Genomic DNA, 114,675 nt, shown 5'->3' on the forward strand with positions numbered 1-114,675 from the left:
CAAACCGAAGGCTAATTGATGACTACTTTGCCAATGAGCCTACATATGACGATACAATGTTTCGTCATCAGTATCGAATGCAAAAACATGTTTTCCTTCGAATCGTTGCGGACCTTTCAAGTAGTGATAACTACTTCACCCAGCGAGTTGATGCAGCCTATAAAGAAGGAATATCACCATTGGAAAAATGTACAACAGCAATGCGAATGTTAGCATATGGTGTGGCAGCATATGCAGTCGATGAGTACATCAAAATCGGAGGTACTACAGCACTGGAGTGTTTACGTAGATTCTGTAAAGGAATCATACGATTGTATGAGCACGAGTACCTTAGAGCACCAACCGAAGATGACCTGCAAAAAAATACTACATGTTAGTGAAATGCGGGGGTTCCCAGGCATGATCGGGAGTATTGACTGCATGCACTGGGAGTGGAAAAATTGTCCTAAAGCATGGGAAGGTCAATTTACTAGAGGGGATAAGGGAACCACAACGGTTATTCTTGAGGCAGTTGCATCTCATGATCTATGGATCTGGCATGCCTTTTTTGGATGTCCAGGAACGTTGAATGACATAAACGCTCTAGATCGGTCACCAGTGTTTGATGACGTGGAACAGGGAAAGGCTCCAAATGTGAATTTCTTTGTGAATCAACGTCCCTATAATATGTCATACTATCTAGCTGATGGTATCTACCCTTCTTATCCAACTTTCGTCAAATCGATTAGACTTCCTCAAAGTGAACCCGATAAGTTGTTTGCACAAGTTCAGGAGGGATGTCGGAAGGACATCGAACGTGCATTTGGAGTTCTTCAAGCTCGTTTTAAAATCATCCGTGAACCAGCTCGTTTGTGGGACATAACTGATTTGGGTATCATGATGAGGTCATGCATCATATTACATAATATGATTGTTGAGGATGAACGAGATTCATATGCTCAACGTTGGACCAATTTTGAGCAATCTGGGGAAGGTGGATCTAGTACACCGCAACCATACTCGACCGAGGTGTTACCCGCTTTTGCAAATCATGTGCGTGCTAGATCCGAGTTGCGTGATTCGAACGTTCATCACGAACTGCAAGCAGATCTAGTGAAGCACATATGGACAAAGTTTGCAAATGCTTCGTGATGGAAGATGATTTGTATCGTACTAATTACGTTATTTGTGTGTTGTGTGCTTAGTTTGTTGTCTTGCATTTTAAGTTAAGAAAATAAAATAAATTATTGTGTGCTTCGTTTGTCGTCTTCCATTTTTTAGTTAAGGAAATAAAATAAATTATTGTCTATATTAAAAAAATATAATTTGTTAAGTGTTTATTATTTAATTTAATTTAAAACAATAATTGTAATTTTATGTAAATAATAAAAACAAAAAAATAAAATTAAATAAAAATATGAAATAAAAAAGTGGTGGGGTAGGGTGAGTGGTGGGGTAGGGTGTTGAGAGAGAAAACCATTGGAGTGGGTAATTGTTGAGAGTTTGTTGAATTGGAGAGAGAAGATGATGTGGAGTGTTGGGAAGAGAAAAAGTGGGGTAGGAAAGGGGTAAACAAAACATTTTTTGTTTAACCATTGTATATGGTCTAAGACCATTTACAATGGGGCTGTTGAATTTCGTTTTCAACAGTTTGGATCAATGCAATGGAGAGTTGAATAACTGGTTGAACATTCAGCTACTTGAATGTTTTCAACTGGTTGAATGAATAGGAAGTGAGGGCCACTTAATAAACTTGCCAAAATCTCATTGGCTGTTGTGATTTCCAGATTTTAATCTCATCCTAATTATTTGGGGTCAAATATTTCGTAGTAAATTAAATTTTTTTTTCCACCAAAATTCATCACTTTTTTGTCTATAAATAGAGATTTGATTCATTTGATTTGGACATAGAAAAAAAAAAGACTTTTTTTCCCTATAATTTTCTATTTAGCCTCCAAAAAACGACCTTATTAAACTAGAAAGGAAAAATAAATAACTCTTAATTATTTTAATTTTATTTCAATCGATAATTGTTATCAATATATAGGCTAAAAAGCATTTTTGACCTCTGATGTTTCAAGTTTGTGAAAATTACGCACTCTTATAAATACATCAAAAAAATTAAAAAATTCATTTTATTTTATACATTAAACTAAAAATTGATCAATACAATTTTCAAATCAATAAATTATTCAACTACCAACTAATTTTCATGTTTGTTGTATAAGGTAGAACAGAACATGACAAAAGGCTCAAGAACATAACACTTAGTTCTTTATAAAAGAGGGGGAAACAAGACACTCTAATAAAAAAATTACACTAATATTTATCGACCAAAAAGTTACAATGATAAAAGTACCCATAATTTACATGTGAACAATTTTAGTTATATAATAATTAAAAATATTAAAAATAATTTATGTAAATAAATATCTTAATAAAAGAATGATTTAAAATATATTTGTGGATGTTTTATTCCCCTTAATCAATGTATTGGGTGTAAAAGAAACTTGAACCATAACATTAAATATAATAGTAGAAATGAAGACCTCTATTCACCTTCTTTAAAAGAAGATTAAACTCATGACTTTTCAATTTTTATAGTACTTACTCACTATCCTTCATGTTAAAAATTAAAATTGCCTACATAAACAAATTAACATCAAGAATCAAAATTAAATAATAATAAAATATAAATTATTAATAAATAATTTAGACAAAATAATTTTAAAATTAAAATTTTTGCAATGTGATATTTGTGTATTATTTGAAAAAAAATTAAACATATTTTTTGATCTTTTATATAATAGGAAAATGACTTGAGAACCCATAACAGAGGAAACCAATTACAAAACAAACTAAATAAATTTAAATTTAGTAAATAATGTTTTACGATATTTAAGTTTTTTTTTTGAAAGAGCTGTTCAATTTTTAATGTATTATAATTTTTAATTTTAAAATTACTTTTTTTGTTGATAAAAAACACTCAAATTATGGTATTATTGTAACTTATTTGATGATATTAATTTTTTTTTTTTTTTTTTGAAAGTGAAATATATTATTGAAGATAAAGTACCCATGAGAACACCCCTCTCATGAAGTGGGCAAGACCCTGACAGGCCAATAAGCCAAGCCATCCATACTTTGTTGATTTAGACCTAAAAAATGAGCCTCATTAAAACCTTCCTAGAGAAAACCCAGTGGAAAAAACCTAGAGAAGGAAAAAGAGTACTCAATCTCAAGAATCAAACAAAGTACACCAAAAAGACCTCTAGTAAGCTACTACTGCCAAGAAAAGCTATCACATAACAGCCCCCATTACAAGCTATTTCCCACGCCTGAGGCAAGCTACACATGTACATGATAATGTGCTATCCAATCTGCCCACAATTGAATTGAACCAAAAGTAACACCCTTCAAAATATTAGAATGAGCATGATCAAAATACAACCTTGAATGTCACACAAGAACCACCAGACTCCATGTTATTCATGAACCGCAAGCACAGAATCAACAAACCAGCATCAATGCCTCCCACACTATCAAATTCCTAGCCCAACAATCCATCCCCTAATACAACTAAAAACACCCCTGCCAGCACGCTGCATATCAACACCATCTGCACCAAAACCCCAAACTAGAAGCACACCATTTAAATAATCCATTGCAGCACCTAGCACCACCAACCAAAACTCAAACAAACAGAGAAACCTCCTACCGCCATCAAGCTCCTTATACTCACAATTCTATCTTAATAACCCAAGAGCCATGGATTAAATTGAATATATTAAAGCCAAGAGGTAATAGACATCATATACCAGTACACACAACTGGTCTCCAAAAGCAAATGAGACTTCCAAAGTGCTTCTGTAATGAATTCTCCTGCCACAAACACATCAGCCCCCCTGCCGACCCACTGAGTGCAGGTACATGACTCATATTAAATCTCTGAGTCCAAGAAGAAACTATGAGTTGCCGCTGCTCATTTAGTTTTGTTTCCTGAAGAAACAATAAGTCCAGCCTCAACTGCAAGACTGCTTTCTTCACTGCCTCCCACTTCGTTGCTCCACCTAACCCTCGAACGATCCATGTACACCAAGGTCCTGACATATTAATTAAGGTGAGGATGGTTCTGTCGAATCTGTGCTTCTAAACCTCGAAGCATCAAATCTTCCGAACCTCGGGGTCGCAAACCTAACTGCTTGCCTATCAACCACGTTCGCTGTGCTCTAGTTGTCACACCATCTTCCCCTTGTAATGGTTCTAGAAAATCAATTGGAAGAGGTTGAGGTTTATTTTTGCTGCCCTTCGGACGCCCCTTCTGAGAGCTCTTCTTGGATGAGTCTGTATTTGGCGAAGGCTTCACAATTGGCGAGGTCGTAGCAGAGTCAACAGCGCCAGAGGGAGAGAGCTGTTGTGGCGTCTCTGAAAATTCTGGGAAACACGCAGAAGGAAGAGATTTTTCACGTATTGTAGTTTGCCTTACAATTTGGTTTGGACGTGTGCGAACAAATATATCTTGCGTTTCATACTGTTGCTCAGAAGTTGGCGAGGTTGTCGATGTCGCGAACCCGAACAACTGATTCTGCTTATTGAAAAGAGGAGGCAAACACATCCTTATGCCTTGATGTTGATTAAAACACCGTGGGTCCCAGTTAAAAGAAAAATAAGGCAAAAAATAATTATATTTCAGAAAGAAATCCTGGGAGTTAAATGAATATCCTGTAACTGCAAAATTCCTATCAAAATAAACAGGATTTTGAATTTTTCTTATCCAAGATTTGTTTTTCACCCCCCAAGATACCATCAGCTTTTATATTTTCTCTCCACACCTGAAGCTCGTTAAACGTGTAACCTGCTTCAATGAGATCCTTTAACTGTTCCTTTTCTTCAGCTCCTGAATTCATGGCTGCTTCCTCTCCATTCAAATTCAAATACGAAATAACGGCTCCCTTAAAATCGTTAACCGGCGTTACCAGAGGCGTGAAAATCGCCGCCGGTAAGCCCTCACAGCCAGCCACCGTTGAACGCGCAACCATCTCTGCTGGCTGCACAAAAACTCCAGAACGAAGACCATCCAAAGCAGCGTTTCTAAAAACCTCATCCTCTTCATCAGACTCAATCTCTACAGCAGATTCATAATCCTTTTCGTTTGATTCTGGCTGTGACGGTGGTATGTCGTTCTGACGATCATCATCTCCCTCATCTTCATCCTCAAAAAAGTCATCAGCTTCTGAGTTATAGATCCTAACCGGAGTTGACGGCATAACCTGAACACATCCATGATCATACGAAGCTACATCCTTCTCAACCAGAATTATATATGACATACCATTAACATCAACTGACATGGTAAAACAGTGTAAAAGGGGATGATGCATCCTAACCAAAATTCGGGCATAATCAACTCTATAACGCGACAAGGTTGCTGTATCAGACATTACAAAGCTTCCCAACCTATTTCCAATAGAAGTGAAGAAAGACTCAGTCCATAATCCCATAGGAACTTGCCACAAACGAATCCAGACAAGTTGAGCCACCCCAACAGTGAATGCAGTACAGGGCTTAACATCAAACAACTTCTGCTCTAAAAAGTAACCACACTCGTCAAGAGTCTCTTGCATTTGGTCCTTATTTTCGAATTCCAAAATCACTTCATTCGCACCTAGCGGAATTAAGCGGAAATTAAATAGTCCAATTTGACTAAATTGCTCCTGCAGGGCATCAACAGGTATGTCAAATAAAGTTCGTGCCCTCGCACAACGTTGGACCCATTCTTCATCCACATCTGTAGTAACAAGACGCAAGTAGCCAACATCAGGCCTTTGTGTGGCACCCGCTGCGTCAGCTATTGGGACGTTTTGCACCTGATCTGGTTCTTGCTCGCTGCCCTTTTTCTGTTCCTTAGGCCTCCAGACTCGCCCTTGAACCACATACTGATTTTTCCCCGGTAAAGGAACCACAGGTGCACGTACTGATCGCTGAAACCTGGCTTTCTGGACCACAAGATAATTTCCTTCCAATCGCAAGCCGTGAAACATTCGAATCGCATTCCATGCCTCAGCATCACTATTGAATCTTATGAATCCAAAACGAAAACGACGCTGGTATTTCTTTTTTTGCTGGATGAAGACATCGTGTAACCTCCCAGCTTTCCCAAAAATGGCTCTTAATTTCTGAAGAGTTATTCTTTCCCCTAGTCCATCCACAAAAACCGAGAAGGATTCACCTTGCTGTTTGGTTTGTTGAGGCGCAGATCCTGTTGCTTGAGATTGCGAATTATACTGATTTTTTGAATTGGAGAAAGAATCACCCCTAGGATGCACCATAGATCTCCTAATGTCATGAGGTTTCTGCTTTCGTGTCTGGTCAATCCTCCCTCTGGTATGTCCTCCAAAAACTCCATTACTGGCATATCTCTGACCTGCACCATTCTGCCATTGTTGTGGATGCTTCATCGATCTCCTAGTCTGATGAGGGTGATGTTGTCGTGACTGATGAAACCTCCCTCTGGCTCCTCCAAACTCGCCATTGCTGTCAGACCTTTGAACTACACCGTTCTGCCTCTGTTGTGGGAAAGCATGCCTAGACCATTGCTGCTTTAAACGATGAGGCCCCCATCTGGAACTGACATATCGCTGCGAGGTTCCCAGCGACGTTCAAAGTGGCTCGCCGGCCGCCTCCATGACCGCCGGCACCGTGCCGAAGGCTCCATGGCGGAGCTTCTCTCTCTACCCTCTCTCATTCAATCCTTTTTCTCATAATGAAAGGTTTGAACATAAAAACCTTGTACTATACTTCAATTGAATCTTGAAAGATTCAAAAGTGGTTAGGTAAAATTTTATTATTTAAGATAAAATATTTCAAACTTGCATAAATTTTTTTTCATATAAACAAATAAATGAATTATTAAATTATTAAAACTAATTTAATGCTAATTATTAAAATAAATTACTATAAATTGCCTCAAGATAATTATTTTTAATTTTATAATACTTATAAATAAAAATCATTTTAATATTCTTTAAAGTATAATAGTTTTTATATAATGTTAAAAAATATTGCAAATAAACTCGTGCAACGCACGGGTGTTATATCTAGTATATATATGTAAAATAGACTTGAGTTTTTGCACTCCTTTAAATTAAATGCATTATTAAATAATAAAACCTTTCTTTTGTATTTATACATTTAATAATAAAATTAAAAACTAAATATAATTTATTTAGTCTTAATCTATTCAACTACCTATTAAATCGTAAAAGTCACTTTGAACCTTTATATTAAATAGATTAAATTAAAATATTAAAAATGAATAAAGTTGCTTAAATCATAAGCTATTCAACTACCTACTAAAATGCAAAACTCACTTGAAATTTTATTACAAATACATCAAGAAATAACAAAATTCATTTGAATTATATACATTAAAATAAAAACAGATCAACAAAATTTCTAACGCAATAAGTTAATCAACTACCAACTAATTTACATGTTTGTTGTATAAAGTTGAACAAAACATAACACTTTAGTTGTTTAAAAAAGTGTGAAATAGGAAAGAATGAAACAAGACACACTAATAAAAATATTACACTGATGTTTATCGACCAAAAAATTACATTGGTAAAAGTACCCATAATTTACATGTGAACAATTTTAGATATATAATGATAAAAAATATTAAAAATAATTTATATAAATAAATATTTTAATAAAATGTTGATATAAAAAAAATGTGTGGATGCTTGATTCCCCTAAAGCAATGTCTCAGGTTTGAGTTTAATAAATGAAAAAACCTCACTGGAAGAGTTAACTCCACCATGATGTAAAAATTCTCGGCTCGAGCAAGATTGGTTATAAGGAGGATACCTCTAAAGGAGAAACATGTAAGCACAAAAAATAATGAGTTAAAATATATTTGTTTGAGGTAGGAAGTTTAATATGAGTTAATATAATGATTTAAAAAGTATTTGTTTACTTAAAATAAAATTAAAAGGTTAAATGTGTTCTCCGTCCCTGAACTTTGAGTGAGATCTGGTTTCCGTCCCTCGCCGGAAAATCTTCCTAGCACTATCCTCAAACTCAATTGTTTGTACGGAAACCATCCTTGCCGTCGATGAAGCTCCGATCGCCGTGTCCATGTGTCATTTTAGAGTCTATGTGGACATGCCACATCATTTAATGAAATGAGGTGTAATTTTTTTAAATAAAAACTAAAATAATTAAATTGTAATTAATTAATTAAATAAAATCTCCTTAATCTTCCTTTACAGTTTCTCTTCTCTTCTTCATCTTCTTTGTTCATCTTCATATCATTTCCTTCAACAACAACATTATCTTCATCTTCTTCTTGTCTTCCTTTCCTCCAACATCTTAAAAATACGCCACCTGCCCCAACCCCAACCACATCGCACTGCCGCCGCAACCACGCCGCGCCGCCACCCTCAACCCTAGCCCTTATCGCGCCTCCATCCCCAGCCACCAACAAACCCCAAAACGTTGACCCAGAAAGAAGGGGATTTGGCTTCAGATTTGAAGAAATCAGTGAAAGATAACCTTTTCCCTTCTCCCTCCTTCCCCAATCTCATTTCCCCTTTCCCCAGATTTAAGCTCACCCAACCAACAAACCTCATACCCAAACACTGCAAACCCAGAACAGAGCAGAGGTCCGATTTCTTCATCCCTAGGCCGCTCATAGCTTCAGTTTTGTTCTTCATATGGGTAAAGTTGCAGGAAACTGTAAACTTACTCCTCTATGGCTAGTCTCTCAAACAGAGTATAAATGCATGCAATTGCAAACCCCTTTGTCCAGCAATCCTCTCTGTTGACAACATCAGAAGCCAACTAGGGCTTGGGGTAATCGCAGAGATGGAGGAAGTAACCACCACGCGCCGCACTCCTGCTTCCTTCGCCGTAGAAAGAACATTCTCAGTCCCTTTGGTTGCCGGGTCCAGAAGCTCCTTCTGCACGAACCCAAGAGTTTCAGATCTGAAATGGGTCCACGAAAAAAGAGGAAAAGATTGAAATTTAAGAAGAAGAAGAAGAAGAAGAAGAAGAAGAAGAGTACCTAAGGGTCATGGACTTGGTCGACATTGGAGGTGCTGCGACTGGGATTGGAAGAGGAGGACGCTGGATTATAGTGTTCAAGGCTTGGAATGGGTCGATCTGGAAAAGTTAGATCTGAGATTGATTTTTAATTTTTTGGATGGAGAAGATGAAGATGATGATAAATAAATGAACATTGATATGTTTTTGAGTTTTGAATTTTTTAAATTTATATTCTGGGTTTTTTTGTTCTTAATGGTGAAGATGATGATGAAGATCATTGAAGATGATGGAGAACATATGAAGATTCTGGTTTTGAATTTTGAAGGAGGAAGAGATGAAATGGAGGTTTTGATATGATTTTATTAGGAGAAGAAGTTAGGTTAGTGTTAGTTTTAGGATTTAGAAATTAAATTATGAGAGATTTGGGGATTAATTAAAAATTAATTATGTTATTTTTTATTTTATATAAAAAAAATTACACGTCAGCTCCAAAGTGACACCTAGGCACGGCTGCCGGAGCTATACCGGCGGCAAGGACGGTTTTCGTACAAACAATTGAGTTTGAGGATGGCGCTAGAAAGATTTTCCGGCGAGGGACGGAAATCAGATCTCGCTCAAAGTTCAGGGACGGAGAACATATTTAACCCAAAAATATATTAGTCATAATATTTTTCATTATTTATTTAATTATTAAAAAAATTCATTAAATGTATTAAAGAATAAAAGCATCATATATTTGTATTAAAATACATGAAGCCATATCAAAGAAGGGTGATGAAGATGTGGAAAGAAGAGATGAAGATAATATAATTCTGGGTTTTCTAATTTTTTATTAATTTTTTTCAAAAAACTGTTAAGTTTTTGGCTTAATCCTCATATTAGTCTCTGTCTTTGTGTCGCCGTCTGAACTAGGTCCCTGACCGGAAAAATTTGTGGATTAAATCCCTATCTTTAAAAAACGTACGGAGCCGGTCCTCGCCGGAGCTCGTGATGAAATGGCATGCTGACTGTGTAAATGAAGGTGACATGGCACTAAAAACAATTTAAATTAATTTACACTTAATATAATTAACTTAAAACCCAAACTTTTTTTTATAAAATAAAACCCAAAATAAATTAAATTAAATTAAGTTACACATCATAAACTTTCTTCTAAACCTAAACATCTCCATCTCCTCTACGCTCTACCTGCAGCCTAATTCCTTTCTCCCACCACCTTCATTTTTCCTCCTTCCTCCACACAACCGAACCACCCATCCCTTGCTCAGTTTTCAACAGATCTATAGCGGTAATTGAGAAGGAGGAATCACGAGAGGTAAAGAGATGAGGGAAGGGATTGTGAGAGGGAGAAGATTTCGACTGAGGGGGAAACCCAGATTCGAAACCCTTAGTCCTTGTTTTCTCTGTCTTCAATTCTTCTCCTGGATCTTCAACGGTGAAAGGTTGGTGCTCGTCGTTCGACGGCGGCGTAGCCTCCGAGGGTGATGTTGTTGAAGAGATGATCGTCCGTCATGGTTGGAGATGAGAGGAACAAGATAAGAAAATGGTGGAGTTTCAAGGGAAAATGGTGGAGTTAGCCGATGAGAAGGTCCATGGTGGATGGGCGCCATCGGTGGGAAGGGGTTACGGTGGAGTTTCAGGGGAAAACCCAGGCTTCCCCAGATCGTTTCTTCTTGCCCATTTTCCTTCATGGCTGTTGTTTGGCCCTTCTTATTCTCCTTTTTATTTTCTTTTTCGTTTTTGCTGTTTGTTTTACTGGTAGCCTGAGATGAGGTTGAGGGTTGAGGTTCACAGATCTGGTTGCAGGTAGGAGTGGGGTTGGGGTTTACAGATCTAGTTGCAGGTTGGGGTTCGATTTGGACGAAGGTGAACCCTAGAAATTCCCCTAATTGTTCTTTGCTTTTATTTTGCCTCTTTTTCTCCTTTCTCTGTCAATATCTCTTTCTCCCCCTTTTCATTCTGGTTCCAATTGCAAGTTTGTTATGGTGAAAGAGACTTAGTGGACTTGATGTTGGTGTGGTGGGACGTGGTATGAAAGGGAAGAAAATGATTGTTGGATTGTTGAGCTTGCTGAACGTGGGGTGGGTTTTTGGGTGGTGGTGGTTGGGTTTGTTGAAGCTGAAGATGAAAAGGTGAAGATGAAAGATGAAAGATGTGTTAATTTGGTTTCTGAGTTTTAATTGGATGATGAAGATGAATAGTTTAATTAAGTTTTCATTAATTAAACTTTTTTTTGTTAATTTTAATTGAAAAAAAATAAAAATAAAAAACTATTTTGCTGATGTGTAGATTTTTTATTTTCCACGTCAGCTTCATTAATACAGTCAGCGTGACATGTAACGCCCCAATTTCTCAACTGAGGAGTCACATTAATAACCTAACAAGTCTAAGGACTATTTCGTAATCATAAGAAAACACAATATATTTTTTTTTCCTTTTCGAAACAGCTGAACATAATTGAATATATAACATAGACTTTATTCAACAACTCATTCCCGACATAATAATAATAGTGTCTTACATCATCATGAACAAGTTTCCAAAATAAGTACGCTCACTTAGACAAGTGGCGAATATAAGGTTTAAACAACCGAGTTTTCAGAAGGAAAAAGAAACTCAGACATAGTCCACCAAAAAGGGAGAAGCAACTGCTTCATCCATCTCTACTCAACCGCCCACGGTCACGGTCTCCAACTTGAACAGCTAAGCTTCAGCGGAAGGCTCTCCATCGCCTAATAGTGTTAAGCGCCCAAACAACAAATAGCAAATAGAAAGGGTTAACTCCATACAACTACCATGTATAAAAGAGAAAATCATGCTATTCGAATTTAATTACCTAGCATGGTAAATAGCCTAGCAACCTAACTCATCTCATATATCAACATCTTAACATAGATTAACTCAGATAATAATAACCTCGACAATGTAACATCAAATAAGATATCAATAAAACAATGACTATAATTCAATAACATAGGGTCAGATGTTAGTTCCCTATAATGCAACTATATGCTACTACCAAAATGGATCGATCAGCAACGTCTCTCAAGACTGGACAATCTCGCGGGACCACACCCACCTCATTGTCACTTAACGCCACTCCGGACGGGACAATCGCGTGGGACCACACCCACATCATCGCCACTTTAGAACATCTCGAAAGATGGGACAATCCCGCGGGACCACACCCACCTCATTCTCACTTTATAACGCCTCGAAAGACGAGACAATCACGTGGGACCACACCCACTTCATCGCCACTTAAGGACCAAAGCCTATATGCCAAGTCAGTCAACAACAATCCTCAACCTCAGTAATCACTCAAACAACAGTCTCAAATCCAACATTCAAATCAAGGTAACCACATGTTATTCATAACCTCAACGAACATAAATCAATTCAATGCATACCAACTCAGTTCAATGACAGAAACCAGTAAACGGCCGAAGCCTCTCAGAAAACGGAGACACACGTCTCAATAAATCTACTCGGCTGAAGCCTTCAGAAAACATTTGGCACAAGCCTCAAAAACAGTCAACATAAGCAAGCATAATAATCATAATCCAATGCCAATCAATATAAACATCTTCATCTCAAATGCAGGCAGTGCGATAAAAGCAGGCAAGACTCAAAGACGCGCTAAAACCGAGTTACCCTTAACTTCGTGAGTAGAAGTTGGGCATGGAAGTTGTGAACCTAGAACTAGGAAACACAATCATCACCACAAGCCTCACTAGAAACAACACTATCTAATAACACTAATCAAAATCGTAAAGAAAGCTTTTAAAGCTTCAGAGTTCCTATTTACGCACAAATTGACAACGGAGACTTCGTTCGCTAAAACGAGCATAACTCGAGCTACAGAACTCGGAATGACACGAAACCAGCGCCAAAATTTCGACAATCGAAAGAGCTACGCAACGGCTCAGGTCATAGAGACTCAAAAATTATTTTTGAACACGGTACCCTAAGCAATAGGTTTCGGCCACTATGGAAAATAGGGTTTCCGAACTTTTTCTTCGATCTAAATCAATTCCTAGGTATTCTTAGGCGATATCTAGGCTAGGGAAACTCTCAGAAAAATTATCGGATCGAAAACTGTCGCAGGGGTATTTTTAGCTGAATTGAAGTTCGGCGGCGATTCGACGAGATTCGGCGAAATGTAATTCGCTAAACATGCTCAGGGGCACGCAGGGAATAAGTTTAGACACTAAAATCAAGTTATTTGGACAGTTTTACAAAAAGCTCAAAACTTGGAGCACAGAAAGACATAACAAAAAGCGACGGAATTTAAGATCAGAAGAAAGAAATAACATAAGTACCTCGAGACCTACGCGTAGCAACGAACAGAGCAACGATCAGGCAAGAACCGAAAAAAAACTCTTCCTCCTTTCTCCCTCAAGCTCACCCACGGCCAACAAAGAAAATGAAAATGATGGTGTGATTTTTTTTTGAGTTTTTGAAGTCCTATTTATAGGAAATTGAAAACGTGAGAAAATGATTATTTCGCGATTCTGATTTTTCCTACTGATTCCAACGTATTTTAGACACGATATTCTTCCCGCTGGATCTTCTAATTCTTCAAAGAAATATCAGTATGATTTTTTGTTTTCGAGGCTTGTTTTTAATGTTTACCGGCTTAAAATGCACTTTATGGTTTTGACCTCGGATGCAGAAACTTCCTTCTGAAGAAAGATTTGGAACGTCGATTAGAGTGGGCACACGCGGATGAAATCTTTATTTGAAGCTCCGAACAGAAAAAGTCTTCATCAACCGTTTATTCTAGGTTTCTTGAGCTATCAGGGTTTTGGTTTCGGCAAACCTCCGAGAACTAGAATCGGACGTTCGTACATCTCAGGGTTTCGTATCGAAACGCTTGTTATGGAAAGGAATAAGAGAAATTCTTATACTCCTCTTGAAGATTTTTGGAATTTATTCCTATAGTGTTCCAAGGGTTAAATTAATCTTTTTCTAAGGTTTTTGTCCTAGGCGTAAATGAATAATACTTGCGTCATAAGTTCCGTCGATTCGAATCTTGTCCTTAAACTTCTCGTGAAATATCTTCTCCATACGTTTATTCCCTTTAATAAACGTTTATCCAGTTTTCTTACTTCACGTTACGTCGAACTTATTCGTGAATCGGAAATTTCACTAATTTATTTTAAGCTTAAAAACTTGGGTCTTACATGACACTTCATCACTCGCCGGAGCTCCAAACTCCGGCGAGGACTGGCTCCATACGTTTTTCAAAGATAGGGATTTAATCCATAAATTTTTCTGGTCAGGGACCTGGTTCAGAGGGCGACACAAAGACAGAGACTAATATGAGGATTAAGCCTAAGTTTTTACACAGAATTGGATGGAAGACCAGAGTTGCTAATAAAGAACAACGTTGGAGTACTAAAATACAAGTAAATTTTGTTAGGGATCAAAATTGTGGGTAATGTAAAAGTGGGGGACCAAACGTCCAATTAAGCCTAATACAATTAAAAACCGAAAAAAATTATATTCTCAAAATTTATTCAACTACCTACGTTAATTGATAATATTTATAAACTTACAAATTGACTTAAATTTTGCATTAGTGAAGAATATCAAAAATTAAACTTGATTTAGAAAAAAAAATATTATCAATAAATAATTTAGATAAAATAGTTTGAATTTAAAAATGACACTATGAGGTATTTACTATTAAGGCTTAATTCCACTTTGGGCCCCTGATCTTTCAAAAATGAGCGATCGGGGCCGCCTGTGTTTAAACGTAGCGGTCAGGCACCCCAACGTTTCAAAAATGTGCGTTCCAAGCCCTTCTGTAAAGTGTCGTTTGTTTGACCAAACGGAGCCAGTGACGTCACTTAACAGAAGGGCTTGGAACGCACGTTTTTGAAACGTTGGGGTGCCTGACCGCTACGTTTAAAGATCAGGTGCCCAAAGTCGCTCCGTTTGGTCATCGCTCATTTTGGTCAAGTCACCGGGGGAGGGGGGCGATCGCTCATTTTTTAAAGATCAGGGGCCCAAAGTGGAATTAAAAATGAAAAAGAAACGCCACGTCACTGGCTCCGTTTGGTCAAACAAACGGTACTTAACAGAAGGGCTTGGAAGTTGGAACGCACGTTTTTTAAACATTGGGGTGCCTGACCGCTACGTTTAAACACAGGGGGGCCCGATCACATATTTTTGAAAGATCAGGGGCTCAAAATGGAATTAAGCCTACTATTAACTATAATGATGTGTGTCTTTTGTTTTGAAAGGATCTCTATATAATTTTTTGTTCTTATTATATATTAGTAAAAACGATTTTGAGGAAGCTTAATTGAGAAAAAAATTATGACCAAAGTTGAATAAATTTATGTTAATCTATTTAAGTTACATCTTATTATAGTTGTGAATCTTAAAATTACTTTATTATTCTCGGTTTTGACAAGTGTAAATCAGTTTGGGAAACTGTGATTATCCCTCCCAAAATATTATTAAGTGGTTTATGGTATCATTTAGTTAGTATAAATGATTTTTGTGTTATACTCACTTGAGAGAGCTTTGTTCTCAAGACATCTTTTATTCAAATAAATTTTCATTTTCTAAAAAAACTATAACGTATGTGTGTTTTATTTGAAGAAGCAACCTCATTATAATTTTATGATCATATTATATATCAGTAAAAGCGATTTTGAGCAAGGTTAACAGAGAAAAAATTTATGACCAAAGTTGAATAAATATAAATTTACTATATAATACTTAATCTATTTCATTCATATCTTATTATAGTTGAAAAGGATGAAATTATTTTATTTTTCTCGATTTTAACATGTGTAAACCTGTTTGGGAAATTGTGATTGTCCTTCCTAAAAAATGACTTTCTCGGTAAAAAGTACATAAATGGTAAAATAACTTTGTTGATGGCATTAAAAACTTATTGCTTAATTTTTTTCAAATGGACGGTATTGTTTTTCACATTATTAAATAAATAATTTTTTTAATTTTTAAAATGATTCAATGCTAATTATTAAACATTAATTATTGAAAGTATATTAATTATTTACAAAGAGAACTCCAATACTATTTATTGAAAAGTATTTTTTTTGAAATTATTGAAATGTTGAACACAACTATTTTTATTATTTATTTTAAAATAAAAACTATTTTAATATTAATGTAATAATTTAAACTAGGCTTAATTCCATTTTGGGCCCCTGATGTTTCATAAATGAGCGATCGGGGCCCCCCGTGTTTAAACGTAGCGGTCGGACACCCCAACGTTTCAAAAACGTGCGATCCAGCCCCTTCTGTTAAGCTCCGTTAGTTGACCAAACGGAGGCGATGACGTGGATTTTCATTTCCATTTTAACATTTTTTTTACCCAGAAATTTCCCCTCAATCCAGAAACACGATACCCCCAATTTTTTACCCTAATTTCATTCATCCTAACTTAGCAAGAGAGAAGAGACCATTTTCTTCATATTCAAAACCCAGCACTCATAATTCCCTTCATCTTCTTCCTCCTTTTTTTTTTTTGATAAGCCATGTATTTATATATAATAATAATTGACTACACAAGTTGTGTAAGTCGAAGAAAACATTACAAGAATAAAATGAGAAAAGATACAGAGTTAAAGAGATGAAGAAAAAGCCAAAGAAAGAATTGCTAAGGGGCCAAGAAAAACAGGGAAACACCAGAGAAGAAACAGAGTCTACGAGGAGAACAAACCAGAAAAAGCCGAGGCAATTATTCAACCAGTCAAGAGTAACCATCTCCCTTCAAGACACTAGCATGCACCCAAATCAACGCCCAACGACGAAGCACTCAACACCAGCAAATAATTCAAGAACACAATATCACTCAATACATCTTCTTCCTCCTTCTCCTCCTCCTCATTCCATTCCCTCCCAACAACACCATCACCAACGAAAACCCCCACAACACCGTCACCGCCAACCCCACTCACCCAACACCGCCACCAGCTCCTCTAACCCCCACCCCCACCCCCTTACACCACCACTGCCAACTCCCCAAAACCCAATCTTCTGCCCACCCCAAAAAACTTTTCTGAAAATCCCCCAAACCCACCTCTCACACAAAGATTCGAGTTATCACACCCAAGGAGATGAAGCAGAGGTGACGGAGGGATGGATCTAGAACTCGCGGTAGAGGCAAAGAAGATCACGAAGGAGGAAGGGAGATCTACGGTGAGAAGGCCCACGACCATAGTGACGGGTTTGGTGGAGGCGCGACACCCCTACCGTGGCAGCGTGGTCGAAGCTCGGTGGTCACGGCAAGCGAGGTGGAACAATTTGTCATGGCGGTGGCGGTTATTGATGGCTTCTGGTTCTGTGTTCATGCCTGAAGGAGAATTATGGGTTCAATTTGGGGAAAAATTTGGGGGAAGGGTTAATGAATGGGGGGGAGGGAATTATTATTGTAATTTATTTTTTTAATCAGACTTAATTAAATCCACGTCATCGCCTCCGTTTGGTCAAACTAACGGAACTTAACAAAAGGGGCTGGATCGCACGTTTTTGAAACGTTGGGGTGCCTGACCGCTACGTTTAAACACGGGGGGCCCCGATCGCTCATTTCTAAAACATCAGGGGCCCAAAATGGAATTAAGCCTTTAAACTATAATCATTGTTATTTAATGTTAAAAATGTTGTAAGCAAACACGTGCAACGCACTAGTATAATATCTAGTTTTTTTTTTATTTTTCAGTTTGAGGATCAATTTTGCTTTGTGGGGAATAAACTCCAAGGAATGTTGTGGGGAATAAAGCTGATTGGATTTCATTAGGGATAACAATGGGTAGGGTTTGGGTAGGGTACTATAGTACCCATCCCCATACCCGCGTTTTCAAAAAGTACATGTACTCGTCCCCATACCTGCATGGGTAGTAACCTGAATGTCCGTCCCCGTACTCTTTGGGTACCTATTTGCATGTACTCGTACCCGCTACCTGCAATTTAGTTAGCAAAAATTTAACTTTCTCCAATAGAAAATAAAAATATAACTTATTATAAAATAAGAAGTAAAATCATTTGAACAAGTATAAATTTTACAAAAAGAATATTGAAGCTTTAAATTTATAAATTTAGATTATTAATAAACTTCTAAATTTTTCGGTTAATAATTTATTTTAAAAATAAGTGAGAATAATGATGAACCATATATATAATATTAAGACTTTACTTACATATTTTTTAAAAGAAATTAGGAAGTTATACTTTATATTTATTAAAATATACTACCAATTATGTGTATGTATATGTATAATATGTGTGTCCGAGAGTATGGGGCGGGTTGGGTACTATAGTATCCATACCCGCACCCATACCCATTAATTTTTGCAGGTATTTACCCATGTCCAACCTCATACCCATCTAGTGAGTTTTACCCTACCCATTATGGGTAATTTTTGCAGGTACCTAATGGGTCTTGAATCCATTATCATCCCTAAATTTCATGTTTATTGTGATAATTCAGCAGCTGATTGGATTTCATGTTCATTTAGATGAATTAATGGAGTCTTGCTCTACATAACTGAAAAGTTATAGCAGCCTTAATGCATCAAAAGTTGGATCCAATGATTGCGGACATGTTGATTGTTTGGGATGTCGGGTCAAAACATTGGAAAGTTGCTGAACTCTTTTGGTGTCACTGTTACCGTGTCGGGCTAAATTAGTTGCCTTTGAGTGCTTCTACCCTTGAATCTGATAGAGTAAGTGTAGCTGGTGCTATATAATGCAAGAGGTAAGTTGATCAATTGTGTGTTCTCATCCCCCTTCTTAGCCATCTTTGTTTAAATTGATTCAGACTAGAATTTTCTAACCTAATTTTTTTCAATTTGATCGCAGGAGAGCTTGAAGGATGTTTGGATCGTTTGCGATTTCAGGCACCTCTTATTACCAAAGATTACATTTTATTGTATTTAATGAATTTGAGAGGAAGGGAGAAGAACAAGCTCTACAAGAAAAAATCAGAAATTTTTACTAACATGAGTTTAACTTATTTGAAGAAATTCTAAAAGTGAAACTAGAAAAAATGAAAAAAAAAAATATTTCACTTGGCATCCACCACATACTAGTAAATGCAGTGTTTAAATAAGTTTTTGGAAATGTTTGATGTATACAACACAATTTCACTTATTTATTTCATTTTTCTCTTCATATATTATTACACAGTTGATTTATACACGATTAACTTATTTATAATTAAAAAATTACAACATAAAATTTCGTGCAGCGCACGGGTTATCGCACTAGTTTATTGAAAATAATTTCTTAACTAATCCATTTTACATAATGAAATTAAACCAGTTTGGATATCCATTTGCACATTTAATTTGGCTCTTATAATAACGTTCATTTCTTATTATAAGAGCCAAATTAAATGTGCAAATTGGTTCTTTATATAAGAACTAACTTGAAATATTTATTTTAACAAGAATACTCTTATTTAATTAAGTTTTCTTTCATTTTGGTCTCAAAATATTAATAATAGAAATTAAGAAATAATAGAAATTATGAAATATGGGTTATGAGGAGTGACAGATCCAAAAATTGTAAGTTGTGGGGAGTAATATACACACATAAATATATTACTTGAAAAATATAGAAAATATAACATATTTGTAACTTGTTCAATTTTTAGTTGTTTTAATGTATTAATTTATTCACACATCACGTTCTCTTGCATTTTATTTTCACTCATTTTCTTTTTGGACCTCCCTTTTCTTTTTCTATAACATTATCTATTATATGTTTCATTTCTATTTTTTCTCTTTCTATCTTTTACAAATGTGGTATAGGAGTTTGAATGAATATTTATCTTTTGGCTTAATTCCACTTTGGCCCCTGATCTTTCACAAATGAGCGATCGGGGCCCCCCGTGTTTAAACGTAGCGGTCAGACACCCAAACGTTTCAAAAAAGTGTGATCGGGGCCCTTCTGTTATGTTCCGTTAGTTTGACCAAACGGAGCAGTGATGTGGATTTTTTTTTTCATTTTAAGATTAAATTTTTCACCTTAAAATTCCCCCTAATTCACAAACACGCTTCCCCCCAATTTTTTACCCTAATTTCACCCTAATTTAGCAAGAGAAAGAGAAGAGGAGAAGAGGGTGGGTCGCCGGAAATCGCCTCCGGCGACGGCGCACGGCGGAGGTCGTCGGAATCGGAAATTTCTTTGTGGGTTTTGTTGCGGACGAGGAGAGGAGCACAGCGGTGGTGTTGGTTTGTCGAGATCGTGAGCGGTTCGCCGTAGATCGGGCTTTGAAGGCGGCGGTCCTAGGTTTTCATGGTGGTGATGGCTTCCACGTGGTGGCCATGGTGGCTGCCCTTTAGGTTCGCGCAATGAGGAGGAGGAGGTGATGGTGTGACCGGCGGTGGCTCTCATGGAAGAAGAAGAAGAAGAAGAAGAAGAGGAGGAGGAGGAGGAGGAGGAGGAGGAGGCCTAGTGATGGTGGTGTGGCCAGCGGCGAGCTCGCGTGAGGAAGCTCGCGGTGGTGGTGGCTTGGCCGAAGAGCAGTGGCGGCGACCATGAAGAAGAAGATGAAGTGAGAAAAATGGAGAAGAATGGAGAAGAAAGTGAGAAAGGGAGAGATGTCGAGAGATTGAGAGAGAATTTGGGGGGGGGGGAATTTTTGGGTAAAAAAATAATATTAAAATGAAAAAGAAAATCTACGTCACTAGTTCCGTTAGTCAAACTAACGACACTTAACAAAAGGGCTTGAGACGCACGTTTTTGAAACGTTGGGGTGTCTGACCGCTACGTTTAAACACGGGGGGCCCCGATCGCTCATTTGTGAAAGATCAGGGGCCCAAAGTGGAATTAAGCCTTATCTTTTTTATGTTAATTTAATAACTTATACTCATTAAGTTAGGAACCGTGTACCAAAAAGAACAAGGGTTTGGAACTGAAAAGTATAGTGAAACATTTGATTAGGATATGTAATTCGAGAAAAGGTACCTACCAAATTAATCTGGATTATCATCAAGTATGCATTTAGATACCATACAATTCAAGAGACAACAAATTTAGAATGAATGACGGGGGATGATATTGGATGAAAAAAAAAAAAAGAGAAGAGGGCTAAGGTTATGGACATTACATTGTGTTATACCGTTAGAGAAGAATATGAGTGATTTAATTTATTGATACTACCGATTGGAAATTAAAGAAAACAAAAGACTGTATTACCTAGTGGATATGATAATGGGGGCATTTTATATAGTGTGGGGGCAATATTACATTACTACCCAAATATTATACCATACTATTAGGCTACTTTTTACTACGTTGTTCTTGTCTTGAACAAGCCAATCAACCTCAATCCTAGGAAATGATTTCAGGTGAAGCTCACCCCTCTTGTTCTCATCTTAAGGGAAGGCCCATCCGGGCAATTGCCCTATTACCCTTAATTTGCATCCATGGCTAGTTATGAGTAATTTTGAAAAGTTGATGTAAATTAAAAACAAATTAAATATTATTAACTACATTAACTATATTTATTAAGAGAAGCGAAATAGTAATTTAATTTAGATCAAAAACAAAAAAAAATTTAATTTAGTTCATATAGAAAAAAATGGAGGGAGTAAATAGCCTACCTGATAAGGCTATCAAACTTTCATGAAGACCGGGTCACCAAACCTTAAAAAAACCTATGATTACAAGTAACAGGTTTAAGTGGGTCATGATTATTTTTGGAAAATTCAACCTATTTTTATCCTTATCTATACAACACGAGACGGCGGCGTCTATGGTGTCACCCTAAAAAAGGGATGCACCGGTGTCCCCAATAAAAAAAACTTTCATAAAAAGGGGAACATTGTATGTATACGAATTTTAGACCATAGATATATTAATTAAATATTTTAACGGTTTAGATTAAAGCTGTAGTTTTACCAAATTGCCCTGCCATTTATTAAAAAAAATCCCTCTTCTAATCTTCTTCCTGGTTTTGAGGCACCCAACAACGCTCCCAAAACGCCGCTTTCCACCTGTTCTAGCGCCGGCCACCCAACAACTCCTCGCCGTCAAACGTCGCTGATCAGCACTCATCGGAGTTCGAGACGAGCAAAATCCTGAAGCGTCCCGGTCGCCGTCGAAGTTCGAGACGAGCAAAATCCGGAGGCGAAGGAGGCACTTGAGGGTGAAATTGAAGTTTGAGAGAGAAGAGTGTGAGTTGCGAAGTGAAGCGGAAATGGAAAGATGGAGTGAGCACAAAGCAGATTTTGTTTCACCCAAATCCCAGCCCACATCAAGTGCCTCCTTCGCCGTCGCCGCTCCACTCAGACGCCATTCGCCACCGACTTAAGATTCTTGACGGCCGTTGTGGTGTCCCTCATCGACTGCTACATGCACAGAGCCACCGCGTTCTGCTCTGCACTGGAATCGCCGGTGTGCTACATGCACGGAGCACCGGTTCTTTCCTTCCTCTTCCTCAGCAATTAATCCAGATTCGTGCTTCATTTTTTGGTTCATGATTTCCTCTATATCTTGCCTTATTATGTTATGTTCAGATCTAGAAGTACAAGATCTGTTTATCCAGATCTGTTTTTGGATGGTTCAATTTTCATCTTAGGTGCCATTCGGATCTGTTCAATGATTGGGTTCTATTTTATTTTAGTTGATTTTCATTGTTCAATGATGTCTGGATGTCTGGGTTCTAGTTCAATGACTGGGTTATATTTTTGTCAAAACCAGGAAGAAGATTAGAAGAGGATTTTTTAACTGGCTGGATTTATTTCAGTTGATTTTCATTGTTCAATGATTTCTGGGTTCTAGTTCAATGTCTGGGTTCTAGTTCAACTCTTCTATGTAGTTCAGTTAAATTATATTGTTGGTTTTAATTTTTCACCCACTAAATGTTATTATAAGATAAATTGGTAATCTAGCTTATAAATTACAGGGGACACCGGTGCATCCTTTTTTTGGGTGACACCATAGACGCCACCGCACGAGACCCTCGTTTCTTTTATAAAATGTTATTCACTAAAATTATAATAGTGTGCAGGCTTCTATCATCTGAGTCATTAATACAATTAGTCAATGTTCAATACTACTACTAGTACGTTTATCAAAAAAAAAACTACTACTAGTACTGTATGAGAAAAAAATATACTCTCACTCCGTTGGCTTTTAAAAATCAAATGATACGAGAAAAAATTTGATGTACCGGCGGTGTAAGGTTTTTTTACACCGTCAACCAATCAGATTTCAAGAATGTGAGAAAATCTCTCTTTTCATTTAATTTTTTTAATTGACATGTCACATCCTTAAAATCTGATTGGTTGACGGTGCATCAAAATTAAACTCTTTAAAAATCAAATGATGGGTGAAGGTTGGTTTTTTAAAAGAATCAATTAAATTTTATGGTGTATTTCTTCCGTTCCGTATACTAAGTTGTTTTTTGTGAAAAAGATTTATTCCTAAATCTAAGTCATTTTTTAAAATCTAGGAAACATTAATTTTTTTTTCCAAATTCATCGTCATGTTTAATAGGAAAGAGATAGTGAGATTTTAGAATATAAACTAATTTAAATTCATATGAAATTAAATAAGGGTAAACTAGAAAAATTGATAATTTTCCTTATAAATTTATTGATAGTAACTACCTTTTTTAATATAAGTGAATTAGGTATAAGGTGCTACTCTGAGCTTTCTTTTTTCTTTTCCTACTTGTATTAGGTTGAAGTATCCCTTATGCTTCTATCCAATATATATTTCAAATGACTCATAAAACAAATGTAAAATGACTTATTGCTCAACAATAATTGTCTTTATTATATTGAAGTTGAGTAATGCACGAAATCAAGAGAACGATAGTTGTAATTAATTAACATCTCTTAAATGTCCAAACGACAAAAATGTTTTTGTTTCTTCACCGGCTCTGTCATTATGAACTAAAAAAATATGGTTCATAAATTAATGAGTTCTATGCAATTTAATTGTAGCACATAAAAAATATATTGTAAATTAGATAAAAATATTCAGTTATTCTGGTAGGGGGAATGCAACATACTTCTAATGTGGAATCGGGATAATTAGGACAGAAATATAAATTGGGTCGAGCTATTCTTTGGTGTTAATATACTTATATAATGTTACGTTATAAAAACATGGTTCATGATTGGTCAGTTTTTAATATGATTCACGTATAATTGGCCTTCTTCACATTTTGCACATGGAGGAGTACGTGATTTTTTGTCAATGGAGTGGGTACTAAAGATAGTAATAAATTATTCTATAACGTTTTGAGTCTATGATCGATGATCTCTATAAATACTTGGCAAATTTGCTTGGCTTCCTCACAACAATCACAAGCTTCTATAAGCCCATAACCATTTTCAAAGTAGTGAAGCAAAAATGCCGCTTAATATTTTTGGAGGGCAAAAGATAAAAGGCACAGTGGTGCTGATGCAAAAGAATGTGTTGGACATAAACAGCATAATTAGTGCAGAGAAGATTGCTGATGGAATCTTCGACGGAGTTACATCAATATTTGATACTCTTACTTCCTTCTTGGGCAGATCAATCTCCCTCCAGTTAATCAGTGCTACCCAAGCTGATTGTAAGTTCTTTAATTTCACTTACGCATGCACACCTATATATATAAATAATTTGCCCTAATCTTCTTTTAAGTTTTCAAACAAGATATCAGATTTGGCTGATTATGGTGGACCATGTTAAAAACTCATCCATTCGAACTATGTTTTTACAACTAACATTTAGTATATGTACAATATGTTATTTATAATATGTTCATGTACTAAAAAAGAACCATTAAGTTTTGGTTGATTGAAATATACAATAGGCTTTTTGATCTGACAAAAAAATATGTCCATATGAAGGGATCCAAACTCTCTCTCATTTTCAGTCAATCAATAATTTTTTTGACAAATCAACTAAAAATCAGCATATAAGTTTGTAACTACCTCACTCATGATTTTTTAGTTGGCATGACAAAATTTCATCCGTGAAACAGGAAATCGAAACATCATTTTGAAAATAGAAGATTTTGATCTCATATGAAGCATAGTTCTTCTTCACCTATCCACCTATAAAACTTAACTTGAAAAACTTTTCCATGCACACCCTTATATGATTGTTTCAATCTCTAAAGGGGGGGCGAAAAATTAATTGTCATTGATTGAAAAGGGTACAAAAAATTAAAGGGGGGCGAAAAATTATGGGGAGGCGAAAATAACATTTTAATACAATTTTAAGAAGGGAAAATTTGCTCTTGGGGATGATGACAACCCCATTTTACCACTACCTTGCTAGATCAGCCCTGCTCGCATCTTTGATCATGTTCACTGAAGATGAAAAATAAGTACTCATTAGTCATTACTCAATCTAATCAACTAAGCTTTTCATCTTAAGAGGTAGATCATGCTCAATTTCAAATCTGTCAAAATTCAAAGTGTACTCTTTAATTAATTTTTTTTATGAATAAGGAAGTATCTCCTTTCCCCTGCAATTGAACCTGTTAGAAACTGCATTTTGGCACTAGATTACGCTTTCATAATTTGATTAATTCATGAAATATATATCTGCAGCAAGCGGGAAAGGAAAGCTCGGAAATGCAGCTTATGTAGATGCTATAATCAACAATTTGCCAACCTTGGGAGCAAGCCAAAATGCATGCAGTGTTTCTTTTGATTATGACAGTAGCTTTGGAATTCCTGGAGCATTTTACATCAAAAACTATATGTCAACTGAGTTCCTCCTTGTCAGTGTGACTCTTGAAGATATTCCAAACCATGGAACTATCCACTTTGTTTGCAACTCTTGGATTTACAACGCTAAAAATTATACAAGTGATCGCATTTTCTTCGCCAATGATGTAAGCAATCTAATTACCAAATAGTCTATTTAATTTTTTAGCATGCTTGGATCAACTTTTCTTTCATCCGAATCAATTCTGAAATTCAGAAGCTACTTACGTAACCTTATCCCCAAAATTGATTCTAACTTCCTGTCAATAACAAATACATTCATATATTGCAGACATATCTGCCAAGTAAAACACCAGCTCCACTAGTGTACTACAGACAACAAGAGCTGAAGACTTTAAGAGGAGATGGAACTGGGGAACGCCAGGAATGGGACAGGATCTATGATTATGATGTCTACAATGATTTGGGCGAACCTGACAAGAGTGCTAGTTTAGCTCGTCCAGTTCTTGGAGGATCTAGCACCTTTCCTTACCCTCGTAGGGGAAGAACAGGCAGAAAACCAACAGCCACAGGTTATAATTGTCTTTTTAATAAACTTTTGTATACACCAGTGCGCTGACACATATTTGTTCTAACTTAAGCAGATGTCTCTGTCTAAAGTAGCTTCGAATGTAACTGTGTTAAAGAGTAATGATATATACACACCTCATTTTTTAAACACTTCATTTCCACCTCTTTTTATTTGTATCTCTCTCATCTCATCATGTATCACATCTCATATTTTCTCTTTCTTACTTTTTCTTTTCTTCCTATCTCTCTCACCATTCCACCTCTCCACCTCAAAAGAGAGGTGTGGATGAAACATTATCCGGTGTTAAATACTTGATTGGCTGTTTTTCTGTCTATAAAGGTCCCAGCTTGCCTCAACAAAAGATACTTGCTGTTTTAAAACAAAACAAAATTGGATGAATGATGCACAATATATATTGCTTAAAAATTATGGATTGTTTTTAATTTCATGGCAATTTTTCATGACTATAAGTAAGCAATTTGTTGTTGGTTACATTTTTTATTTTGATATCTTAACAGATCCTCAAACTGAGAGCAGAAGCAGCAGTTTCTACATTCCAAGAGATGAAGCTTTTGGTCATTTGAAATCCTCAGACTTTCTGACTTATGGACTGAAGTCTATTTCTCAAGATGTGATTCCTGCACTACAATCAGTTTTTGATATAAACTTCACACCAAACGAGTTTGATAGCTTCGGTGATGTGTATGATTTATACGAAGGAGGAATTCAGCTGCCTACAGATATACTGAGTAAAATTAGTCCTTTACCAGTGTTAAAGGAAGTCTTCAGAACTGATGGTGAACAATTCCTCAAGTTTCCACCTCCTAAAGTTATTCAAGGTACACTACCTTTATTAAAACAACCACTTTCTTCAAAATCGGTACTTGCAAGTAAAAATGTAAAAACTCTTTTACATTTAGCAGCATGAAAGAAAGGATATTTTGACAGTGGTTATTTCATATAATATTTTGAACAGTGACTAAGTCAGATTGGAATACTGATGAAGAATTTGCAAGAGAGATCATTGCTGGTGTAAATCCTTGTTTAGTTCACATCCTTCAAGTAAGCTCAACATTTCATTGTATACTAATATATTAGTTTAAATTTTCTATCAACAACATTGATCCACTTAATGGACTAACGGTGAACCATTGTTAAAATTCCTCATAATTTTCAAAAAATAACTGCAGGAGTTTCCTCCAAAAAGTAAGCTAGACAGTGGAGTCTATGGGGATCATACAAGCACAATTACCAAAGAACAAATAGAGCTTAACTTAGATGGGCTCACTACAGATCAGGTAAAGATAAATTTTTGTTTCCCATGAAAAAACTTAGGTGTTTTTATGGTAAATTATGCTATTGCTTTGTTGTCATAGTCCCTTCATTAATGTTGATATTATTCTAACAAAGTTAAATTTTGTTGGGTAGGCTATCCAGAACAAGAAATTGTTCCTGCTAGATCACCACGACACGATAATTCCATATCTAAGGCAGATAAACTCAACAACCACAAAAGCTTATGCTTCCAGAACCATCCTTTTCTTGAAAAGTGATGGAACTTTAAAGCCAGTGGCCATTGAGTTAAGTTTGCCAAATCCTCAAGGAGATCAATATGGTGTTGTTAGCAATGTCTACTTGCCTGCAGCTGAAGGTGTTGAAAGTTCTATATGGCTACTGGCAAAGGCTTATGTTATTGTGAATGACTCTTGCTTTCATCAACTTGTCAGCCACTGGTATTCAATGAAATTCCAATAAATTTAGTTTTAAATTTTTATGCATATATGAATTCGTTGTTAATTAATATCTTTCCATGGATTTCAGGTTAAATACTCATGCAGTTGTTGAACCATTTGTCATTGCAACAAACAGGCAGCTTAGTGTTATTCATCCTATTTACAAGCTTCTATTTCCTCACTACCGTGATACCATGAATATAAATGCACTTGCAAGGTCAGCGTTAGTCAATGCAGAAGGTATCATTGAAAAAACATTCTTGTGGGGAAAATATGCCATGGAAATGTCTTCTGTAGTTTACAAGGATTGGGTTTTTACGGACCAAGCACTGCCCGCTGATCTCATCAAGAGGTAGTAATCCTTACAAATATCATAATTCTAATTACATTTAGTTGATAAATAATACATGAAAGGTTTAAAAACAAAAGGCATCGCCAAGCGCGAAGATTAACTATTACAGAGTTGTTCTAACTTAAGCAGATGTCTCGAATTCGAGTATCTGTGAATGCAGTTGCGTTATACTTGTGGTTTTTACAAAAAGAAAAGGCATAAATTTGATGTTCATTATTTTTGTCCAGAGGAATAGCAGTTGAGGATTTCTCTGCCCCCCATGGCCTTCGCCTTGTGATAGAGGACTACCCTTATGCAGTTGATGGACTAGACATTTGGGCTGCTATTAAGACATGGGTGCAAGAGTATGTCTACTTATACTACCCCTCAGATGATGCAATTCAGCAAGACTCTGAACTCCAAGCTTGGTGGAAAGAACTTGTAGAGGTTGGTCATGGTGACAAGAAAAATGAGCCATGGTGGCCTAAAATGCAAACTCGTGCCGAGTTGATTGAATCAAGCACCACCCTCATTTGGACTGCTTCAGCCCTTCATGCAGCTGTTAATTTTGGACAATACCCATATGGAGGTCTCATCTTAAACCGTCCAACTCTTAGCCGGCGATTCATGCCGGAGAAAGGTACTGCCGAGTATGATGAGCTGGTAACAAATACTCAGAAGGCTTACTTGAGGACAATTACACCAAAGCTTCAAACTCTCATTGATCTTTCAGTCATTGAAATATTGTCAAGGCATGCTTCTGATGAGTACTACCTTGGGCAAAGAGACAGTGCTGAGTATTGGACTTCTGATGCAAATGCCATAGCAGCCTTCAAGAAGTTTGGAACAACGCTGGCTGAGATTGAGGCACAACTCACAGTGAGGAACAACAATGAGACGTTGAGGAACCGAGTTGGGCCAGTGAGCATGCCTTACACTCTGCTCTATCCTACAAGTGAGGAGGGACTTACTTTCAGGGGAATCCCCAATAGTGTCTCCATCTAAAAGGGTGTACAGTGCAGATGGTTTATAAATAATTGTGGTTGTGGCTTTGAAATAATTCATGTGAGATAGGGAATTTCAATTCCTCTGTCCACTTATGTATAATTAAGTATATTGCGTTTGATTGCTTAAATGTTGCTTAAATGTTAATTTGACAATAAGAAAAGCTTGGATTGTTGGTACATTGCTAGTTTCAAAATCTTCTACTTCATTCTAGATTTTTGGTTTATAAGAACAAATTATGGATTTAAGTTGGTATCATAGGTTTTAAAAATTATTTAATAACGGAAGTTGAATACTAAAACTAAACACTCACTTGCAATATCATGTTGCAATATTTTCAATAAAAATTTATTGATGGATTTGGATATCCATATGTTAAAAATTCATTAATGAATCACGGTTGGGTTGATTTTCTTAAAACAAGTTTAATGTATCATAAATGGGCTAATAAATCATTTTTTATCTATCTGTTACAATCCGATACAAAATTTATCCAAGTCATCCATTTGTCACTCCAAGCTAAATGAGAATTAACTATCAAGACAATGAAGATGAGTAGGTTTATTAGGAAAAAAACACGTAAAGATAGCTTGTGTGTGTGCTAGCACCGCTGCCTCTACCACTCAATTATCACGTCTACTATACAGTTCACTAAACTGCTCTCATTGCCACTTGGCAGTTGGCACCCTCTATCTTTGTCAGGCATGCTCTATCACTAACACTCCTCACCACCGAGGGGTATCATCCACCACCTCCTGACACCCTCCACCAGTTGTTGTGAAAGCTCACAGATGAAGATGATGGTGGTAGGGGATGCCGATCAGCGGCAATGATGTTGGAAGTTGCTAGGCAATGATAATAGCAGAGTGTTTGGTGGTGGCGACAATATAAGGTATCTGGTAGTACCGCATTTGGGTACCAAATAGGAACGGTAGTGGAGGATGTAAGGTAATGATGGTGATAGAGGGTTGTAAAGGTCTTCGTCTTGGATGGCGGGATTGGCGGCGATAGTGGTAGTGGTAGAAGTGAAAGGTGTTGGGTTGTGGCAGCAATGTACGTGGAGGTGTTGGGTTGCGATAGCGGTGGATGGTGGGAGAAGATGATGAGATAAAATCGTCCTCCATTTGGGTAGGTCTCTCAAATACAAGTGAACATCAATGCATGAGACGAGGTACAAGAAGATTTGCCATCATACTGTTCTTGCATTTTGTGATGAACATCCTACTTTCCGCCACAATTAGCTAACACGCAGTAAAATGACCAGAGTGCAGAAGCACGTAATAAGGAAAAACATTTAAATTTCAAAAGACCAACATCAGCATGATAAAAAAAAAACTGCAAACAGGAATTGGCAATCCTGAAGTTTTAAGGGTTTGGCATCACAGAGACACAGACATTACAGAATTGCCTCCAAGAATAATTCAAAAAATTTGTTTGTTCAAAAGGAAAAGCAAAATTTAAGGTCTAACCAGATCCACCACATAATATGCAACCCTACAAAGTCCATCAGAAAAACCATTATGATTCCTAATTCATCCATACCTGTGACAAATTACCAAAATTTAGACTACAGAAGCACAAGCCCAAGCTCTGACGGCTTCAATTCCTGCTTAATTCGGTAGTTGTAAAGATAATAATGAAGTTTCCCATCACCTGGTCCAAACTTAAGTTCCTTCAAGAAGGTTTCATTCTGCATGACATCCAATGCATTGAAAACATCAAAATCCTTCTGCTTTGCTACAATTAGGGCATCATTCATCAGCTGAAGCAAAGGGGTAGCTGTCGAAACATTATAAAACGAATACGCTGCTTTCAAGACTGAATAATTTTGGTTGCCAAGGATGGTAGAAGGAAGTGTGTAAAAACTACAAAAGTCAGTGACCTCATGAGTTTCAGGACTTTCAACCAGATAACTATCAACAACATTCTCCCTTGGAAGAAGCCAGTGCTCCACATCATTTTCATCAAAATCAGGCGCAACAACAAAAGAGCTCAAGTAATTCCTAATTAGCCTTGTTACTGCAGGAACATCATGAATTTCCATCTTTCTAAACCCTGGGGTGACTGTTGATTCTGGTAGCTTATAAAGCTTGATGGTTCGACTCATTGTCATCCGCGCACCAAGCCTAGAGAAACCAACATCAATTAGCTTCTTGGGATTCAGAGATCTGTGCCAGTATTGACAATTTGCTATAGGTGTAGGAAGAACCACTCCAGCAGTGTAGGCTGCCTGCCACATATTCTCCAAGTGCACCCTCCTGGTCACCTCTTTGATCATGACAGGAGCAAGCCTCTTTGTTCGAAGCTTCTTATGAACACACAGAAAATTAATCTCAGCCATATTAACAACCTCATCACGGACTCGAATTCTAGAAGGAATACCTGTTATAAAGGCAACCATCTTCTTGGAACTTTTAACACGGACACCAATATGCCAACTCTTGAAATACCCAGGAGGTTGGAGTGCCCAGCGCAGAAACTCCTTTGAATAGTTAAATCTAAACATATTCTCATAATCTTCAACATAATTATTGGCAAGAAGGTTGTATACCTCATCACAAATCTGCTCAGAGTTGATGTCACAAGTAAACCATTCATAGAGGTTGGGAAGGTTGTACGGTTCCTGTTTGACCTCAGATAAGGGGGTTGGAGGCTCAATAGGACCTTCTGGCAAACTGGTGTCTCCTAAATCCTTGAACTGCCCAACAGGTTGGGTTTCCCAAAATTTATGTTTTTTTTCCAAAGAGAGAGATTCTTGAACTTTTTGTGCTAGACTATCCAATGCAAGATCACTCTCAGCAGGTGCATTCCCATCTGGGTTGGGATTTTGAGTTTCTTCAGGTGACCCAGAGGAAGCATTGCTATCAGCCATTTGAAATGATTTCAGAAAAGTAATCTGGAAGACAAAATAGATACTTTTCAATGAACAGACTAGATAGAAGAAAGCAAAATATTCCCTTAACTCTAGATGGCTGCTAAAGTAAGAAGATGCTTTAAAACAAAATTTGTTATCAAACAAAACAATACTACTGCTAATCCTGTCAAGTTCAGTCATTTCTATTCACATAATCGAGAACAAACCAAAACTATATTATTTAACGCAACGGTAATTGGCATAAAAATACAAATTAAATGACATAGATTCTAGGTAATTGTCATGCAAAGAAAATCTACTCTTCAAAACTAAATCAAGTACAAATAAGTCAAAATAAATACAACATCTGAAGAAGAGCTCAACTTTAAATACAAAGTGAAGAAAAGCATATTAATTGAACTCATTAATTAACATATGAAAACATACCCATGCAGTGCACAGGTCATTATCTAGTTTAAAGTTAAACACTAGCAACTTGTTCTTCATGATACAAATACAATCCAAGTTTCGTTGTGGGTAAAAATAAAATAAATACAAATGTCTAAGGGCTACCTCAAAATTTTCAATTATGGCTGGACTAACAAACATTATAATTCTAATCTAAACTCTAATTATTGCTGTAACTATTCTTTAGAATGTAAGATGTATCTTGAAACTGTTCATTTGGTAGGAACAAGTTGCCATACTACGAAATGCATATTCAACGGGATCATAGTTGTATTATCTGATGAGGATTTCCATATAACCAGTTAACACTTTGTTCTGCAAGTTATGAGTAAATTGGGCTCTAAATTTTTTAATGGTCCTTTGAAGCAACGTTTACATGTTCTGGAGTGAACTATTCTAGTTGGAAAACAACTACTGGAGCCAGAGCAGAACTAGCTTTGTTCCTGGGTATTCAGAGGATTTACTCAATTTGAAATTCATCTTTTAAAAACATGTACCAGATAACACAGAAGTAAAATAATAACAAAATGCTTAAAAAAGAGATTGAACAACAGTAAAATATTCAAGATTCAATATTAAACAACATGACCCACACCATTCCTAAGAAAACTGAATGCTAAGCTAAACAGATTATCATCAAGGCTAACAAGTTGGGATTTTGAGTTTCATTCAAAGAAGTCCAGAAAACCCTAAACCCGAATCTAAAACCAAACATGAAATCATGGTAAAAAAAAACGAGGTGAAAGAAAACAACATAAGTCACAGATCAAATAGTAATAATTAATCATGTGCACCTAACATATGATGAGCATGGAGTTCACTGTTTTCTACGGTTTTTCAGGAGGGAATGAAAATGGGTATCGAATGAAAAACACAAGAATAGAATAAAGTTGCAATTTTCGGCATTGATTTTACCTGGGAATGAAGCAATTGAGGGCAATCTCTATTCCATCGCGTCTGACCTTGTTATTCCGACTGCGTCAGATCCAATGCGAGAATCATAAGAGTCATAGCGGTGGCGGAGGTTGGGCTAATACCGGAGCTAACAAACGTTTTTGGCCCATTTATGTTTCTGCCCCAAAAGGGCCCATTATTTAAAGATCAACATTTCTTGAGTTTATAAAAAAAAATAACATTTGTTTTGAATTGAATTAAAATATGAGAATTAAAATACGACAAAAATAAGATAAGGGTTTTTTTTTTGAAATGGAAATATATTAATACGAAAAGCTCAAGAAGGCACAAAGGTTGTTACATCATCCTGAACCAAAGGTTCAACAGCATGGGGAACCTCCTCGATCCAAACGGTGTGGCCATAAGCCTCCGAATGGTGAGTAAGATAATCCGCCAACTTATTCCTAGAACGCTTAACAAAAAAGAAGTTAAAATAAGCAAAACGAGTGGCTAAACGCCTACAATCCGACATAACTAAAAACAAATAAGAACAACCCATATCCTTCCTTTTCCAAGTTTGGTAGATAAGGGTTAAAATGAATTCAAATTAGGATAAGAAATAACTTAAATAAGTATTTTGTTTTTTTTTTAAATGAAATAAGTATTTTAGCAAATTAGGAGGAGTATTTAATTATGAATTATGGTAGTAAGTTGTTTAACCATGAAAGCTTATTTAATATCATTTTTTTTTTGTTACAACTGAGGATGAAAAAACAAACAAGAGACTAAACAACTATATCCTGGCAAAGTAGGGGCACCACAACGGAAGGCGGAGATCTCCACACCTTCCAGTCCCAATTATCCTCAATAGCAAGCCTTGCCGTTGCATCCCCTACCCTGTTCCTCATTACAAGCCTTGCTTTGCCATTTGATAATGAGTGACATTTTTTTAAAAAAGGATAATAAGTGATATTAAAATAAATTTAAATAATTTCAAAAAAATAAATAAATACATTTAAATAATAATTCGAATTGATTGATAATTTTTTTAGGCAAAGTACTAATTATATTTAAGATGGAAAAGCTGAATTAGCCAATAGTACATGAGAAAAAAAATGTGGAGGAGCATCCCACCACTCAGAAGAAATAAAGGTTATTTTTGACATGTCTAGTAGATAAGCTAACTGAAAGCTGAAAAGTTACGTAATTGAAATAAAAGTGTTTGGTAAAACTAACTGTTAAACAAGCTGAAATTGTAAAATGATATAAAATAACATACTTGTATAATTATTTTTATATTTAACATTACTTTATTTTCACATTAATACCTATATGATATTAATATTAAAATTATTATAACTTTAAATATTTTAATTTCACTCAAGTTATTTATCATCTTAAAAATATAACATCAATTTTCTGTATTTTATTAAATTAAATAGAATAAAAAAAATTAGTAATTTGCAACATAAAGTTATTTGTTTTATTCCAAAGTAGTAGTAAAAAAATATCACCATGCATCCCATAGTTAAACATCAATGTTTTATTCTTAAGTAATAAGTATAGGTATAAAAAACATATAAGGCTAAAGATAAAATTTTAATAAAATAATAAAGATAAAAATGAGACTATATTTAATAAGCTATAAACTTTAAGCTATAAGCTACATGCTTTAAATTGCTGAAATTAGCTTATTCACCAATCACTTTTAAAGAGTTTTTAAGTAGTCAAATAAGCTTTAAGCTAGTTGAAATGACATGCCAAACATAGCTAAAATCATTACTATGAGAAGCTAGACTATGGGCCACAACATTGGTCTTTCTTCTCATTAAGAGTTCATTTGGTGGCCACATAAGATTAGAGTGTAATAATATCTTTGTGTAATATATGTTATCTGTTATGTTAGTAAGATAAGATAATTCAATCTTATCATTTATTCTGTCATGTCCATCATACATTCCATAAAAAAAATTCATGTCCATCATACATGAATTATATTAATTTGTAAATATAAAATATTAATTTTGGTAACATATTAATTTTATTATTTATCAATTGTTAGTTGTTACTAGAAGTTAAAATTATTTAATTACTTATATAAATTTAATTAAAAAATAAACTAGTGAAAATATTGGTTTTCTGTACTTATATAATTATTTATAATTTATATATAGACTCATTTATAATTATTTATCAATTTCTAGTTAAAAAAATATCAATTTCTAGTTGCTACTATTTTCTTGTCACACGCTATTACTCACTAAACAATATTTTTGTACTTATATACTCATTTATAATTTATATATAGACAAATTTTAAAAAATGAATAATACTAATACTATTTTTTAATTTTATTATTTACCACTTGCTACTATTTAATTAAAATAAATTGGTTAATTATATATTTTAAGTAGCCTAATTGATAAAAATAATATAATTTAAGTTAATTTTAAAATAGATTCATTTGTAAAAATAAAAAATAACACAATAATTACTTTTTAACATGATCAAATTATAATATTTAAATTATAAAAAATATTACGTAGTTCATATGCTATCATTATCTTGTCCACCTAAAAAACCAAATATGATAAGAGTCTATCATACTCTTATTCAACTTCTTATCTTATCTTTTCTTATCATATCATAACCGTCAAACAGATCATAAGGATTAGACCTAGAAAAATTAAGATCAGATTTTACATGCATTGATATCAAGGTTTGAATAAAATTTCATTCACACTTTTAAAACATGTACACTTGATAAAGATGAATGATGTGATAGAAAGAAGAAAAAAGTGAAAATAAGAAATAAGATAATGTAAAGTATAAATAAATTAGAACTCTTAAAATACATTTGATATGATAATGTAAAAGGGTAAAAGTGGAAACCTGAATTTGTCTGTCTGTTTCCTATTACCCTTTCGAATATAAAGCACTCCCTCTTCATTCGCTTCGCTTCCTCAACTCCACGGCGCAGATCCGAGGAGTTTTCTCTTCGCTATTCCCTGCTTCCTTCTCCGATTCCCTATTCCGCTACCAACCTTCAACGCTCCCTCAGGTATCGATTTTCTTTCCATTGATTTCGTTATTCCTCATATTTCTCTCCGTTTAGTTCGTTCGTCACTGAGTCACTGTGTCATGAATCTGAGATTGATCTGATTGTTTTTCCATACCCAGATGCTTTCGATTTGTTATTTGGTGGTCTGTATAGTTTCCATGCAATAATTTCATGTTTGATGATGGTTTTGATTTGTTTTGGATTGTTATACCTAATTGTAATTTGAGCTTTGAGATTGGATTAATCACTTTTGGGTACTGTTTCACTGAATCTTGGAGGAACGGGCAAAAGGGTATTTTTTTTTCACTGAAAGATTTGATTTTGTTTTTCGATGGATGAAAGATTTGTTTTTTGTTTTTCGTGTATCCTTTTTGCCCTTTTGTTATGTTTTCTCGGGATATGAAAGTGAAACAGGAGTTTAATGCTTGTGTTTCTTGCTGTTTGGATTACATGTTTGGTGGCTCTTTTGTTACATGTGTCTCACATGCTACTGATGGTCCTGTTATTTGTTTGAAACTATGAATGTTTGTTGCTTGTGTTGTTTATCATCTATGGATGGTTTTGGGGCATTCCTTATTTATTTTGTGTGGCTTTAGTATCTGAATGCATGGGCTTGCTCTTTTTCTTCAGCACTATTTGTATGAATGTTTGTTGTTTGTGTTGTCTACTATCTATGGATGGTTTTGGGGCATTTCTGATTTATTATCCGTGGCTTTAGAATCTGAGTGCATATGGGCTTGCTCTTTTTCTTTAACAGAAGTTTTGTTTTTTTGTAGTGATGGCAGGTGTTGCTCCCGAAGGATCTCAATTTGATGCTCGCCAGTATGACGCTAAGATGAGTGATTTGTACGTCCCTTTACGTTATATTCTTCATTTGTTGTGATGATTGAATTTGTTATTTGTGCACCTTTTGCTGTAATTGTATGTATAACAAATTAATTACGCAGGCTTTCTTCTGATGGGCAAGATTTCTTCACCTCATATGATGAAGTCTATGATAGCTTTGACGCAATGGGATTGCAAGAAAATCTTCTGAGAGGCATTTATGCTTATGGTATGTACTGGCAGATATCCTCATATCCCTTTTATTTAAGTGCTTATTCTTATGTTACCTGTTACTGTGTAGATTGTTTGGTCAGCAAGGCTTAACCTTGGAGTCAGGATTAGATCTTATGTGTTTTGTATTTCTGCATTCCCCTCGTTGGAAACATTGAATGTCTTATTTGTGTGTGTGGCATGCTTGATAATGTTACATCTAAGGATGGGTATAAAAAAATTCATTTTGTATATGGTTGCCTGCTTTTTTTTGTATTTATTCTTTAAATTTGCCTGTGTTTAATCTATTTACTAGTAGATAACAATCTAATTTGAAAAATGGGATTGAAATACATAAATTTTCTGAATATCGAACTGTTTTGAAAATGTATACATGTTTCATGAGGGATTTAGTAGTGTTTAGTATTGTATGTTTAAAAGAATAATTGTTACTCTTGCTTCAATTTTTCTTAAGTTATTGTGTGTGATGTTTTATTCTTGTTATGAAGGTTTTGAGAGGCCTTCTGCAATCCAGCAAAGGGGAATTGTTCCTTTCTGCAAAGGTCTGGATGTGATTCAGCAGGCTCAGTCTGGAACTGGGAAGACTGCAACATTCTGTTCTGGAATTTTGCAGCAGCTTGATTATGGATTGGTTCAGTGCCAGGCTTTGGTTTTGGCACCAACAAGGGAGCTGGCACAACAGATTGAGAAGGTCATGCGAGCACTTGGTGATTACCTTGGTGTTAAGGTTCATGCTTGTGTTGGTGGGACAAGTGTTCGTGAGGATCAGCGCATTCTCCAAGCTGGTGTCCACACAGTTGTTGGCACTCCAGGGCGTGTGTTTGACATGCTGCGGAGGCAGTCTCTTCGCCCTGATAGCATAAAGATGTTTGTTTTGGATGAGGCTGATGAAATGCTTTCACGTGGTTTCAAGGATCAGGTTTGCCAATTTACTTGTATTCCACTTGTTAAAACTGAGTCTGCGATTTTAGCCTCGGCTGTGCTATACTTTTTTACCTTCTGAATTCCAGTGTTTGTAAATATCTTGGCAGTTTGAAGCATGAATATCCGTTTGTTGATAAAATGCTTATAAATTTCATTGGGTGAAATCTTTATGCAGTGGTGCCTACTATTAGTTAAAAGTATATATTCTTTCAATAATTGTGAATATTTACGTCGGTGTTGCAGATCTATGACATCTTCCAGCTGCTGCCAGGCAAAATTCAGGTTGGAGTGTTCTCTGCTACGATGCCACCTGAAGCACTTGAGATTACCAGGAAGTTCATGAACAAGCCAGTGAGAATCCTGGTAAAGCGTGACGAACTGACCCTGGAGGGTATCAAGCAGTTCTATGTCAATGTTGAGAAGGAGGAGTGGAAGCTGGAGACACTATGCGACCTCTATGAGACCTTAGCTATCACCCAGAGTGTCATCTTTGTGAACACCAGGCGCAAGGTGGACTGGCTCACTGACAAGATGCGGAGCAATGATCACACCGTCTCAGCCACCCACGGTGACATGGACCAGAACACCAGGGACATCATCATGCGTGAATTCCGGTCCGGCTCCTCTCGAGTTCTCATCACCACTGACCTCCTGGCCCGTGGTATTGACGTGCAGCAAGTGTCTCTAGTCATAAACTATGACCTCCCAACTCAGCCTGAAAACTATCTCCATCGTATTGGTAGGAGTGGGCGTTTCGGAAGAAAAGGTGTTGCTATAAACTTTGTGACATTGGATGATTCCAGGATGCTGTCTGATATTCAGAAGTTCTACAATGTGACTGTGGAGGAGCTGCCATCCAATGTTGCTGATCTGCTCTGATGAGTTAAATTTTTGCTCTCTGTTAAGTCATCGGGGATTTTTCTGCTGGACAAGTGCTATTTTAAGTTATTCAGGTCTTCTTTTTAATATATTTTACTCATGAGATTAAAGACATCCATCTGATGCTATTTGTAGTGGATTCTTTAAAATTTGTTTGATTAGTTATCAGGATTCTGTTTAAGCCTGCATGTATTTTCATTTGTCTCCTTTCTATTTCTTGTTATTTTTGTGGCATAAAATATTTTTAATTAAAATATAAATCTGTAAAAAATTAATATTTAAAAGAATTAAAAAATAACTTGGTTGAGTGGAGTATGACAGAGTCTCATATCTAATGGTTGTAGGTTTGCCTTTACTCATCTTTTAGTGTTTTTTGAGTTTGAAAATTTTCCTTGTTGTGGAGTTTGTGCTTAAGCATGATAATCAAACTCGAACGTGTGGGTATCCCCATCCTCGGTCTTGACTTTGAGTTTTTTAACCTGGTTTAGAGAAAAATCGAACCTTAACAGGTGAGGGCTGGGATCCAGGCCTCGCCCTCGATCCTGTTAATTCATTTGAATTATAAGAACGGTTAAATAATAGTATTTTACTCATATTTTTTGCTAAAAGTTATGATTGAATTCTCATTTTCTCATTTTTTTTTATTTTCCGTGTCCTTAAATGTATATGGTTGAGTCTCATAATTTTATCTCGGCCTTCATAAAATCCGATCTCAAACCCACGTCCTTAAATGAGTCTCATAATTTTATCTCGGCCATTATAAAATCCGAACTCAAACCCGCACGGCTTTTAACGGAGGGTGGGAAGAGTAAAACCATATCACACCATATTGCCATGTCTACTTGGATATGGACATTATCTGTTCACCCTAAATTTTTGTAACATTTTTTTAATCAATCTAATTGGTAAAATATCTTATTAATGTGATTTGTAAATATTAATTCATGAAAATGATACCTCGTAGTGTGGAAAGAATCCACGTCTCTAGCCTTTATAGGACTACTTTCAATTATTTTTCCTTCTCATTTATATATTGAGAGAAGCCAAGAGGGAAAAGACAAAACCTACATCTCCTATATTGCATATGTTAAAGACACAAGCATGTGGCGAACCATTAAGGTACTATTCAAGGCGTGGACTCAATTAACTAATATTCATAATGTTCTGTGTTTTGTGATTATGAATTGAGATTGGTTTTAGAGTTTTGTGAAACATACAACAAAAATGGGAGCACGCTCCTCTGTCTCATATAACTTGAATTTTGTATCTCTCAAACACCTAGGTTTATGTAATTACTCGTATAACATGATATTCAGATGCCACTAGATTTTCTGATAAATGTTAAGTTTAATTTCAAGTTACCTATGAGTAGAAAATTGAAACCCATTTGCTTTTAAAAGCATTGGTAATCTGTTTAAATAGTTTGTGTACGAATCATTTTCCTAAACAATACCAATAAAATACAACTTGGAATAGCAAATTAGAATCATTTTCCCAAACAATACCAATAAAATACAACTTGGAATAGCAAATTGGACCAATAAGTAACTTCATTCTCTCAGTCATCTTAAAATACATACTTAGTGTTTTACTCTTGAGTGGTCAGGTTCTCATCATGGAATTTAGATCCAAATCATGCAGGGATGAAAGTCTGCAGACAGAAAGCTACACTGGAGGCAAGGTGGCCCCAACAAGGATGCAAGATCTAAGGTGTTATAGTGCAAATTATGCTGGTATGGAGGTGAAGATAGAGAAAGGGAAAAGCAGAGTTGGTAGAGCATCAACAAGTTGGAGCTTGAATGATCCAGAGTTGCAGAGGAAGAAGAGAGTAGCTGGCTATAAAATATATGCTGTTGAGGGGAAAATGAAAGGGTCTCTCAGGAAGAGTTTCAGGTGGATCAAGAATAGATGCAACCAAGTTGTCTATGGATGGTGGTGATTAACAGGTTCATACTCTATATTATATAACAGCCTCGGCTCCTCTAAAGTGAGAAATTCACTTTTTATATAACATACTACTTCTTAATATGTTTTGTTTTCTGTTTGTGATTTACTAACTGTAATTTAGATGCTAAATGTATTTGAATTAAGTTTCCTATGCTAAGAGAAGTTAAAATCCATTCATGTATGGAAGGAACTCTATAGCTTATACATAGTGTCATCCTGCTTGTTCCTCTAACTAAGCTTTCAGGGAGGCATGATCTGTAAATATTTGCAGGTTAATGCTGAATTTCCTAATCCTCAGTTTAAACTCAAGTAATACTACTGATTTTGATATAGTATATGGTTGTTTGCTTCGGAGTTATATGCTGAGTTATATGCTGCTGATGTGATATCTAGTTATTTCGTTAGACCGTCAAAGACAATAAATCTTGGTTGCGTTTTAAAAGGATTCTTTATCATCGGCAAATGTAAAATTTGTACATATTCACATGGTACTCCAAACATCTGAGAGAAGTAATAAATGTATGATATATGTGGGAAGAAACAAATATAGAGAAAAATGAGATGTCTGTTGAATGTCTGCACTGTTTGTATGCCTGAGTATCATTATCGTTCACAAATTGAAACTAATTAAAGGCGAAAAAGGAAAATAAAGAAAATGAAAGTGGTCATTTTCACACTTATACTTATATACTAATTTGCGTGGTTGATGAAAAATGTGTGTTGTTAGTACTCACCTTAGAAAAATCACCAAACGTTCAAAAAAAACATTTAAAGGAAAATTACAATAAAGGGTTCTGATTCATTTACATTTCACACATTTCATTTCCTTTTATCTATTTTCACACACTTTCTCTTCTTATCCCTCTTATTTTCCAATTACAAAACCTATCATATCACTAATGTCTCTCGCACTTATTCCTTTATCTCTTAGGTGTAAATGAAATTCAAGTGTAAACATGAACAACAGTTCATCCCTCACTTTCACTCTAGAAAACTATGTATAGACTGATCTAACAATGCTTTTTAGTGTTCACATAAATTATAATTACCAATAGCAATCCTTTTAAGTCTTCCATCACTATTACTCACCAACAGCTATTTACATCAACTGGACAACTGAATTTAGTAAAATTCTGTAAAACCTTTTCTCCAATATTTTGTGCCTTTATCTCCTGTTTATCTTTGTCAAATTTATGTGTTGTATCTATTCAATAAGTATATTTTTTCCCCCTTTATTGTCACTTTACTGTTCACAACAAGTTCATGCAATTGACCCATATGACATCTCATTCCAACATTAACGGCCTCACTTACAATGACCCATTGTCCAAAGTTTTTTTTAACAAAAAGAATGCAACCACTCCATTGTAACCAAGGATTTACTTGCAATATATGTACCTTTACCATTATTGAGTTCGTCTCATCCTACATTTAAACAAGTATATCCCACGGTTCTTGTGTGCTGCAAGCAGCTTTTTCACTTAGGTATTCTAAAACTCACCATGAACAAAAGCCTTACAAGGCCAGTTTTGTTAGGGAACCACCTAAACGTATCTTAATAGTATACTTGTAGGGATAACTCCCATCTTGTTTGCAGCTTTTCTTCAATACAAGGCACATACAATACCACCCCGGAGTTCGTCAAAAAGAGTATAGAACTTTCAGAATTTACAAAGGGGTTCGTGTTCGAGAGTGGCAGCTGCTAATACTGTACCCTCTCATCATTGAAATGCAGACCCTCAATGCCTCTAACAGTTGACTCCAAATTCTTTTTGTTTGATGTGTTTCTGCCAGAGGGTGCGCGGTTTTGCTCAGACGGCATGATAGGTGAACTTCTCTGAGCACCGGGTAAAATACGTGATGCTCCTTGACTTGAATCCATTGTGAGAGAACTAGAGGGCTCAGTCTCAGTGCCAACTACTGCATCACGGCTGCCTGAGACACCACCTCGCCTAGCTGTTCCACTTGACCGGAACAAATTAGAGCTTGACAACTGTATAAACCGCACACAGTGGTTCATGAGTAACATGAAAATTAACTGCCATATAACTACTGCATATAATCCTAACCAGTAGAAAATATATATAAAAACAATTGAAATAGCAAATAAGTCATGAACTCATACTACACATGGTCTTATATTTTTCTTTGCCAAGAATAACAGGCACTGTACGAATATATTCATACTACAAAGCTCTAAACACTGGTCTGAGGAGGTCGAGTCGAGAGAACAATATATAACATGTCTATCATAAAGCTGAGTTTTGAGAAATATTTACAAGTTACATAACCGGTTTATTTCATGCTTCAGCTGTGTACACAAACGATGATGATACAACAGAAACTTTGAAATCCAGTCATGATCAAAAGAAACAAGACTCAACAAAAAATAGCCCCACAATTTTGTCTTGCATAAACGGTAAACCGTATTCATTTTTTTTCTTCCTAAACAATCCCACCTTCCAAATAAAAATGCATTTGCATAATGCCATAAGCACAAATAGTTAGATGGGTATTTAAGAATTCTAGAAATTATTAATGCATAAAGCAACCATTATCATTAAACTTCCTGCAAGAAAGATGCTGATTTCAAAGGCAAAAATCAACCCACAAATAAATAAAACTCACCATAGCATCTTTAGATCCAGTTAAGTCATTTGTCAGCGGGGCTTTTTGTCTAGAAACAATTCCATCATTAGCAATAGGTCCAGAGTTTCTCCTACGAGTAGGATCTGATGAAGACCAGCCAATACGTCTACCATCTTCTCCACCTACACAGAAGTTACCATATTAAAAATGCAGTAGTAACATATTGAAAAAGCATGAAAAGGAGGAGTCAGATGACAAAATATAAAGGGGAAAAGGCATCACAGAATAACTAACAGATTATTGAAAGGTATGAAACTACATTCTAAAAGTCTGTCCGTAAACATCTCAATCAAGTAGTTAGATGATGGATCAAGGGTGTGAAGTCAAATCTCAAAAGGACAAGTGTACCTGACTGTCCATCAGCGTTTGCAGCAGCTGGTGGCATACCAGAACTTGGTCCAGCAGCAGGACCCTGCATGTGTCACTTTCATTCACTGAAATACCTAATCTCAAAAATCAAACAACTAATGCAACAAAGACAGCTCATCACTTACAATAGCCTGGGCAGGAGGAGTGGTACTTTGAGATTGCTGATATTTCAAAATGGTCCAGTCAAAGACATAATCAAACTGGAATCCTAGAGTATGAAGACAACAACAACCAGAAAGAAAAATAAATAACATATTAAAACATCAAGTACCTAAAATGTTGTTATCAAGGACTAGTACTTCCCAAAACAAAAATATAAATAGGAAAACAAGGCTCAAACCTTCACGAATGAAAAGGTCACGCAAAAGTCTTTTCAAATAAGCATAATCTGGTCTATCATCAAACCTCAGTGACCGACAGTAATGGAAGTATGATGCAAACTCTGAAGGATAGCCACGGCAGAGAAACTAACGAAAACGTAATCCACAATCAGTTCCCAAGTAAAAAACAATAAAAATAGAGATACTAGATATGACATGAAACCCTCTTTTATCACACAATCATACCTCAATAGAAGTAGAAACTTTCTTCTCACTGATTTTCTCGTACTTCTGCTTTTTAGTACCTGCTTTCAGTCCTTGCCAAGGCAGACTGCAAAATCACAAATAAAAAATAGTATGGCATCAACAAATACAAAAAAAAAAACCAAATAGGAAAGGTGAGAGGCTAATTACCTTCCTCTTAAAAAGTACATAAGAACATATCCAAGTGACTCTAAATCATCCCTACGGCTTTGCTCTAATAAAGCATGAAAATGACATGCTCAGGTCAGAATCAATGGTCAGGAATTAAGAAATAACAAAAGGTATGGATCAAGAAAGATAATAAGAGCATACCAATGCCAAGATGAGTATTCATACTGGCATACCTAGCAGTTCCGGTCAAGTTCTTATTCTCTCTGCAAAGAATTACAAGCAAGTCAAATTTGCATAAAATGTAGCGCATTTCGTCGACAATTTAGGGCTATAAAAAATCAAGTCCTGCTGAAATCTTAAGCTTTAAATAAATAATTTTAAAGACCATGTAAAGTGATCCCAGAGAACCTACTTAAAGGACATATGTAATAAGAAGTTATGCAATGATTAAAGAAACACACAAACATATATACACAATCATGATTTATGAAAACAGACACATATGTAGAACACACAAAAGCATGAAAAGTCCCAGTGCAAGCCAAATTAGTTTCACATCTTTCAATGATGCCAATCAGAAGCTGCTATTCTTTTACCAGAAAACACTCCCACTACTCACAGATAATTTTAAGGATATCATAGCGCATCCAGACAAAATAGATGCCATAAAAGTACCTGTAGGGAATATGCTGATGTGTAGAGGTGTCTCTGTACTTCTTAGCAAGACCGAAGTCAATAATATACACCTAAAAATGAGGCAAATTTGAAAATGATACATCTACATAGGAGATAACAGAAATAAAAAGTTAAACAAAGCAGAAATAAACAATTACTTGATTCGCACGCCTCCCTAAACCCATGAGGAAGTTGTCTGGCTTGATGTCTCGATGTAAAAATGATTTGGAATGAATGTATTCAACTCGATTTATCTGCAGACAGTTCAAGATTGAGACATCATAAGAATCATAGCGAATGTAAATTACAAGGGTCTCAATGTGATATGGGAAAACCTACCATCTGATCAGCAAGCATGAGAACTGTTTTGAGGGACAATTTCCGATTACAGAAATTGAATAAATCCTCAAGACTGGGGCCAAGCAAATCCATCACAAGAACATTATACTCTCCTTCAACACCATACCATTTCACATTTGGGATTCCAGCTTCCAAATAAAAAAATAGCCAAGTAAGCACTACAAAGTCAACAATAAGCAAATAGCTCCAAAAGACAAATTCACGAAGACGAGGGATTACTTCCGCCTTGCAGTATTTTATACAGCTTGGATTCATACAATAATTGAGGGTGCTTGGTTTTGATATTTTCCTGAATCAAAAGCAAAATGAAACAAGAAAATGCTTCATCAAACACCTCTGAGCTGACATTCAATAATTTCAATTTGCAGTAAAGAAATGCACAAAACTCCAAGTTCCAGACAGTATTGAAAATAAACTGAAAGCACAGCAAAAGATACTCAATTTCAATATCCTAAATTGCCTCTACGACTCTTTCTTTGGTTTCACTCTTTCAACTTCACTAAAAATCATTCCAATTCTCCAAATTTTCCAAGCAACCAAACAAGAATAACCAAACTGTTTGAATTTCGAAAACACCGACAAAGAAACTGGTCAGAGTACTCACAAGCTTAACTGCGACCTCTTCATTTGTCTGAATATTAGTTCCTGCAAGAAGAAAATCGAAAGAAGATTAGAAATTCAGAGTAAACATGCAAAAACCGAGAACTTCAATGGAAGCAGAACGCACCGAGATAGATCTCTCCAAAAGAACCGCTACCAATCTTCCGACCGAGACGGAACTTGTTCCCAACTCGAGATTCCATGGGAGCTTCTCACGAAACCCTAGAAGGTACGGGAAATTGGAATTGGGAAGTGGAAGAGGACAGAGCTACGAGCGATGAAGTTGTGAGCTACGAGTTCAGAGAAGCCATGGAAGAAGAAGAAGAGGATAGAACTGAGAAATGGGGAAAGAGGAGAGGACAAAATTGGAATAAAGAAAACGGAGACGACACGACGAAGAAGAAGAAAGAAAGAGTGAGGAGATCGTCGTCACGCGCTTGCTTACCCTCCCCGCTCTTCCATTCATCGGTACCTACCAGTTTTTGTTGTTTGGATGGATTCTTTAGATGGAAAGTTCAAACGACGTTGTTTTGCTCTTTGTTCTTCTTTCATTTTCGAATATTTCTTTTCTTCTCATCATTCCATATTATCCAACTTACATTTTTTAAATTTTAGTTAAATATATTTTTGATTAATTTACCTCAAGAGTAACATAAGGGTTGGGAGGTGAATGGATGAATCCTTCGAGAATGTAATTTCTAATTGCATGATTGAATATACGGTAAAAAAATTAAAATAATTGTTTTAAAGGTTGATCCGATCGATCATTCGACGACCAAACCTTCGACAATCAAAACCTACATTTGATTAAACATCATCTCTGATCAGTCCTCTTGCGAATACTACCCACACCAGGCAAGAAACTGAAATCTAAAAACGATTATGTCACCTCATCACATTCCATCACGAGATTTTGCGCATTAGACCACTAAATAATTTTTTTAACAAGTGACTCAAATGATTAATGTTGACTTGTACTTCCATCATCCATGTCATCACTCTTCATGTAGTCCTAGCTAAGTAACTAAGTACAAGAGTAAAGTCAAAGCTACTTTAAAATAGAGGGACCAAAACATAGTTAGCCTTGATGAAAGTTAATGATTTGACGATTTCTTTTGATTGATTGCTTTTATTGTTATTATGCTTATTATATATATGAATTATTTTAATGTTTGAGGGTTCTTGGACTATTTCTCCCATAGTTTCAGACTTTCAGTCTTTTTTTTCTCAACAGTTTGATTAATAATGGAAATATAACCCAAAATAATAAGCATGTATATCATATAGTCAGAATGCAAGTAGGATTTTTGAATAGTTCAATTTAGTAAATGGATTCCACCCTCGTTGGATGAAAATTTGGGAACTAGGAAGTTCTAACCTAATAAATATTTTTGAAAAACCCTAAGCCCAGAATAAGAAAAATAATACAAATTAGCTGTTTCATTTCTTCAATGTCCCTTGAATCGTAACCATTTGGTATGAGAATTACACACTGATATTCTTCTACTTCAAATATGTTACATACAACAGCGAATGGGGCAATATTCACCTTGTGTAATCAAACAATATAGGCAAGCAAAGAATTTAAAAGGCGAAAATTCTAGAAAAAAAAAACTCTCAGCAAGCTCTAAGAATACTCAAAACTGTTAAATTATATAATTTTAGTGTCACGATGGGGACATACAAGTCAAGGAAGATTGCTTCTTCTGCAGCTTCCCCTTCAATTGTCTGATTTTGGCCTCTACTCTTGCAGTGAAACCAATCTTGGTTTCTTGCCTGGCTTTAGAACGCTCCCTTGTCCACATGTGTTGGTCCTCAATGTCCTTCTTGTAGTACTTGATTTCTTGGATAATGTGATGATCCATGGGGTTGAAACATCTTTGGAATGATATGTGGGCAAGATAAGGAAGATTGCATGTAATTGTAACCAGAAGTGTTGCTGACCAATAAATAGGCGCGGGACCAAGGGCTTCAACCAGAAGTTGGTAGGCATTCTTGGAATACACAGGGGAAAGCATGCCGTATAACACGAGAAAGACGTACCAAGTGCTTATGCTGCCCCATACAAACAGGTGCTGAATCCATGTAAAATGGCTCATTGTCAGTGCAATCTGGCAGTTCACTGCCCAGATGATGCAGGTGAACATTGTGGTTCCCACAGCAGCCATGTCAGCGGTCTGGCCATCGACTCGGAATGCTTGGTCGTAGAAGATGGTGATGGTGAGGAAAAAAATGATGAGGGATGAATAGACTCCATTTCCCATCCATCCCAATATTCTATACCAGTCAAAGAACAAATTTTTGGGTCCTTGTTGATAAAGTGCAGGAAACTGCAAAGTGCAACAGCAAACAGTTAGTTATCAATAGGTTGAAAACTTGAAATATTCTAACATGGACGAACCACATTGAAGAAGTTCCATGAGAGAAAACCTGTAAACAAACTTCTGAAGGCACATCTTGTTCAAAAACGCCAAGTGAAATGACGGGTAATGATGTCAGAACAACATTGAACAATATCATGTACCAGTCATCATAAACCGATTGGCCAGAGAAGCCTGTGAAGGCCTCAAAATAGAAGATGGTGAGGCCAAATGCTATATTCTTGTAGAAGAAATAACAGATCTGCAACATAATAGGTCACTTTAGAAGAGAAATACAGGAATCACTTCATATTAGAAAGATATAAAATGCTCAAAATAATCCGTGCTTCTCTATCCATGCAAAGGATGCACACCACACAAGATAATGAAGTCAAGGCATCCAACTTGTGAGGATAATCAAGATGATTCTCTATCCATTACCATTTGTGCGATTCTTTTGTAACACCAGTGTCCATGGACTACCAGAAGTCGCTCCAAGAAGCGAAATTGTGCAATTGAGAAATCACTAGCCATCACTGCCTGAAAGGAAATTGCAACCTTGAATCCACAACTTGCAGAAATTTAATGATCCTAAACAGAAATAACATATATGTGCATTTCTTGACTTGCAAGTGTTCATGGGCCAATTATAGTTTTAACTGGACCATTCTAGTATTGTACTTAGAACAGCAGAAAGTTTGAAATTTATTTCCCATGACATTAATTTTATCTTTTCAATATGATCAGGATTCCGAAATAACTATATTTAGACCATAATAACTAAATGAATGAAGAAAGTAACAAAACACTAAATACGTTAAAAAAGTGTGACATTTTCCTCCTTTTATAGAAGAACTTAGTCTGCAAATAGTTATTGACAGTGTAAAGAGAATTTCACCTCCCTACTTCATTTTATCGCACTAATCAATATGGCTACCAGAAAGGCTTGACAAGGAGACAGAAGGCTAGTCCATGGTCCAGCTTGAAAAATGGAGGCCAAACATGCAAAAGCAAACATGAAAGGTTTTCCCTCTCAAACCACAGTACTTTTTAAAATATTAAAACTGTATTAAACTAAAATTTGGTTTTGTATCTGAAATAACACGTATGGCATTGGAACTTGAAACATTTTAAAATTTAAAATCAACCGGTCAATGCAGTGATAGTAGTGCGTGACATGACTACGCTGCTTAAAGAGACAGTCAAGTATGCTACTGACCTGCATACCTTCAACCCCACTGATTCCAACACCAATATCTGCTTCTTGAATCATGCCAACATCATTTGCACCATCACCTATTGCTAGAGTTGTCTTGCCAGTTCCTTCTTTCACCAACCTTGTTACCTAGAACCAATTAAAAAATTAAGACATTACAAAACAGCACACAACTTTATATCTCACAGTTGACAGTGACAGAGATTAGATAAATCTAAGCAAGTGTTGCAATGAATTATGAGCACAACTAAAGTCTTGGATCCATCTGAATTTAACTAGATCTAAGTTTTCATGCCTAAGATGCATCCATGTGAGCAGTCAGTCATGTACACATTTGACTCCAATAATCAACTCCTGATATGCAGTATAAAATAATAGAATTGAGACCACAAACTCGCAAATGAATAAGGAGAAAAGGTCTTACCAATGCCTTTTGCTTGGGAGACACACGACAGCAGATGACAGATGCACAATCAACTCCCAATCCCAAAAATTGGTGCTTCATATCATTTTCTAAAGCATATGTCAGAGTTTTTCCATCAATAATTAATGCAAAGGCAGCATGAGGATCCTTCTCCAGCTTTATCATTTGAGAAGCATTCGTGATTTGATTCAAAATGTCATCCTTGATGGCCTGGGGTGTTGAATAAAAAAACTAGGCCTAACATCAGATGCAACTCAAGTCGATAAAGTAAAGTCATCTATTCTTTCTAAAGAAAAAGGTACCTTTTTGACATCATTGGATCCTGAGTCTGAATTTGTACTTATACATATCTGCTTCATGCCCTGTCGAAGCAAACTGCAGGCAAATCTGTATAACAGAAAAAACAGTTTCGTTATACTTTATTACAGAGGCACTTTTGAGTTAGTTTAACCTTAACTATTTACGAAAGAAATGAAAGTGTCATGACTCATGAATAATTTGTGGCAGACAGACCCAATGTTGATTGCAGTTTCCATCTTATCCCCCGTCAATACCCAGATCTTGAGACCAGCTTGAGCAAGTTTATCAATACATTGGGGAACCTGATGAGAGTAAAAAGTTGAATTTGGATGAAGATTTGAAGTAGAGAAAACAGCACTATATATTGACTGTAAGGAAATGATAAAGTTTACCCCTTTCTGCAGTTTGTCTTCAACAGCAGTGGCTCCAACAAGAATCAACTCTTTTTCCATAAGCTCTGACACTCGTTCAAGCATTGAATCTCTGTCAGCCCCAACAGTTGCTTTGGCTTTCTGAAACTCATTGTTCCAAGCAGAGTACTCTTGCTCATCGAGCCTTCTATAAGCCAGAGCTAGTGTTCGCAAACCAGCTTCTCCATAATCATTTAAATGTCTGGTAGTAGGCTCCAAATACATTTTCCCATTCTTGGACAAACGATCAAATATGATACTGCATAACCAAGCAAGATAAAAATGGATGTCAAAATTTTATGAGATGTTGGAAATCTCTTTATGAGAGCATACATATGTTTTTTTGCTAGCTTGTTCTTTGGAAGAAGATGGTCATTATAACTCGAGTTTAAAGCTCACCAGCTTGAATGGAATTTCAAGCTAACAGTGAGCATCATCGGCAAAAAAACAAACTCTGTAGGCTAACCTGTCAGCTCCTTTGCACAGAAGAAAAATTTTGCCCTCCTCATCACGCACAATCACCGACATACGCTTTCTTTTACTCGTGAAATCCAGCAGATTCAAGAGTTTGTACTCCCTGTATAATTCACCCAAAAGTTCATAAACGAAGAAAGACAAAAGCAAATTTTGGAAGGTCACTAAAAACAGGTGGAAAAAAGAAAATGAAATAGATAAGCATAAGAGTTTTCACGAATGCTTACCTTTCAACAACTTGCTCTGACTCAGAAACTCTTTCTCGTACGAAAATACTTGACTGAGTCCTCTTACAAAACTCAAAGCCAAATTCTCTCACTGCTACGAGAAAGGATCCTTCATCAGGTGACTCAGCTTCATATGTAAAATTGCCCGTCTCCTCATTCACCTCAGGAATGGCAGTATGACAAACTGCTAATATGCGGAAAAACAGCAAAATTACATCGGCATTCGGCTCTCTCAACCAATTACCATTCATGAGGCGGTCATCTTCAAAACCAAATCCCTTTATGGCATATCTTTGATCTTCATCACCTTTGGAAGTAACAACAGTCTCCAGTTCAATTTCTTCAGATCTTTTGACATTTTTCAATGAAACTTGCTTTTTAGTCTTAGGCAAGGGGAAATTGGAGAGGTCTGAATCCAGGTCATCAATATCAGAAGCCATCTGCTTTGCAGCAGCAAGTTCAACTTCACTGGCACGCACACCATATGCAATACCAGCAATGGAGCACTTCAAAAAGTCCATCTGATTGCAGGTTAAAGTGCCAGTTTTATCAGAGAGTATAGTGTCTACCTGACCCAACTCTTCATTCAAATTTGAAGTCCGTGCGTCAGCTGGAGTCCCGGTTTCATCATCATACATTTGAATGTCTTGGTTAATAAAGGTTGCCTGTAAGACCTTCACAACCTCAATGGAAACATAAAGCGAGATTGGTATCAAATACCCATAAAGAATGAGTGCAGTAATCAGATGACTCATCCCAGCCACTCCAACTTTATGGGGATCATACTGGTACTCAATATTGTCAGGACGTATGTACCACCACTCTGTTGTTTGGTACTTAGTCTTGATCATAAATCCTATGGAACTAATGACGGATATCAAAATAAGGACAGTGAAGAGAGTGTATATGATATAATCCATCTTCTTTTCTACTGTACTCCTTTTTGAAGGGGATCTTGTGGCGTTCTGCATGACTTTGCTGTCATGACCGGTGAAGATGACCACCCCATAGATGTAATCAGTGTTTCTGAGCTTAGAATCTCGGAGGAGAACTTGACTAGGATCAAGAGGATAAATCTGGCGTTCATACTCAAAGTTTCCAACAAAGGTGTAAAGATTGGGGTTTGGGTCTTCACATCGTATTGTTGCAGTGAAATCCTTAAAAGACTCATCATTATCTAGAGACAAGGTAGGCTCCAGAGATCTTTTCACCTTTAGGTTGGTCTCACCATCTAAATTCATCGTCTCCACATAGCATATCCCATCCTCATAACTTGATGCCAAGAGAAGCAAATCAGCTGGGAAAAACTTGTCCTTTTCTACTTTCACCACATCTCCAACCATAATGTTCTGCCACGACCTGGGACCGAAGACACCATTGCCTTTATGGTGATAAACTTTCCGGCGGTTAACTTTGACATCCTGAAGGAACCTGCGTGAGTCTTCCAACGCTTCCTTTGCCATACTAAGCCCCACAACAAATGCCAAGGGAGCAATCATGCTCAGTGGGCTGAAAGGTGAAATTGGAGAGGCTGAGAGGCACGCAGCCAAGAGGAAGTATATGTTAGCGACCCTACGAAACTGCTCAAAGAGTGCCTTGGGGAAAAATGTAATAACATTGTACTTGGTCGTGGATATATCATTCTTGCAGTAATGTAGAGGTCTCTTTTCATGGAGATGAGGCTGGTTGCAACACACCGTCCGCGAGTACCCCGGACCTTGAAGCGGATGAGGCACATCCTCGGTGGTCGCAGGCCGAAGGCAGCCAAACGTATAAAAATTGCTCCTCCGGAGCCTCGCCCTTATCCTCCCCTTCGCCATTTAGCCGGTAATTCAGCTCAAGGTCTCAGTTATTTATCTTCAGCACACACCCATATAGAAGAAAACCCAAATCTAGAATCAAAATTGACCCTAGTCCCTGATTTGTTCTTCTAAAACCTATCAGCACATAAACATACAAATACAATTAATTTCAGCACATAAACAAATTGATCATTAGATGCATACTACTAAATCTGCATAATATTCCAAAACAGCATATAACTTGAATTCAAACAGAGGCAATCTAAATTTATAATTGAATTTTTCTGAAACATCAAAATTCACAATAAATATGAGACCAAAGAGGAAAGAAAAAAACAAAAGATACCCATTTAAATTCCAGGAATACCCTGACATCACAAACTTCAAAAAAACAATCTTTTTGTTTAATAAGGAAAGCAAATTCAAAAGAACTATATATAAAAAAAACCTGATACTTAATTAAGATGTGAAATTGGGAATAATGATCATAATGATAAGAATAAAAAAGAAAGTGAAGAAAATCCAACAGCAGCTACCGAGAGAGATCCTGTGACATGCTTGTTCCCTATGAGAAGTCGGAGAATTCAAATGAATGCATTGTGAATTGGTCACCTAAGAATGGTTTTTCGTGTTTTTTTTTTTTCATTTCTATTTTTGATTTGAAAATATAATGAGCAGATAAAAACAAAAAGGATGATGATCCAGCTAGAATGCATCAATGCGAGGGACAATTCATAACCAAACGCACCGAATTCAAAAGAATAATTAAATTCCACAAAAACAAAGCAGTTAGAAAAAAAACGGAAAGATGAGAAAGAAAACGCACCGAACGGGAGGGACCCCGTTCATGTCTGAGAATGAATCAATGTCTCAATGCGGCAGATTGCGAGCGAGCGAGCGCGCGGGAGAAGAAGAAGAAGAAGAAGAAGGAGCAGTATCACGACGTTATTGAATTCAGATCGAAATGTAGAGAGAGAAGGAAAATTGAAAGAGGAAAAATAGAAAAAAAAAATTAAAGTTTAGAGAGAGAGAGAGGAAACAGGGGTTTTAGGAGAATGAGAAATGAGAAAGAAAGAGACTCTCTCACACTCTCTCTCTTTCTCGTTCCTCAAATGCCAGCAATTTCCGGGGGTCCCAGATTTATATTTATAAATTATTTTTTTGAAAAATTTGGAAATGTCACAGTTGTTGTTGTTTTGGGACCTAACTTAATTAGTGTAATGCTTTTTTTGGGTGTGATGTGAGTTAGGAACAGAATACAAACGGAAGGTGGTGTTTGTTTTTGGAATGAAGGAATTGACCTGGCGAAAATGAAAAAGTAAAGTAATGGAACCCACGTTGTCTGACGTGGCGGACCCTGAACTGAGATCCAGGTAGGTGGTGGTGGCGTTGGCGTTGGCGAGGAAGAACGGAAATTGACAGCTTCGGTGCGAGTAATTGTTGCCACGTCGGTGAGGAGCGGTTATGGTGGCAGGAAATTAGGTGCGGGCTACGGGTGTACTATGTATGTATAACCTGGAGAGAACTAGAATCTAGAAATATAAAAACTATAATAACTATAAAGCAAACAAGATAAACCTCAACTTTTTTATACTATTTCTTTTTTCTGCAATGACGTGTGTCCTCATTTTAAATAATCCAACTCCAGATAAGTGAGATGGATGAGTAATAAAGATCCCCCTTTTCAGTTTTCAAGGCAATCCTACATTTCAAAACTTTAATTGTTTAACATCATAAATATATTTGTTACACAAGAATATAATATAAAATCATTCATGTGTCATTACCCAACCGCTTAAGCTTTTGCAATAAGTGGTTATTTAACATGGTATCAAAACCTATTCTAGATCCATTCGTTGCGAAGACTCTCGTATTTGGGCCACTTGTTGATGTTATTCCACGCTCCAGAGTCTAACCCTGAGCGTGAGGGGGTGTGTTAGAGTCCTACATTGACTAGAAATATGGTCAAACAAGTGCTTATAAAGGGTAGAGCAACGTTCAACTCTTGAGTTAGTTTTTTGGTTGAGTTAGGTCTCCCTAATTCTAATAATATTCTCGGGTGGATTTGGTGGTGGCGGTGTCATATAGTTATGGATACTGAGCCTTGGGACATTAATTAAGACTGTGGTGCGTAACGTGAGGGCTGATCTGGTTACTTTCGTTTTTCTCCTAACAGACGATAGCTCATGCTTGCAACGAGTGTCAAAATAGGTGGCTCCTGGGGTAGGTTGAGTTAAGCTCAATGTTGATGGCATTTGCAATAAAAGTATGTTCGCCATTGCTTGTGGAGGTGTGATTCGTGATCATCATGGCAAGTGGCTTAATGGCTTCTCTAGCTTTGAGGGACAAGGTGACGCTCACATGGCTGAATTACTGGGTGTGGTTAGGGGCTTAACGCTCGCGCGGAAGGATGGGCATAGGAGGGTGATCTCCGAATCAGATTACCTTAATGTGGTTGACAGCTTGGTCGGGAAGAAAACTGGGAACCTGCACTCTTGTCCAGCTCTTCTTACTGAGATTCGTTGCTTGCTGTTATATGACCCGGAGTTCAGTTTCAGTATGTGGCTAGAGAAAATAATTTCGTTGCGGATCTTTTGGCGAAGCGTGGGTTGAAGGAAAAGTGGTGCTTAACCACTTGGGCTGCTCCCCCGATTGAGATCATCTTGTTGAAGGGGTTTGGCTAGTGTTTCTGGTTTCTTTTGTTTCTTGCTTTTCTTTGTAATTTACCAACAAAAAAAAACAAACATAGATTAAAAAACTATTCCATCTGTTTTAAAATGAGTGTTGTTTTAGATTTTCATATATTTTATAAAATGATTGTTGTTTTATAAATTCAAGATTATTTGTCACATCTCTTCTTTCATATATATCTTTATTTAATATTGTATTTCTCACCTACCACCTTCAATTCTCATTAATCACAATTCTCACCAATCACTTAACTAATAATTATCATTTTCTTTCTTTATATAACTCAATTTTAAATATAAGTGTTTTAGTAAAAAAAAGTATTACTGACGGTCACAATTATCAGTAACTACATTCTTTATTTGTTGTATAAATTATCGAGGGTTTGAGCCGTTGGTAAATTACCCATGACTGAAGTTGTTGATAACTTAATTACCAACAGATTTGACAAAGTTGTCGGTAATAAATTACCCGGGAGCCCAATACTCACGGTTTTATAATTGTTAGTAGTGTATTATCGATGACTTTTATAGCTTAGTCGTCATGATTCTTGTAGTGGTATTTGTTGAAGAATTTGAAAGAATTATGGTACATTGTAAAAAAAATCACTTTAAAATAATGTTTTATACTTCTATTGTAATTATCAATTGTGTGTTGGAGGATGAAACTATGCTGCATATGTTTCGTGACTGTCCTTGTGTTCGTCCCTTGTGGCTCCATTTGGTTTTGTCGTCGCGTGTGCAGGAGTTCTTGGCTATAGACCTGAAGCAGTGGATTCTCATAAATCTTGACAACAGCTTCCTTTCTCCAATCGGATAGAGTGGTGCTTCGGATTTTGGTCTCCTTCTCTGGACGCTGTGGAAAGCTCGAGCTAGCTCGATTTTTCAAGGGACTAACTCTTCGCTCCATCAGATTCTCACGACTGTCATGCGTTTGCAACTGGATTACCATCATTGTCGAGCAGCAATGTCAGCGTCTGCTCCTGAGAGACGACGCTACGAGCAGGTGCAGATTGGGTGGTCTTCCCCTCCTAAATCGTGTGGATCATGGCTACATGCGTGTTATTTTGGAGAGTGATTCCATAGTTGCGGTGTATCTGAACAACAACGGTTGCCCTCCTTTGCACCCGTATGCTTCGTTGGTGAACCAAATCCGGGCTTGGTTTAGTCGGAGTTGGGTGGTGAAGTGTATTCATATCCGTCGTGAGGCGAACCAAGTCGTTGACTCCCTTGCTAGCATGGCTCATGAGCTCCCCCCTTGGGTTACATTTGTTAGAGGGCTCTCCTCTTCGCTGTTCAAGCCTGTTGTTGTTTGATGCTGCTGGAAGGTCTTTTTCGTGTTCTGTTCTTATTTAGCTTTCTATTTGGGTGCTAGCCTTCCTTTGTAACCAAAGAAAAAAAATAGTTCTACCGAAAAAGTATATTCTATCAAAATATCTTTCTTAAAATACACTATACGAGATACATTCCCCGAATCCCTTTGTAGATCTGCCTCTGCCCTTATATGTTGTTTTGAGTAGCTTATGCGGATATGTGAATTTTAATTATAAACGAGTTTGGTAGAAGATTCAAACATGCGCACAAGATCTATAAGGAATGTGGACTGTTTATGAGTATTTGTTAAGCTTGATCAAATTTTAAAAATTATTTTAAATTAAAAAGTGTATTTGAATCACGTGGTTTATATAAGAATGAAGAAACTTTATCATAAAAATAAGTTTGTCATGAAATTAAGTATAAATATTATATCTTTCAAAAAAAAATATAAAGATTATTTTTTGGTGCATCGGAAAGATAAATTGCACCCGTCAGAAATTGATTCCTGGACCTCCCCTACCCAACCCATATGTCCCAACTCCTACCACTTGAGTTATCCTACAGGGACAGAGTATAAAAATTATATCTCAATGAACAAGTACGTTTTTTTATTATCAATTATACGTTTTTAGAATTTTTTTTAAATTGGTAAAAATAAATATTAATGTTTAAAATTGTCTTATTTCAAATGTGATCTTCAAGGATGCAATTGATTTAGCGAACGTGCTAAAGCAATGGACTAAAGTTTATAGATAAAGAAAACTATGTGCTTTGCTTAATTTTTGTTAACTTCATTTGAAGTATCTATTTATTATGTTTGGGATCCAATTATTTAATCATGAATCATTGGTGCTGCTCCCAACATGCTTATCACCAGATTAAGTGCGGGAGCACCACTTGTTCAACTTTTCTACGCGTATAATAAAAGCTGTTGTTGAACAATGAACATACATGTTCCGAAAAATATTTTGCACACATACAAATTGATTTTAATATAAAGTCATATAGGTTATTTTTTTTGATTGTGAAGTCATATAGGTTATTAGTACAAATAAAAAATTGATTGCTTATAAAAGGGGTTTTTAAATAATTATGACTGATAATATTGTAATAGGTAACCGTGTAACAACATATATAGTAGCATTGTTTAGGGTGTGAGAAAAAAGAATCACACACTCTCCACCTCAACTTTATAGAGAAAAATTGGAATAAAATATAGAAGTAGGAAATATGATGAGTTATGACATATATGTGATAAGAAAAAAAAGTAAAAATGAGATGATGACATATGACATATTTGCTGAATGAACGCATCTCATTTGAATGTTATATCTAAATTTTATTGTTAATTATTTTGTTCTGCTTAATTTTGTGGATGAAGATGTTGTTCAGTTGTTAATTGAAGCTTAACTTGTTACAATATGAAACTTAGTTTCATTCTAATTGAAACATAACCTTCTATTGTGAGAAAAGAGTTTAACAGTCAAACATGGTTAAAAAAATACATAAATGTATTAAAAAATTGATTCATGGGGCTCTTTGAACTAACTTTCAATATTAGCCTCTGAATTTGATCAAGGAGTAAATTGCCAGAAGTGCTTATTGTTGAATTTCACAATCGTTTTGTTAATTGAAAACAATTGTGCTCAAGGGGATTTCAAAATTAAATGCAGCTTAATGTTTCCTATTCAAATAGACATCCAATGCACTAGATATTTCCCTACTTGTTGCTTATATTCTTCTTCCCAGTAATACAAGATTCAAGGGGTGAATAGATTCATGTATTTAAATAATATGCTTTGTAATATCTGCTTTGCAGTATGCTAAATACAACTATTAATCTTGAAGGATCTCTTACTGTAGGCCTGTAGCTGATATTTGTCATTTAACATTAGTGTTTCATCGTTTAACACTATTTGATTCTTTGATTTCTAAGTTGTTTGCTAAATGTGACATCATGCAAATGCTTATTACTTGATAGTTTCTTAGTTATAATGTAGCTAAGTCCTATTTCAATGCCTGCATCACTTAGTGTCAATTCCATATTTGTATTTATAGGTTAAAGATCCAATGGTGATAACTGAAGAAACTACACATGTTCCTTCCAGGAAGAGACAGAATCTTCACCTAGAAGTACCCTCAAGAAGACCAGTAGAGTGTTCTCAAGACTTTGTTGCAATGAAAATTCCATTGACACCAAGTCCCACTCCTACCCCTACTCCAAATAGAGTAAAATTCCTTGTGACTTCTGGCTCTGTTGATGCTCCAACAAATATTTCACCTGGGGACTCAGCATCAAAAGGAATATCATCCATAGGCAGCCTCTCAGAGGCCAGGAGATATTGAAAATGCTACTACACCAACTCCAGAAGTTTCCTCCTTCGGCCTTCGACAAAAGCCTTCAATCTCAAGATACACACTGAAGAATAGTTGCAAGAATTATGAGTTGAAAGAATTGTTTGCGTCGGTTCATTTAACAGCAAGGTTTTGATTAAAAGAATAGTTGAAAGAACAAGCTGAATATATAAGATACGTACTGAAGTATAAATTGTCCTTTTCCCATCAGTGGCATGGATAAGGTTTATGAGTCACTTTCTATGAAGAGATTAGAGTCCATCCATTAGTTAGGAGAAGCAGCACATCACTCCACATCTATCCAAATGTTAACTATCAAAGAAAAGAGTTCTTCTGAAATTTCAGGCTGAAGCACTTAAAACCTTAAACATAGGATCCATTTTGAATTTACACTTTCAAAACTATAAATACACTATTTTTGAACATGGGAAGCAATACTTCTACAATGAACATAGGGTTTAGAACATGTAATTTCTAGTATATATAACAAAGGATGAAGCATGAAAGACACACCACACAATATACTTTACTTAACATAAAATTTTGAAACAACAACTGCAAGAGAACTAAGCCCACACTGTGGAAAATCAAGCACACCTTTCATGTCAATACTAACAGGATATTATCCTTGACATCCTGTGCTCATTAACCGCAGTGAATAACAGCTCAATCAATATGCAACATATCTGCTCAACAACATCTGACAAAGAAATGCCAGAAAACATGTTGTCAGATGGAGTTAAGAGTTAATTTTAGATAAAGTAGGAGTTAAATGCTATTCTTACCTTCAGGGGCTAACTGTATCTTACTCTCAGTTTTTTTATAATTGATTGAGTTCTACTAAAACAAAAGTGAGTAAGTTTTTGTAATGAGAGTCATGTAAGATCTATAATAAAACATGTTGAAGATTGAAAGATATTATGGTATTTTTAGCTTGTTGGTAACTTTTCCAAAAGGAAAATAGTGAAATAGGAGTTGGTATCATACCGGTTATGCAGTCATAGGAACATCGACATTCAACTACACTTTCCATCTATTTTTTTCCTGCATTAATTAACCTTAAAATTGCCCGACGTCAAGATTCTAACTCCAATTTGAATTTCAATGATTCGTCCACTTCACATCCCATCTCCAATGCTTGGTATAATCCCCACTCCACTTCACTAAATCTTTGTGCCAAGTCTAACACCAATCCAAACTTCAACTTCAACTCCAACTCCATCTTTTTTTTTGACGGAAGAAAGAGACTGAATTTAAATAAAAACGACAAAATGTCGGATCGAATACAAGAGTTAAAACACATTGGAATACAACCAACCCAGATCACATCATCATGAGACCCCGAGTATTTGGCCAAGCTATGAGCCACTTTATTTGCCTCCCTATAGACATGAGTAAAAGAAATTGAAGTAAAAGATGGGATCATTCTTCTAATATCCCGTACCAGTGTATCCAAGTAAGAATTATGGAGCACTTGCCTGTTGATAGCACGAATAACACCCTCAGCATCAGATTCTACACAGACTGCATCATATCCATGCTCCATAGCCAGCTGCAATCCTCGCTTGATACCCATAGCCTCAGCAAGACCAACCCCCAATTCAAAATTGCAATTCAAAGATGCAGCCAAGAGAGCCTCGCCTTCCTCATTACGAACGACTGCCTCGTTCCTCCATCTATCTTGTACCCATGCTGCGTCCACATTCACTTTAACCATCCCCAACGAAGGGGCCTCCAAATTCGAGCAGCAGCAGTAGCTTGTTTAGCAGTATTAGGAGCAACCTGTGGGTTCTGATTTGCTAATGCACGCATAGCCTGAAATTCCCGAAGCTCATCAAGAGCCGCTGTGGCAGTCCTCCTCTCATCCATCTTCTGCCCTTCAAAACACCACTTATTCCTGGCCCCCCATAGAGCATAAGCCAAAGCACTCACCTGTTCAGCATATTCCACTGGCGCGTCAAGAATAACAGCCCTAAACCAAGAGACAAAATCTTGCCTTGCTCCACCATCCCAAGAAATCCCAAGAGGTGATCCGAACCAGAACCTTTTGCTCCAAAAACACTCCATGAACACATGATCTACACTCTCTTCAACTCCATCACATCGTGGGCACCAAAGAGGGCACGATACACCCCGATTCCAAAGTCTGTGCCTCGTTGGGACAGAATTCTGGAGGATTCGCAATATGAAATGTGCTTGGCGAGGCATAATGCTGAGCCTCCACACTCTTTGCCACAGATTGGAGCTGGACGGAATTGAGGCACCAGGGGAATCCAAACGCTCCCACTCCCAAACCAGACCATCATCCCCACAAATATCCAGAAGAGGGATCTGCAAAATCTGCTCGGCCTCGAAAGGGTGAAAAGTTTTCCTCACCAACGCACTATTCCAAGTAACTGTGTCCCTGTTGATCAGCTGATACACATGAGAGATATCACAAGATGCAGGCTTTCGAGACCAAACTTTGTGCCCAGACTGAACTCGAAGCCAAGGGTCACCCCAAACCCGAATGTGTAGGCCATCTCCAACTCTCGAGAAGCTTCCCTTTTTAATAACCCAGCTAGCCTGCTGTATGCTTCTCGAAGTGAAACTAGACAACAACTCCATCTTTGACTCCCGCAAGAACATGCCAAACTCTAACCATGAGACGCGTAGTGGGTGGACTCCACACTCTTCGATACTGATCAGCTCATGAGGTTCGCCAGTATTAGTTGTAACAAAAAATTCGAAGCAAACAAGTGAAACAACTTGTTTATTATAGTGGAGAACGCTGCGAGAATGGAATGGATCATACCACACCAAAACATGATCGGAGTCCAATCCACAAACGAGATGTGCAGGCCAAGTAGACGCTTTTCCCACATTTGTACCGTCTCCCAAACAGCATTGACAATGGAGTTTACCATCAAAATCTAGCAACATCCTCAAGGATGGACCAGGCTTAAGAACCACAGAGTAAACCAGGCCTAGCAAGTCAGAACGTGAGTTTGGAAGTTCAATGGTAATGGAGGACTGTTTGGTTCGATATGCAAAATGCCCCGGGACTCTCTTTCCTGGTAAACAGATTTTAACACTGCTATAATTTTGGTGGGCATTATAATTCAGATGCTCCCCCCATCTTACAAATAAATTACGCAATGCAGCAATCTTCATATCAAACAAGTGTCTTCCATAATGGAGAGGCGTGAAAGTTCATTCAGTTCCGTTCCATTCCTAAACGAAGTGTATTTCTCCTCTGCTTCCATCTGGATTATTGAAAAATCCTTTGAAAGGGATACCGTTGTCAATGAGCTACATTTGCTGGCGGAAAGCTCTTTGATGAATGGTGGAAGCCCATGTATGAACTGAAGCATCCTACAATGATTTAAGGATAGAATCTTCAGGTTTGGAAGATAGCTGATGCTTACAGGAAAACTCTTAATATTGCTTCTGTTGAGGCTCAATTCATGTAATGATGATAAGAGTATGATGTTGGTGGGGAGTCCAAACAAATTGTAACAATCCCTCAAATATAGGAACTCTAAGTTTCGCAAGACGGGACACAGGGCACCTAGCTTCTCTTCGTCAACCTCTACGCAGTGAGAAATCCTTAGCTCCTCAAGAGATGTCAGGCACGATAACTCATCTGGAAGATTATACAGCCCTTCTAGATTGAGCCACACAAGCTTGCTTAGACCACCGATTGATGAGTGCAAGCTTTGGTTTCCTGTCTTGCTTAAATCCAAACATTCAATGAAATCAGATGACAATGCGAACTCCTCGAGGCCTGTGCAGCCATGGACACTGATATTTAATAGTGATTTTGAAGGCGACTCACTTTAAAGACTCTTGAGTTTTTCACACCTGTCCAGAATCAAAGTTTCAAGTGTTCTGAGAGACAAAACAGAGGGATGAACATCAGGCAAGCTTTCACAACCGGAGAGATTCACATGTTTAAGCTTTGACGCCTTAGACAAATCCGGAAGCTTTAGCAACTGTTTACATTCACAGAGGTCAATAGTCTCTAAATTCACAAGGTCCTGTAACAGTTGAAAAGGAGGCAACATCATAATGGGAAATCTTCATATTTTATTTATGCTGAAATTGTAAGCATAGATTTTTATAAATCTTTACCTGTACCCCCTGCCAAAGCTCTTTTACATGGCTGTGTGGCATGCGAATCTCAACAAGATGCTCAGCACAAAAATTTGGTGGAAGAGAACATAAAGGGAATCCATCCCACTCAAAATACCTCAATTCATCAGAAAATTCCTCAAGAATTGTACAATGGTACACAGTACGTAATTTCTTACCCTCAGGGACGTATAACCGAAGAAATCTTAAATTAGGCATCTTGTTGAATGTGTCAGCACTCAATTTCAGATCCACTACTTGAGACAAGTCTAACATTATTCCTTCAACTGTATCAGTCCCCTGACAAAACAAGAAGTAAACAACATCAAGTTAACTGCAATTTCTATCATGAGCGTTGTCTGATAATCAGTTAGTCAATCTTTTCCTTACCCTGTTATTTTTAAGTACATCATAAACTTCATTATCCCTCAATCGGCTGCGTCTTCCAGGTTTTTTCGAACATTCTTTACGAACTATATCCAAACCCATCTCTTGCAGCAAATCATGCATTTGTATGTTGTTGTTATATGAAATAGTTATCAGAGCTTTATCTACTAGGACATCTATTCCACTAGATGCAAAAAAATCACAAGCATCAAGTATCCCAACAGCCACATGTTTATCTTCATTTCTGAAAAAGAATGCAATGTCGAGAAATATTTCCTTTGTTGGATCGTCTAATCCATCATAGCTAACTTTTAAGACATTCAAAATTTTTTCATTGGGATACTTCTCAAGTTTTCTCAATGTATTTTCCCAAAATTCATGACTTCTGGAATACAGATGTGAGCCCAAAACTTTTAAAGCTAATGGAATGCCTTTTGCATAATGGACTGCTCTATCTGAGAGATCTTTGTATCCTTCCTGGGGATGACTTTCTTTGAAGGCATTCAAGCAAAAAAGCTCTAGAGATTCTTCATCATTCCTTTTGTTTACCTCGTATATCATATCAACTCTTCCAATAAGGTATTTTCTATCTCTTGTTGTTACAATGAGGGTAATATTTTCTCCCAGATCACCCTGTTCTCCACACAAATATTCTAATTGCTCAAAACTATCTACGTCATCAAGTACAATGAGAACCTGTTTACTACTGAGCCTCCTCATAATGGATGTGGATCCTACAACATCATACGCAGGAATTTCTTCTTTTAGTAGCTTATAGAAAAGCTTTTCACGTAAAGATGTTAGTCCAATCCTTTTCGATTCTTCTCTTATATTTGCCAAGAAGCAAACACTGTCATACTGGGAAAAGAGTTTGGCAAACATAACTTTAGCAATGGTGGTCTTACCTATCCCACCCATACCCCAAATTCCAATTATTGGAAAGCTTTCGAGTAATAACTCAAGTTCTTTAGAGGCTTCATCAATTCCAACAATGCCTTTCAGTTCATTAGGGTTCAGGAAGTAAAGCTTTTGCGAAACATCATTGACAATATTGTGGATGGCTTGAGAGTCGTCCCTTACATATGAAAGAATAAACAGAAAATGAGGACATATTCTATGACGCTTGAATACACTAACTGAAGCAATCCCTCAAACATTTAAAAGAAATATATGTCAATCATTGATAAAATTTCATCTAAAGATATCATTACAGGCAGCAATGATAACATTTGATTTTACTACATTCCATTGATTGTTGGAGGAGCCAATTAGCCAAAAGCTAGACCTAAGCAGAACTTCACATCACATATAAGGGTTGTATATTGTGTTCAACAACCAATTGTGGCCGCAAGTTCAAGGGTTTTGGAACTCCCGTAGCAGCATCGCGATCACAATTGCGACCCGGCAATACAGTCGCAATGTCAACCGCTGTCATGAAGCAATTATTCCAAAAACTTAAGTTATTGGATAAAGGATAAATGAATGATAATATTTCTAACATACTCCCTCATGCAAGAGCCCATCTGGGGTTGAAGTCTCAACAATGGACAGACTCACCTACCATGTGCTGAAATTCAACTTTTTTATTAGAAGAATTTGGGACGGCAAGAATCTAACCCTAGATCACTTAGTCATATAGGCTCTAATAACATGTCAAAATGCTTTGCCAACCGCCACCACCGTAACCCCAATGTAAAACCCAATTCACCCCGGAAAAAAAATTATTATCTTTCATCTAACTCCTTCTAAAATTGTGTGGTACTTCAAAGTTCAAACTTACAAAATTACTAACCTGAGGGTTCGACTTCGAGAGTCCCATCCAGAAATATTGGCAGCTTCTCTAAGAGCAATTCTCCACCTACGCAGTTTCAGTTTGTCTTGGTCGGAATGATTGTCAGTGAGGTCTTGCTCATGGTTTGCAAATGCTACCTCGTAACTCCCTGTCTGGTTCCGCACACATGATGGATCAATTTCATAGAACACAGGTATCACAACCTGACTCTGATGTTTCCGGCATTCCATTATCTTGACCAGTTCTTCCAGGCACCACCTTGAGGAAGCATAGTTTTGAGAGAAAACAACAATGGAAATGTGTGAGTCCTGGATTGCTTGGGAAAGTGATGGCCAAACATCATCACCTTTTTGAAGCTTGTAATCTATGAATGTTCGGATACTGTTGTCACCGAGAGCAGAAAGGAGATGGCTAGTGAAATTGGTTCGGGTGTCTTCACCTCGAAAGCTGATGAATACATCATGCTTTTTGGAAGAAGAAGAAGAAGAAGAAGACATGCTAGCTCAATGTTCCAGTTAGCCACTGAGAATTGCTGAGTTCAAAGAAAAATTGAAACAAGACAGTCTTAGTCTCTTAGAGCAACTCCAACGCTGATTTCTTAACCCAGCTGGAGTTGCTAAGATACGGTTTCTTATTTTTTTCAGCATTGGAGCTTGCTCAGTTGGCAGGTTCAGTTTCTTAGCTACAGTGCATGGTTGCTTCTGCAAGCAACTATGCTTTTTGGTTTCTTAAGTTAAAAAATGATATTTTCTCTCACCGAAACCCAACTGATTTCAGTGGGAAAACAACATAATGGAAAACAGAAGGCAAGAAGATGAAATTGAACATGAACATAATTTTTTTGCAATAAATTTACATGAACAGAACCTCAAATTTACAGACCAGAGGTTAAAATTTACATGAAAAAAAAAAACAAAACAAAAATCATAATCCAAATCTTGACTCAGAAGCTCTGATCTGCAAAGGGAGATGAGAGAGTTTCAATAGAAGGGTCATGAACAAACGAAAATCAACAAAACAAAGAGAAAACAACACGAACTCACCTCAGATCACTTTGCATATGAGGAAAGGAAGCTTCTTTGCGAGATTGAAGGCCTTGATACGATGAAACAAGGCCGATGGTTGCCGGATCGTGGCCGGAGGGTGGCGGGTTGGGGGCGTTAGGCCTGGAGCATGGCTGTTTGGCGGCGGATTGTGGCGGAGCCTGACTTTTTGAGGTGGATCGTGACTCTTCTTCTTCCTGCGAGCGTGAGTGAGACCGAGAGAGGAGATCGCGAACAGGAACAGGAGAGGAGAAAGAGAGAGCGAGTGGGTGAGAGAGATAGAGAGGAGGGACAAAGGTGGAGATGGCGGTGGTGGGTGTTTGTTGCCGGTGGAGGTCGTTTGGAGGGGCTTGAGGAAGAAGAAGGTGAAGGAGAGAGCTTGAGGGTTAGGAGGAAGAAGGGTGAGGGTGAGGAGCGGCTAGGGTTCTGAAGATCGGAGAAAAGAAAATGTATTTATAGTGGGTGACCGGCTGAGCCGGTCATCCCACCGTTATGGACCGGTCCAGACCGGTTTAGACCGGCTGGAGCCGGTTTTCTGCCCGTTTGGGCTTTTTTTTTAAATTTTTTTGAATTGACCGGTTTGACCGGTTTTCTTACCCTTTTTTTCAATTCTCAGCATATTTACCTTATATATAGTATTAGCAATAACAAGAACAACAACAAGTATCGCATTCATTGGCCCAAACCACTATTTAACCTTCAATTCCCAGCTTCTTTACCTTATACACTAGCATTTGAAACACTAGCATTTACTCCCACAATTTCTCTCTTGTCCAAAAATTCTCAAATTTCTCAAAATGTCTAATCCTTATGAGCAATACTATCCACTGCTCGACAATGAAACACCTCCTACAAGTGAAGGTTTGCAACCTTCGCCTATGTTTCCGCCACAAAACCAATCTCCGCAGATGATTCACCCGCAAAGCCAACCTATGATGGTGTTCCAACAACAAAACCAACATTCGCAGATGATTCGCCCGCAAAGCCAACCTATGCCGATGTTCCAACAACAAAACCCACATCCGCAAATGTATCAACCACAAAGCCAACATCCGCAGATGTGTCACCCTCAAAACCAACCTCCTCACACCGGTGGTAATGTTCAAAATCCTTCGTATCAAATGTTTCCACAATCGTTCTACCATCAAAACCAACCTCAGGGTCAAATGGGACCATATCCACCACAAATGTCTTATCCAAACAATCCACAATATTGCATGTATCCACCACAATACCAAGCACCTCCTACTGGTAGCAGCAGTAGTTCAAAAGTCTCAAGTACACAATGTGAGGCTATGCCCGATGAGCCTGAATTTTCTACTCAACGGGGTCTAGATGATATTGATCTTGAAGAATCCGGAAAGAAACGCACCAAATGGAGTGGTAAAGATAATATACTTCTTCTTCAATCATGGCTCAACGTTTCTACCGATCGGGTCGTGGGAAATGAGCAAAAGTCATATTTGTTTTGGAATAAGATTCGAGCCCAATATGAGGAGTACCGCGACGATGCCTCTCCTTCAAGGACATGGTTATCCCTGAAATCTCATTTTAATAAATTGAATGCTGATCTTCAAAAATTTGTCGGTTGCCACACTAAAGCCGTCAATCATTGGAAAAGTGGACACTCAGATAAGGACATCATGGCTACGGCGCATCAATTATATCATGTAGATACGGGTAAAGATTTCAAACATGAGAATGAATGGCGGTTGGTGAAGGATGAACCAAAGTGGAAGGGAACATTTATGACAACCAGTTCAACGAGGCAGAAGAAGTCAGGAGATGGGGTGTATGCAACATCGTCTGACCAAAGTGCATCAATCGAGGGCGACGAATATGAGGCCACACAACCAGCAACCCGCCCGTTGGGAAAAAAGAACCAGAAAAGGAAAGCCAAAGTAGGAGACACAGCTTCAAGTGATCTCGATTATGTTCCTAACTCCGAGATGATAGCCATCGGGAAAGCTAAACTGGGATTCCTGGCGAGTTTTGAGAAGCTCAAGACCGAAGAACTGGAGGTGAGAAAGGAAAAAAACAAACTTCATAAGGCGCGGTTATTGAAGGAATACAAAGATATCCTTATGGAGGACACATCTGAAATGAACGAGGTGCAGTTAGCAACGCATCAGCGCCTAGTTGAATTCGCCATGAAAGAACTAGGAATGTCTTAATTCTTGTTGTTGTCTTTCTTAGCGTGTGCCAATGTTGTGATTTTAGCATTTCTACTTATTGATTCTGCATTAGTGTTGTAATTTTAGCATTTATACTTATGTGTATTGCATCAGTGTTGTAATTTTAGCATTTCTACTTATGTATTCTGCATTAATGTTGTAATTTCAGTATTCGAATTTTTCTTAATGTGTACTGCGTTTCTACTTATGTGTTCTATATAGTCGTTGGGGAATATAGCCGTTGGGGAATATAGCCGTTGTGGAATATAGCCGTTGGAGAATATAGCCGTTGTGGAATATAGTCGTTGGAGAATATAGCCGTTGTGGAATATAGCCGTTGGAGAATATAGCCGTTGTTGTTTCTCTTATTTATACATGTCATATTTCATTCATCTCAACATTCAAGAGTTGTTTTGTCCTCTCATATTGTCTTCCTCCTATCCAATTACACTGATAGTTTCTCATTGTGTCATAGAATGGATCCAAACAATATGGCCGACTTGGACATTTACGACGTTGTCATTGACGAACTTATCAATGACACGACTATAGAAGATATGATGCAGGAGGAGATGGAGTTTTATCAACGACGTGCCAACACCGTTAGGCCCAAGCGAACAAGAAAGGTGATAGAGAGAGATCGTGAAGCTGGGAACGAGCGGTTGTGGAATGACTACTTCTCCGAAAATCCTGTGTACACGGAAGAGCTTTTCCGACGAAGGTTTCGAATGCGAAAGCATGTGTTCCTTAGAATTGTAGGGGCCCTTGGGTCTCATGACCCGTACTTTTTAATGTCTGTCGATGCAGTTGGAAGACAAGGCCTGTCACCATTACAAAAGTGCACCGCCGCTATTCGTATGTTGGCGTACGGATCACCTGCTGATAGTGTTGACGAGTACGTTCGAATTGGTGAAAGTACTGCAATTGAGTGCTTAAAGAATTTTGTGGAAGGTGTGTGTGCAGTATTTGGTGAAACATACTTGAGGCGCCCGAACCAGGAAGACATTACCCGCTTACTTCAATGGGGCGAGTCTCGTGGATTTCCAGGTATGTTGGGTTCTATTGATTGTATGCATTGGGAATGGAAGAATTGTCCAGTTGCGTGGAAAGGTCAATTCACCCGAGGTGATCATGGAAAGCCCACAATCATGCTTGAAGCAGTGGCATCACAAGACTTGTGGATTTGGCATGCATTTTTTGGCATTGCAGGTTCTAACAATGACATTAATGTGCTAAATCAATCTCCGGTTTTTAATGAGGTTTTGAGTGGAAATGCTCCCATGGTGAACTTTAGCGTGAATGGAACAATGTATAACATGGGATACTATCTAGCAGACGGTATCTATCCCCCGTGGGCTACATTTGTGAAGACCATCCCAATGCCGCAAGGAGAAAAAAGGCAAAAATTTGCGAAAAGACAATAAGGAGCAAGAAAGGACGTTGAACGTGCATTCGGCGTTCTCCAATCTCGGTTTGCAATAGTTCGTGGTCCATCACGCTTTTGGCATCCGAATGAGATGAAGTCAATAATGTATGCTTGCATCATATTGCACAACATGATTGTTGAAGATGAGCGCAACACGTACCGAGGTAATTTTGTTTATGATCAGGTCAATAATGACATATTGGATGCTGAAGTAGCAAGTGGTCCTATTCCCGCTTTTAGAAATATCTTGGAAAGAAGAGCACATCAAATTGATAGGTCAATTCATCACCAACTTCAAGCAGACTTGGTGGAGCATATTTGGCAGCTTCCTGAAAACGAGAATAATGAAAATTAACCTTCAAGTGTTATTATGTATTTCATTTCAAATGTATTGTTGCTTATTTTTCATTGTCATGTATTTTCTTTCGTCTTTATTTCTATCATTCAATAAAATTGTTTTTGCTATAAAAAACATAATGTACTTTTTTATTTTTGTTTAAAGTTAACATGCCGATATTTAAATTTAATTGTTTTAAATATTAAGTAAAATTAAATTTAAATTAAATTCGTATTAATTCTAATTAAATTATTTTTAAGTTGAAGTATTGATTTAGTATTAAATGTTAAATCTAAATTGAGTGAAAATAAATATTATTAATTTATGTTGTATGGTGGGACCCTTCAAATAGTAATTTAAGAAACCATGGGTTGGAGCAAAATCTGCTTCAGTTTCTTAGGAGTTTCTTAAGTCTGATGTGGCAGTACGGGCCCACAGGAATAGTGCTGAATAGTGTTGAATAGTGTGTTAAGAAACCAGATAAGAATTTTGGGGTTGGAGTTGCTCTTAGACCATTGTTTCATAAGGCTATGTTTCATTAGTTAAGCCTTTGACATTGACTTTCACTATCTCAACCCAATTAACAAGTTGCAGCGAGGTGCCACGTTATTTCCTTTACGATATCTTGAGTTCACATAGTGTTCGACAATAACCATATGTTCACACAAGCTAATTTGCTCAACTCGATTTCAGCCCGAATTTAGAATTTTTTTTTTATATCCTAACTAGCGTTTTTATTTATAGTGTTGCACGGCGAATATGGATCTCATTATTTAGGCACGTATTAATGAAAAAAATGAGCATTCAACCAAACAAAATCAATCACAATGAGTATCATACAACTTGCAATATTTGACAAAAACTTCATATATATTTAATCTAAGTATTTTTAAAATTATGAAAATATACTTAAATTAGATGAAATTTTTTCCTTATACCAACATTTAATGCATTACAATTTAACAATTAAAAATGTAAGGAAAATTAATAACTATTTTTCAAAAACTCAAAAGGCTACATAAGGGTTTATACCTATAAGGAATGATGTATCAACATCCTTATACATTATATCACAAAGTGGAACGAAAGAGTACGGAGTTAAGTTGATAGCTTTGTTAGGAACCAATCGTACAGATGTATGAATATCAAAGTTGATTTTGAATGGATACGAGGTTGGACGAAAATCACGACCGCTTTCACCAACACCAAAGAATGAAATCTGATATACGCGCCCTTCTGTTAGCAAAGACTTAAATCGATAGATCAAAGTCTTCCTAACTCTAGCATGAATCTTACAGCTCTGAAATTTAAAAAGTAAATAAACTAAGTGATTTATGAATGCATTCCAAAAATTACATTAAAACCAAGTGATTAAAAAAAAGTGCTATACCTTGTCATCCATAAGAATCATGCCCATTCAAAATGGTAGCTTTGAGCCATATAAGCTCGGACTTAGCCATAAACGATTGACTTTCGCAACAGTTGTCCAGGTCTCTTTGGAGGCATCGATTTTGGTGAGATCGTCGATTCTTGAAGCCATCAGAAGAAAGCTTAGTTTCAAATATATCAAGTTCTGAAAAATGGATGGAATGATGAAGGAGATATATAACATAAGGGGTATATATAGTTGAGATTAGGGTTAATTCTGACTAAAGGTGAAAAGAATATTCCATTCTCAAATAGAATATGTATTTTTAATTCAAAAACAGTTTTATTTGGCACGGGTGAAAATCAAAGTATATTAATTAGTACAGGTACATAGTTCGTACAATTTGGTACATACAACCTTATGATTTTGGTACATACAACCTTATGATTTTGGTAAAATATCAATTAGTACAGGTACATAGTTCGTACAGGTAATTAAATTGCACCTTTCAGGATTTTGATCGTGTTAGACATTTTCTTTCCTAACTTATATGTCTCTCAGCTCTTACCACCTAAGCTATCACGTTAGAAGATAAAGTAAAAATCATAATTATTAATAGTGATTATCTACTTTAAAAAGCCAATAAAATAACTCTACTAATAATTGTGATGCTTACTTTACTCTCACACTAAGATTTCGTTTAGTAGAGAAGAGAGAGATAAAGAAGAGAAAAGTTGAGTAGAGAGAAATTAGAGATTTCGTTCAAAACAAAATAGAGAAAGGGAGGGTCTGAGGCCACATCATATTGACCCACCCCATTGGTCGCCATCCCTTTTGGCGCGCTTCTCATCCATCATCGCACATTTGTTGACCTTGAGGTGTATTGTGATCTTCATTTAACTTTCATCACAATTTGTACAAAATTTAGGTTGGGGGCATTTTCCTCCTCTTCTTCTACCTCAAAGCTCTGATCTTTCTACTTCTTATGGTTTATTTTCTTGGTGGAGCTGAAGTTGGGGGTGGTTGAACCAGGGTGAGTTGGGGTTGGGGTGGTAGCAAGGTGTTGGGGGTGAATTGATCTGGGTGGGGCTAGGGTTAGGGGTGACTCGATCTGGCTCTCTTGATGGGTAATGGGAGAAGAAGAAGAAGATGATGGTGGTGGATCTCTTGGCTGTGACGAAGAGGAAAATTGTAGAGAGAGAAAGGGAGGGAGAGAGATAATGTGTGAGTGTGATTGAATTTTTTTTTGAATTTGATCCATCATTAAAACACGTGGCGAGTCACGTCATCGTTGTCGTACACTATGGCAAAGTCGATGGAGACAAAACTTTGGGAGTGATAAAATCCAACTATTTCCTAAAATGGATGAACAGTTTTCAAACTTTAAGCCAACAAGAGACGAAAATCAAACTTCGCTCGTTTTACCCTAGGAAAAAATCATAGTTAACCCTTAATGTTATACTCTATATATCCCTAATTATAAGCCTCTTTAGATATATACTTGATGTCTATTTATATAAGAACTCTTACTAGATTCTATAAATATTTATTATTCTTTTTCAAGTATACTCATCGTATTTACTATACTTTTATTCCAAAGTTTTAGTTACCACTAATAATTAATGCTTTTACACACTACTCAATTCATTAAATGAGAAAGAGAAGAGCCCATGGAAGCCATTGCTTGAAATGGAGTAGCCTCTAACTCTAGCAAAGATCCTGGCTGTTGTGTCTAATTGAATTTTCCCCAAAATTACTTATTTGCAAATTCGCACTCTCTTTGTTTCAATATAAGTGTCCACTTAGAGAAGATGCACATATATTATTAAATGCAATCAATTTTGTTAACGTTTTACAACATATTACTTGTTTCCCTATTTTACCCTTTACATTGTACTTTTATCTCTCCTCATTTATTCTTCTCATAGGAACATTATATGTAAAAGCATCAATTAATGCTTCATTGAAATTCTAAGTGAATAGTTATTGTGAAACAAATTTTTTCCCTATAAATGGACAATTATTATGAAACGGAGGGAGTACTTATTATATAAGAATTAGTAGAGTTGAGACATTTTGGTAAGTTTTCAGCGTTGTGACGCTTAAATATTGGAAACAACTCAATGCTTAGGTGCTATTTTTTTTTTTACGTTCAACTGCAATTTCATTAATCTACATTAGACGTTAAAACAGAATCAACTTTGACAGATAGGCCTCAATCCACACCTAACGAAGATAACTAAGCGATCAGGTGCTACTTAATACCTAAATATCCTCAAATTTCCATGCTTTACCGTCTTTCTGAGACACTACTTGATGTTCAAGCTTTCATTTGCTCCAACATTGTCCTTCATACAACAATAACTTAGAAAAACCACTAAAATTAATAAAAAGAAGAGCAAAATCCCTAGATGCTATAGGAAACTTTAAAATGATCAAAACCACAACAAAAAGAAATAAAATCCCAAATAAACCTAAAATTTGTACAAATATGCACGATAGGCTAATGAGGTGGTATCGAATGAAATTCATAATTTCCCTCCATCTTCATTCTAAGCTAGGATTCACACTTACTTTCTAAGCTATGATTCACATTCAAGGATTCACACTTACTTTCTCTCTCATTTTTACTTATTTTTGTTTCTATTTTTCTTTTCTTTTCTATCACATTAACATCTGTACATCATATCTTATTTCTTTTCTTTCTATTCTATTCTCAATGAGGTGAGTGTGAATGATTAGACAAATGTGATGTGCTGGGTGAAAACGGGTGGAGCAAATTAGCTTTGGTGTGAACACATCATTATCATAAAGAAATAACGTGGCACCTCCCTGCAACTTGTTAATTGGATTGTTATAGTGAAAGTCAACGACAATGTCTTAACTAAACGTAATACAGTTAAAATCATGGTGATAACCTTATGAAACAGTGGTCTAAGATCGTCTTCTTTCAAATTTTCTTTGAACCAGCAACTCCCAATAGCAAACTAGAACATTGAGCTAGCATGTCTTCTTCTTCTTCCAAAAAGCATGATGTATTTATCAGCTTTCGAGGTGAAGACACCCGAACCAATTTCACTAGCCATCTTCTTACTGCTCTCGATGACAACAGTATCCGAACATTCATAGACTACAAGCTTAAAAAAGGAGATGATGTTTGGCCATCACTTTCCCAAGCAATCCAGGACTCACGCATATCCATTGTTGTTTTCTCAGAGAATTATGCTTCATCGACATGGTGCTTGGAAGAACTGGTCAAGATAATGGAATGCCGGAAACATCAGAGTCAGGTTGTGATACCTGTGTTCTATGAAATTGATCCATCATGCGTGCGGAACCAGACAGGGAGTTACGAGGTAGCATTTACAAACCATGAACAAGACCTCAATGACAATGATTCCGATCAACACAAACTACGTAGGTGGAGAGTTGCTCTTACCCAAGCTGCCAATATTTCTGGATGGGACACTCGAAGTCGAACCCTCAGGTAACTATGTATTAATGTATGGATGCTGAGAATTCAAGTATATACAATTTTAGTCTTTAGAAGTAGTTAGATGAAAGATAATATTTTTTCTTGTTGGGTGAAATGAGTTTTACATTGGGGTTACGGTAGCGGTTGTCATTGCAGCTCTATCGCGATATGCTGCTGCGGGAACTCCAAAACCCTTCAAGTTGCAGCCGCAATTGGTTGCTGAACACAATTTAATACCCTTATATGTGATCTGTTTAGGTATAGCTTTGGCTTCTCCAACAATCAATCCAAAGTAATCAAATGCAGCCACTGCTGTAATGATATCAATGATTCACATATATTTCTTTTAAATGTTTAATTGCTTCAGTTAGTTTCTTCAAGCATCATAGAGTATTTCCTCATGTTCTGTTTATTCGTTTATATGCTAGGGATGACTCTCAAGCCATCTACAACATTGTCAAAGATGTTTCACAAAAGCTATACTTCCTGAACCCTGATGAACTGAAAGGCATTGTTGGAATTGATGAAACCTCGAAAGAACTTGAATTATTACTGAAAAGCTTTCCAGTAATTGGAATTTGGGGTATGGGTGGGATAGGAAAAACCACCATTGCTAAAGTTATGTTTGCCAAACTCTTTCCCCAGTATGACAGTGTCTGCTTCTTGGCAAATATAAGAGAAGAATCGGAAAGGATTGGACTAACATCTTTACGTCAAGAGCTTTTCAGTAAGCTACTAAAGGAAGAAGTTCCTGCTTCTGATGTTGTAGGCTCCACATCCATTATGAGGAGGCTCAGTAGTAAACAGGTTTTAATTGTACTTGATGATGTAGATAGTTTTGAGCAGTTAGAATCTTTGTGTGGAGAACGAAGTGATCTAGGAGAAAATATTACCCTCATTGTAACAACAAGGGATAGGCAATTGCTTATTGAAAGAGTTGATAAGATATATGAGGTCAACAAAAGGAACGATGAAGAATCTCTAGAGCTTTTTTGCTTGAATGCCTTCAAGAAAAGTCATCCCCAAGAAGGATATAAGGATCTCTCAGATAGGGCAGTCCATTATGCAAAGGGCATTCCATTAGCTTTAAAAGTATTGGGTTCACATCTCCTTTCCAAAAATCATAAATTTTGGGAAAGTACATTGAGAAAACTTGAGAAGTATCCCGATGTGAAAATTTTGAATGTCTTGAAAGTTAGCTATGATGGATTAGATGAACCAGCAAAGCAAATATTTCTAGACATTGCATTCTTTTTCAAAAATAAAGATAAACATATGGCTGTCGGGATACTTGATGGTTGTGATTTTTTCGCAACTAGTGGAATAGATGTCCTAGTAGATAAAGCTCTGATAACTATTTCATATAACAACAGTATACAAATGCATGATTTGCAGCAAGATGTGGCTTCAGATATAGTTCGGAAAGAATGTTTGAGAAACCTTGGAGGACGCAGCCGATTGAGGGATGATGAAGTTTATAATGTACTTGAAAATAACAGGGTAAGGAAAAGATTCACTAACCTATTATTATACATTGCTCATGATAGAAGTTGTAGTTAATTTGATGTTTTTTACTTCTTGATTTGTCAGGGGACTGAAAAAGTTGAAGGAATGACGTTAGATTTGTCCCAAGTATTGGTTCTGAAATTGAGTGCTGACACATTCAACAAGATGCCTAATTTGAGATTTCTTCAGTTATATGTCCCTGAGGGCAAGAGACCAAGTACTGTGTACCATTGTACATTTCTTGAGGCATTTTCTGATGAATTGAGGTATTTTGAGTGGGATGGATATCCTTTTTCGTCTCTTCCACCAAGTTTTTGTGCTAAGTATCTTGTTGAGATTCGCATGCCACACAGCAATATCAAAGAAATTTGGCAAGGAGTACAGGTAAAAGATATATAAAATCTATGCTAACACTTTCAATAATATTACAATATGAGGATTCTATTTCCCATTGTGATGTTGCCTACTTTTCAACTGTTACAGGACCTTGTGAATTTAGAGGCAATTGAACTCCGTGAATGCAAACAGTTGCTAAAGCTTCCAGATTTGTCCAGGGCGTCAAAGCTTAAACGAGTGAATCTCTTTGGCTGTGAAAGCTTGCTTGATGTTCATCCTTCCGTTTTGTCTCTCAGAACACTTGAAACTTTGATTCTGGACAGGTGCAAAAAACTCAAGAGTCTTAAAAGTGAGTGGCATTCACACTCACTAGTGAATATCAGTGTCAATGACTGCATTGTCCTTGAGGAATTCGCAGTGTCCTCCGAATTGATTGAAAGGTTGGATTTAAGCAAGACGCGAGTCAAGAAATTACACTCATCAATTGGTGGTCTGAGCAAGCTTGTGTGGCTTAACCTACAAGGTTTTTGGCTGGAGAATCTTCCAGATGAGCTATCGTGCCTGACATCTCTTCAGGAGCTTAGGATTTCTAGCTGCCGACTACTTGACGAAGAGAAGCTACGTGTCCTGTGTGATGGCTTGCGATCCTTAAAAATACTACATTTGTGTAATTGCCGTAACTTGGTTGAACTCCCCGACAACATCAGCACCTTATCATCATTACATGAATTGAGGCTCGACGGAAGCAATATTAAGAGTTTGCCTAAAAGTATCAGGGATCTTCTAAACCTGGAGATTTTATCCTTAAAACAGTGTGTGTTGCTTGAGGTCATACATGGGATTCCACCATTCATCAAAGAGCTTCACGCTGGCAACTGTAGGTCATTGAGGAAGGTATCCTCTTCAAAGGCTTTTTCAATTATCCCGGTGGAAGCAGGGGAGAAATACATTTCGTTTGAGAATGGGGGGGATATGAATGAATGTTCACGCCTCTGGATTATGGAAGAAGCCCTGTTTGATATGAAGATTGCTGCGCTGCAAAATTTATTTGAAAGATGGGGGAAACTTCTCAATAAGTCCCACCAAAATTATAGCAGTGTTAAGATCTGTTTACCAGGAAGGAGAGTCCCGAGGCATTTTTCATATCGAGTCGAACAGTCCTCCATTACCATTAAACTTCCTAACACACGTTCTGACTTGCTAGGCCTGGTTTACTCTCTGGTTCTTACTCCTGCTCTATCAGCTGGAATGATGGAAGATGCTAAAATCCGTTGTCAATGTCGTTTGGCAAACGGTACATATGTGGGCAAAGCGACTATGTGGCATAGTGTTTCCTTGTATGGATTGGAATCCGATCATGTTTTTATGTGGTATGATCCATTCCACTGTGACAGAATTCTCCGCTATTATAAACAACTTGATTCAGTTGTTTGCTTCGAGTTCTTTGTTACATATGGTACTGAGGAACCTCATCAGAAGATTAGTATCGTAGAGTGTGGGGTCCACCTACTAAGTGTCTCGCAGTTAGAGTTTCGCAAATTCTTGCGAGAATCAAGGATAGAGTTGGAGTTGAAGTTGGAGTTGGGGTTGAGGTTTGGATTGGTGTTAGACTTGGCGCGGAGATTTAGTGAAGTGGAGTGGGGGTTATACCAAGCATTGGAGATGGGATGTGAAGTGGACGGATCATTGAGATTAGAGTTAGAATCTCGACGTCGGGCAATTTTAAGGTTAATTGATGGTTTGTAAGATTGAACAAAAAATGGAAGAAAAAAATGTGGGAAATAAAAGATGAGAAGTGTAGTTCATGTTCCTATACAATGGCTGCATAACTGGTATGAATCTGACTCCTCTTTCACTCTTTCCCTCTTGGAAAAGTAATGAACAAACTTGTGCACTTGCAAGCTGATGTTTTATCATTTACTTCCATGTTCTGTTAGAGGGAACTTATGCAGCTGAAGGCATAAGATAGATTTGCACTTGCAAGCTGATGAGACATTCAATATGATGACTTAGTTTTTATTTTTTATTTTTTGAAACTCTATGATGACTTAGTTAATATTTATTAGATTGTATGTACTCTCATGTATGAAGAGATCAGTTACTGTGTACCATTCTCCTGTGCCATTTCCTAACACATTGAACTACCTGGAGTCGACTGGATACCCTTTTAAGTCTCTTTTACCATCTTTTTTTGCTATGCTACTTGTTGAGATTCGCTTGCCGCACAGCTACATTGAGTATCTATGGCACGGGATGCAGGTGCGTGTGCGTACATATATCACGTTTGCGTTTGTGTGCTTATGGAGTTATGGTTTCAAATTTTCAGTTTAAATGAAAATCGAGGATATCCCTTTTTTTTTATTTCTCCTTTTGTCTCTGGTTGTGAAGGTTTGTGTGATATTCAACAATCAGTTTTTCTAAGGACACACTTGGTACTTTGCTACTCGGTAGGTGCACAAAACTAATGAAGTCTTAGAAGTGAGAAGTATTTAACATCTCTGGAGAGGATCACTTTTTATGGCTGCTCAAGTCTCAAGGAATTTCCTTGTCCTCGGATTTAACGGAGAGGTTGGATTTAAGCAGTTCAGGAGTCAAAATATTGCACTCATCAATCGGTCGTCTAAGTAAGCTTGAATGGCTCAACCTAGAAGGTTTAGGACTGCAGAATCTATGAATGAAGTGTCTTGCCTGAGATCGCTGACTGAGCTTTGGCTTTCAAACTGCCAAATAGTAACCAAACTGAAGTTGGAAGTCATTTACTCATTTTTAATGGCTTGACATCTTTACAAATACTAAATTTTGAAGTTTGTTGTAACTTGTCTGAACTCCATGACAACATCAGTTCCTTATCATCATTATCTGAATTAAGGCTAGAAGGAAGCAGAGTGGAAATGTTACCCACAAGGATAGGACCTCTCAAAGCTAGAAATTGTCTTTGGACAAATGCAAAAAGTTCCTCCATAACCATAACTTTTGAATTCTGTAAAGTAATGTGATCCTATCAATGTAAAAACATCAATTCTCATGTGCACCTAATGGATGTAGACCACTCGATAGAGATAGAAAAAGAGGAGAAATAAGTGTTAAATGTGATATATGATATGATGTGACAAGAAAAAAGAAATAAAGAGAAAAAAATGTGTTTCAAATATGGACTACGAAGTAGTACATGATAACATGAATCAGAGTTGTTTTCTTATCATAAAGGGAAAAGGTGAGGTATGTGTGTGCATGTGAGTGGTAAGGGAAAAAGAATGAAAAAGATGGTTTGACAATCATTCTATGGTTCAATTATATCTATTATAGAGATATAATGCAAGATTGAGAAATGTTCCTTCCTTCTTTCTTTCTTTTGTAGTTTCTCTACACTAACAGTGGCTATGTCTTCTTCTTCTTCATCTTCGGGTGTGTCTTCTAAAAGCAAAAAGTACGATGTTTTTATTAGCTTCAGAGGTGAGGACACCAGAGAAAACTTCACCAGCCATCTCCATTCTGCTCTTAAAGACAAGAACATCGTTACCTACATAGATGATCAGCTCAAAAGAGGAGATGATGTTGGGCCAGCACTTGAACAAGCAATCAAGGACTCGCTGGTGTCTGTTGTTGTGTTCTCAGCAAGATACGCAACTTCAAAGTGGTGCTTGCAAGAACTGGTCAAAATCATGGAGTGCAGAAGATATGAGGGACAGGTTGTTCTGCCAGTGTTCTACAAAACAAACCCAACAGACGTACGGCACCAGACAGGGAGTTACAAGGAACCATTTGAAGACTATGATCGAGCTGCCGGTGAAAGTAGAACTGACCAAGAGAAAGTGGGTAGGTGGAGAACTGCTCTTGCTCAAGCAGCCAATATATCAGGATGGGACTCAAGTACCCACAAGTAAGTAACCAAATCACTATTTTGATCTGGTTTGATTTAGATTCAAGTAGCTACATAATTTTGATGTTAGATCTGGAACCCAACAAGATGTAGAGATTAATCCCATAGATATAAGCCGCAATCATGAGATTAATCCTCTCGAAACTCGGAGATCACATAAAGTGGATAGAGATGTGCTATCTTAATTAACATATTTAACACCTAAATTAATTATTTAAAAAAAGTCTAACTCACAAGTTACCATTACACCAAAATGTTATTTATAAAACAAATAATGAAAAAAGCTGGTGTAGTTCTCACCTTCTTATTTGATGCATTTAGGATGCCGTTACCTAAATTTTTCATGATGTATATATTTTTTTGCTTGACATTAGAATAAGAGCTTCCATTAATCAAATGACTCAGGAAAAAAGAGTCTAGTAATGAATAACAGCATGCTAGGTAGTGGGTACAAGAGGTGAGTGTTGTACATATCAGGCTTTAGCAGAGCCTCTTCAGCTGATAGATGGGCTACCCTGCTCGCAAGTATATTTCAAGTGACCAGGTTAGGCCAGTAACTAGCAACAAAAGTGTCATGATACTAATGAAGAGTAGGCTGCATCAACGACGTACATCACAATATACCTATCTGATGAATAGATAATGATTTATTGATGATACCTATCGGTCATGTTTATCATTAATATACTTCTTTGAAGTGTTGTGATTAAGTAGTGTGTATTTAATAGTTTTCTAAATTAAGTTTTTAGCTTCTGACAGTTTGAATCATTTCTTTAGTCTTATTAATTCCTTTATTTGACAGGGACGATTCTCAAGTCATACAGAACATTGTCAACGATGCTTTGCAAAAGCTGCTCCTGAGGTACCCTAATAAACTAGAAGGCCTTGTTGGAATTGAGAAACACTGTACAGATATTGGGTATGTCCTGGGAAAAGTTGGAAGAATTGGAATTTGGGGGATGGGAGGTATAGGTAAGACAACCATTGCTAAAGCCATGTTTGCCAAACACTTCCCTCAATATGACAGTGTGTGCTTCTTGGAAAACGTAAGAGAAGAGTCACAGAAGCACGGGCTAGCATATATCCGAGATAAGCTTCTCTTTGAGCTACTGAAGGAACAAGTTACAGCATCCAATATTTCTGGATCCACATTCGTGAAGAGAAGGCTCAGTAGCAGGAAAGTTTTCATTGTGATTGATGATGTGGACAGTTTTGAGCAATTAGAATATTTGTGTGAAGAATTCAGTGACTTGGGACAAGGTAGCAGTCTCATTGTAACAACAAGAGATAAACATTTGCTTCATGGAAGAGTTGACAAGATATATGAGGTCAAGCAATGGAACTTTCAAGAATCGCTCGTTCTCTTCAGCTTAGCAGCCTTCAAGAAAAGGGAGCCTGAAAATGGTTATGAGGATCTCTCACGAAAGGCAATTGAATATACTGGAGGCGTTCCATTAGCTTTGAAAGTCTTGGGTTCACATTTTCATTCCAGAGAAACTCAGTTCTGGGTATCTGAATTGAAGTACTTGGAGAGCAAGAAGGAACCCTTTAGGAAAATTCAAGAAGTGTTGCAAGTGAGCTATAATGGATTAGAAAGGAGGGATCAACAGTCAATATTTCTGGACATTGCTTTCTTTTTCAAAGATGAAAATAAAGATTCCGTAATAAAGATACTAGATGCCTGTGGTTTTAACGCTACTAGTGGAATAGAAATACTTAAAGATAAAGCTCTTATAAGTATTTCAAACAGCAATATTATAGAAATGCATGATTTGCTACAAGAAATGGGGTTCGATATAGTTCGAAAAGATGTAACAGACCCTGGAAGACGCAGCCGATTGAGGGATATTGAGGAAGTTAATAATGTACTTCAAAATGACAAGGTAAGAAAAAGATATGCTAGAAATGTTTTCAAATAGAAATCATGATGAACTTGCTCCCTGATTTACTTAATTACTCTTTACTTAATGAGTAATGTTTCATCCACACCTCTCTTTTGAGGTGGAGAGGTGGAATAGTGAGAGAGATAGGAAAAAAAGAAAAAGTAAGAGAGAAAATATGAGATGTGATAGATGATAAGATGAGAGAGATAGAAATAAAAAGAGGTGGAAATTGAGTGTTTAAAAAATGAGGTGTGTATATATTATTACTCTTACTTAATTCTTATCTTGACAGGTAGCTCCTGAAGTTGAAGGAATAACGTTAGATTTGTCTCAGGCAATAGATTTGCAATTGAGTGATGACATATTCAACAGGATGCCTAATTTAAGATATCTTAGATTATATGTTCCTGTGGGTAAGCAAAGATCAGCTGAAGTGCACTACTATCCCGGACTCCTCGATAAGCGAGGCTCGGCTGGATTGAAGTATCTTGAGTGGAGTGGATACCCTTCAAAGTCACTTCCACCAAATTTTTGTGCTAAGTTTCTAGTTGAGATTCGCATGCCGCACAGCCATGTTAAAGAACTTTGGCAGGGGACGCAGGTATACGCATTTGCCTGTATGCTTAATTCTCAGCTTAACTGAAATATGAGATTACATTCCTTATGAATTTTTGCAGGATCTTGTGAATTTAGAGACAGTTGACCTGAGTGAATGCAAACAGTTGGTGAGGCTTCCTGATTTCTCTAAAGCATCCAAACTCAAATGGGTTTATCTCTCCAGATGTGAAAGTCTGTGTGTTGTTCATCCATCTCTTCTAAATGTGGACACACTAGTTACTTTGATACTGGATAGGTGCAAAAAACTGAATAGTCTGAAAAGTGAAAAGCATTTAAGCGATCTGCAGAACCTCAATGTCAATGACTGTTTCAGCCTCAAGGAATTTTCATTGTCGTCCGATTCAATTAAAGGGTTGGATTTAAGCAAGACAGGTGTAAAAAAATTGTACCCATCAATCGGTCGTCTTGCAAGCTTGTGTGGCTCAATCTAGAAGGTTTGAGCCTACAGAATCTTCCCGATGAGTTATCATGCCTGACATCTCTTCAGGAGCTAAGGATTTCTAACTGCGGAGCAGTTAACAAAGAAAAGCTACATGTCCTGTGTGCTGGCTTACGATCCTTAAAACTGCTACATCTGAAGGATTGTTATAAGTTGTTTGAACTCCCCGACAACCTCAGTGCCTTGTCATCACTGCATGAATTGAGGCTCGATGGAAGCAGTGTGAAGAAGTTGCCGACAAGCATCAAGCTTCTAAAATATCTGGAGATTCTCTCCTTAGTGAATTGTAGGAAGCTTCAGTTTCTACCTGAGCTTCCACTGTCCATCAAAGAGCTTTGTGTCGTCAACTGTACCTCATTAGTGACCGTATCTACTTTAAAAACCTTTGCAGTTCAGATGAAAGGAAAGGAGAAAGACATATCGTTTATGAATGGAGTGAAGCTGAATGAATGTTCACTCCTCCGGATTATGGAAGACACACTGTTTACAATGAAGAGTGCTGCATTGCACCATGTATTTGTAAGAAGGTTTGGTGTGGAAGCTCACAGCTACAATTATAACAGTGTTAGGGTTTGTTTACCAGGAAGCAGGATACCAGGGCAAAGTTTGTTGGACTATCGAACCTCAGGGTCCTCAATTTGCGCGAAAAACCCTGGACCTTCATCCCACTGGCTAGGTACCATTTATTCTGTGGTTCTTTCTCCATCCCCTGGAATCAACTGGCATCGTGTTAAAATCCAATGCCAAGTTGACGGGAGAGTTGGTGTTTGGGGACTGAGGGAATGCAAGCCTTCATGGTATGGCAAAGACATTGAGGAATTCAATTCGGATCATGTTTTTGTATGGGAAGGTTCAAGTTGGAAAGTTTTCACTTACAATTATGAAAGCGTTCTATTTGACTTCCTTGTTACAACTGATAGCCAGCAAGATAATGACCTGATCAAAATAAAAGAGTGTGGGGTTCACCTAATATGTTTCTCGGATTCTGAGCTTCGCAAATTCTTAGGGGAAGCACCAGACTTGGAACCACAGTTAAAGTTGGAGTTGGGATTGAAGTTGCAAATGGCACTGGACTTGCTGAAGGATGATAATGAGAAAGTGGAAAAATTATGCTTTGCATTGGAAAGTGGACGTGAATTGGATGAATCATTGAAATTAGAGTTAGAATCACGTCGTCAAGCAGTTTCAACGTTAATTGAGAAGGAAGAATGCAATGCCAAAAGAACCCAGATACAGCACCAACAAGAGGACTTGAGGGAAAAATGTTCATATTCCAGTAACTGCATTTCTGGTATGAAACTAACTACTTTCCCTCACTATTCTCGTATATATTATTCATTTTCTGTTGATGCATTTTACTTTCAGTTATGGTCTTTATATTCACATACCCTAATAGTGCATTCAGCTTTCGTACACATTAATTTTTTGTCTTTTTCTTCCTATAAATCAGATTATCTATTACCTTTTTTACAACATGTTGACTTCTCTCTTGATAGCTTGTTGTTTATGCCACAAAAATTTTCATATGCAACATTTTCTGTAGTTAAAAATGTTGTGACACAACTTTTTTTGTCAACCTCTATCCCAACATCATCTTCAATATTTCTTTCTTTTACTTTTCACCATGCATTGAAGGAATAGTGATACTTGTGTATAAAAATCATGTGAAAAAATAATGTTTTACTATACATGAAGATATAACCGCATTATAACAGAATTACCTTAAGGAGATAAAATTAGTTAATACTGCATTTTTGTTGACATCAAGAAAATAAATGACCTGATAAAATGGAACATGTAGACACTTATAAATATAAATAAATCATCTCTTCATATATTTAATCATTTTAAGAAATTATATATTAACAAATAGGAATAAGATTTTTTGGAACTCTTTTTTCTTTGAGCAGATCTCTTACGGTACTTGTGGAGTTTGATCAGCACCTAGAAGGATGTCAAAGGAGTGGTGGTGAAACTCAGAAGTTTTTGGTGTTGTGCAATAATATAGTTAATTTCCTGAAGAAGAAGAGGAATGTTAAATGAAAAGGAAAATAAGCTTCAGTAGCATTCTTCTATTCTAGCAAGTAGTAGGAAGAAACTAAGCAGGTATTGGATTGAATATTCGGTAATTGTTGATTACTTGTTTCGTTGAAGTAATCTTTGACATGTAAGGTACTCTGTCTATAGTAGTTGTGTCCTTGTCTAGCCATTGTTATCTTAACTGCATTTCGATTAAGTGTGGTTTTTTATCCTATTTTGCTTGAAGAAAGTGGATAAATTATAGGCTGGACTTCTAAGTTCAAAATGTTGTCATTTTGCTACTAAATTCAGTGACATTCTCTTGTCGCGGCTAAAAATTCATACACGTTTAAAAGTTTATAGTTTTATGAAGGAAAAAAACATTCATAAAAATTATAATCATATAGGGAATTTATAAACCCTGGTTATTCCAAAGAAAGTTCCAAACAAGCTGATGGTATGTGGCTCTGATTTGTCTCCAGCTTCAACAGCAACACCAGCAACTAATTGACATCTGGTTTCTTCAAGTTCAAATAAATATCTGATGCTTGAATAAACAACTCCTGAATTTGATTTAATTCTTTTTCTGACATCAAGAACCCACACAAGTCAGAACATGTTAGCCAGCCAAATATACTCTTACTCAAATCAAGCAACTGCAAATAAAATCCAAATATGGATAGACTAGTGCATTTTCAGCATGAAAATAAGTTAATGCATATTCTATACTTGTTAATTTGAGGATCTTAGTTTGAATAAGAATATAAAGACAATTCAGAAGCCTGCTAATCAGTACCAAATCACTACAGTAATAGTACTAAAGCTTGTAAGTTTGCTTTATACATGGACAAACCACTTTGGTATTTTGAATTCATTTTTCTCAAATTAAACACAATACATGCACCGGAACATCTTTTTCTTGTAATCCAACTCATCGAAAAACTGAACAAATCTTTTTTGCTATTTTATATGAATTTAAACTTTCATAATAAAGAAACCAAGATAAACAAAGAAAACTAGAGATAGACCTGCAAATTCCAATAGCTTCTGCAGTTCTTGGCCTATTGCATCATTTTCAGCCTGGAAGGTAAAATCCAGAAACAATGTAAAAACATTATACTGCTTTACAGTTAGATTGCCAGTAATTAGCTACCCAAATCAATAACATATAAAGAGAGAATCAGTGAGCTGTGAGTTCCATACTTGGAGTTCCGCAATCCTCTTAAGCTGCGCTTCTTCATCTCCTTCAGATATTAGAAGCGCTGCAACCAGTGCAATTAGTTGCTGGTGTTGCTGTTCAAGCTGGAGACAAATCAGAACCACATACCATCAGCTTGTTTGGAACTTTCTTCTTTTTGTAAAAGTAGTGGAATAACCAGGGTTTATAAATATCCTATATGATTATAATTTTTATGAATGTTTTTTTCCTTCATAAAACTATAAACTTCTAAACGTGTATGAATTATTAGCCGCGACAAGAGAATGTCACTGAATTTAGTAGCAAAGTGACTACATTTTGAACTTAGAAGTCCAGCCTATAATTTATCCACTTACTTCAAGCAAAATAGGATCAAAAACCACACTTAATTGAAATGCAGTTAAGATAACAATGGCTAGACAAGGACACAACTACCATCAAACTGCAGAAGAAGGACAATCAGACGACTTTATTATGCAGGTAATATACATATTCTTTCTGCAAGAAATCATATCATCACCTATCCAAATGATGCTACATTTCCTTATTAAAAATTTCTGAGAAACTTTCTAAACATATTTCAAACATAAAACTAGGCTCCTTTTCAGTTCAGACTAAAATGATATATACCTTCTTAAAAGCCTTCAGCAAGTCAGTGCTCGTCAAATTAACTTGCTCTTTTAACTGAGAGATTAGATCCATTACCAAAACACCTTTCTGGAGGAAATTTCGACTTAATAAAGTTTAACTACAAAATAAGAACATTAAGGTTATTGTTTATATCTATATATGTATGAATGCATGTACTAAATATTAAATAAAGCACTTATTCAAAAACCAACTGCATGATTAAGTGATAGCATGTTGTTTAGCTACTTTTGCTATGGCAAGCAAGGTTGTCAAACACGCGATTTTACATAATCTCATTTTAGATTTCGTATACTTGTAAGAGTTTACCAAAATGAAAAAATACATAAGAAAACATGTCATGGTGTAAAAAGATAGTTGATTAATACCATTGATTGAAGATACATTACCAAATAAAATCAACTCTGATATGAATTCTGAGATATGAATGACAGCAGGCCAGACATAACACAACAGTTCCGTACTTCGGTTATAGAGGTTCAGTTCAGTTAGCAATTAGCAAAAACAGAATATATATCAGGTCATAAAAATACAAGATCAAGTTAAAGATCCCAATATCCAATTCATAAAACTGAATAGATAAACGAGATGTGAAAGGGAGAAAAAGTGAATATTCACATAAGTCACTCACTAGTCACTGTGACAGCAAGGGTGCATGGAGGAGAAGCTCTCGCGAAACCTCGTTCCAGCTTCCAGCAACAAAAATCGAGAGTGATGGAAAAGAAGAAGCCTTGCAGCAGCGGCCGAACCTCGCAGTGTTCTCAGGCTGCAGGGTCTCTCCTGAGTTTCGTAACTCATCGAAGACAAAGGGGATGAAAAGAAAAAACCCTACTAACCTAAACGGTGCCGTTCTAGGCTAGGGTTAGGGTAAAATTGAATTTTGTATCGGATTCAGGAAATCAATGCAAAGTCGGTGATACTACCAATTCTACCCAAGTTTGAGTGATTTCATCTGAGTCACATTGAAAATGAGTTTGTGGCTGAATTAACTTCATTCCTTTATGTACAATCACAAACTCATTCGAGTCTACGAGTTGACTTCTCGACAATCATAATAGCGAAAAACTTAACTAATGAGCAATATGTGTTGAATTCTTGTGAAGTTTTGCTTTCCCCTCGTGTCTTCATAATGAAATGCTTCCATTTCGCCAATATAACTAAGTATGTGAGTCACAATTCATGATCATGGGAGTTTTTAAAAACACCACCCTCATTCCCTTATAACTCCACCCCCTCTTCTTCATCATCTCTTCCCCTCTCTTTAGCCCTTCTCTTCCTTAACTTCCTTAAGGCTCTTTACTTCTCCCCTTGACATAATGTATAAAATCAGGAATGTATAAAATCCACGTCCCAATTTTAAAGTGACTCGGTGTAAAGATTTATGTGATGGCTTTAATGACTTTGTTATCCCAACTTTGCGTATATATTTTGGTAGTTCAATGTGTGAAATCTTCATTTTGCGATAGAAATTAAAAGCGGAATTCTTTTTAATCATACCAGATAAAAATATTCATTATTGTTAAAATCATCATACCGGTAATTCAAAAGTCCAACATCTGAATTCAAAATCATTATTGGTTGGCTAACACTTTTCACCCAATAAAATTACCTCTTCGTAATCATAATTTCGAAAACTTTCCTGAATTATAGACTTAACATGTATACAAAAACAAAACTACACTTGTTCAACAAACAGACCTCCATAAATAGCAGAATTAACCCACCAACTAATCTAAAAGGGAAATCATAATGGCCTTGTTATGATCTCCATTCCATAAGCCATGAAATTGGCTTTGGCTTACAACACTCAAGATAAACCAAAGAGAAGTATTTGTTTTCGTTTTTTTTTTTCAGGCAGAATTAGGGTGCATAAATTTAAACAAACATCCAAACTAACTATATCCTTACAAGCTAAATTCCAAAATGACTTGTTTCATAGCTTAAAATGCCAGCTACTATAACACCCAGTAGAGACATCGGAAAGGGCATCATATTGAGTGTAAGAACCACCATGATAGCATCAATAACAACATCAGAACCCCCATGATAGCGTCAATAACAACATCATTCATCGATGAAGTTGTCCCCTATTTCCATAATATACAAGAGTAACCTAGTGAATAAAACTAATCTCATTCTAGTGAAGCTGTGGAGAGTCAAATGACTCTAATGAATCTGTTATGCTGATCCACTAAGAAATCTGAAGTAAAGGCTCAACCAAATGAATCAAAAGCAAAGACACAGATCAAATATCACCTCAGAAGTCAAATCAAATGTAGCAGATTGAGATTTAATGAAGATAAACAATCTTGATCAAGATCAACGACAAGGGATCTTAAACTGAGTTTAATAAGAAGTCCCAAGAAAGATGAACACGTGAATCAGTGCATTCTTTAAAATATCATACCTGCTCCGTTCTGCAATAAATTGGCAGGCACAAACTGCCATCAGAACAAAACTTAAAGAATAAAAAGTAAGACAACATTGTAAAAAAACTGCAATAAATCTAGATGTAGGGATCATAAGTTTATAACACAGCAGAAAATATTGTAGACCAATCTACTTGCCTCATCCACAAAAAACATCAAGTTAAGCTGTGCGGCCCTTCCCACAAGTCCAAGTAGAAATTCTGTTATGATAAAACAGCATAATCAAAATACAATAAGCATCCCAACAACTACTTGTCTAGGTTAAGGATAACAACAAACTAAAACAACGTCTCATGACCAAAACCCAAACAAGATACACCAGTTAAAGGTGCATATGCCGGCAATTGAAACGACCACTTGTAAGAACATACCCAATATAAGACAAAAGCTAAACACTAAGAAAAAGTCAGAAAAAGTAAATGATTCCTCCCTGACAGCAAAGGAGATTCAATTAAAAAACAAATAAGTAACTTAGCAAGAGAGAACAATAATCAGTGACGTAAATGTTTGACTGGATCAGATTAGGTAAAGGAACTCCACTACTTCCCATTCCCCTCAGGAGACATGCGCCAAGGTGTGCCAAAATCTGTATTCCAGAATTAACATCAGTTTTTGAGGTAACAAAAAAAAACTTCAGGAAGTCTCACAACACAGTAAATATACAATTCACGAAGATAGCATTAAATAGTCCATCAATGGTAGAAAAATCCATATGCCTCAAAATGAGGCAAAGATTACAACAACCTTCTTGAATGGCAATGCAAGTAATATGCTCATCTCTTTCTACCACCACGCTCTCTTAAGGACAGGGCAAGTGTCTCTCCTCCACTGACGTTGTAATGAGCAAGTGACAAATTATCCTTAAAAAAGCCTGGCTTTCCACTCAATTTCTGCTTGTTAGCAGGGAGCTGGATTTCCCCGGCAATTTTTTCCTTCAGACTGGCAACAGTTTCAGTCAGCGATTGCACAGTTATTTCCAGAACTTGTCCTTTGAGATTTCCTTCATCAACATTAGGAACAGATATACTGATGCGAACAGGTCCCTGGAGAGAAAGACAACAAAATTCAAATTAGGATGAACATAAACAGCAGTATAACACTGATGGTAAACACAATTTAATCATGTATTCTTTATTTTGAAAAAAAAAGTAATTGTTAACTCAGTAACTCCATACGGGATGTTGGGCCAGAAATTGATCTTCTGGGATCAGAGAAGAATCATCAAGCTTTTGCTTCTTTGGTTCTGGTTCCTCTGGAAGTGGGGGAGGAGCTTCCTCAGGCGGTGGTGGTGGCATTCCTTGAGGCATGGGAGGTGGATGCATCATATTCATAGGCATCATTGGTGGTGGATGAGACATAGGATTATAAGGCCTCGGAACAGGAGTGAACTGAGATCCAGGTGGTGGAGGTATGTGCATTGGTTGGCCATTCATAGAAATTGATGGAGCCATTGGAGGTTGTTGACCAGCCATAACAGACTGCTGTCCAGACGTCATTTGCATTGGAGGAGGGGGAGCAGGCCGGACAGATGGAATCATGGGAATGACTGGTGGTCTTGGAGGAGGCATTGGAAGGCCGGCACTATGCTGAGCAGAATACTGAAAGTTGGGAGGAACACGAGGAAGATTCAATGCTAGTCCAGGTGGTGGTGGAAGAGGACGAATTGAAGGCATACCAGGTCTTGGAGGAGGTGCAGCAGGACCAGGAAGGTTCCTGGCCTCATTTTGATCCTCACTCCCAATACTCTGTGACATGGCTTGGTTTGCAGTACGGCCAATACTTCCCGTGTGACCATCCCATATAACCTGCTTAGGTTGCTCATCATTTTTCTTCTCAATTTCTGCCTTGACAGCATTGGAAACCTCTTCCTCCGTAGTACCAAAGATATCAGGACGAGTCCTTGCTAGTCCAACAATGTTTCTTGAGATTTCATCATCCTGAGCCAGAGTTGTTTCTCGAATTTTGGCAAACATCCTTTCTTTTTGTTCTTTGTATTTAGGATCAATGAGAGAAATTCGTATATGTTCTGACATTTCACTAATAGGAATCAGCTCACCAGTGATAGGAGAAACAACAAACTTGGTTGGATCTCTTTCTGCGGGAACTCTGTCCTCTGGTCTCTTCCAGTTCTTCACAATCCTCATTGGTGGTTCAGGGTCTTCAGTAACCTTAATTTCGTTCTTCTTCCCATCACCATTGTCTTCCAAACTAGCAGCTCTCATGCCCTCTTCAACAAGCCGGGTCTCTTCCTCATCCATATCAATTTCCATGTCCTTTCCAGGCTCAACAAAATCTTCATCCATGGCTGACGACACCTTGCTTCTCCTTATCACCTCCTCAAGGGTCATTGGAGCCGGTAATTCTTCATCCTCATCGTCAGCAAAATCTATTGTTTCAACCACCACAAAATCATGCCAATCAATCATAGCCATTTGTATTCTTTCCTGCTCGATCTCATCCTCAGCCTTTTGCCTAGCTTGCTCCTGTGAACGCTCCCATTCCAGCCTGTTTACACACCTTTCAAGGATAGTAGTCATGTCAGGGACACTCTTCCTAAGCTTCTCTGTCAAACCCTTCTGAGGCATCAAAACCTTTGAATACGCATCCGCAAGCGAAGTAAAAAATGTAAACATGCTGTGAGTTGGTTTCAAGAAATGGAATTGGGCATTATTAACTTCCCTACTAGTCAATCCTGTCAAAAATGATTTCCCATTTCGAGCCACAAACTGTGCTGTAAGCTTTATAATGTCCAGCTCTTCCCCTGTTATTCCTTCAGGAAGCCTAACCGTGTACTGCTCAGCCTCAGGTGGCTCAAGCACTTTCCTCACCGGTCTAAACTGGGCAGAAATATCCGGCTTCTCCGCTGCTTCCACAACACCATTACCATCAGGGGCTGGTGCAGACGGGGTTGATTCAGGAACGACCGAGTCGTCTCCAGACTCCTGTGCAGAAGACTGATTCTGGGAACGAAATTCAGCCAAGCGATGCTGGTAGTACGCGTGATAAGGATCCGACGCGTTCAGGAAATTAAACTTGGCATTCCCTGTGTTATTCGCAATAATCCTCTTCTCGAATTCGGGACCATTTTTAGCCACGAACTGCGAGGTTTTATCTACAATAGTCCTGATATCCGGAGGGGGATGAATTATCCCAATGGTTCTAGTGTGTGTCGCGACAGTCGCGGGCGGCGGAGCAGAAGCTCTCTGCTCCTCATCAGAGGGCCTCTCATCCCTCCTCTCCTCGGTAACCTGAGAATCGGGAAGAGGACCGAGATTTCCATCGAGCGGAGGAGCCGGGAGAGGTAGTATGGGCAATGAACCTAGCATGGTGTATATCCCAAAGCCAGCAGCCTCTTGCTAACTACACCCCCTGCAATGAAAAACAAAAGAAAGAGAACAGATTAATCAAAAGCTCATGTTTTACACGTGGGAAAACATCAAATTCTATTGGATATAACTCATTGCTATGGAGAATTTACCAGATTAGGGTTTAGTTAATTAGAGGAAGAAGAATTTGTAGATTACCAGATTGTTCCGCAGAAGAGGGATGGAGAATCTAAAGAAATCAAATCTGCGACTGCGACAGTGAGAGAAGAGGAAGAAATTATGGAGACGAATTGAAAACGCAGACGAGTGAGGTTCGGAGAGGAAGGAGAAGAGGGGTGGGGAAGTGATAGTTGCTCGCTGGGGTTGGCTCTTCAATTTATAGTATAGAACTTTTAGGCCCATTTTTTTTTTTTATAATAATACTACGAATTTAATGGGCCACAACACCACCAAGTGTTTTTCTTTTAATTTCTTTAACAAGATTTAGAAAATCGTGATAGTAAAGTTTTTTTATGCGCAACAACAAAGAAGAAAACAAAAAAGAAGCAGAAAGAAAAGAAGCCCCCTACAGCCTTATAAAGACTGAACCCATGGAGTCCGCTAACAACAAAGGCTCCAAGTCCGGAGAGGGATCCTGGACAAGGAGGAAGCCAGAGTCCTGTTGAGCTTCCATTTTAACTAAGAAATCCGCACAAAAATTGCCCTCATGAAGAGTGTGAAGCAGGCGCACTTCCCAAGAGCGATGAAGCATGTCAACAATGTTGTGAATCAAAACTACCATCACATGAAAGGGAGAAGGGGGATCAGTAACGAGGGCCACCGCAAGGTATGAATCTGAGTAACAGACAACCTTACGAAAGCCACGATCCCAAGCAATCCTCAAACCATGGAGAATAGCAAGAAGCTCCATCTGTAAGACGGAAGCTTGGTCCCCAAAACCTGCAAAACCCGTAATCCACAAACCCTGCGAGTCCCGCAAACAACCACCAAAAATATATTTAATTTAATTGGAAAAAACTTCCGTTGGGAGAGTTTTTTTTGAACTCAAAATATGAGCTCGTCCGGAGAGTTAACCCTACCATGATGTAGATGTTCCTGACTTAAATAGGATTGCTTCCGAAGGAGAACATCTGTCTTACACCAAAATTTAATTGAAAATAATTAAAATAAAAATTATGTTTTTTTTTTTTTATTTTGTCTACATGATATAAGTGACCTCTAATATGCACCACTTCTAGTGCACTCCTTGTATTCAATCAGTTTTTCTTTACTTTTCATCGGGAAAGTTTTGAATGAAGTCTATATTTTACATCCAAACAAAGAAGTCAAGATTTTAAATTTGTGTTCATGTAGATGCTCTAATAAAAGCATCCGCATTGGTGATTGCTTACTTGACTTGCTTAACATTTCCATCGATTTTAAATGTCATATAGAATGTAAGTTATTCATAGGATACTCATGTAAATTTTACTTCAATAGTGATTCTTAATTTTTCTATAAACAAGACTTTTTTTTTCACTTTATGCATGCTAGAGAATGAATTATTAATGCATGAAAGAAAAAAAAATTAATAAATAAGAACTTATGGGTTGCCAATAAATTGTGCTTAAAGGAACTCAGCATAAACATGTTGCAATGGGTGAGATAATAAGCAACATTGCCTAGCCTTAATGTAAGAACTTGCGCTAAAAATGTTATAAGGAGGGCTGATAACACTCATTTTATCATTTTTGTTTTTCAACCCTCTCGATTGTTGGTTTAAATTCATATAAACTAAATTGAAAGTGAGACTCATATTATTAATTGACCTTACATAAATTTCAACCGATAAATATGACCGTTGAGAAAAGATTGTTAAAACTTGAAATAGAGTTTTCATTACAATTTTCATACTCAAATTTATAAAATAGAGTTTTGATTGAAAGATAATACACATAGACAATGAGTTAAATAATTGGTATGGTGAACTTTGTCGTTTATGATGGTCCTCGCCCTTGAATTTTATTTCCCACAAAAAAAAAAAACCCTTGAATTTCAAAACTATCAAATGACGTCATTTCAGAAAGGGGATTAGGTTTCTTTTGCGGGAATCCTTTTTTCTTTTCGTTTCGGATTTATTTTTTGTTTCTCCCTGCCGGTTGTGCTGCTTCCTCCGCCGCTTACCGTTGCCCACCGCCTTCCGTCATCCTTGCGCGCCGCGTTGACAGTGCCTGCCTCGGCGTCGTCTAGTTTGCCTCAGTTAGCGCCGCGCCGCGCCCAGTCAACAGTTCAGTTTTCCCGCGCATTTCCTCCAGTGCCGCTGGCAGCCGCGTGCGACGTCTCTGTGGCCTCTATTCGAGCGACTCCCGTCGAGGTAAAGCAGACTCACTCCCTCCAACCTCCATTAACAGTTTGACTCTCAAATCAGTTATTTGAATTGTTAGAGTTTCTGATTGAATTTCTTGAAACACATGTAGACCACAATTTATCTTAATCATAAACAACTTTGGTGTAATTACAATAGACCTTGGGTTAATTATATCTTGAACTTATGTTAGTTATATATCTCACTTTTTTTTAATTATGTGATCACACTTCTAAGCCTATAATTGCTACTTTGTCTATCTCACTTTCTATTTCTATATTTCCTTATTTTGTCTAGTTTCTCAAGCATGAAGATTGCAACCCAACATCTCCCTCAAGAGTTGATAACTGAAATCCTGTTGAGGTTACCGGTGAAGTCTCTTATACGCTTCAAGGCTGTGTGCAAGTTTTGGTGCTCTCTCATATCCGATACTCACTTTGCAAGATCACATTTTGAACTTGCTCCTCCTAGACTCGTGATCAATACCTTTTCTGACATTTATACCATGGACTTAGATGGATCGCATCAATCTAATCCTATTTTTGAAGCAATAAATATTGACCTTTTGCCTATTGTAGTTCGAGGTTCGTGTAGAGGCTTTCTGCTATTGGACTGTAATGGAAGCCTTTGCCTGTTGAATCCATCCACACATGTCAACAAACCAATACCTTCATCTTCTCCTATTTACCCCGAGGGTTTTCCTCATCTATGTGGTTTTGGGTATGATTCATCAAATGATGACTACTTGGTGGTTCAAGTGTGTGCTGAACCACGGCCCTCACCTCTTTGGTTAGCACATGTAAAGCTTTTCTCATTGAGAGCTAATATGTGGAAATATATCGAGGGTACCAATTTGCCTCACATGAACCTCTCCCGTTCTCGAAGATCCGAGTTGGTCTTCCACTCTGGTGATCGGATACCTGGATTGCTCTTCAATGAGGCCATCCATTGGTTGGCTTACGATCGTGATAAATTGGTGAATGTTATTATTGCCTTTGATTTAATTGAAAAGGCATTTTTAGAGATACCCCGACCAGGTGATCTTGTCCATGATTTTTCATTTTGTAAATTGTGGGTGCATGGGAACTTTTTGAGTCTATCAGTGGTTAGCGAGAACAATACACTTGAAATATGGGTTATGGAAAAGTACAAAGTACAATCATCTTGGACCAAGTCTCTTGTTCTATCTTTGAGTGGCTCTGCATGGCATTTCCCAATATGCTCTACAAAGGGTGGTAACATTGTTATGTGTGATATATCAAGTGATAAAGCAAAACTGGTGAAGTATAGTGATAAAGGAGAACAGCTGAAGCATTGGGAGTATTTTGGTTTTCTAGAATTTAACGTGCCCATGTATACAGAGTCTATGCTTTCACTCCCTGGTGCCAATGAGTGAAATTATGTTTAATGAAACTGCTAGCAAACAGCATAAGAATGGGTATGAAATTATATTTGAGGGCACTGGTTATGATATGCATATGCTAGTAGGAACGTACATGAGTTAGTATCTTTTCTTTCATCTTTATTCTTTTAACTTTTTACGTACATCATCATTGACTTTTTCCCCCTTTTTGGTTACGAGTAATCCCCAATTCCCCATGATGTAATTACAGTGTTAATGTTAGTAAATTGATTCATTCCATTATTTTAGCTTGAAGCTTAAGATTAAGTTTAAACTACTTATAGACCCATGTGTTGTGTGTAATTATTTTTATTGAATTGAATTTGCTCTAGGCCATCAGTTTTCCCTACTTTGGCTGAGCACGGTTCTTCACTCCAAACTTTTCATTACCAAGAATAAGATTGTGCCTTGTATAGTGCTGAATCCTACACTAACAATGGTATTTGTGTAGAAAAATAAAATAAGACCTGCAGCATTTATATTAGATGATAATTCAGTATCTTAGTCCTTATTATAAAAATTAGAGGATAATTTTTTGTTTGAGATAAAAAAATTATCATATCTTCGTTTTCTAGCACATAATTTTTTAGCTGCTCACCTCCTTTCTCTCCGATTGCAACAACTTAAGAAAATGGATATGAGGAGGTCATGCATATATGTAAGGGTTAAATATGTTTTGTTCCTCATTTATACACTTGAATTTAAAATGGTCTCTGAAAAAAAAAAATCTCTGAAAAACTAAAGGTGATGATAATGACAGTGATGAGGAGTCCAAGAGAAATAAGATGGTAAATGTATCACCCGTTTTCAACCCCCAGTTTATTTGTCATAGTCAAGTCAACCAAAATATCTTAATTTTGGATCAAATTGCTGAATTTTGAAATTATTAGGCAGCTGCTGCAAGAAATATATTTAAGGATTAATTTCGCATTAATCTTGGGCGGCCAGTTGTTGAACATTACTGGTTTGTTTGTATGTGAATTTTTTTATGGATATAGTTTATACTATTGATTCCTGTCTCATGCACTGATGTAATGAGTAGGGTACGAATTTATAGTATAAAGATAAATTAAACTACGTCACATTCAATTGTTCAAGTCGCTCCAGTTTGGTTGCATAAATCCCCTGTCAGTTCTTTCTTTCTTTACACTAGCAGGCAGAAGCAGTCATGTCTTCTTCTCGTTTGTCTCCCAAAAAGTACGATGTTTTTATTAGCTTTAGAGGTGAGGACACCCGAGAAAACTTCACTAGCCATCTTCATTCTGCTCTCAGAGACAAGAACATCGTTGCCTACATAGATGATCAGCTCAAAAGAGGAGATGATGTTGGGCCAGCACTTGAAAAAGCAATCAAGGACTCGCTGGTGTCCGTTGTTGTGTTCTCAGAAAGGTACGCAACATCAAAGTGGTGTTTGCAAGAACTGGTCATAATAATGGAATGCAGAAGAGAAGAGGGACAGGTTGTTCTTCCAGTTTTCTACAAAACAAATCCAACAGACGTACGGAAGCAGACAGGGAGTTATCAGAAACCATTTGAAGACTATGATCGACTCGCCGCCGCCAGTAGCAAAAGAGACGACGACCAGAACAAAGTTGGTACTTGGAGAGCTGCTCTCTATGATGCAGCCAATATATCTGGATGGGACTCAAGTAACCACAAGTAAGTACTTTCATTCTTCTTCTTTTCTCTCTGTATATAGACTTCCATCGGTAACTAAGGTTTGACAACTTGATTCAATTAGATAAGATGGATTTTTCCATGCTGTTCTAAAGAAGTAAATTTGCAACAAAGATGACTAGTTGACTTTGCTAATGACAACAGAAAGTTGAAATATTGATTTTAGATCTGTACCCCAACAAGGAATTAATCTCAATCGATCCCCACCCCGAGGCTATGGATTTGAAATATTCTCCTTCATAGATCCCTACACCTCCATGGACCCTGCATATGCCATATGGTGAAAGAGGAGACTGGCTTGAAGAAGATTACACCAACCAAAGGCTGCCTTTTTTTTATAGGCAAATGTTAGTTGTTAGAAATGTTAGTAAATTAATTCATCATCCGGGTTCGAACCCGGGACCCTTCACCCTTCACCCCACCCAACCCTTATGTCTCTAACTCTTACCACTTGAGCTACCATTCGGGGACAACTAAAGGCTACCTAATCTTTGAAAATTGGAGTTGTCTAAATCACCGAATGTATCTTTATTAAGGAACATAGTTTCTTTGTTAAGCAATTGTCTGAAAGAGAAAATTGACTTTGTTGTTTGTTAGCTGATTTTAGTAATCATCCATCACCCAAGAGAAATCATCATTCATCATGATGAAAGCAGAGAGAAAATTCTTGTAGAAGAATATGAAGAATCTGTATTTCAGATTAACCGCGAGTTTACAGATAAATGCTCTTTTATAGTTGAGCTGTGAAGTTAGCTTCTAAGAAAGCTTTAACTAACTAAAAGAAGTCTAGAAACTAATCAATAACCGAAAATGTAACCGTAAGTGATAGTTCTAACAAACTTGAAAGTTGAGTTAACTTCTTTCAGAACCAACAATCCTTAAGACAAACATCAACTTTCTTATGTGATCATAACTTTTTAGCAAGGACTACTCAACAAGCATTATGTTTTATCATTGAAATACTTCTTTAAAGTGATATGATCGAGTAGTGTGTATTTAATAGTTTTTTAAATTAAGTTTTCTCCACTTGTAAGAATTTGAATCATCCCTTTAGTCTTATCAATTCCTTTATTTGACAGGGATGATTCTCAAGTTATATGGAACATTGTAAACGATGTTTCACAAAAGCTGCACCTAAGGTACCCTAATAAAGTAGAAGGCCTTGTTGGAATTGAGGAACACTGTACAGAGATTGGATATGTGCTGGGAAAAGTTGGAAGAATTGGAATTTGGGGGATGGGGGGAATAGGTAAGTCAACCATTGCTAAAGCCATATTTGTCAAATACTTCCCCCAATATGACAGTGTATGCTTCTTGGAAAATGTCAGAGAAGAATCACATAAGCACGGACTAACATACATCCGTGATAAGCTTCTTTCTGAGCTGCTAAAGGAACAAGTTACAACATCCAATATTTCTGGATCCGCATTCATTAAGATGAGGCTCAGTAGTAGAAAAGTTTTCATTGTGGTTGACGATGTGGATAGTTTTGAGCAATTAGAATACTTGTATGGAGAATTCAGGGACTTGGGACAAGGTAGCAATCTCATTGTAACAACAAGAGATAAACACTTGCTTAATGGAAGAGTTGACAAGATATATGAGGTCAAGCAATGGAACTTTCAAGAATCACTTGTGCTCTTCAGCTTAGCAGCCTTCCAGAAAAGTAATCCTAAAAAGGGTTATGAGGGTCTCTCACAAAGGGCAGTTAAATATGCAGGAGGTGTTCCATTAGCTTTAAAAGTTTTGGGTTCACATTTTCATTCCAGAAATGATCCTGAATTCTGGAAATCTGAACTGAATTACTTGGAGAGCAAGAAGGAACCCCTAAAGAAAATTCAAGAAGTGTTACAAGTGAGCTATAAAGGATTAGAAAGGACTGAGCAGCAGGAAATATTTCTGGACATAGCTTTCTTTTTCAAAGATGAAAATAAAGATTCTGTCATAAGGATACTAAATGCTTGTGGCTTTAATGCTATTAGTGGAATACAAATACTTCAAGATAAAGCTCTTATAAGTGTTTCAAGTATCAATACTATACAAATGCATGACTTGCTACGAGACATGGCTTTCGATATAGTTCGAAAAGGCATAACAGACCCTGGAAGACGTAGCCGATTGAGGGATATTGAAGAAGTTCATAATGTACTTCAGAATGACAAGGTAAGAAAAAAGACATACTTAACATGTTTTTAGATAGAAACCATGGTGAATTTGCTACCTTAATTTAATTATTTCTTGTCTTGCCAGGAAACTCGCGAAGTTGAAGGAGTAGCGTTAGATTTGTCTGAGGCAGTAGGTTTGCAATTGAGTGATGACATATTCAACAGGATGCCTAATTTAAGACTTCTTAGATTATATGTCCCCGCGGGTAAGCAAAGACCAGCTAAAGTGCACTATTATTCTAGCCTCCTCCATATGCGAGATTCTGCTAGATTGAAGTACCTTGAGTGGAGTGGATACCCTTCAAAGTCTCTTCCACCCAACTTTTGTGCCATGTTTCTTGTTGAGATTCGCATGCCGCAAAGCCATGTTGAAGAACTTTGGCAAGGGACTCAGGTAAAGATAAACATTCATTTGCGTATATGCTTAATTACATCTTTTGGCTCATCTGTAATCTGAGATGGCATTCCTTTTGAATTTCCGTAGGATCTTGCGAATTTAGAGACAATTGACCTGATTGAATGCAAACAGTTGGTGAAGCTTCCTGATTTGTCTAAAGCCTCAAAAATCAAATGGGTTTATCTGTCCAAATGTGAAAGTTTGTGTGTTATTCATCTTCTATCTGTGGAGACACTAGTTACTTTGATGCTGGATGGATGCAAAAAACTGAAGATTCTTATAAGTGAAAAGCATTTAAGCAATCTGCAGGAGTTCAATGTCGATGGCTGTTCAAGCCTCGAGGAATTTTCAGTGTCGTTTGATTCAATTAAGAGGTTTGATTTAAGCAAGATAGGGGTCAAAAAATTGTACTCGTCAATCGGTCGTCTAAGCAAGCTTGAGTGGCTCAATCTAGAAGGTTCGAGGCTGCAGAATCTTCCTGATGAATTATCATATCTGACGTCTCTTAAGGGGCTAACTCTTTCTAACTGTGGAGTAGTTTACAAAGAGAAGCTACATGTCTTGTGTGCTGCCTTACGATCCTTAAAACGCTACATCTGAAGGATTGTTATAACTTGTTTGAACTCCCCGACAACATCAGTGCCTTGTCATCACTGTATTTGTTGAAGCTCGATGGAAGCAGTGTGAAGAAGTTGCCTACAAGTATCAAGCTTCTTGAAAATCTGGAGATTCTCTCCTTAAAGAATTGTAGGAAGCTTCAGTTTCTACCTGAGCTTCCATTGTCTATCAAAGAGCTTTGTGTCGTCAACTGTACCTCATTAGTGACAGTATCTACTTTAAAGACCTTTGCAGTCAAGATGGAAGGAAAGGAGAAAGACATATCGTTTATGAATGCAATGAAACTGAATGAATGTTCGCTCCTCCAGATTATGGAAGACGCCCTGTTTACAATGGAGAGTGCTGATTTGAACAATCTATTTGTAAGAAGGTTTGGTTTGGATGTCCACAGTTACAATTATAACAGTGTAAGGCTTTGTTTACCAGGAAGCAGTGTCCCCTCAGGTTCAGGGCAAAGGTTGTTGACATATCGAACCACAGGGTCCTCAATTAATATTGAACTCCATAGACCTTTTTCCCAGTGGTTAGGCATCATATACTCTGCGGTTCTTTCTCCACCCCCTGGAATCAAGCAGCATTGTGCAAAAATTATCTGTCGGAGCAAGTTTTCAACAGAAACACAACACGGTAAAATTCAAGAATATGGTGGTACATCTTATGATAAACACATCCCGGATTTTAATTCGGATCATGTTTTTGTGTGGCAAAGTAAAACTGATGTACAGAGGTTGCTGACTAGTAACAGGGTTAACAGATTCAATTTTGAGTTCTCGGATGATAATAATATGATCAAAATAAAAGAGTGCGGGGTTCACCTAATATATTACTCGGATTTTGAGCTTCGCAGATTCTTAGGGGAAGCACCAGACTTGGAACCACATTTAAAGTTGGAGTTGGGATTGAAGTTGCAAATGGCACTGGACTTGCTGGAGTATAATAATAAGAAAGTGGAAAATTTATACTTTGCATTGGAAAATGGACGTGAATTGGATGAACCATTGAAATTAGAGTTAGAGTCACGTCGTCAAGCAGTTTCAACGTTAATTGAGAAGGAAGAAGGCAATGCCAACAGAACCCAGATACAGCACCAACAAGAGGACTTGAGGGAAAAATGTTCATGTTTCAGTGGCTGCATTGTCGGTATGAAACTCACTACTCTCCTTACTATTCTCCTATATATTATCCGTCTTCTGCTGTTGCATTGTTCCTTCATCTTTTACTAGCTTGCTTTTTTAACAGATTATTTATTTGCAATAACAAATAGGAGAACTACTTTTTCTTTGAGCAGATCTCTCAAGGTACTTGTGGTGCTTGATCAGCACTTAGAAGGGTGACAAACCAGTAACGAAACTCAAATTTCTCTGAGTGGTGTGGTAATATTGTGAATTTCCTAAAGAAGAGAAGGAATGTTAAATGAAAAAAGAAAGGAAAAAGAAAAGTTTTAGTAGAGTTCTTCTATTGTAGCAGGCTATATTAACATGAACCTAAGCAGGGATTGGAGTTCTTCTAAGGAGAACAGCTGGAGCATTGGGGGTGTTTTGGTTTTCTAGAATTTAACGTGCCCATGTATACAGAGTATATGCTTTCACTCTCTGGTGCCAATGAGTGAAATTATGTTTAATGAAACTGCTAGCAAACAGCATAAGAATGGGTATGGGATTGTATTTGAGGGCACTGGTTATGATATGGATATGCTAGTAGGAGTACCTTTTTACGTACATCATCATTTACTTTTTTCACCTTTGATCACGAGTAATCTTCAATTCCCCATGATGTTGTTACAATGTTAATGCTAGTAAATTGATTCTTTCCATTATTTTAGCTTCTGTTATTACAGTGTTCATGGTAGTAAGTTTGAACTGCATATAGACCCGTGTCCATGTGTTGTGTAGATAATTTTTTTTATTGAGTTGAATTTGCTCTAGACCATCAGTGATAGGAACCGAATTTATTACAGAATATTTATGGAAGTACTGGTGTTCGAGAGCCAGTTCTCTCCTACAAATTCTGGAATTTTGAGAGTCCAGTCTCTCCCTAAGACAACCACCCAATTTCTGAATGTCTAAACTAACAGCCACAACTCCTATTTATAACCAGAAATTTAATAACCACCCCTAGGCAGTTTTGATAGAACATAACTAACATAAACTGATGTAAATAACTAATAATAATTAACCCAATAACTACCCGAACAAATAATTAAATAATAACTTTCTAACTGCTACTGTTCACGAGCACTGTTCATCCTATCAATACCCCGCCCTAAAGATCCACCTTGTCCCCAAGGTGATAATCCGGAAAAGTTTCTTGCACTATGGCCACATTTTTCCCAATTATTCTCACACGAAGGAAGCCTTTATCTGTGGCTTTGGCGGGGGTCGCAGGAAAAGCTTCTTGCACTCTGCCCACAAATTCAAAACTGTTCTTACACAAAGGAAACTTGAATCTGGTGGCTTTGGCGGTGGCCGCCTGATCAGCACCTTGGTTGGTTGCGTCCGTCGAACTCTGTTATTTAGCCTCGCACTTCTTGCAAGTATTGTTTCAAGTTTGATCCTCTGCATCTCAAGGGCTAAGTTTTTCTCCACCATTGAAGTGCTCCAAGTTTTCTGCAATTGTAGGGCATCACTCTTCTCTGGCCACCAATTCACCATCAATGGTACCTCTATTTCACCAAGAAAGGGAACCCTGAAGTCCTTCTTTCCTGGTTCCTTTTGATTCTCCTTTGAAAGAAAACCTTTATCCATTGAATTAACAGAATCAACTTTTATCTCTGGATTTTCTTCCATCGAATGACCCTCTCTTCCATTCCTCAAAACTGCATACGTTCTCGGGCTTTCTTCTTCCTCAGAATCTTGAACATACACTGGTATGTCAGGATCCATTTCTGGTTGGAATTTCTTCAGTAAAGCCTTCACAAAATCCCACCATTTTGCATTCTGGTTGCTTCTTTTCCAGAAATACCACCAGAAGAAAGCATCTCCGGTCAAAGCCATCTCAGCCTCCGAGAACTTCTTCTCTTCAGCCATTTCCATGGCCTCAGAGTGCTGCTCCACTTTGATCAACCACCAGTAAGCCTCTTTACCATCAAAGGTTGGAATCGCCTTACCTTCCCTCTTATTACTTGCTGTCTCCTCCTCCATTTCTTCAAGATTCAATTGCACCACAGCACCTGGATGGTGCTCTGATACCAAATTGATAGGAACCGAATTTATTACAGAATATTTAGGGAAGTACTGGTGTTCGAGAGCCAGTTCTCTCCTACAAATTCTGGAATTTTGAGAGTCCAGTCTCTCCCTAAGACAACCACCCAATTTCTGAATGTCTAAACTAACAGCCACAACTCCTATTTATAACCAGAAATTTAATAACCACCCCTAGGCAGTTTTGATAGAACATAACTAACATAAACTGATGTAAATAACTAATAATAACTAACCCAATAACTACCCGAACAAATAATTAAATAATAACTTTCTAACTGCTACTGTTCACGAGCACTGTTCATCCTATCAATCAGATTCAGTTCCCATACCTTGGGCTGACTTTGGATTACCAAAAATAAGATTGTGCCTAGTATAGTGCTGAATCCTACATTAACAATAGTATTTGCGTATAAAAAATAAAATAAGAGCTGGAGCATTTATATTAGACGATAATTTAGTATCTTAGTTATTATTATAACAATTAGAGAATAAGTTTTTGTTTGAGATAACAAAATTATCATCTCTTTGTTTTCTAGCACATAATTTTGTAGTTGCTCACCTCCAGTAGCGTATCCAAGAATTTGTTGTTGGAGACGGAAATAGAAAACTAAAAAGATAGTCATCCGACCAAATAAACCCGACCGAGGTAACCGTGACCTGCTCAACCCGGATTTGAGCAACCCGTCGTCCCGCCGCCTGGTGGTTTGGTGTTTAGTCATCCGACCCAAACCGATGTTTTGGCCTGAACCTGCCGAACTCGCCCGTTGGACAACCCTACCTTAATGTATGGAAAAACAATCCTCACCTGTTGAGTTAACTTTTGGAGTAAAGTTAGGTCGCCTAAATTCTAAGATGGTTCATTTTTGTATATCTCACGCCCATTGGACAACCCTACCTTTATGTATGGAAAAACAATCCTCACTTGTTGAGTTAACTTTTGGAGTAGAGTTAGGTCGCATAAATTCTAAGATGGTTCATTTCTATATATCTCACGCACCAGATGTTCAACCCTGAGAGCATGATGGGGTACTGAGAGTGTTAAGAATTTTGGATCACGCGCTTACCACTACGCCAAAACCAATTGGTGTTAGTGAGGGCGCAACATTCTTTCCTTATAGCGTAGCAGCCAGCGCCCCGTTTCGAACGCTACCAGTAGGCAGGATGCTGGCCCACCGGCCCAACAATCCCCTAGCACATGTCAGCCTTCCAAGCTGCACAACATGCCTTATGTAGGATTTGAACACGAGACCTGCTTTGATACCACCTTTTGGATCACACGCTTACCACTACGCCAAAACCAATTGGTGTTAGTGAGGGTGTAACGTTCTTTCCTTATAGCGTAGCAGCTAGGGCCCCGTTTCGAACGCTACCCGCAGGCAGAATGCTGGCCCATCGGCCCAACAAAGAAGTCTTACATTCACTAGAAATATGACTAAATGAGAAAAATACAAAGTACAATCATCTTGGACCAAGTCTTTTGTTCTATCTTTGAGTGGCTCTACATGTCCTTTCCTAAATAGATTCTCGGAAATTCTTGTAGTGCCTATGAGGCCAACTTCTCCTTCATCTATTTTGGCGCTCTATTTTGGAATGGGTGTGCTTTGTTTGGTTCTGAATTGGAGAGAGTGTCGGGTTAATATGGATCCATTGCTCCACTGTTTGCAGCAACTACTCCATCCATGGTCTCCAACCCCGTTGGATCTCACTCACAGTCAGTATGCCCACTAACATCTTGGTTGGTTCCTTTTCACCTAGTGTATTTGTCATTTCATCGTCCCTTTCAGCTATTGTTGTTGCTTGTTTGGAATCTACCGGCGTACGTTTCCCTCATTTCTTAGAGCCGCTGGATTGACCCCAGAGCGACACTAAAGCCACGCTGAGGACTTTCCTAGTTGCCGCACAGTCAGTAACACTAGAAGAACTAGATGCGTTGTAAAATGTATCAGCTTGTTTGTTTGAGTGAGCATGCACTATTCTTTAATGTTCATATTTATGCATTGCTCTTTGAAATTTATTATATATGTTATGACTACCGTGAGATAACTATTCAATATTTATTCTAAATAAAAGAAAACCAAAATAGTAAAAAAAGATCAGAATACCAAGTAACTACTATTCTGATGTACCAAAAAGAATACTGAGTAACTTGCATAAAAAGAAAGGCCAGAATACCGAAAATCAGGCAACACTAGTCAAACAAAATTACAAAAATATCATGTTAATAAGTAGAATTTTCCACATGTTACAAAAAAATGTTACAAATAAAGTCAAAAAAATGACAGATTTATTGAATCAAATTCTAGGTTCAATTTCATAAATTAAGACTCAGCAGCCCCTGTTGTTCATATAAATTGATTAATTAATGAATTATTTTAATCAATCATCTTAATCCTTGGATACAAAAATCAAGGGCTGTGATGTTGCAGGAGAGGTCTGCAGATAAAAGCTGCGGGAGAGATTCATTTCCAACTAAAAACTTGTTGAATTTTTTAATTAATGTTATATCTGCTAAAAACTTCCCTTTCATCTTGTTTTTTAAACTGATCTTTTATTATTTTCATTGCTAAAAACAAATCTTTCAGTAATAGTCATGATAAGTGGAGTTATTTGTTTATCAAGTACAAAATGTCAGCTATTTTATCTTTGCCAAACATGTACACAATTATTGATAAATTCTTCAAATCTGAATCTTGACAAGCCTCAACAAAGAAATCATAAATTGAAGTTGAATTTATAAATTAATCTTCTTTTACTTATTGAAATCCATAGAATAATATTCACCAATTACAAGAGTAAAAGTCAGCATTGTCTAAATGGGAGGGTATATTTACCCCTCCCTAATGGGTAGTGATGACATGCTTCGGGTCGGGCTCGGTTTTGCTTATCCCAAATTTAAACTCGAACTCTCCTATTAAATCCAAACTCGTCGGGTTTAATTTACTCAAACTCATTGTAGTCTCAGACCCACATTTTAATTAAACTAAATTGATTCGTAGACTTTTTTGGCAAAACAAATCACAACTTATATTATTTTGTTGTGAAAAACTTTTTATATGTTTTTTGAAAAAAATAATGGTACTCCCTCCGTTCCTATTTATAAGAACCAAATAGAAAGTGCATTTGATCCTTTTAATAAGAACCAACTTGAAGTTTGTGGAGAATTAATTATTTTTGGACAAGAATGTCCTTATTTAATTGAATTTCTCTCTCTTTCAACTTGCTATAGCATTAATGATGCATATAAATTAAGAATAATGAGTGAACGGTAACTTTGGAAAGTTGATATAAATTGAGAACAAATTCAATGCAATTATCTTAGATTAGCTAAATTTCTTAAAGGGTGTGAAACGGTTGTTTGGTTCTTATAAATAGGAACGGAGGAAGTATCTTGTTGTTCAAATATTACCAAATTGTTATTATATTAAGTTGTTAACATTTTTTTTCTGATAGGCAATAAGAAATATATTGAATAGAAATACAAGGGGTACTTCAACCCAATACAAGAGATAAAAGAAGGAAGTAAAGAATAAGCACATAAAATTAACATGGTATATATAAGAGTAATTTTGTAATTTTATATACATTGTTCAGATTCAGACGCTGGTTTCATTAATACCAAACCCAAATTCAATCATATCGGATTTTACCCATTAAATCGGGTCGGTTCGGGCGAGTCCCTGTGAGTTCATATTATATTACCATCCATACTAATGGGTCAATAAGATTATTCATAAATCAATAAATAAAATATGAATTTCTAACTCACTCGTCTTAAATATCATTGATCCATCTAGGACTAAGAGGATTTAACCAAAACATAGGAGGTGTAATCGGACCGGATGGTTCGAATTTAGGGTGTCCAAATGTCCGAACCAATCAAACATGTTCGGTTTGAGTTGGTTCGAATTTCTTGATTTTTGCTTTTAAAACCCGAACCAAACCAACCCAATCTCAGGTGGATTGGTTCGGATTTAGAATATAAAAAAAATTATTTAGAAATTTGCACAAAAATTATTACTAACGTGAAAAACTATAAAAAAAAAAATTGGAAAAACCTAACATTTACCAAATAACAAAACATTCGATAACGACATAATTTGTAACACCCCGGTTTCTCAACTGAGGTAGTAACCTAACAAAGTCTAAGGAGTATTCTGCAATCCCTAAAATCCAAGGGTATTTTTTTTGAAATTGAGAATGAATACCATAGGGTTGAAAACACATGATAACTTTATTTAAATAACCTGTTTCCCGATATATAGTAATAATAGTTTACAACACCATAAGTAAGGTTCAGAATAAACATGCGCACTTTAACAGTGGCGGAAGCAAGGCTTTAATAACAGAGTTCTCATATAGAAAAGGAGACTCAAACCTAATCCACAAGAAGAGAAGCAAAGCTGCTTCTCACACTTCTACTCCACCGCTTACAACTCGATCTCCAACTCGAGCAGCTAAGCCTCGGCGGAAGGATCTCCATCGTCTAATAGCGTTAAGCGCCCAAACAACAAGTAGCAAATAGAAAGGGTTAACTTCATGCAATTACCATGTATAAAAGAGAAAATCATGCTATTCAAATTTAATTACATAGCATGGTAAATAACTAGCAACATAACTCAACTCATATATCAACAACTTAAACATAGATTAACTCAGATAATAATAACCTCAACAATGTAACATCAAATCAGATATCAATAAACCAATAACTAGAATCCAACAACATAGGGTCAGGTGTTAGTTTCCTATAATGCAACTATATGCTGCTAATAAAATGGATCGATCAGCAACGTCTCTCAAGACGGGACGATCACGTGGGACAATCACCACCACACCGTCACTTAACGCCACTAAGGTCGGGACAATCATAGGACACACCTCCTGATCGCCACTTAGCGTCTCACAAGATGGGACAATGATAGGACACACTTCCTCATCGCCACTTAGCGTCTCACAAGACGGGACAATCATAGGACACACCTCCTAATCGCCACTTAATGTCACACAAGACGGGACAATCATAGGACACACCTCCTGATCGCCACTTATACTTAAGCCCTATATGTCAAGTCAGACAACAACAAAGCCCAACCAAGGACCAATCCAAAGTAACCACATGTTCTATCCACTAGGAAGCTGTAATGACAGAAACCAGTAAACGACCGAAGCCTATCAGAAAACGGAGACACACGTCTCAATAAGTTCACTCGGCCGAAGCCTCCAGAAAACATTTTTCCAGTTCAACATAACAGTCATAATCAAATTCCAATCAATTTAAACACCTTCATCTCAAACGCATGCAGTGCGATAAAAGCATGCAAGACTCAAGACGCGCTAAAAGTGAGCTACCCTTACCTTCGTGAGTAGAAGTTGTGCATGGAAGTTGTGAACCTAGAACAAGGAAACACAATCATCAACACAAGCCTCACTAGGAGCAACACGATCTAATAATACTAATCGAAATCGTAAAGAAGGCTTTTAAAACTTCAGAGTTCACATTTGGGCACGAATGGACAACGGAGACTTCGTTCGCTAAAACGAGCATAACTCGAGCTACAGAACTCGGAATGACACGAAACCAACGCCAAAATTTCGACAATCGAAAGAGCTACGCAATGGCTCAGGTCATAGAGACCCAAAAATTATTTTTGGACACGGTACCCTAACAAATAGGTTTCGGCCACTCTCAAAAATAGGGTTTCCGAACTTTTTCTTCGATCTAAATCAATTCCTAGGTATTCTTAGGCGATATCTAGGCCAGGGAAACTCTCAGAAAAATTATCGGGTCGAAAACTGTCGCAGGGGTATTTTGGTCAATATTTTTAGCTCAGAAACTCAAAATCAGAATTTCGAAAAACAAATTAGATGAGGTCGATACCAACGACGATTATGACGACTAATCCTACTAACGCTAAGCTCAGTCGAGAGTTTTAAGTCTAAAGGGCGAAGCTTTGGTCAAAAAATGGGTTTTTTGAGCAGAATTGAAACTCGGCGAGATTCGGCGAAATGTAATCCGCTAAACATGCTCTTGGGCATGCAGGGAATAAGTTTAGATAGAGAGATCGAGTTATTTGGACAGTTTTACAAAAAGCTCAAAACTTTGAGCACAGAAAGACATAGAGAAAAGCGACAGAATTGATGATCAGAAGTAAGGAATAACATCAGTACCTTGAGGCCTACGCGTAGCAACGAACTGTGCGACGATCAGACAAGAATCAGCGAAAATCACTTCTTCTCCTCTCCTCCTCCTTGCTCACGGCCGTGTGTGTGTGTTGGTGGTGATGTTTTTGTTTTATTTTCTTCATTTTTCAAGTTATTTATAGGAAATGGAAAACGCGGAAAAATGAAAATTTCACGATTCCGATTTTTCCTGTGCCATCCTCTGTGAATTCTAAGATAAGTTCTGCCGACAGAATTCCAGAACTCAAAATAGGTTTCTTGGAATTAAGGCAAACGATCCAAAGTCGGTGTAAATCTATTTTACCCGAAAAACTACTTTTTGCAGTTGATGTCGGATGAGAAAACTTCTTTCTGAAGAAAGATTGGAAAGCTCGAAAGAAATAGGTATACGCGTGTGGAATCTTCGTTTGAAGCTCCGAATAGAAAAAGTCTTCATCAACCATTTATTTTAGGTTTCTTGAGCTATCAGGGTTTTAGTTTCGGCAAACTTCAGAGAATCGAAAACGAACATTCGTACATTCCAGGGTTTTGTGTCGAAACACTTGTCGTGGAAAGGAATAAGAGAAATTCTTATATTCCTCTGAATATTTTTGAGTAACGTTTCTACAGTGCTTTAGGAGCAAATTAGCCATTTACTAACGTTTTCGCCCTAAGGCGGAAGTGAATGAAAGTCGTGCTATAACCTATAGCGAATTTAGTAATATTCTATGTCGTTTCCTGAACTTTCTTCTTCATAATATTAATCCAACCATCAAACGAAAGTCAAGTTCCTCTCACGCTTACACAGAATCATATGCGTGAGCTGGAAATTATTTATTTATTTAATTCTAAAATCATGGGTCTTACATAATTCATATAATCCAAATAAAACCAACATCTTCAATAAAAATATAAAGACAATGCAATGGGATGAAGTGTCTGGGCTCAATGTAAAAAATAATTCTCAACTCATTGCGTTGGTTTGGAATGATTGGTCTTTCAATCTCAAAATCCGATAGCCCGAACCGATGTGATCAGATGCAGTAAAAAAATACGTACCGAGCCGATGATGTAATCCAACTCGCTTACCCCCTACCAAAACATTAACTATAATCATTTTGTGAATTAATATTTTTGGTACTTTTTTAATTAATAATTTAAATTAAATTAAATTACTAATTATTTATGCGAATAAATAATTTAATTAAAAATGATATGAATAAAGCAACGTAAACATTCGTATGTGGTTCATCACTTCATTATTTAAGCAAGTAGTTGGGGGTTCAATCCTAACTCTTACGAATAGAAAAAATCTTTGGCCAGCACCTACTGCTTAGTGCGCTGACCGTGGAGCGAGAGATAGCCTCACGGCTGTCGGCTGTGGGGATACCTTGGTCAAAACAAAAAAAAAATTGTCTGTAACTCAGCACCCTCGTTGGAGCTCTCCTCCGCAACGAGGACCAAATCCAAAACATGCACAATTATGGGGATAGTAAACCAAACTATTTTTCAGGGAGGAGCTAAACTCAAATTTTCTTACAAACACATGTACTAATTTAATGATTAACATTTTTTTTCATCTTTCTACCCATCACATTTATTATATCTACTACTTACCTCTCTTTTATTTGTTTTCTCTCTTTTCTAGCTAGTTGCCTAACTACTTCTAAAATGGGTGTTCGTGTTTTCCAGAATTAATATCGCCAATAGCCAATAAATGAGTTATGATATATACACACCTCTTAACTTCTTTTCCACCTTTATTTCTATTTATTTTTCTTTTTTCTATCAATCAAATTACCTAGCACATCTTTACTTTCTCTCTCCTTTCCTCCTATCTCTCTCTTTCTCCACACCTCATTTTTTAGGTGTGAAGATATAATTATTCGCCAATAAATTAATCCATTTCTTGTTCATTTTTTTGGTACATCGAAAAGATAAATTACACCCGGAGAAATCGATCCATGGACCTTCC

The 114,675-nt window shown here is 37.1% G+C and overlaps 13 protein-coding genes and 1 pseudogene across 17 annotated transcripts; 7 read left to right on the forward strand and 7 right to left on the reverse strand.

Moving 5' to 3' along the window:
• The first annotated feature begins 24,308 nt into the window (after positions 1-24,308).
• LOC130746519 (seed linoleate 9S-lipoxygenase-3-like) lies at positions 24,309-29,513 on the forward strand. Its single transcript, XM_057599160.1, has 9 exons — positions 24,309-24,586; positions 25,575-25,861; positions 26,026-26,266; positions 26,784-27,104; positions 27,242-27,327; positions 27,456-27,563; positions 27,694-27,998; positions 28,087-28,350; positions 28,578-29,513. The coding sequence occupies exons 1-9, from the start codon at positions 24,382-24,384 to the stop codon at positions 29,332-29,334; spliced, it is 2,574 nt and encodes an 857-aa protein (XP_057455143.1). The 5' UTR covers positions 24,309-24,381; the 3' UTR covers positions 29,335-29,513.
• A 1,102-nt stretch (positions 29,514-30,615) lies between these two features.
• Positions 30,616-33,716, reverse strand: LOC130746520 (glycylpeptide N-tetradecanoyltransferase 1-like). Of its 2 annotated transcripts, none has more exons than XM_057599161.1 (2): positions 33,572-33,716; positions 30,616-32,230 (listed from the first exon to the last, which is right to left on the reverse strand). In XM_057599161.1, the coding sequence occupies exon 2, from the start codon at positions 32,204-32,206 to the stop codon at positions 30,902-30,904; it is 1,305 nt and encodes a 434-aa protein (XP_057455144.1). In that variant the 5' UTR covers positions 32,207-32,230; positions 33,572-33,716; the 3' UTR covers positions 30,616-30,901. The 2 variants fall into 2 exon arrangements, with proteins under 2 accessions (XP_057455144.1, XP_057455145.1); XM_057599162.1 differs by having other exon boundaries at positions 33,451-33,576.
• Positions 33,717-36,452: 2,736 nt separating this feature from the next.
• Positions 36,453-39,651, forward strand: LOC130746522 (eukaryotic initiation factor 4A-10-like). The gene is made up of 5 exons (XM_057599164.1): positions 36,453-36,611; positions 37,388-37,457; positions 37,559-37,665; positions 38,156-38,586; positions 38,835-39,651. Exons 2-5 carry the CDS (start codon positions 37,390-37,392, stop codon positions 39,468-39,470), a joined length of 1,242 nt encoding a protein of 413 aa, XP_057455147.1. The 5' UTR covers positions 36,453-36,611; positions 37,388-37,389; the 3' UTR covers positions 39,471-39,651.
• A 1,434-nt stretch (positions 39,652-41,085) lies between these two features.
• Positions 41,086-41,409, forward strand: LOC130744859 (uncharacterized). The gene has a single exon (XM_057597020.1). It carries the CDS (start codon positions 41,086-41,088, stop codon positions 41,407-41,409), a length of 324 nt encoding a protein of 107 aa, XP_057453003.1.
• Positions 41,410-42,782: 1,373 nt separating this feature from the next.
• On the reverse strand, positions 42,783-47,274 carry LOC130746521 (casein kinase 1-like protein 2). The gene is made up of 14 exons (XM_057599163.1): positions 46,893-47,274; positions 46,770-46,810; positions 46,385-46,454; positions 46,145-46,293; positions 45,964-46,059; positions 45,806-45,876; positions 45,332-45,393; positions 45,170-45,233; positions 45,002-45,086; positions 44,776-44,902; positions 44,561-44,643; positions 44,415-44,478; positions 44,046-44,188; positions 42,783-43,410 (listed from the first exon to the last, which is right to left on the reverse strand). Exons 1-14 carry the CDS (start codon positions 46,966-46,968, stop codon positions 43,120-43,122), a joined length of 1,422 nt encoding a protein of 473 aa, XP_057455146.1. The 5' UTR covers positions 46,969-47,274; the 3' UTR covers positions 42,783-43,119.
• A 913-nt stretch (positions 47,275-48,187) lies between these two features.
• On the reverse strand, positions 48,188-55,045 carry LOC130746523 (probable phospholipid-transporting ATPase 4). Of its 3 annotated transcripts, none has more exons than XM_057599167.1 (11): positions 54,805-55,045; positions 52,177-54,113; positions 51,942-52,052; positions 51,458-51,734; positions 51,279-51,367; positions 51,068-51,152; positions 50,766-50,975; positions 50,345-50,470; positions 49,567-49,665; positions 49,196-49,387; positions 48,188-49,095 (listed from the first exon to the last, which is right to left on the reverse strand). In XM_057599167.1, the coding sequence occupies exons 2-11, from the start codon at positions 53,994-53,996 to the stop codon at positions 48,433-48,435; spliced, it is 3,672 nt and encodes a 1,223-aa protein (XP_057455150.1). In that variant the 5' UTR covers positions 53,997-54,113; positions 54,805-55,045; the 3' UTR covers positions 48,188-48,432. The 3 variants fall into 3 exon arrangements, with proteins under 3 accessions (XP_057455150.1, XP_057455148.1, XP_057455149.1); XM_057599165.1 differs by having other exon boundaries at positions 50,766-50,996; XM_057599166.1 differs by lacking the exon at positions 54,805-55,045 and adding an exon at positions 54,515-54,638 and having other exon boundaries at positions 50,766-50,996.
• Positions 55,046-63,486: 8,441 nt separating this feature from the next.
• Positions 63,487-67,126, reverse strand: LOC130744860 (disease resistance protein RPV1-like). The gene is made up of 5 exons (XM_057597021.1): positions 66,630-67,126; positions 64,841-65,912; positions 64,451-64,750; positions 64,181-64,356; positions 63,487-64,051 (listed from the first exon to the last, which is right to left on the reverse strand). The coding sequence occupies exons 1-5, from the start codon at positions 67,124-67,126 to the stop codon at positions 63,487-63,489; spliced, it is 2,610 nt and encodes an 869-aa protein (XP_057453004.1).
• An 8,768-nt stretch (positions 67,127-75,894) lies between these two features.
• LOC130746525 (disease resistance protein RPV1-like) lies at positions 75,895-80,406 on the forward strand. Its single transcript, XM_057599168.1, has 4 exons — positions 75,895-76,465; positions 76,882-77,953; positions 78,044-78,343; positions 78,443-80,406. The coding sequence occupies exons 1-4, from the start codon at positions 75,984-75,986 to the stop codon at positions 80,039-80,041; spliced, it is 3,453 nt and encodes a 1,150-aa protein (XP_057455151.1). The 5' UTR covers positions 75,895-75,983; the 3' UTR covers positions 80,042-80,406.
• A 131-nt stretch (positions 80,407-80,537) lies between these two features.
• Positions 80,538-87,369, forward strand: LOC130746524 (disease resistance protein RPV1-like; annotated as a pseudogene).
• A 214-nt stretch (positions 87,370-87,583) lies between these two features.
• LOC130746529 (mediator of RNA polymerase II transcription subunit 21-like) lies at positions 87,584-91,681 on the reverse strand. 2 transcript variants are annotated; one of them, XM_057599173.1, is made up of 5 exons: positions 91,548-91,681; positions 88,963-89,080; positions 88,338-88,436; positions 88,163-88,214; positions 87,584-87,720 (listed from the first exon to the last, which is right to left on the reverse strand). In XM_057599173.1, exons 2-5 carry the CDS (start codon positions 89,032-89,034, stop codon positions 87,638-87,640), a joined length of 306 nt encoding a protein of 101 aa, XP_057455156.1. In that variant the 5' UTR covers positions 89,035-89,080; positions 91,548-91,681; the 3' UTR covers positions 87,584-87,637. The 2 variants fall into 2 exon arrangements, with proteins under 2 accessions (XP_057455156.1, XP_057455155.1); XM_057599172.1 differs by lacking the exon at positions 91,548-91,681 and adding an exon at positions 89,612-91,396.
• LOC130746526 (probable splicing factor 3A subunit 1) lies at positions 91,586-95,093 on the reverse strand. The gene is made up of 4 exons (XM_057599169.1): positions 94,934-95,093; positions 92,585-94,778; positions 92,154-92,452; positions 91,586-91,995 (listed from the first exon to the last, which is right to left on the reverse strand). The coding sequence occupies exons 2-3, from the start codon at positions 94,733-94,735 to the stop codon at positions 92,183-92,185; spliced, it is 2,421 nt and encodes an 806-aa protein (XP_057455152.1). The 5' UTR covers positions 94,736-94,778; positions 94,934-95,093; the 3' UTR covers positions 91,586-91,995; positions 92,154-92,182.
• Positions 95,094-95,300: 207 nt separating this feature from the next.
• On the reverse strand, positions 95,301-95,645 carry LOC130744861 (uncharacterized). Its single transcript, XM_057597022.1, has one exon. The coding sequence runs from the start codon at positions 95,643-95,645 to the stop codon at positions 95,301-95,303; it is 345 nt and encodes a 114-aa protein (XP_057453005.1).
• Positions 95,646-96,776: 1,131 nt separating this feature from the next.
• Positions 96,777-98,528, forward strand: LOC130746528 (F-box/kelch-repeat protein At3g06240-like). Its single transcript, XM_057599171.1, has 2 exons — positions 96,777-97,088; positions 97,377-98,528. Exon 2 carries the CDS (start codon positions 97,387-97,389, stop codon positions 98,473-98,475), a length of 1,089 nt encoding a protein of 362 aa, XP_057455154.1. The 5' UTR covers positions 96,777-97,088; positions 97,377-97,386; the 3' UTR covers positions 98,476-98,528.
• Positions 98,529-98,984: 456 nt separating this feature from the next.
• LOC130746527 (disease resistance protein RPV1-like) lies at positions 98,985-103,471 on the forward strand. Its single transcript, XM_057599170.1, has 4 exons — positions 98,985-100,140; positions 101,238-102,321; positions 102,409-102,717; positions 102,808-103,471. Exons 1-4 carry the CDS (start codon positions 99,650-99,652, stop codon positions 103,318-103,320), a joined length of 2,397 nt encoding a protein of 798 aa, XP_057455153.1. The 5' UTR covers positions 98,985-99,649; the 3' UTR covers positions 103,321-103,471.
• The last annotated feature ends 11,204 nt before the right edge of the window (positions 103,472-114,675 follow it).

The sequence above is a fragment of the Lotus japonicus genome, chromosome 3, assembly GCF_012489685.1.
Source record: "Lotus japonicus ecotype B-129 chromosome 3, LjGifu_v1.2".
Taxonomy (NCBI): Eukaryota; Viridiplantae; Streptophyta; class Magnoliopsida; order Fabales; family Fabaceae; genus Lotus; species Lotus japonicus.

Bases quoted from the DNA above. Each gene is read 5' to 3' on its own strand.
- LOC130746527 (XM_057599170.1), top strand. From the start codon at position 99,650: ATGTCTTCTTCTCGTTTGTCTCCCAAAAAGTACGATGTTTTTATTAGC. The intron at 100,141-101,237 runs GTAAGTACTTTC...TTTATTTGACAG, and splicing joins TGGGACTCAAGTAACCACAA to GGATGATTCTCAAGTTATAT. The intron at 102,718-102,807 runs GTAAAGATAAAC...GAATTTCCGTAG, and splicing joins AACTTTGGCAAGGGACTCAG to GATCTTGCGAATTTAGAGAC.
- LOC130746519 (XM_057599160.1), top strand. From the start codon at position 24,382: ATGCCGCTTAATATTTTTGGAGGGCAAAAGATAAAAGGCACAGTGGTG. The intron at 24,587-25,574 runs GTAAGTTCTTTA...ATATATCTGCAG, and splicing joins CAGTGCTACCCAAGCTGATT to CAAGCGGGAAAGGAAAGCTC. The intron at 27,999-28,086 runs GTATTCAATGAA...CATGGATTTCAG, and splicing joins CATCAACTTGTCAGCCACTG to GTTAAATACTCATGCAGTTG.
- LOC130744861 (XM_057597022.1), bottom strand. From the start codon at position 95,645: ATGGAGCTTCTTGCTATTCTCCATGGTTTGAGGATTGCTTGGGATCGT.
- LOC130746522 (XM_057599164.1), top strand. From the start codon at position 37,390: ATGGCAGGTGTTGCTCCCGAAGGATCTCAATTTGATGCTCGCCAGTAT. The intron at 37,458-37,558 runs GTACGTCCCTTT...TTAATTACGCAG, and splicing joins GACGCTAAGATGAGTGATTT to GCTTTCTTCTGATGGGCAAG. The intron at 37,666-38,155 runs GTATGTACTGGC...CTTGTTATGAAG, and splicing joins GAGAGGCATTTATGCTTATG to GTTTTGAGAGGCCTTCTGCA.
- LOC130746525 (XM_057599168.1), top strand. From the start codon at position 75,984: ATGTCTTCTTCTTCTTCCAAAAAGCATGATGTATTTATCAGCTTTCGA. The intron at 76,466-76,881 runs GTAACTATGTAT...TTTATATGCTAG, and splicing joins ACTCGAAGTCGAACCCTCAG to GGATGACTCTCAAGCCATCT. The intron at 78,344-78,442 runs GTAAAAGATATA...CAACTGTTACAG, and splicing joins AAATTTGGCAAGGAGTACAG to GACCTTGTGAATTTAGAGGC.
- LOC130746520 (XM_057599161.1), bottom strand. From the start codon at position 32,206: ATGGCTGATAGCAATGCTTCCTCTGGGTCACCTGAAGAAACTCAAAAT.
- LOC130746521 (XM_057599163.1), bottom strand. From the start codon at position 46,968: ATGGAATCTCGAGTTGGGAACAAGTTCCGTCTCGGTCGGAAGATTGGT. The intron at 46,811-46,892 runs GTGCGTTCTGCT...TTCTTCTTGCAG, and splicing joins TTTTGGAGAGATCTATCTCG to GAACTAATATTCAGACAAAT. The intron at 44,644-44,775 runs GTTTGAGCCTTG...TTCATACTCTAG, and splicing joins TGACCTTTTCATTCGTGAAG to GATTCCAGTTTGATTATGTC.
- LOC130746523 (XM_057599165.1), bottom strand. From the start codon at position 53,996: ATGGCGAAGGGGAGGATAAGGGCGAGGCTCCGGAGGAGCAATTTTTAT. The intron at 51,735-51,941 runs GTTAGCCTACAG...TTGGTTATGCAG, and splicing joins CTGTGCAAAGGAGCTGACAG to TATCATATTTGATCGTTTGT. The intron at 51,368-51,457 runs GTAAACTTTATC...TACTCTCATCAG, and splicing joins AAGACAAACTGCAGAAAGGG to GTTCCCCAATGTATTGATAA.
- LOC130746526 (XM_057599169.1), bottom strand. From the start codon at position 94,735: ATGCTAGGTTCATTGCCCATACTACCTCTCCCGGCTCCTCCGCTCGAT. The intron at 92,453-92,584 runs GTATGGAGTTAC...CTTTCTCTCCAG, and splicing joins AATTTCTGGCCCAACATCCC to GGACCTGTTCGCATCAGTAT.
- LOC130744859 (XM_057597020.1), top strand. From the start codon at position 41,086: ATGGAATTTAGATCCAAATCATGCAGGGATGAAAGTCTGCAGACAGAA.
- LOC130746529 (XM_057599173.1), bottom strand. From the start codon at position 89,034: ATGGATCTAATCTCTCAGTTAAAAGAGCAAGTTAATTTGACGAGCACT. The intron at 88,437-88,962 runs GTATATATCATT...ATTTGTCTCCAG, and splicing joins TGCTGAAGGCTTTTAAGAAG to CTTGAACAGCAACACCAGCA. The intron at 87,721-88,162 runs GTCTATCTCTAG...TCTTGATGTCAG, and splicing joins GAAGCTATTGGAATTTGCAG to AAAAAGAATTAAATCAAATT.
- LOC130746528 (XM_057599171.1), top strand. From the start codon at position 97,387: ATGAAGATTGCAACCCAACATCTCCCTCAAGAGTTGATAACTGAAATC.
- LOC130744860 (XM_057597021.1), bottom strand. From the start codon at position 67,126: ATGTCTTCTTCTTCTTCTTCTTCTTCCAAAAAGCATGATGTATTCATC. The intron at 65,913-66,629 runs GTTAGTAATTTT...TTCATATGTAAG, and splicing joins TCTCGAAGTCGAACCCTCAG to GGACGACTCTCAAGCCATCC. The intron at 64,751-64,840 runs GTAAGGAAAAGA...TTGTTTTGTCAG, and splicing joins ATGTACTTAAAAATAACAGG to GGGACTGATACAGTTGAAGG.